The 143,612-nt window shown below is 43.5% G+C and overlaps 2 protein-coding genes and 1 long non-coding RNA gene across 3 annotated transcripts; 1 reads left to right on the forward strand and 2 right to left on the reverse strand.

Annotated features, from left to right (window-relative positions):
- Positions 1 to 6,930: 6,930 nt before the first annotated feature.
- On the reverse strand, positions 6,931 to 31,930 carry LOC150058349 (uncharacterized). Its single transcript, XR_016536871.1, has 5 exons — positions 31,080 to 31,930; positions 29,173 to 29,256; positions 12,070 to 12,184; positions 9,507 to 9,656; positions 6,931 to 8,302 (listed from the first exon to the last, which is right to left on the reverse strand). It is a non-coding gene; the product is annotated as an uncharacterized LOC150058349 (long non-coding RNA).
- A 110-nt stretch (positions 31,931 to 32,040) lies between these two features.
- Tp53bp2 (tumor protein p53 binding protein 2) lies at positions 32,041 to 86,210 on the forward strand. Its single transcript, XM_090341134.1, has 18 exons — positions 32,041 to 32,225; positions 56,664 to 56,811; positions 59,621 to 59,734; positions 63,365 to 63,447; positions 65,946 to 66,047; positions 68,008 to 68,182; positions 68,821 to 69,002; positions 69,345 to 69,509; positions 69,919 to 70,147; positions 72,082 to 72,189; positions 72,525 to 72,673; positions 74,401 to 74,866; positions 75,951 to 76,717; positions 79,602 to 79,739; positions 80,426 to 80,559; positions 82,669 to 82,835; positions 83,047 to 83,246; positions 85,239 to 86,210. Exons 1-18 carry the CDS (start codon positions 32,199 to 32,201, stop codon positions 85,278 to 85,280), a joined length of 3,396 nt encoding a protein of 1,131 aa, XP_090197260.1. The 5' UTR covers positions 32,041 to 32,198; the 3' UTR covers positions 85,281 to 86,210.
- A 3,257-nt stretch (positions 86,211 to 89,467) lies between these two features.
- On the reverse strand, positions 89,468 to 138,784 carry Capn2 (calpain 2). The gene is made up of 21 exons (XM_090341135.1): positions 138,508 to 138,784; positions 134,027 to 134,096; positions 115,351 to 115,469; positions 114,441 to 114,574; positions 113,225 to 113,393; positions 112,248 to 112,331; positions 110,100 to 110,185; positions 109,114 to 109,188; positions 108,186 to 108,346; positions 106,545 to 106,714; positions 104,882 to 104,893; positions 103,355 to 103,566; positions 101,678 to 101,714; positions 100,639 to 100,704; positions 97,907 to 97,964; positions 96,023 to 96,087; positions 94,706 to 94,774; positions 93,681 to 93,759; positions 92,415 to 92,531; positions 91,887 to 91,945; positions 89,468 to 90,899 (listed from the first exon to the last, which is right to left on the reverse strand). Exons 1-21 carry the CDS (start codon positions 138,742 to 138,744, stop codon positions 90,876 to 90,878), a joined length of 2,103 nt encoding a protein of 700 aa, XP_090197261.1. The 5' UTR covers positions 138,745 to 138,784; the 3' UTR covers positions 89,468 to 90,875.
- Between the last annotated feature and the right edge of the window lie 4,828 nt (positions 138,785 to 143,612).

Genomic DNA, 143,612 nt, shown 5'->3' on the forward strand with positions numbered 1-143,612 from the left:
CGGAAGTCACTGGGTGCCAATGGTTCATGCTTGCAATCTTTGCAACTCGGGAAGCTGAGATCTGAAGATTCTAGTTTAAAGCCAGCCCAGACAGGCAAATCTAAGGCTTTTACTCCAATTAATCAGCAAAGAGCCAGAAGTAGAGGTAGGTAGCTCAAGTGATTTGCCTTGAGCAAAACAAAACAAAACAAAAATGCTAAATGAAAGCACAAGGCCCTGAGTTTAAAACCCAACAAACCATTCACTAAATGGGCAAGGGAACTAAAGAGAGACTTATCAGAAGAAGAGATTAAAATGGCAGAAAAGCATATGAGAAAATGTTCATCATCTATGGTCATAAAGGAAATGCAAATAAAAGCAACCCTAAGATACCACCTTACCCCAACAAGAATGGCCAAGATTTTGAACTCAGACAATGACAGTTGCTGGCCGGGTTGTGGAGAAAAAGGAACCTACTACACTGCTGGTGGGAATATAAACTAGTTCAGCCACTCTGGAAAGCAGTGTGGAGGTTTCTTGAAGAACTGAAAATAGACCTTCCCTACGATCCCGCCATACCTCTTCTGGGCATCTACCCTGAACATCATAACCCAGGATATGATAAGGACACCTGCTCAGCTATGTTCATCTCTGCACTATTCACAATAGCCAGTGATGGAAACAATCCAGATGCCCTACTGCAGATGAATGGATACAGAAAATGTGGTATATATACACAATGGAATTCTACATAGCCAACAGACAAGATAAAATAATGGCATTTGCAGGGAAGTGGATGAATGTAGAGCGAATCATGTTGAGTGAGACAAGTCAAGACCTAAGGATCAAAAGGCGCATGGTATCCTTAATATGTGGCTATTAGATCCAAACAGTACAAGAGCGAGGACTCAATATTTGCATACCCAATGCTATGGACATGGTAATGGAAATATAAACATAATTATATAGACATAAAAACCTATGACTCTATAGACATAATGTTTTATTTCATAAATTAAAATGTTTCTATGACATACAAACCTTTAGTCTAATTTGGATTAAGTTCTAAAAACTTAGTCCCAGTGATTGTATATAGAGATTCCCTTCTTGAACACTTGTTTGTTAAACTTGTCATTTGAAATATGATGTAAAAATCAATGTTAATAAATTCTTTAATAAAAAAAAAGAAAAGAAAGAGCATGAGGCCATGAGTTCAAGCCTCAGGACTTTCCACAAACACCAAATAAGAATCGAGTGGAAGGTAAAGCTGTATGAGTGCAGAGCAGTTTTTGAGTACACTGTTGTAAGAGGTCAAAAGTAGGTCAGGTATTCAGGGAAGGAAGTTGATTAAGAGACAGATACAAAAATCCCAAGTTCAGGCTGACAGAGCAGCCAGGACAGGGGATGGGAAATACATTGAGGGTGTCTCAGAAACTGAGAAGCACATGAGCATGAATTTGCCAGTCAGTTGTCACTGTGATCACCTACTCAGAGGAGAGCTCGGACACTTGGTAGAGTCTGCTGTCATAGTCTGAAAATAGCTCTGAGAATTCCATACTGCACTGACCAGGTGAACGTTGGGTTGGTGGATCTCATGATACTTCTGCCCAAAGCATCAATTAAGCGAGTTCCCTTAAACTTGTAATGGGAGAAGACAATTTCAGTGGGGAAAGGGCAGTTAAAATGATCACTGACCATATTACAGTTTTAGGAACTGATGGGAGTACCGTTTGAAACAGATGTTCTCATTTGACCATCTGGACTGAGCCACAACCCTTCCGTGTCAAGTGCTCTTTTTATAACTTGTCTTTCTGTGGAGTTAAAAGCCGGAGCGTCAATCTTTTTGACAGGGCACAGGTCAGGAGGTTATGGGACGAATGATAACTAGTGAGCAGCATTTCTCTATGATGACTAACTTATCATTTCTTCATAGGCAGAATGAGTGACCACAGATGAAATGCTCCATAAATTATGACCAGGTCTCTGAGTCATCTGGTTTGAAATGACAGGCTACTATTAAAGAAAATCACACATTGATGACATGAGACCAAAAAGGAAGCACTGACCTTCTTCTTGATAACCCTCATTTTCACATCTCAGACTCAATTTATTTTTAGGAAGTATAATTATTCTTCTTGATCCAATCAAGTATGAGTCTTTTCTCACATTTTTTGGCAAGACTTGAATATGATAACATTATCCCCAGAGACTTCCTGATTATCTTTGAAATGAGACAGAGAAAGAGTACAAGCCAGTTTTTTTTTTAAACAGCATGTTTGCAAAAGCTATTAGAGGGTATTTAACTCTTTTGAGTTACAATCTCACTTGAAGCCTAAATACTTGGAAAACTGAACTCATCCCCTCCCTCCCCTCTACTTCCTCTGCCTATCTCCCTCCCCACAGTGATATATATTGACTCTAGAGCCTTGTGCACTTACCAGGTTCTGACACTGACCTCAGCGCTCTGACACTAAGATACATCTCAAGTCTGCCTGCTTTTTCTTTCCTTCCTTCCTTCCTTCCTTCCTTCCTTCCTTCCTTCCTTCCTTCCTTCCTTCCTCTTTCTCTCTCTTTTTCTTTCTTTCTCTCTTCCTTTCCTTCTCATTTTCCTTTCTCTTTCTTTCTTCTTTCTCTCTCATGTTCTTTCCTTCTTCTTTCCCTTTTTCTTTCTTTCTTTCTTTCTTTCTTTCTTTCTTTCTTTCTTTCTTTCTTTCTTTTCAAAGAATTTATAGCTAATTTAGACTCACTGGCTAACACTTAAGAAATGGGCTTTAGGTGTTTCTTGCTTCTATGAAGAACTAGATCCGGTGGTAATTTGCAGTGTCCTTTTCGTTTTCCATATTTAATAAGGGAACAATAATAATAACTATCAGGTATCAGACAGATTTTCCAGGCTCCTGTCTACTAAATCTCCTTAGCTGTTACATAACTTTATCTGTAGCTCATGAATGTTTCTCAATTGTGAGCAAGATGGATTTAAATCTGTTCTTTTTTAAAAAAAAGGGCAGCTTTATTTTTTGTTGTTATTTGTTGAGTTCAGTTTTTTTTTAAATATTGTTAAAAATAGGGATATATAGCCAGCACGGTGGCTCACACTTGTAATCCCAGCTACTTAAGAGGCTGAGAGCTGAGGATCGTGGTTCAAAGCCAGCCAATGCGCTAAAGTCTGTGAGACTCTTATCTCCAATTACCACTAGAAAACTGGAAGTGGTGCTTTGGCTCAAGGGGTAGGGCAGTAGCCTTGAGCTGAAGAGCTCAGAGACAGCACCCAGGCCCAGAATTCAAACCCAACAGACATAAATAAATAAATAAAATAGGAATATGGCGCTTTTATTTTACTAAGAGATGGGAATCCTGGAAGATTTCAAACAATTAATTTAGTGAAAAGACTTGGGGGAAGAAAATGACTTGTAAAATCAGGTTTGACATAGGGGTTAAATGATGAATAGCATAAGTTTATATATTCATTCCAATCGTTTAACAGATGTCTAAATAAGTTACCAAGTTGTTTGTAACTCTCACTGACTTCCCTGTCTGCTGGCTTCCAACCTCGATCCTCAGATCTCAGCCCCCTGAAAAGCTAGGATTATAGACATGAGCCACTGGGGCCCAGCTCATGAGACTTTTTTTTTTTTCTTTGTCAGTCAGGGGGCTTGAACTCTGGGCGTGGGCACTGTCCCTGAGCTCTTCAGCTTCAAGCTACCACCCTACCCCTTGAGCCACAGCGCCACTTCTGGTTTTCTAGTGGTTAATTGGAGATAAGAGTCTCAGGGTCTTTAGTACCCATGCTGGCTTTGATTTGAACTGCAAACCTCAGATCTCAGCCTCCTGAATAGCTATTATTACAGGCATGAGCCACTGGGACCGGCCCGTGAGACTCTTATTTCCAATTAGTCACCAAAAAAAAAAAACCAGAAATGGAGCCGTTGCTCAAAGTGATAGAGCACTAGCCTTGAGCAAAAAAGCTCAGGGACAGCACCTGCGTTCAAGCCTTAAGACTGGAAGAAAGAAAAGAAAAGAAAAATGAAACTTCTAGAATCCAGTCAAAGAGAAGGATTTCTTAGACCAATGCCGTACATCATCTAAAGATAAAAATTTTTGGAGTAGGGATTGTCATTTAATGTACAGCTTTTAATTTTTAGCTACTTTTGGGAAAAACAAGTGTTTTTATTGCGGTGGCAAACTGTATTTAAAGGAAGATGATTTGCAACATTCCCTGAATAGGCCCTGACAGGCTAGTTTGGGAGAATCGTATGTGAGAGCTCATGTATGCCTCACTTTAAGTAAGCACATATTAGGATACACAGAATCCTGGGACTTCTCAAATCCAGAGTGAACTGAAAGATTGGAGGGGCCTGACTTCCTTGATTACCTTTTCCCACTTCATATCCTGTATCCACACTAGCAAGGTGTGCCTGCATGCTGTTCCACACTTCTAGCCTTTGCATACCCGAAGAGGTCCAAATGGATGAGAAAGAAAGAAAATGAGGTATACCCAGCTCCTGCTTTAACTTCTGTTTTCATGACAAAGAGATGAGGAATGGTTTACTGAGTGATCAGAAACTAAAGGTCTACAGGAACAAGAATTAAAAAAAAAAGCCAAAAGCCAAAGGAATGAGGCATGAGGAAGTGAAGCAGAGGGAACGAGCCACACTTATCCAGAAGTCCCTTCCCAAAGAGAAATCCTCCACATTCTTTGCCAGTCTTAGGGCTTGAACTCAGGGCCTGAGCATTGTCCTCTGGCTTTCTCAAGGCTAGAACTCTACCACTTGAGCCACAGCATCACTTTTGGCTTTTGCTGTGTATGGGGCACTGAGGAATGGAACCTGGGTCTTCGCACATTCTAAGCAAGCACTCTACCACTAGGCCAAACTCCTGGCTGAATCCTTCATATTTTTTTAATGTCTTCATCCTGTCTCACTGGAACTTGTCACTTGGTAAGCTGTCCTTGTAGGCAGAGAGGTCTCTGGGGTACTAATTATAATTCAACAATAAAAAAAGAAAGACTTGAAAGTAAGTGTGGTGTTTTTAATTACCCAAGATGATTGTGCCAAGAATAGTGCTCTATAATAATAAGCCACCTATAAAATGACACTAAAACATAATGCATGTTTTTGTAATTCAGACAGGCTTTGGGTATTAATAATACAACATATTGCTGTGTTTCTGGAGGAGTCAGAGAATGTACTGTAGTATTTTTGCCAATTTAAGTGTCAAATCCTGACCATTGGTGTTCACTAGTCATGTATTCTGCACAGGGCATTTCCAAGGACAGATGATAGAGGCATTGTGCTGACCAAAAGAGAAAACATGAGTGAGGAACATAATAAAGATGGAAAAGAAGGGGCTGGGAGTTTGGTGTAGTGGTAAGAGTGCTTGCCTAGCATGCACGAAGACCCGGGTTCAATTCCTTGGTACCACATACATAGAAAAAGCTGGAAAGCGGTGAAGTGGCTCAAGTGGCAGAGTGCTAGCCTTTAGAAAAGCCCAAGGACAGGGCTCAGGCCCTAAGTTCAAGCCACACGACTAGAAAAAAAATGTAAAAGAAGAATAGGTCTTTTAGGAAAAGCATCACCCAGGAGCGGGTGAGTATTCCTGTGAAGCTGGCCAATACATCATTCTCAAGCCCTATTTCGTTTTAATTTCTGCAGCTTTTTATTACTAGGAGCTACCTGGGTTGTAATATTCCCACTCACCACCAGAGGGCACATAATTTATTGTGGTGATCACTAGGCAAGCCCAGCCAGCCAGTTGGAAAGCCCTGAGCGCCCAGCCTTGAGCATTGATAATGAGTCCTATCCTGAGTATTCTTTCCCCTGACAAAACTGACCTATTTCTGTGCCCATCTGGTCCTCCTTGTTGTGTTAGAATGCCTGCCAGATGGACAAGCTCTCTTCTGGGAACTGAAGCAACCATTCACACAAAACCTAATGAGCACTTCATTCTAATCTCATTCTTTCAAACTCATTTTCTACCTTTCATAATGTGTCTGCATAGACTATGTACGATTTTTAACAAGTTCTTGTCTGTAATTTGGATTTCTGTTTTTAACTGAATGTCATTTTAGCTAACTAAACAAACAAACCAGCAAATTCTAATGAATTCAGATGTTCCAAATATTAGCTTCCATTCTCCTCCTCTAGGACCTTCCTTTATGCACAAAGGTTCAGTTTTAGTATCACAAGCCAGAGCTGATTTTATAAATGGCTTGTTCGGGTGTATGATTATTGTCAGGTAAAAGGATTCAGGATCAACAAGCACTTCACATTTCCAATTACTTTTTTTTTGTTTTTGTTTTTAAAATTTTTTATTAAAGAATTTATTAACGTTGATTTTTACATCATATTTTAAATGACAAGTTTAACCAACAAGTGTTCAAGAAGGGAATCTCTATTTACAATCACTGGGACTTAGTATTTAGAACCTAATCAAATTAGGCTAAGGGTTTGTATGTCATAGAAACATATTAATTTATGAACTAAAACATTATGTCTATAGAGTCACAGGTTTTTATGTCTATATAGTTATGTTTATATTTCCATTACCATGTCCATAGTTTTCAATTACTTTTGTGGCTCCTTTCAGAAATGCAATTGTGGTGATGGCCATGTAGTTTATCCTGTCATTACTTTGGTCCCAATGTAAGTGCGTATTTATAGGAAAACTTTCATTGAAGTGTAACATACATGCAGAAAACCACACAAGTCAAGAGTTTATCTCCGCCAGGCCCGGTGGCTTACGCCTATAATCCTAGCTAAACAGGAGGCTAAGATTTGAGGATCCCAGTTCAAAGCCAGCCTGGGCACTAAATAACCTGAAACTCTTATCTCCAATTAATCACTAGAAAATGGGAAGTGGGGCTGTGGCTCCAGGGGTAAGGTAGTAACCTTGAGTTGAAAGCTCAGGAACAGTACTCAGGCCCAGAGTTCAAGTCCCATGACCCACAAAAAAAAAAAAGAAAGGTTTAACTCCCTGTGTCTCCAATAATATAAAATAACATCTATTGAAATGAAGAAAAAAAGTTTATCTCCCTATGGATCAAGAAGAGAGCATTGCCAGCTTCTGGGGTCTTCTCTATTGCTCCATCTCTGTTATTTCCCAGATCTCTGCTAACATCCATCATCTTGGATTAGCTTTGTCCTGGTTGAACTTTCTATGAAGGAAATCATGTAGGGTATAATGCTGACAGTTTGCTGGCTTCCACAAAACATTGTATTGTGGTATATGGCAATAGTTGGCTTTGTTCATTCTTGGAAGCTACATGTTTCTTTTCCAATCTACCATTGCTGCAATTTTGGGTTCTTTCCAGTTTTTGTCTATAAATAGTACCACTATGAATATTCTTGGATAAGTCTCTTGTGAATACACATTTGCATCACTATTGTGTAAGTACCTTGGTCATTGGGAAAGAAATTGCAAAAGGTCTTCCAAGGTCATTGTATCAATAAACATAAATTTTTCCTCTGATTCATGCAAATAAATGCAGTGAAAACTATGTTGCTCAAAACTAAATGCTCTACAAGAAACTTAAAAAATTACTTTAGGGCTGGGAGTTTTGGCCTAGTGGTAACAGCGCTTGCCTAGCTTACATGAAGACCAGGTTCAATTCCTCAGTACCACACACTCAGAAAAAAGCCAGAAGTGGTGCTGTGGTTCAATTGGTAGAGTGCTAACCTTGAGGAAAAAATCCCAGGACTGGCAAAAAAAAATACTTTAGCTGGGTGCCAGTGGCTCACACCTGTAATCCTAGTTACTAAGGAGGCTGAGATCTGAGGATCTTGGTTCAAAGCCAGACTGGTAGGAAACTCTGAGATTTTTATCACCAAAATTTTTTTTAAAGCCAGTAGTGGAGCTGTGCCTCAAGTGGTCAAGTACTAGCCTTGAACAAAAACTCAGGGCTTGAGCCAGCACAAAAACAAAATAAAAGGGTCTTGCTCACTTGTTCATCAGTGGTTAAATTGGTTTCTGGCTTCTAGAGGAGTCCCCATTTAACATTATACATTGCTTCTATTCATTCATGTCCAGCTATTAGAAAATTTCATCATGGGGCTTAGTATTGGAACTTCTTTCCTTCTCAGTACCAAAATACAAGGTTTTCATAAGTTTGATACATCACATATAATCCCATCCAGCTAGTTACAACAATAACAACAACAAAATAGCAGTATCAACTAAATGAAAATTTGCTATAACAGGAAGCTACATCATCAAGCAATGGTTAGGTCCCAGATGTAGGAAGATGATTAATTCCATCTTCTTGTCACTCTTACATGGTCTTTAAGAAGCCAGCATTGGTCTCCAAGTCACAGGCTACAGAGGAATGCTGGAATTGGTGAGAAAATGGCCTAAGTATTTATAATTCCTTGTTCTCTGCACACTAACCTTAATTTTGAAGTTCAGCTTTAGCTGATTTGAAAGGCAGCTACTGAACTGGCTCATGACCACTCATTAGTTACACTAAGCATTTTTATGATATGGGACTTTTCATTTAAGTGAGTATAAAATATGTCTCATGTGAACATTACATGTCACGTGGTATGTAGAATGCTAAAATGAAGCTTCTGGATTATCTATCTTGCTTACAAGGAAACTTACAACACAGCAATCTGCTGGCCTCTTTTTTTCAGTGATTAACATTAGATTTCAATTACTGTCTGTGGACTTGCCTCCTGAAACATGGAGATATCCTGTTTTGACTTGTGAACATTTTATGTTAAGATCCCCTGAAACTGGTTTCAAGGTGAAAGCAATCATTTATGCATTCATCAATTCATCAAAATATTTAGAATTTCTTGTGGCACTATACTGTGCTTCTAGGATGGGAGAGAAACAGAAATTAAAGTTTTACCAAACTTGAATGCAGGCTCCAGTGGCTCAGGATTGTAACCCTAGCTTCTCAGGAGGCTGAGCTCTGTTGATCAAAGTTTGAAGCCAGCTTGGGCAGGAAAGTCTGTGAGACTCTTACCTCCAATTAATCACCAGAGAACTGGAAGTGATGCTGTGGCTCAAAGTGGTAGAGAACCAGGCCTTCAGAGAGAGAGCTCAGGGACAGCACCCCGGACCTGAATTCAAGCCCTACCACCACCACCAACAAAAAGGTGGGTTTTTTTGTTTTTGTTTTTTTACCAAACTTGAATTTTCATAATAAAAAGGGTTAAGCCAAATACACAAAAAATTATAAAACAAAATGGCAAGAGAGGAATAAATCAAGTGTGTTAGGGGTTCAGATAACGGGGAATTTCCTCTAGCTTGAAGAATGTGGAAAGAATTTATGGGGGTGGTGATATCTGAGCAGGGTTTGGAGGAGTGGGGAGGCCTAATGGGGTGAATTCCTGCCATGATTCTCTCTGCTAGTGTGGGGTAGAATTCCTGCCATGATTCTCTATGCTAGGGAAAGCTAACAGTGTCCCAAACTGAAGGCAGACGGGCAGAACACAGGAGAACAACAAAGTGGAGTTCAAGCACTTATAGAAAACTCTTCTATATAAGTTAAAACTCCAGAAGAGAACAAACAAGGAGATACTTACTGGTAGCAGCTTTGAGAGGGTTAGGTGTATGTTATCAGAGGGTACTCAAGAGCCAGGTATGGTGCCTCACTCCTGCAATCCCTGTACCCAGAGGCCAGGACAGGATGGTTATGCCTGCATTTAAGATCAGCTTGGTTACACAGTGAGAACCTGCCGGGGAAAAAAAGGAGGGAAGGAAGGTAGGAAGGAAAAAGGCTTGAGAACATGATCTGAAGTATCACCCACACTCCACAATTGGGCAATATAATTACTGAGGGTTCTCACTGTCTGCTCAAGCTTCTGGTGCTTTTTGGTGCACAGTAGGTGTCTTACAGGGACTAGCTTCACATGCACACTGGTGCCTGGCTAACCCAAGAGAATTGCTGGGACCCGGGTAGAGATGAGACTGCTGGGACTCAGGTAAAAATGAGACAGTAGTGACTGCAATTGGTTAGCCATGGGAACTACAAGACATCCCATGTGCAGGATCATGCAGGACCTTGATCAGTCAGGTCAGGTAATTCGCTTCTATTCACTCTCGTCTCTCCTTTGGTCTCTCCTCTCCCTTCTGCCTTCTGCCCTGCTTCTCTTTTGGTACCAGTACTGGGACTTGAATTCAGGGCCTTACATTCTTGCTCGGCTTTTTTTTTTTGCTCAAGGCCATGCTTTACCACTTGAGCAATGCCTCCACTTCTGGATTTTGCTAGTTAATTGGAGATAAGAACTTTATAAGCTTTTCTGCTCAGCCTGGCTTGGAACCATGATCCTCGTATCTCAGCTTCTGAGTAGCTAGGAGTACAGGTGTGAGCCATCAGTACCTGGTGAGGCCAGATTTTTTTTTTTTTGCAAAGGAAATAAGAGGCCTTTAAATACATATCTGATCTGTGCCAAGGTCATTCTAACATCTATGCAATGTTGTCTCATGTTTTTTTGCTACTTTAGAAGCTAAAAATATTCAGAGTAGACAGTGCTTATTATCATCATCCAGGGAAGATGGAGGCTAGTGTTTACATGCCTTGAGTGTCACTGCAAGGAAGAGGAAGGGGTGGGAGATTTCCTGGGCAGGCAGAGGACTCAAGCCAGGAATGGATTGAGCCCTATCCTGGTTGAACCAGAAGGCAATGGCATGAGTTGTAGGGATTGGCTGGCAGATTCATAGAGGAAGCAAAAGCATGTCTAGTAGCTAATAGATATACCAAAAGGTGAACTGAGGATAGAACAGATTCTGGCTGCATATATGAGGTGCCTACAGTCTTGAGTCTTATATCTCACCTCAGTAGCCTGCATCTTTCTCTGTAACTTTTCCTAATGTCTTGCCAGATGATTGTGGAAGAGGCTGTGACTGTTACCTTGAGCATCCAAGCTTGGTTCCTCATACAGTGAGATGTGAAAAGTAGGGATAAAGTAGGAGGAAGACAGGAAAAATATGTATGGACAATGTACTAGGCTCATTATAGGAGGAAGAAATAATACTTTTGTGAGTACACATACTTACAAATTATTTCTGAGCGAGGCCTTCACAAATGGTATCATTATCACACAGGTGTGAGTTCTAAGTATCCTGATATATATATATATATATACACATATATATATACACACATATATATGTGTCGTCATCACTGACAGGAATACAGTGGGTTATGTTATGTACGGGACTCTAAATGAGCTGGAGGCTCAACTCAATCCTTGAATGTTTAGGTGTGGATTTCCTACATCCTCTTGGCAATAGACTCAGGCCTGTCAAGCTCACATTAGATGGATACATCTATTAGAATCCAGGGTGGCTTACAACAGGGCTTTCTTTCCATTCCTGTCCATATTTTTAGAAAGAGTGCAATAATCATTTGTATGGCAAGGACTTTTATGTGACTATTATTAACCAGAAGGCCCAGTTGGGCGCTGGTGATTCACCTCTGTAATCCTAGCTACTCAAATCTGAGGATTGTAGGCTGAAATCTGAGGATCATAGTTCCAAGCTGATCCAGGCAGGAAAGTGTGTATACTCTCAACTCCAATTAACTACCAAAACAGCCAGAAGTGAAACTGTGGCTCAAGTGATAGAATGCTGCCTTGAGCATAAAAGCTCTGGGACACACCAGCCCCTGAATTCAAGCCCCAGGACCAATATGAAAAACAAACAAAAACAAAACAAAAGACTCTTTCCCACATGGAACCTGGATAAGGAGAACCTTATGACCATGAGTATATATCACGATACTCTTTTAAAGCCTGAAAAATTCTCTTCTCATCAGCAGATGCTTCTTCAGTGACTGTTGTTTGTTCAGTGATTTTGGATTCAGGGGTGGGGGAGAGGGTGTTTGTGAAGGAAGGCTGCTTTTGCCTCCCTACCTGTATTTTTCCAGCTCCTTTGACACCTTGTTCCTTTAGTATTACTGATTAATACCACATCAAGGGATGGTTCTGTTGGCCCGGTAGATAACACAGAGTTAAACTTTCTGGATTTTGAGGGGGTGGATTACTGCCTTGGCTGAGTTTGGAAGATTTCAGCTTTGAATTTATTTCAAGATAACGAATCTGTTATTTAGATCAAGAAACCATGCCAGGTGATGGTGGCTCATACCTGTAATCCCAGCTACTCAGGAGGCTGAGGTCTAAGTGAAGCAAACCTGTCAGGAAATCCCGTGAGAGTTTTGTCTCCAATTAACCGCAAAAAAAAGCTGGAAGCGGTGGTGTGGCTACAAGTGGAAGAGCACCAGCCGTAAGTGGAAAAAAAAAAAGAAAAGAAAAAAGAAATGAACATGATCCCATTTCACAGCAGCCTTGCTTAGTCTCTGCAGCTACAGGAATGACACACATCATGGGTACATTCTGGTCTATGCAGACTCAGACAACACAGTATGTGTTTCCTCCCCGTTCCTTTCCAATTTCTCTTCCACAGAAGGAGCAGGTAAGCTTTCCTACAAAATGCTGTCAGGACATTTCCCTGGACCATTGACCATTGCTTTTTATGTGAATCATTAACTCCCGGTGAGATGGCTTCCAGTATTGCACTGTATTGTGTGTGTGTTTCCATGGGGAAAAAAAAACCCTTTTAGAATCATGTAATAGAAATCCCCTTTCAATCCCTCCCACAGACCAGAGTGAGTAGCCTGCAACTTTAGGACACGGAGGCCAAATGTCTTTGTGGAAATCCCAGAGGATGGAAGCGGATACAGTTCTGCATGGATGAATGCCTTCAGGGTTCGTAGCAGGTTGATTCAGGGATGGTGACCAGAGGGAACGAGTCACCTTCAGAAACGTAATACGTGGGTGGAGATGGGGAAGGAATGTCACACCGTGAGCACTCGTTTTAGGGTTCACTTGGTATTGATCCACAATGATTTAAGCAAACCATTTGGCTCTGGTGTTCTAGAAAATAAGCAAGAAGTCCATGCATGGAATCACAGGGACGAGGAAAGATGTTAGGACAGTTGACTGAAAGTGTGCTGACCTGTTGTCATGGCTGTGACCATCATTCCGTGGCTGCCGAGCCCTGAAGTAGGCCAGGGTAACTTAGCAGAAAGAGAGTGGGATTTGGAATGAAGAAGACTTGGGTTTTAATTACAACTCCTCTAATGACTTGACTCATATTATTTTACCTTTTTTCAACTTTGAGGTCTTTTCTTTGTAGAATGGGGGTATATAACTACTTCATCGAGTTGTGAGAATTCAATAAAATGGCATTTGTGGATATGTTCAATAAATGGTAGGCAGTCAACAACTAAAGCCCTCATGTATACAATTCCAAATAATGTCATTTTAGTTTTTTAATTCAGCCAGCAGAAAAGACATTTGATAAGCTTTAAAGTCTCATCTTTAGTTCTAGCTGGTAGAACTTTGGCTCCAAGGCTGTTTTCACTTCTCTAATTTTGAAGTTATGGCTTTTCTTCTTGTTGCTTTTGCTTGTTTGGAAGTAAGGATAAGCAATCTTGCTGGGCGCGGTGGCTCACACCTGTAATCCTAGCTACTCAGGAGGCTGAGATCTGAAGATCTCAGTCCAAAGCCAGCCCGAGAGACTTATATCCAATTAATCACCAGAAAACCGGAAGTGGCACTGTTGCTCCAAGGGTAGAGTGGTAGCCTTGAGCTGAGGAGCTCAGGACAGTGCCCAGGCCCAGAGTTCAAGTCCCACGACTGACAAAAGGAAATCCTGTACGCATCTCCCTAGAAAAGCAGCTCTATATTGGTCCTAGTAGATTGGTTCTGGACACTCAAGTGGTACAGTCTCATTAAGCATGTGACTGTGGGCAAAGGCCTGAGGAATGATGTGGCACAAAGCTTCCACTGGGTCTGTGGAGACATGATATTTTAAGATCTACCATCTGGAACTTTTTTTTTCCTGTGCTCCCTGAGTCCACTGCACAAATGTCTATAACAAATACATGCATAACTTTGGCTAGAGATGTATAGTTAGTATTTATGACAACTCACAAGGAGATGTAGGCTATAGAATGTGAATTGTTATAATACATGGATCATATATATTGACCATATATGATAGTACTTGCATTCATAATGTATGTACATGATTAGCTGTTAGTTTGTCAGTCGTGGGACTGGAACTCTGGGCCTCACGTTGTTCCTGAGCTCTTCAGCTCAAGTCTCCTGTCCTACCCCTTGAGCCACAGGGCCACTTCTGGTTTTCTAGTGATTAATTCAAGATAAGAGTCTCATGGACTTTTTAGTGCCGAGGCTGGCTTTGAACGGACATCTTCAGATCTCAGCCTCCTGAGTAGCTAGGATTACAGGCATGAGCAATTGAGCCCAATTAGTTCACTGTGTGCCTCTTGAAGTCTCAGGCAGGCCAAGAGAATGTGAAGCAGGCATCTGGCTCCCAGTGTCTTCTAACTGGAAAACTGTGATTGCTCCTTTATTAGTCTTCCTGTCTCTGCATCTCTGGCTCCAACTATTTTACATCGAATGTCAGGTTAGTCTTCAAGCAAATAGCTCTTTATCATGTATCCCTCTGCTTGAAAGTCTTCCATATCTCTTCATAATACTCTGGAGAAAAGCCAGACTCCTTGTGCTGGCACTTCAGGTCTTTGTGAGCTTATTTCAAACTGGGAAACTTTACAGGAAAACCAAGAGAAGTTATCCAGCATTATGGATTGCTCTCTGAATCCCTCAACTCTACTTTCAGTCATGTTCTTCCCTCTGCCTGGAGACAATCTCCCTCTTCTCTACATTTTTAAGTCCAATTAGCTTTTTGTTGCTACACAGCAAATCAATACACAGGTACACAGTTGTTGTTATGGTTTAAATGTACGGTACATAACTATAACTAGCAGGGGCTATTTAGGAGGAGAAGCGGAAGGGGAAAGAAAGAGGGTGAAGAATTTTGAAATAGGTTGCAGGTATATATGAAACAATAAAACCTCAATGAAAGCTGCAGTTGATCCATAGGGAGATGGAAGGGAAGGGAAGGGAGCTAGGCCCTGTTGGGAAAGGATAACTGTGGGAGGGTTTGGGCTCATAAAGAGGATGATTATGATTGAAATAGGTTGCTTGCAACTCAAAATGGAATAATAAAAGCTGTTGAAATTGTTTTGAGAAAGAGATGAGGAAATGGGGAAGGGGAATGGGAGACGGGGGCCAGATCAAAATACACTGTACACATGTATGTAAATGGAACAACATTCCCTTAGAAATATTAGTTATATTACATACATCTGGTGTAAGCTAATAATAAAGAAATAAACAAACAAATATAGGGCACCTTCAAAATTCATATTGAAATGAAACTGCCAATGTAATGGTATGGTAAGTTGGGGTTTTAGGAGGTAGTGACTTAGCCAGATGCTACTGGCTCATGCCTATCATTCTAGCTATGGAGGAGGCTGAGATTAGAGGATCCCAGTTCAAATCCAGCCAAAGAAGAAAATCCATTGAGACTCTTATCTCCAATGAACCACCAAAAATCCAGAAGTGATGCTGTGGCTTAAGATGACCAGTGCCAGCCTTGAGCAAAAAGAAAAAAATCTCAGGGATACTGCCCAGCCATTCAGTTTAAGCCCTGTTATGGACACACACACACACACACACACACACACACACACACACACACACACACAGGTCATGAGGCCTTTGCTTCTTTAAAGTTTAAAATGTTTCTTTGAGGAGCTTTTTTTCCTTCTGTCGTCAGCCCTGTGAACACTGGCCTTCCCCTGCTGGAGGACGCAACAGGCAAGTTGCCCTCTTGGAATGAGATTAACCTTCTCCAGTACAGAACATGCCAGTATTGTGACTTTGTATTTCCCCGTTTCCAGAATCAGGAATCAACACATTTCAACAAATTAGTTATAAATGATTCAGTTTCAAGTATTCTGTTATAGCAACACAGATGAATTAATAGTCTGCTTCTACCCAATAGCCTGGAAGTTGTGAAGATTAGAGGTCTGAGCAGGCTCAAGTGAGTTCTCTGTGTAAGGTCTACCAGGTAGAAGTCAAGGTGTCTAGAAGAATGGATAGTATCTGGAGACTTCAGGGAAGAATCTCCTTCTAGGCTAATCCAGATTTTTAGCCAAATACAGGCCTGAGTGGTTGTACGAAGGAGGCCTCTGTTTCTTCCTGGTTCTTGGCTGGCTGTGCAAAAGTCTTTTAAAGGCTCTTTCCATCTCAGCAATGGAGACGACCCCTGCCAGTAAGGGCCATCTCATAATGCTTCTATCACCAGCTGTGATGAAATTGGACTCTCTTGAGTACGAAGCAACAAAACCATGGGAATGACCAGTGTATGTGAGTATGTGGGTTGTGTGTGCGCGCGCGCGCGCGCGCGCGCGTGTGTGTGTGTGTGTGTGTGTGTGTGTGTGTGTGTGTGGCCTGGTACTGGGGCTTGCATTCAGGTCTGGGGATTGTCTCTGAGCTATTTTGCTCAAGGCTATCACTCTACCACTTAAGTCACAACTCTACTTTCTGCTTTTTGGTGGAAGATAATTGGAGATAAGAGTCTCACAGGATTTTCCTGCTGGGGAAATAGCATCCTCAAACCTCAGCCTCTGAAGTAACTACGATTACAGGTGTGAGTCAATAGCACCTGGCTATGACATCTCTTCATATTCTCAGGTTCCTTCCATACAAATGGAGGAAACAAAACATGCAAGGGTGAGAGGAAGTTTTTACATGTATATTAATTGCATAAAAAAAACTTGGTTGTGGGCCAGGAGTTTGGCCTAGTGGTAGAGTGCTTGCCTAGCATGCACTAAGACCCGGGTTCACTTCCTTGGTACCACATATATATAGAATAAGCCAGAAATGGTGCTGTGCTCAAGTGGTAGAGCTCTAGCCTTGAGAAAGCCCAAGGACAGTGCCCAGGCCCTGAGTTCAAGGACTAACACTGGCAAAAATCCCAAACAAACAAACTTGACTGTGATATCTCCATACATATATACGAGACATTTTAAACAAATTCATTTGGAGGCCCCCTTTCAAATTATGTCTACCATTCCACCTTTTCCAGAAAGGTTTTTCTGAACCCTTTGATGGGTGCAGCCTCTTTCCTCTGAACCATGCAGCACTCACTATTATGAGCTCATGGTGCATGCCTGGGAATTGTGGCCACTTTTCTCTCTCCACTCGCTAAGAGGTCATTGGCTTGCTTTCTATTCATTCTTCTTAGTATTGGCTCCTGAAAGTCCCTGCATTATGACTGTACCATATTTAAATTAAAAGATAAAATCTAAAACTTAAATGTATGGAGTAATGAAATAAGTGGTCTGTCAGAAAGAAGCCCTTGAAAAATACACACACATGTGTGCGCGCGCACACACACACACACATTTATCGTTTATCTTTTATCAATCATCTATCATTGCTCTGTTCAGGTAAAAATATGTCAAATTATGGGTTTATTTTGTTTTTTGTTGGTCATGGGGCTTGAACTTCATCTACGCCTGGATGCTGTCCCTGAGCAGTTCTGCTCAAGGCTACTGCTCTACCACTTGAGCCTCAGCGCCACTTCCAATTTTCTGGTGGCTAACTAGAGATAAGAGTCTCACGGACTTTTGTGCCTGGGCTGGCCTTGAACCTTAATTCTCAGACCTCAGCCCCTGAGTAGCTAGAATTACAGCTATTTGCCCCCAGTGCCCAATTATCTAGAAACATAACAATTAAATACAAAAGAGGTTTGCAAGATGGCCCCAAGGGAGAAGAGACTTTTTTGTTTTACAGTTTGTAAGGTTATAAAATTTGAATTATTGAATTGGACATTGGTGGTTCACACCTATAATCCTAGCTACTCAGAAGGCTGAAGGGCCAAGAATTTGGTCTAGTAGTAGATTGCTTGCCTAGCATGCACGAAGACCCCAGTTTGATTCCCTGGTACCATACATATAGGAAAAGCTAGAAGTGGTGCTGTGGCTCACGTGGTACAGTGCTAGCCTTGAGAAAGCCAAAGGACAGTGCTCAGGCCCTGAGTTTAAACTAGCAAAAAAATCATAATGAAGCAAAAAAACTTTCTTTGAAAAAAGGATGTGCATTCAGCTATAATTGGTACACTACTCTATCAATGCCATTTCATTGGGCGGGAGTTTGGCCTAATGGTAGAGTGCCGGCCTAGCAAGCACAAAGACCCGGGTTCAATTCCACGGTATCATATACATAGAAAAAGGCAGAAATGATGCTGTGGCTCAAGTGGTAGAGCTCTAGCCTTGAGAAAGTCCAAGGACTGCGCTCAGACCCTGAGCTCTAAGCCATTGGACTGGCAAAAACAAACAAACAAACAAACAAACTAATAAATAAATAAATAAAATTTCTGTAACCTCTCTATACATTACCCCGATAATAAAAAATAAAATAAAAAACAAAGAAGAGGAGGAGGAGGAGAGGGGGGGAGAAGAAGAAGGAGGAGGAGGAGGAGGAGACTGCTGAGATGACTATCACAGTTCAAAGTCAGTCTGAGCAGGAATGTCTGTGAGACTCTAATCTCCACTAAAAACTACCAAAAAAAAAAAAAAAAGGCAGAACTGGAGCTGTGGCTCAAGTGATAGAGTGCAGGCTTGAGCAAAAGAAGCTCAGGGACAACTTCCAGGATCTGAGTTCAAAACTCAGGATTGGCACCAAACAACAAAAACTGAATCAATTTGTAACAACAAAATATTTACAAAAAGCATTGGACCTAAACACAAAAGAAATCAAACAGAAGAAATCAAACATTACTTATGTGATGTTCTAGAATAAGCAAGATTATTCTGGGCCAGGAGTTTGGCCTAGTGGTTAAAGTGCTTGCCTAGCATGCATGGAGACCCGGGTTCAATTCCTCGGTACCACATATAGAAAAAAGCCGGAAGTGGTGCTAGGCTCAAGTGGTAGAGCTCTAGCCTTGAGAAAGTCCAAGGACAGTGCTCAGGCCCTGAGCTCAAGCCCAGGACTGGCAAAAAAAAAAAAGATTATTCTCTAGTGTCTGAAAGATTAGTGGGTTCTAGATAGGGAAAATTTGTGTGAAGGAGTAGAAAGACGATAGGAATGTCATACAGGCTGGTTTGGTTTGCAAGGATTATATTCTCCAAAACTCAGTAATTATGCCTTTATCATACAGATGTTAGAGCTGGGAACATGGCTTAGTGGTAGAGCGCTTGCCTAGCATGCATGAAGTCTGGGTTTGATTCTTCAGTGCCACATAAACAGAAAAAGCTGGAAGTGATACTGTAGCTCAAGTGGCAGAGTGCTAGCCTTGAGCAAAAGAAGTTTAGGGGCAGTGCCCAGGCTCTGAGTTCAATGCCCAGAACTGGATAAAAATTATCTATCTATCTATCTATCTATCTATCTATCTATCTATCTATCTATGCTTTACATTGTATAAAGATCAGATCTCAGAAAAATTGACTTAAAAGACTAAGTCTTGTATTAAGGTTACCTGTCACTATGTCTCAGTGATATGTGACCTTGTACAAATTACTTATCTAAGTCCAAATTTATTTATCTTTAAATTGCTACTATTAATATCTATTTTGTGAGTTTGGTGTGAGGATTTAATAAGACATTGCATGTTGTACAACTTTAGGAGCTGGCATAGAACAATCAAAGGCAGTGTTATTAATATTCATGGATTTTCCCCTCCTCATACAGTAAAGGATCATAGTAATGAAATACCAGAACTTTCTGTGAGAGTTGCTGCTACAGATCTCAGGGTAGATGTGTAACTTGACCTACCACCCACATATCATTCATGAAAACATAGAAATCATATTCTTAGCTTTCCATTAGTATAACAAATAACTAAAGTAATAAACTTAAAAATCAGGAAGGTTTATTTTGCTCCCACTTTTGGAAGTTTCAGTCCATAGTTAATTGGTCTGTTGATCTGGGCCTGTGGCAGGCAGGATAAAATGGTGACAGTGTGTGGTGGACCAAACTGGTAATTTTATGATAACCAGGAAGGACAGAGAGAGAGGGGAAGAAAGCAGCTCTGCTTATTAAAGCCTTACCGTGTCCTAGTAGTGCCACAGTAGAAACTAAACCTTTAACACAAGTTTAAAACATAACATTATATGCTAGAAAGAGCTAAACTTCTTTTCCCAAGAGGAGCTAGTGTATAACACTCTGTCATTGGATTTAGGGAGCGGTCTAGCCCTTTAAGGCAAAACACAGTTTCTCTGAGGCAAAGCCCTCCAATTGCATCCAGGATGACTTGAATTACAGTGGTTCATCTGACACAGTTAGATGTCTGAACACTTCTCTCTTGGATTCATCTGTGGTGCTACATTTCACTGGGGTTTTCTGTTTTCTCTTGTTTATGATAACTTGTCTGGCAACTCCAGCTTGCTCTGCCCACAATTTGGTCATCTGCCTCTTACTTTCTGATTACTATCTCAGTAACGACTATGGTTTGAATTTACACCCCCTCTCCTCCATACACCAGATGAATCACCTTGTGTAGCCACCCTGCACTGTCTCCTGTAGATGGCTCCTGCCTACTTGTCATGCTTCCCTTGAAGCCACGAGAAGTATGGTCCCTTCAGACTGGATAGATCTCTGCTGATACTTGTGAGAAGCTGCAAGAATATTTATGATACTTCCTAATCTGAATTATCACAGCAGCATTGCACCAGCCTTGTAGAGGATTGCAGTCTAAGATAAGACAGGGGAATGCATAATGGGTGGAGGTTAAGATGGGTGGGGTTAGATGAAGCTAGATTTGATAGCACCAATGGGATAATGTCCTTGTTTGTGCATCTCTTGTCTTAGAGGAAATCTTTCTGCTTGCAAGACTTTTCCTATTTTTTTTTTTTTTTTGGTACCAGTGCTAGGGCTTGAATTCAAGGTTTGCGTTACACTTTTCCACTTGAGCCACACCTCCAGCTTTTTAATTGGAGGTTTTAAATTCTAGCTGCTTAATTGGAGGTAAGAGTTTCATGGATTTTTCTGCCCTGGCTGGCTTTGAACTGTGATCCTCAGATTTTAGTTTGTTGAGTGGCTAGGATTACAGTCCTGGGGCTTGAGCGCAGGGCCTAGGCACTGTCCTTGGACACTTTTTGTTCAAAGCTAGTGCTCTGCCACTTGCACCACAGTGCACCATTCCTGGCTTTTTCTGTTTCTGTGGTACTGAGGAATGGGATCCAGGGCTTCAGGCATGTCAGGTGTGCGCTCTACCATTAGGCTACACTCCTGGCCCCGATTCTGTTTTTTTAAGTGTCTTTAAGCTGGATCTTTGTGAGACTCCGTTTTCAATTCACAAGCAAAATGTTAAGATGGAGGTGTGGCTTAAGTGGTGTGGTGAGAGTATGAGGCGCTCAGCTCAAGCCCTAGCACTAGGAGAACTTACTATAGCTAATTATTTGTAATATGCAACATAATTATTTCAAACAAAACATGTTTCATTAAAAAATGTCTTTTCCATTCTATTCAAATGTAAGTATGTATGAGAACAGTGTTATAGTTCTTCCAAGTCAGTTTATAAACTCTGCCAGACTACAAATTAAGAAAATAAAAATTTCAGTGGTTACTTCTTGGGGACTCACAATTTATATGTGCAAATTTATTCCATAGCCATGCTACTCACTTTCTTTTGAATGTGTAGTCTTATACTTGCTTCTGTGTGTGTGTGTGTGTGTGTGTGTGTGTGTCTGTGTCTCTGTGTGTGTGTGTCTGTGTGTGTCTGTATGGGGGATCATTTTAAAGCCCTCTCTCTAAGCTTTAACTAAAGCAACAAAGTCTGAGTTCATCATAGACTTTGATTAATAACTAACTCTAATGTTACAAATAATAGTTATTAGAAGTGAGTTCTGATCTCTACTTAAATAGGATTTGAAAACTATCTCACTCGGTTTTTTTTTCAACCAAATCTTTAAGGCACAGTGAAAAGAGTTTTTAGAACAAGTTAATTGGGCAAGTTATTTCATCTCACTTCAAATATCTTTGGCTACCCAGAGAAGTACAGTCAGCCCCCTCTATATATCTCTGGGTTCCAAATCCACAGATTCACCCAACTCTACAGTGAACATATTCAGATGAAAAAAAAAAAACAAACCACAAACCAAAAACCAGAACACATGCATACATTTTCCCCCCATCATTATCCTCTGGACAGTATAGTTTCACTACTATTTACATACACTTTACACAGTATTAGTACAGAATGAGGTGCAAATGATTAAATTATATTTATAAGCAGGAAGCACTTCTGAACAATGCACATGATTCAACAATGGAAGAGCTGACTTGGGAGGCTACAGGGTCTGGTAATTGTATCTCACTCGTTTTTTCTTTTCTAATTGTTCATTTTTTTTTTAATTTGGAGAAAAACTTATAATATGGGCATAGCCTAGTGGTAGAGTGCTTGCTTGACATGCATGAAGCCCTGAATTCAATTCCTTGGTACCACATACAGAAAAAAAGCTGGAAGTGGTGCTGTGACTCAAGTGGCAGAGTACTAGCCTTGAGAAAAACATGTCCAAGGGACAGTGCCTAGGCCCTGAGTTCAAGCCCCAGGACTGACAAAAAAACAAAGCAACAACAACAAAAATCTTATAGTAGAACATGATTACATTTATTCAATAATTGTTAGTAAAATGTGGTGGATCAGATGGAATATTAGGAATTTTATGTTAGTGTCCCCCAAAGGAACACTACCTTTTTGTAAAAACAGCGTGTTCTCCATTGGTATTTGTGTTAGTCGCTTTCAGTCACTGTGACAAAATACCTGAGACATGCAACTTAAAGGGAGGAAAGGTTGATTTTTCAAGTTTCATTCCATGCTTAATTGTCCCCATTGTTTTTGGTCCTGTGTTGAGGCATCACATGGTAGTGGAAGCATGTTGTAGAGGCAGCTGCTCACCTTATGGTAACCAGGAAGAGATAGAAGGGAGAAGAGAGTACCGTATTCCCTTCAAGGGTGTCACACCAGTGACCTCACACCCAGAAATTTCTACTATGTCTCAACAGTACACAGGTTTGAGACCACATGTTCAACACACAGACCTTTAGAGGATATTTTGGAAGAAATAATCCACTTGAAAAATGGTTTCAAAATGATTTTTTTAAAAAAAAGTTCATTCTAGTTGGGGACTGGTGTTTCACACATATAATCCTAGCTACTCAGGAGGCTGAGATCTTAGGATCACAATTCAAAGCCAGCCTGGACAGGAAAAGACTGTGAGACTCCTTATCTCCAAAAACCACCAGAAAACCGGAAGTGGAGCTGTAGCTCAAAGTGATAACACACTAGCCTTGAGTGAAAAAGTAAGGGACAGTGCTCAGGCCTAGTCCAAACCCCACAATTGAAAAAAAAAAGTCTCTCTTTTACTTTAAGGAACATACATGTTTCTTCTCAGTCTATGTTGAAATGTTGTACCCAAAGTTCCCAATCCCCCCGAAAGACCACCAGAGTCCACGACCAATGCAAGCAACAGAGTCGTTTATTAGCAAGCTCGAGCTTGGTCCTTGGCGCCTTAGAAACCAGTGACGCTTGGAGGTCCCGAGTTCAGAATAACACAGCTTTTATAGTACAGAATAAACAAGTGTTAGTTTTCATTCTCACAGTCTCGTGTTTTAGTTAACTTTTACACAGAGACATTTCACAATTTCTTATGCTATGGTTTCTCACAGAAGTTTAGTCTTAGGTGTCCTTGCTAGCTGTGGGACACAGCTGCAGTCCTAGAGATGACCTTTGAACGTCCTTGCTATCTGTGTGAGTAAACAACTGATGGAGCATCTCCTGGGAAGAGGCAGTTAGGAGATTTCTCAGAACTTTACAAAATGGAGACTGCTTAGAAATAACTTTTTACTGAAGTTCATCAAACTTCAAAATTAATTTAGGCTTCACAGAAACATACTATGTTAAATCAGTATGATCTTAAAATCAGGGCCTGGGCACTGTCCTTGAGCTCTTTTTGTTCAAGGTTAGTGCTTTACCACTTTGCACCACAATGCCACTTCTGGTTTTCTGTTTGCTAACTTCAAATAAGTGTCTCAAAGGGTCTGGGAGTTTGACCTAGTGGCTTGCCTAACAAGCACGAACACCTGGGTTCGATTCCTCAGTACCACATACATAGAAAAGGCTGGAAGTGGTACTGTGGCTCAACTGGCAGAGCTCTAGCCTTGAGAAAGCCCAAGGACAGTGCTCAGGCCCTGACTTCAAGCCCCAGGATTGGCAAAAAAAAAAAAAGAGTCTCACAAACTTTCCTGCCTGGACTGGCACCAAACCATAATCTTTGGATCTCAGCCTCTTGAGTAACTAGGATTACAGGCATGAGCTAAGAAAACTCTTTTGACCAGAGACCAGGGATGGCAGCCAACTCTGCTGGTGACCAGTGTCCCTTCGGAGATGATGTGTTTGGATTTATATATGGTGGTTTTGTAATGTCTTTGCAAGAGGAAGTGGTCAAGTAGGCAGTGTTTGGATCCCTATATCCACCACTGTTCAATAGAGCTTCCTGGAATGAGGTAAGTATTCTATATTTGCACTCATAATTTAGCTATTTATGGTCATTAAAACATTCGGTTCCTAAGTTGTACTTGCCACATTTTAATTACTCAGTAGTGACACATAGGGGCTAGGAATACTGCTCAGTGATGAGTATGTGCTTGACCCGTATGAGGCCCTGAGTATGATCTCCTCACCCCGCCCCCCCCCCAAAAAAAAGAGGTAAATGTAGCTAATGAATAGCATTGTTCTAGAGCCCAGAGAAGCATTCTGGAGTTAGAAATTAAAAAAAAAAGGGACATATTTATAGCTAAGGTTTAAGAATGAAGATAAAACTCAGCTGTGATGGCACACACCTGTAATTCTAGCACTTAGAATGCTGAGGCAGAAGGATCATGAGTTCAAAGGCAAGTCTGGTCTACCACAGTAAGATCCAGTCTCAAAAAATAGAAAAGGACTAATTTAGGGAGAGAGCAGTCAATGAAAACAAGAAGTGGCTAGGACTTGGTGTCAAGGGCCTTAACACATAAAAGCTGGTGAAGAACAAAGAACCTTCAAAGGTTATCAGAGAGGTAGAAGGAAAACCACAAGAGTGTTGTCATTCAAGCCAAAGGGAAATCATGTGCTGGGAAGAGGAATGAGTAACAGCTTTCTGCCCCTGGCAGGAGGGTCATGGAAGATGAAGACAAAACACGTTTACTGGGTCAGTGAAGTAAGGCCACTGGTGACTTCAGCCAGACCTGCGTCACAGGAAGGATGGGCTGAGAAGCAGAGCTGATGAGTAAGGGGGAGGTGAGGTCCTGGAGAGAGAACTGACAATGAAGAGAAGTTAAGCTTCCGGCTCCCCAGGTTACCAAACAAAGCAAAGCAATTCACAAACCAATCAAGGTAAACCAAAGCACTTGCAGTCAGTGTTGTAGACTTGTCTACTAAGCACTGAATTTATCCTACTAAGTTATCAGTTTTGAATGTTTTTCATCAGTATGAAAGAAGCTTCCTCCCTACCCTCACTATCTCAAAGGGTGGTAGTAAGATAGGCTATGTTAGGGAGCATTTATTTTATTTTTTATTTTTGTGTGGTCCTGGGACTTGAACTCAGCCTGGGCCCTGTCCCAGAGCTCTTCAGCTCAAGGCTATCACTCTATCCTTGGGCCTGGGCATTGTCCCTGAGCTCTTCAGCTCAAGGCTACCATTCTATATCCTTGAGCCAAACCCCATTTCCTGTTTTCTAAAGGTTAATTGGAAATGAGAGTCACAGGTTCTTTTGTTCTCGGGCTGGCTTTGAACTTGATCCTCAGATCTCAGCCTCCTGAGTAGCTAGGATTACAGGTGTGAGCCACCGCATCCGGCAGGGAGTGTTGATTTTTTGGTGCTGGTCCTGGGCCTTGAACTCAGGGCCTCGTGCTCTCACTTGGTCTTTTTACTCAAGACGGATGCTACATCATCTGAGCCACATCTCCACTTCTGGCCTTTTGCTGGTTGTATAGCTCATAGACTTTCCTACCTGGGCTGGCAGAGAACTGTGATTCTCAGACCTTAGCCTCTTGAATACTTAGAATTACAAGTGTGAGATAGCAATACCAGCTTAGGAGTAGTCCTTATCCTCACCACAACAGACAGAAACTGAAGATTTTTTTTTTTCCTGATTTCCTCTTCTTTTAAAGAGATATTTTATTGGGGCCAGGAGTTTGGCCTAGTGGTTAAAGTGCTTGCCTAGCATGCATGAAGACCCGGGTTAGATTCCTTGGTACCACATACACAGAAAAAAAAAGCCGGAAGTGGTGCTGAGGCTCAAGTGGTAGAGCTCTAGCCTTGAGAAAGTCCAAGGACAGTGCTCAGGCCCAGCTCAAGTCCAGGACTGGCAAAAAAATAAAAAATAAAAAAAGATATTTTATTATAGAATTTAAAGCAAACATGAGCAGACAGGAAAGAATAAAACTCCCCATATCACTCACTAGGCTTCAATACTTGGTCCTCCCCTCCCATGCCCCTAACTCCTTCAACCGAAGGGGTTTTTCGTTGTTTTTTTTTGTTTGTTTGTTTGTTTTGGCAGTCCTGGGCTTGAACTCAGGGCCTGGGCATTGCCCTTGAGCTTTCTCAAGGCTAGTACTCTACCACTTGAGCCATAATACCACTTCCAGCTTTTTCTGTGGTACTGAGGAATCAAACCCAGGGCTTTGTGCATGCTAGGCAAGTACTTTACTACTAGGCCATGCTCCCAGCCCCTCAACTGAAGAATTTTATGTATTGGAGTGACATGATTACATGTGTGTTAAAAAGGTCCTACATGTACATAACATAGCTTTTCTTTATTTGTCTGAGGCAAGACCTTTCTGTGTTGCCAAGAATGGCTCTGAACTATTGGGCTCAAGGAATCTTCCCACATCAACTACCAGAATAGCTGAAACTACAAGTGTATACCACTTTGCCCAACCAGAAAATAAGTATTTTAGATTTTTAAGGCACATAGTCTCTGTCACAAATGCTCAACTTTATTATAAGCTGGAAAGCAGTCTCAGACAAAATGCAAATAAAAATGTGGCTATGTTCCAACAACAGACTCTGAAATAAGAAATTCATTCAATTTTGATGTGTCATAAAATCTGCTTTTGATTCCCTTCCCTCCTGTTTAAAAAAATGGAAACCATTTGGGGCAATACAGAAACATCCAGAGGTGGCCTGTGGTTTGTCATTCTGTAGGGTAGAGAATGTGCTAGAGTGGTAGAGCAGGAAAACCTGCCTGAGGCTATTGCAGGAGCCAGGAATCAAATCATAGCACTTGTAGCCAAGGGAGAAGAGGGCAGAGGCAGTTTTTTTAAAGTGCATTTATCAAGTGCTTTTTTTTTTTTTTTTTTTTTGCCCTAGAACCAATGGTAGGGCTGAGGAATGGCAAATGAACAAGAAGTAGGTTTTGCCATTAAATCCAGTTAGAGAGACAGCAGTAGATTTTACTATGTCATATAAGAATTGCAATAAGGTAGTATGGAATGTAGCTGAGATGTACTCTCTAGTTCGTAGGGGCCAGGAGTTTGGCCTAGTGGTAGAGTGCTTGCCTAGCATACATGAAGACCCGGGTTCGTTTCCTTGGTACCACATACATAGAAAAAAGCTGGAAGTGGTGCTGAGGCTCAAGTGGTAGAGCTCTGGCCTTCATAAAGTCCAAGGACAGTGCTCAGGCCCTGCGCTCAAGCCCAAGACTGGCAAAAAAAAATATGTATATATATCTATATCTATATATATACAGATATAGATATATATATATAGATATCTCTATCTATCTCTATCTATCTATATAAAGAAGAAGTAGAGCTATGGTTCAAATGCTAGAGCCTATCAAATGTGGAAATATAGTAATGAAATCCCCTTTTGTATAACTAATACAAGCAATAAAAATGTTTCTCTATAGTCACAGACACATAAAATAAAATGGTAAAGATGCAGTACCTGCTGAGAATAATTGGAACATTAAATGCCCTTCTGCCAGGGCTATATCCCTCATCTCTCTTACCCCTCACATCCTTGTTCTCTCATCCCCAGGCCCACTACCCTTTCATTACTCCCTTAAGGTACCAAAGACAAGACTGTCCCAGGACCTTTGTCCTGCAGATCCCACTGGCCAGAGTCTGGCGTCACCTTTGCTTCACTCTCTGGAGGCCTTCTCTGGCCACCCTGTCAAAAACAGATATGACTCTCAGGTTTGCTTGATTACCCTCCCCGCCCCCCCCAACCTAGCATTTATTTTGATTACCTCATTCATTCATTTGTTTATCAGCTAGCTTCCCCACTAAGATTATAGGCTTCAATAAAGAAGAGTCTTTGTTTCCTTAGAAGAGAGCTTGGCTCACAAGAGTACAGTTAGCCCTCCACGTCCACAGGCCTGGAACAGGCAGGTTCCATCCACCACGAAGTGAAAAGAGTCAGAAAAAAAATAAAATCCAAAAAACAAACTGTGCCAGAACGGAAACACATATGAACTTTTTTTTTGGTCTTGAATGATTTTCCAAACAATACAGTATAACAAGTATTTCTGAGAAACTTACATATCAGGCATTATTTAAAATATACTGGAGAATGTGAACCAGGTTACATGTAAAAGCTGTATTTTCTTACTACATAGCCTGGGCTAACCTTAAACTTTGGCTCTTTCCTAGTGCTGGGATCGCAGGGGGATTACAAGTGTGAACCATCACTCCCAGCTCTTTTTAATGTAGGAGACTTGGAATATCTGTAGAACTGGGTATCAAGAGGAGTCCTGGAAGCTGTACTCCTTGGATAAAGAGGTAAGAGGGTATTAATAAAACAAATCAAAAAGAGTGTATGTGTTGGGGGGTAAAAGTGGGGTGAGGGTGGGGGTCAGGGGCTAAGGGAATGACATAGCAGGGAATGTAAGCCCTGTAGTCTATTTTATCTGTTAAGATGGAGAGAGGAGAAGGATTGGAGGTTTGGAATACCTATGGGGAATGGAGAAGAATGACAGGGGAAGAGAGTGGATGGGAACCTAAACATTCAGACCCAAACCAGGTTAATCGTACTGCGCCTATGGGAGGGGTGAGGTCTGAGAGAGAAGACGGTTCTCCCCACCCAGCTTGTGACTTATCTCTCTTGGAGTCACATAAGAATTATAGGGTGAGGTGAACCAAGGGGAGGCCCTAGAAATAAGGTGAGGGCAAGGGGTGCAGAGAAAGTGAAACCTGAGAGATGCAGCTAACCCATCCAAGGGCCAAGGGTAGAGTGTTATACAATTTAAGGGAGTGGGACCACAGAATCGACAATGTTTCCTTGGCTTTATGCAGTTCATGATGAAAAACAAAGAAATGATAAACATACCTGTTACTTGGCAGTTGGGAATTCTTAGTTGGCTGGAAATGAGTTTCAGGACAAATTGCCAGCTGCTGTCCCTTCCCTCCTTCCCTTGGGCAGGGCATGTGTAAAAACAAACAGTAAGGAGTTTTACTCCAATTCTTTCTTTCTTCTTTGCTTTTGTTTTCATTGTAATGCTTTTATTTACCAAGTCTTCAAATGTTCATAATGCAAGTTGATATTGTGTGTAACCGGTTCTGAGGTGGTAATGAGAGGATTTTTTTCATTCAGAACTGGTGGCTTAGTGACAGGTAAGAATTCACTCTTTTTTTGGTGCAAGAAAGACCCTTTATGGACTGTAAATTGATTAAAAAAATACTTGCTTTCTACAAATGTATTTATGATCCTTCTATCTCTGCTTCCCAAGTAGCTGGGAACATAAACATAAGACACAGCGCCTGACAATTGGTGGTAAACATGGCCTTTTTGGAAAAATAAAAAAATCTTGGACTTCTCCTATATTTCATACTTAATGTCTGGAAATTCTTTGGTCTCAGGCTTTTAAAGTAAACCCCAAGCCAGGCATGGTGGATCACGCCTGTAATCCTAGCTACTCAGGAGGTTGAGATCTGAGGATCAAGGTTCAAAGCCAGCCTGGGCATAAAAGGACCTCTGGAAAATGGGAAGTGAAACTTGGCTGAAGGGTAGGGTGGTAGTCTTGAGCATAAGAGCTCAGGGACAGTGCCCAGGCCGAGTTCAAGCCCTATGACCCACAAAAATAAAATAAGCCCCAAATCTGCCCTCCTTTTTTTTTTTTCCACTGCCACTGTCCAAACCACCGTCATATCTTCTATCTGGATTATTGGAAGAGTTTCTTATAGGTTCTCTTTCCATCTGTGTCTTACAACAGCTAGAATGACCCTGTTAAAATACAAATCAGATTTCAGCACTTCTGTGCTGAAAACCTTCCCAGGGCACCCCACTTCATGCAGAGAGAAAGCCCAATTCCATATAATAATAGCTCACTAGTCCCTACATTATCTGATCCATTCTATCACCCTGCCTCATCTCTACAACTCTTTCTTATCCAGTCGGTGTGAGCTGTTCCTGTCTTTTCAGTGATCCTGGATTGCACCAAGCAGTCTCCTCTTGGGGTGTATTGGTTTCTGCCTTCGGCTGGAGGTCTTGTTTCCTCTTAGGTCTGTGCTCTGACAGTACTTTTTTTTTCAGTGAGGGTTGCTCCTTTTGATTTTCTTTTTTTGGTCTCCTTTTCTACTTTTATCCTAATCTATCAGAGGTTTATATTCACTATTAATATTCTTAGCCATCATCTTTATTGTCCATTGGATCTTGTTTTCTTCATTTTTGTATCTCCAGTACTTAGAAAGGCCATCACGTGGTTGGGACAATTTTCCTTTACATAATAGGGATAATCATCTTAAAATATTTAGACTTTGGGTTTTTACCTTTTTCTTTGTTTTTGAGAATGCTATATTCTAATTGAATCTAACACAACTTTGTATCTCCAGACGTAGTAGTTAGGATGGCACAACAGGATATTTGATAAGGATTTTAGACAGGGATATGTAGGGTTAAGACAGTGTTGTCGTTTTTATTTTCAGATACTAAATGTTAAACTCAGGACCTCTTACTTGCTAGACAGATTCTCCATCACAATCTACCTTCCCAGCCCTTTCTGAGTTAGTTACTTTTTTTCACATAGACTCTCGTTTTTCTTGCCCTGGTAGGTATACACTGTAATCCTCCTACCTATACTCCCCACTTCACTGGGATGACAGTTGTGCACCACTATGCCTAGTTTTTACATTTTTTATTAAGATAAGGTCTGGACTGGCCTCCAAACTTGATGTCCCTAATCTCACGAGCTACCACACCTTACCTGAGTTGTCCATTCTTGAAGGTGTTCAACTCACCTTAACTTTCTAGGGTCATGTACAGCAACAGAGAAAAGTAGACAACTTAAACCGATGAACCTTCCTGGAGGAAAGGTACCTGACGTCTGTCAGCACACGATGGAGGGGGGTTGGTTCTGTAACGACCTCACCAACTCTCTCAAAGGAAGTCACTGCCATTTCCACAGACCGTGGCTTTCCAGCCCACGAAAGGCCAGGATCTCCCGTGGAGGAGTGTGTGTGTCTACGGCCTTAGAAGCTGAAAAGCTCCTCGGAGCGCTGCTTTAAATCTATTATTTACTTTGTGTCAACATATACTTAACCAAAAAAAAAAACCCAACAAAAAACCCCATCACTTTAAATGAAATATTTTTTAAAAATACTTTTTTTTTTTCCTTTGGATAGATCTACTACCATGGAACTTGTAAGCGGAGATTCGGACAATGGCAAAGCAGAGGAAGGACCTAGACACTCGCCAATCTCCATTTTGCCTGGACAATCCCGGTCTCCGCCGCCTCCGGCAGTCGGTTCGGCACGGCCCACGGTTCCGAAGGCCAGGGGTTCAACTCCCGCGTTCGAGCAGGTGGTGGCCACAGCCTCGGGCTCATTTGTTGTTTCGGTCTGGCGTTTGTGATAGTGATTCACCCCGGGGCTCCTCCGCCTTCCAGCATTCTGGTTCCGCCAGAAAGCGCGTCCACGACCTCCCCACCGCGCGTCCCCGACCGCATTCTTGACCAATGGCGAAGCATCGTGTCCCGCCTACCGGCAGGTCTGCGCAGGCGCTCCCAGCAGGCCGCGGGCGGGGCCGGCGCGAGGGGCGGGGCCGGCGCAGGGGGCGGGGCCGGCTCAGCTCCGCGGGGGCCTGGCCGGGATTAGTTGTTTCGGAGGGACCGAGTGAATCTCCGGCGGTCGAGAACCGAGTGGAGACAAAGCCGCGTTCGTTGCGGGGGAGGAAGGGCTCGTCTGAGGGGTGGGACCCCGGGTTCGGTGTTGGTCCCAGCCCGCCAGGGGATCCGCACGTCGGTGCCTCGCAACAGGTCCAACGCGTCGCGCGTGGTTTCGCCCTCGCTCCCCTCCCCCGCGTCCCCCCTTCCCGGGGCGCCTCCGCTCGTCCGGGCGGCGGGTCAGCCGGCGGCTTCCATGCGGTTCGGATCCACAATGATGCCGGTAAGCGGGTGGGCGTGCGGGGGGCCGCGGCGTCGGGCCCGGAAGTGCGCGGGGGGGGGGTGGACCGTGGGCGGAGGCGGTCCGCGTCACGCACGGGTGTGGAGTGCGTGCGGCCCCGGGGCTGGGGGACCCCAGCCCCCAGAGTTTGTGGAGGGGCTGGGCGCCAGCTCCAGCCCCCGCGGGACCCCGGGCGTGGGGGCCTCGGCGATACCCGGGGAGCTTCCCCCCGCCCCCTGCTAATGAACCCCGAAACCTCGCCCAGCGCGGGCGGGGTCGCCCCTCGAAACTTTTCCGCTTGTCGATTGAGACCCGAGTTTTTTCTTTTTCGGCGGTTCTGAAAGGGCAGGAGCAGGGGCGTCCGATGGCTTGTTCTTTGCGGGTTACTCTTCCTATTGTTTAAACTTCTTCCCGGCGCGGAGCCGGCTGGTTCGGAAAGGGTGCCTGGGCTTTCTGATTGCCGTGCAGCCCGGCCACTCTTGTCTCTTGGTGGAAACGAGTATTAGCAGATGCGACCTCTGAAGTTTTAGTGCTCCGGAAAGACGTCGGTGCCGGGTTCCCCGCAGCCCCTCTTCCCCCACCTCGGCCGAGGATCAGCGCGTCCCCAAGGGCTCTGCCGGCGTTTGACGTGGCCTCCTTGGTCGCAGGTGAACTGTAGGCTTGAGACATTGTGTCTCCTTTTTCAGCGAGCGCAGAAATCTGGCGGGGTGCGGTGGGGTTTGCTAGCCGGGGTAGCCTCGTGGAAATCGCATTTGCTCCATTCTCAAAGAAGCAGGGTCAGCAATCCCGTTTTTTTTTTCCCCTCCCCTTTTTAATTTGTTAAATTATATTTTTATTTGCCAGTCTTGGGACTTGAACTCAGGGCCTGAGCACTGCCCTTGGGCTTTCTCAAGGCTAGAGCTCTGCCACTTGAGCCACAGCACCACTTCCAGCCTTTTCTGTGTATGTGATACCGAGAAATCCAACCCCAGTCTTTGTACATGCTAGGCAAGCAGGCTACACTAGGCTAAACTCCCGGCCCTTGTTTGTTTGTTTGTTTGTTTTTCATGGCTCCATTCCTTCAAAACAAAGAGATAAACCTTCATTTTGCTTTTGTAGAACCTGTGCAATGGAGCAATACTTTATATTTTTCCCAGTCACACATTGGATCCCTCACTTGTGTCATGGAGAACAACCTAAACAGTACACATACTAGACAAACATAACTTGACTAAACCCTCAGTGGATTGGATTGATTTGGAATTGTTAAAAGCATTTTGCATCTCTGGTTATGAAGTTAGGTTTGTGTGTGTGTGTCTGTGTGTGTGTGTTTGTGTGTTATGTATGCAGTTATGGTGTGAATGCTCAGTATTAAAATCTGTACCATAAGTAAGGCTGAAGGGTTTTGTTAAGGCTCTCTGTCCCCTGAATTTACATTTCTTCCTCATGAAATTGCTTTTGTAGGTTGTCTGAATTTTTGCTGTAAAACACAGAAGGGAGAGAGAATGAACAGGTGTTTGTGGTGTAGCTCCTTTAAGGATTAGTTCTGTGTCAATGTTCTATGTCTATGCCTATGTTTCTTTAAGATGTAGTCAGTTTTTCCTTCCCCAACTACATACCACATCATCAGACCTCTTAAAAAAGTTAGACTAAATTCAGTTCATGAATATAGTTCTTCTGACTGCTTTTCTGATGTTAGACTAGAATCTTAACAGACTTGATGAGTTGCAGTTAGATTAACCCCTTTAAGATTGAACAACTTCTACAGTCTTTAGTGACCACAGGTTGGGTGTTTTGTTTTTTTGTTTTTCCCAAATGAGGATGGGATCATAATTCCAGTTAGGGTGGTTTTGATGATTATGGGTACCATTGCAGCTCCAAGCTTGGCATGGTTTAGGTAAAAACCACCTGAATGAGTAGCTTGATTAAACTGGAGATTCTTATGCTGTCATACATAAAAATATGAATGAAAAATTTTTATTTTACTCATGTGCCTTTGTACTCTGGTATTTGGGATTCTTGAAAAAAAAATTACTTTCTATTGGTGGGAACCAGAGTCCTTGCACATGGTAGGCAAGTGCTCTAACTCTTTATTTTTCACTCCACCCTTGAAACTATTTATCATCAATTTATTGGAAGAAATCTGGATATGGAGATATGTATGGCTCATGTGGTAAAGCCACCAGCCTTGAGCAAAAAAGCCCACACCACACACACACATACACGCGCGCGCACACACACATACACACACGCACACAGACTGATTAAAGTATGGTAGACACTGGGGAGGATTCCAATGGTGTAACTCCTTTGAACAACTCAGTTACAGTTTAACAAAACAAATACCTGGATGCTGAAACGTGTTTTGTTAAGGAGGGAAGCGCGGGGGAGGGGGAGGTAGATGGAGGGGGAGGTAGATGACTGGAGAAAGGATGGGAGAAAACAGTCATATGTGAAAAGGAAACCAGGTAACTAGAGTATGGATAGGGTTAGGAGAGATGGCAGGAGAATAGGGGGGAGGATGGGTAATGCTGATTGAGAGGCATGTTGAATAGAAATCCTCTGTGTGTTGGAGACATGGCTCAGTTGGTAGAGCATTAATAAGTGAAATGAGTGAAAGTGTCTTGTATCCAGTATGAGTTCTGGTCTTGGATCAAACAAATTTCTTTGTAAACTGAAGATAATTAAAAAAAATTGAAAGTAAAAAAATATTTTGTTGGTATCTTTAGCTTTTAATATGATTGGATTCTTATTCTAACATGAATAAGGTGTTGTTGTATTTTACTTCGGAAAATCCTAACTGGTTTCTTAGGAAAAGCATCTCTAATATGAAAAGATGAGTAATCTCAGAATGTGACTAATTGCCTTGATATAGTTTTTATTGTGGATGTGTGTGCGCACAGCATGCCTGTGTGTGTGTATGTGTGTGTGTGTGTGTGTGTGCGTGCGCGCGTGTGGGGTGTAATTTTAAAACTTACCATTCTAGCCCTTTGGGAGAGGAGATGTATTGGGATTTGAACCCAGGGCTTGCACTTCGTAGGTAGATAGGTGTTGTACCACGTGGTCCATGAACCCAGCCCATTCTAACCATTTTAAGTGTAGAGTTCTGTAGTATTAAGTGCATGCCCTGATTTGTTTTGAAAAGCATTATATTAAGAATGTGCAAATAAATGGTGTTCATGTATTTTCTCACCAAATAATATGGAATCAAGTGGTGTAAGTGGGACATGAAGTGATAATTGGACCTCAAACCAGAAGTGGAAGATGGCATTTCAGTAGGGTAACTAAATATAAATAGGCAAGCTCTGTGAACCACAATAGAGATAATGATAGGGTACTGCAGAGGAGTGATAATTACTCTCATTTTCAGATACCTGCCATGTATAGTATCTCTGGTCCTGTGATGTTTCTGCAGCTGAGTGAGGAGAAACTGATTTCGCACCTTACTTTTCTTCAGAAAAAGTGAGCTGTTTGTAAGGAGAGTGTGCTCCTTAGTGTTTGTCATTGCACACGATTTTTCAGGTGGCGACATTCATCCAATTTTTTTTTCAGCCATTTGAATTATGCTAGGCATCTTTTTTTTTAATTTTGTGAAGTGTTAGATTCCAACCAAAGTGTGTTTTGATGTTAGAGCTTAACTAGTTTTCAAAGCATTTGTTGCTCTTTTCAGAGAGCAGCAAATTGTGTGAAAATTCCCACTGTACCTGCTGCTGAAGTGATTAAAAAAAAAACCCAAATCTTACATATCAAAAATGGTACACTGTATTTGGGCCAAATACAGTAGACCACCAGAGGGCTTGAATTTGCCTGTGTCACTTAGTGGTAAGAAATGACATATGCTTGGCATATGCATACCTGCACTAGAAACGTTCTGCATATGTATTGTCCAGTACAGTAATCACCAACCCCATGTGGCTACTGCCCTGTAAATGTGGCTAATTGCTACAGGACCAAATTTGCAGAAATTAATTTTAATTCTGTTTGTCTCAGGTGCTGGTTGGTGACTATAGAACATGCAATAAAACAAATAAAACACAAACTATATAGACAATAGTTTCCAGAAAAAAAATCTTGTTTATTTATTTGCTGGTCCTGACGCTTTGAACTCAGGTCCTTGCACTGTTGCTTATTAGATTTTTTTTTTTTCTCAAGACTGAAGGCTTTTTCTGCGCTACCAGTTGAGCCACACCTTCATTTCTAGCCTTTTGTTGGTTAATTGGTGATAAAAGTATCTCATATTTCTCTGTCTGCACTGTTTTGGAACTTTGATTCTCTCCAGTCTTTATCTTCTGTGTAGCTAGAATTATAGGTGTAAGGTACTGGCACTCAGCTATAATAGCTTATTTTAAAAGCCCAATTGAACTGATCATGGCCTTTTTTTTTTTTTTTTTTTTTTTTTTTTTTTTTTTTGCCAGTCCTGGGCCTGAGCACTGTCCTTGGTCTTTCTCAAGGCTAGAGCTCTACCACTTGAGCCACAGCACCACTTCCGGCTTTTTTCTATGTATGTGGTACCGAGGAATCAAACCCGGGTCTTCGTGCATGCTAGGCAATCACTCTACCACGAGGCCAAACTCCCGGCCCCCTCATGGCTTATTTTGAAAATTTATGGCATTTTACCTTTCACCATATAGAAATATGATTTTTTTAAAATGTTGCTTTAAAACTGATTGGGATGTTGTGTATTTTTTGTTTTTAGCAATTTGATACTTAACCAGTAGAATTTTTTTTATTTCTGTGGGTTGACTTTGTGCAACTCTGTAGCTGATATAAGTTCATTTCCAAGGTCAGGAGTGTAGCCTAGTGGTAGAGTGCTCTCCTAGCATGCACAAAGCCCTGGGTTCGATTCCCCAGTACCACATACTCAGAAAAAGCCGGAAGTGGCGCTGTGACTCAAGTGGCAAAGCACTAGCCTTGAGCAAAATGTGCCCAGGCCTCGAGTTCAAGCCCCAGGACTGGCAAAAAAAAAAAAACCCAAACAAGTTCATTTCCATCAGTGTCTTGTGAGTATCGCTGTAACACTGGTTCACCCTTTGTCCTTTGTCTCACAGTTTTGTTGTTCCCCTTCCCTTTCCCAAATTAGATAAACGTATATACAGAATACAAGGTACCAAAATAAAAAAACAGAGACAACAGAGGATAAACCAAAGGGGGGGAATAAAGAAAAAAATAACTTCACACAGTAGATTAAACAACAACAGCAAAGAATAATCTCTTGTTTCCATATCTTGGAGTTCATTTCAGTTAGCATCATTTTATGTGGTCAAATGCACATAGCTCTTGAGCTGTTGTGATCCTCTGCTAGAACTACCTTAGATGTGTACTAATTATTACAAATGGGGGAAACCATGGAGCCTATGTTTCTTTGAGTCTGGCTTACTGAATATGATTTTTTCTAAGTCCATTTCCTATGAATGGGGTGGTGCCATTCTTCTGAAAGAATTTTTTTGCTGTTGAGTAATAATGTAAAAAATTAGTCTAAGCATCGTTTTATTTCAGAATAAAGTTGGATTAGGTTGTTAAGGTCTTTTCTTTATATAATTGTACTTTTCAATATCACATCTCATGTGCTGTAGCCTTGTTGCCTTATAACTTTGATTATATTAAATATGCAACCCAACTTGAATTTGTGCCAGTCCTGTGGCTTGAATTTAGGGTCGGGGCATTGTTCTTGAGCTTTCTCAAGGCTAGAGCTCTACCACTTGAGTCACAGCACCATTTCCGGCTTTTTCTATGTGTGTGATACTGAAGAATTGAAACTGGGTCTTCATGCATGCTGGGCAAGCACTCTACCACTAGGCCAAACTCCAGGCCCACACTTGAATTTTTGTATTTTTGTTTGTCTTAGAGAAACCAAATTTAGATTTTCTAAAGAAACTTAAATGCATTTATTTGTGATTTTAGCATTAAAGAGAATTTTCTTATCTGAGAGGATATTTAATTTTTAAAATTGTTACTATAAAGGTGATGTACAGAGGGATTATTATTTCATAAGTCAGGTAGTGAGTACATTTCTTTTTGGACAATGTCACTCAGTCATTCCTTCACATACTGCTTCTGGGAAGAACTCTTCCCCTTTTTGCTCCCACCAACCCATAGTAAAAATACACACAACTTTCTGTTGTGAAGCTTTTAAGGAATACTGTGACTTTATTGCCTTTGGTAATCTACCAAGTGTGTGGCACTCCTTAAAAAGTCTTTCTGAAACTGATTTAACATTAACTCTGAGCAGGTCTTAAAGCTCATGTGTACTGATTTTATTGCTTAGATGGAGCGACTAAGCAGTAGTGCTGCTGGGATTTCTCATGGTGTATTGTAAACTAGCAGGTATCTCAAAGAATAGGAATGTAATATAAGAGCTTAGGAATTCAGGGAGCTCTCAGCTCATACCATTTAGTGCAGACAAACACTATTTAAACACTTGTATTTTGATAGCGCGCTTGGTACTGCACAGAACATTTTTCTTTAATCAGTTGGAATTGAGAAAAGAAAACATAGATAGTATGACTATGTATGAAATGTATGCTTAGGTTGGAGTGGTAGGTAAAACCTGAAAATTATACATCTCTTGGATAAGCCAAGGAGAAGTTCTGGTCCTAAAGAGATCATTAGGTAAGCAGGAAGTATTTAGGAGGCAAAGTAAAAACACTGAGCAAACTGACTTGTCAAGGGAAAATTGTCTTATGGAAGCAAGGCATATTATTTTATTTATTTGTTTTTTTGTTTTGGTACTGGGACCAATACAGTCGTGGGGCTTGAATTATGGGCCTGGGTGCTGTCCCTGAGCTCTTCAGCTCAAGACTATGTTCTACCACAGTGAGCCACAGCACCACTTCCCATTTTCTGGTGGTTAATTGGAGATGAGAGTTTCACAGACTTTGGTGCCTGGGCTAGCATTCCATTGTGATCCTCAGATCTCAGCCTCCTGAGTAGCTAGGATTACAGGTGAGAGCCACCAGCCGCCAACCACAGCTCCACTTCTTAAACAGATGATGAGAAGGAAGAAAGTTTCATAGGTTTAGTGGGCTGTAATTATTTTTAGCTTGTTTTCTGCATAAATACGTTAAAAATGATTAATTTCAATGATAGTAAAACCAAATTCTCAATGAAAATGCCCATTTTTTTGGTCAGTAACTAGAGAACTTTTGAACACACACTTCATTTATTTTTCTAGAATCAGCTTTATTACAGTACTACTTTATTTAGATTTATTTAAGTTTCAATATTTCTTAGGGTACAAGCATAGAAAAGTAGTAGAAAAGTCATAATGAATATACCAATTTGAGCTACTATTGGAGATAGAAAGATGGTTAAGGCAATTTATGGATCTTTCTCTGTGGAAGAAACTATTTGTAACCCCCTATTCCAGGGACTGAAATCCCTGCTTTCCAACTTCATTCCTAGGTTAGGCCAAGAGCTTTTCCTGGAGATTTCTCTTGGTTGTCTTATCTGCTCCCCTTACCACACTGTCAAGTGGAACTTCCCATTTTCACTTAACATCTGTTAAAGATAAAGAACTTGAACCTTAGAGGGTTTAAGCAATTTGCCCGTGATCTTTTTTTTTTTTTTTTTTTTTCTTTTTGCCAGTCCTGAGGCTTGAACTTAGGGCCTGAGCACTGTTCTTGGGCTTTCTCAAGGCTAGTGCTCTAATAACACTTACGCCACAGCACCAATTCTGGCTCTTTCTGTGTACGTGGTACTGAGGAATCAAACCCAGGGCTTCATGCATGCTAGGCAGGCACTCTATCACTAGGTCACACTCTCAGCCCCTGTGGTCTTTTTTTCTTTTTTTTTTAAACTAATGAGATTGGAGCCAGGTTCAGATGTAAATACATACTCTGTTGAAGATCACAAATACCTGGGTTGTAATGTTTCTAGATATATTTGCCCAACAATTAGTAGTCTTGATAATCTTTTGGCTATGGTAGCTTTAGATATTACACTACAGATTATAACTAATTACTTTTGAAGTAGCAAAAGGAAAACAGACATCTTTTGGTGGTTTAAATCCAAACTGAACGAGAACATTGGTCATTCCTTTAGACGTTTCATGTACCTCCCTGTGGAAACTCCCTGTGATGTATTTTCTCCTAACTCATGCCACTAGGGATACCTCAGATCTTCCCCAGCTGCAGGGATTTGGGAAATAGCGTTTGTATGAGGGATAGTAAACAGTACTCTTTTCTTGCTGGGGTGTATTTAAGTAGGGGGCAGTGATGGAAGGTAGTAAGGGAAGGCACAGAGTAGAGCAGGGTGCTGGGAGATGGGAGAAGCAGAGAGAATGTCTGCCTTGAGACTACTGCTGCCCTCATTGCCCAGCCATTTCCAGTTGTTTGGATGGTGCCAGAGGACCTGAAGATGGCAGTGGATGATGGCATTTTGCCTGCAGCTTACTCATGGCTGTTTGTGCCGTGAGTGTTAGTCACTGGATTACACTAAGAACTTATCTCAGAGGAAATCATGTCCAATCATATCTCTTCATTCTTTCTTGTTGATTGTTTTCTGATGACTATTTTGGGATATCATCTATAGAACAGCTGTTTAGTGTTGTCCACTGCCTTTCTATCCCTGCTCTAAATGCCATGGATACAGAAAAGAGTAACAGTGCTTAAGAGCTTAACTTTCGTGGCACTTATAGGGAGTTTGGTGAGGGACACAGAAAAGAAACAGAAAACTGAGAGTTTAGTAGATCTCAGGCTCATGTGACTGGTGTGGCTCCTTTAGGTGGTCAGGAAGGTAACATTTCAGCTACACCTGCTTGGTAAGTCAGTCCTTAGACATATGCAGAGAGAGTATTTCAGTAGGGCAAGATTCATTGGGGCTGGGGTAGAGGAAGTAGTGGACTGGAGGCTAAGACGCCAGCTTAGTTGGCAGGGGAGAAGTGGCAGGAACTGATGTAAAAGAGTTGGCAGTATATAGAATTTCCCTAGGCACAGGCAAGAGTGGAGTGCTTGAGAAGGATGGACATTGGACACTGGAGTTTTTCTTGTTGAGAGTAGTATAATCTTACTGGGAAAGCTTGCTTTATTTTAAGATTAATGTGTTCTAGAGGCACCAATGTGAAAGACATAGGAAAGGAAGGGCAAGAGTTGGAAAGGCTTTGAACTCTGCCATAGCAAAGTCTGTCGAAAGCTATGAGAGATATTTATGCCCAGCTGTTGGGAGGAGTTGGTTGTGGACTGCTTTTGCTCTAGTGAGCTCCAGGAATGGTGGAAGATCTCTGTCATACCCACGAACTCCTGTCCTGTGGATGGAAGGGAAGACCCATCCTTTTACTCTCATCTGAGAACCTTGAAGAGCTACACAGAGCAGTTTTAAATTTAAGCTTGAGAGTAAGTCTGTCATTGTGTTCTTCCAAGCTACTGAAGGCATATCAGGTTTCTTAAAGGAGCCTTATGCTTTAGAACAACTTGCTTTTGACTCACAACCACTCTACTCTGTGAAACCCTTCCGCTGCCTTCACCTAAATGTTCTTTAACTTTTTCTTTCCCATTTTTCTTTTCTTTCTTTCCTTTTTTTTTAGATCTATGCTGCCTTCATTTTGGAGATGGACCAAAATCAGACTAGAGCCTACTTTAATTTTAGAAACTGGTCTCGTCATGTGCATATTTCTCTGAATTACAAAAAGATCTAGATGGCAATTGTTAGATGTAGATAATTTTTTTTTTTCCAGTCCTGGGCTTGACCTCAGGGCCTGAGCACTGTCCTTGGACTTTCTCAAGGCTAGAGCTCTACCACTTGAGCCTCAGCACCACTTCTGGCTTTTTTCTATGTATGTGGTACCTAGGAATCGAACCCGGGTCTTCATGCATGCTAGGCAAGCACTTTAACCACTAGGCCAAACTCCCGGCCCAGATGTAGATAATTTTTAAAAAATGGGTTAATTGCCTGAAAAGAAGGGGCTATTTTGGATAACATTTGTTTAAGTAGCTAGGATCTTGTAGTTTTTCAGTGGCCAGAGATACAAGTGTTACCTTAACTTTTTTTCCTGTTTGCTTCTGTAGCCGCTGGGTTCTCATGCTGTTAATCCCTGTCTTCAGTCCTGATCAAATCTGCCTTATACCTTCTTTTTCCAACTGGAGAAATACTCTGCTGTGTATAGCTTCCTCAACCCATTCAGCATTGTGCTGCACTGGTGGTCTTTTTTATTCCCTCTCCAGATTGCTTTTAAGACAGGCTTTGAAGGACATAGAAGGAAATTTCTTAATGATACCATACTTCTTTGTTGATTATCAAGCCCAGTGGATTTCAGATTTTTGTCTCAAGTAAACATTTCCATTCCCCAAAACTCAGTACCAGAGTTGGTAGTTATGCTGTGCTGTGAAGACAGGGAAGTGGCCTGCCGGTCTTGCCCATGCAGAAGGGCACGTGATCACAGTTTCTCTCAGCCTTTCTTGGAGCTGTGCCTCACAGAGCAGGGAGATCTGTGTAGTGCCCGCTTCTTCGTGTCTCTGAGGATTCCATGAGGCTAACTTGTGAAATTACACTTCTTTCTTGCATTTTGCTCCTTTGAATTTTGCTCTGTGTGTGTGTGTGTGTGTGTGTGTGTGTGTGTGTGTGTGTGTGTGTGTGTGTGTGTTCTCTCACTCATTTTCAGGTCTTTAGTTCAGGGATCCTTGCAACCCTTGATCCTCCTGTGTCTGCCTCCTGAGTGCTGTGATTATTGTGTAGTATTTCCAGAAATCACTTTTATTCTGCATTTTTCTGTTTTCATTGGGCTGTAGGTGCAGCTTGAGGAAGTTCTCATATGGCGTGGCTCTGTAAGCTCTTGCAGGGTGTGCTATACCTTTTCATCTCTATGTTCTTAGCATTTAGCACAGTGTTTGCTGTGTTGTAAAGATATAATCAGTATTCTTTATTAAGCCATGAATGCATATATATTGTTTTTTTTTAATTTTTGTTGGTGCTGGCAGTTGTTGTCATTATATCCATTGTGAAGTGGTGGTTAGAAAGGAACAAACTAGAAGCAATGGACTGGCTAACTCATAGCATCTTAAAATAGAGATCTTAGTGAATAAAAGTGAAAGCCAGAATGAAATTTATAACAACACTTGTATGTAAAGTAAGATCCACATACTCAGGCAGCTTTGCTTAGGTTAGAGGAAAGCATACTAACATTAATCTTATAAAACAGTTGTACATAGCAAGAATTCAGGATTAAGTTCATTATTTTTAGATCTCTAATTTATCTGTAGGATGTTTCTGATAACCATCGACTGTTGAGTAGCCTCAAAGTGATTTGATTTGGAAGAGAGTTTGGAATTGGAAACCTATCTAAATTCATATGGTGTGTGACTAAAGTAAGTCTGGAGTTCAAACTTCAGTGCCACCAAAAATATAAATAAGTAAAAGAGAAAGAGAAAATATTAACTAATTTATCTCCAAATAGGCTGGAACATGTTGTCACTTGAGATAGTATATGGTTTCAGAAAAGCTCACTTTGAACAATACCACACACCTTTTATGGACAAATGTTTCTTGGTATAAACATACTGATGGTCTTGTTCTAGTGTTCTCTTAAGGTCCCCATCTTCCACAGGACTTTAAATGCTCAGGGTATCTTCAGTGCACTTGAATAGACACAAGTTGCAGATTTGTTGTGGATAAGTCTGAGTATGTTGGGGGGAGTAGATGGAACAGGGGAGGAGTGAGTGGTGGTCATAGAGGACATTTATTTCTGGAGCTGGATGTTTTTGTAGGGAGGACTGAGGAAGTTTTATGGCCTCTGAGTCATTCTAGGGCAGATGATTATGGAACTAAGGGACAGAGCCTAGGAAACAGATAAGCTGCTCTGGGGAGAAAAGTCATGAAGAGTATGGGTTATTTAGATTTTTCTTTTGGTCCTCACTGCTCTTTCTTGTTGCAAAGAAATAGCAACTTCAAACAGAGCGTCTTTCAATCTCAAACTCATGGAATGTTTTCTCCCAGACTCATTGGCTTTTTCTTACCATAATTAGTTGTCCATCTCATCTCTCTTTCCTAATTCTCTTATCACTTCCAAAGAAGGCAACTTTTCTTATCACTGTATTCTTAGCACCTAAACTGTGCCTATGTAACCAGTGCTCAGTAAACATTAATGGACAAGTGAAATAAAAGATCTTGCAGTCAGGAGTTGGGATTGAGAAAGCTGCAGAATCAGGATCATCTTTAGAATGGCTGGCTTGGATAAACGAACATGCCTGGAAGTATAGTACAGAGGTGACTGTTAGCCTGCGCGTATGTATGCAGTGGTTATGTTACCTGCTAGGACCAGCAGGTAGCTTATGTTTTCCAGTATATAATGACATTTTGCTTCAATTAACCCGACTTGTTATATTCTCCCCCCATTATCTTAGAAAATGATTGTTCATTCTCCATGTTAGTGAATGGAAAATCAGGACATTCCTTCCATGTGTAATTTTTTTTTGCAGGATAATGTTCTAGTTAATTCTAGATATTACGTATGTTGTCGGTAACCCAATTCTAACTTGTTATAAGTGACCAAAGGAATGGTTTATGATATAAAAATCTGGGCATGAATTATGATTTTGCTTTAACTCAAATATGACTGGTAGAAACTGATGTCTGTGTGCAGAAAGAATGCCTTGATAGAAACCAGGCCACTCATGAGTGTCACTTATGGAAATGGGGCTTTAAAAAAACAGTTCTGGGGTCTGGGAGTTTGGCCCAGTGGTAGAGTGCTTGCTTAGCATGCACGAAGACTGGGGTTTAATTCCTCCGGGGTTCGATTCCTCCATGTCACATACATAGAAAAAAGTTGGAAGTAGTACTGAGGCTCAAGTGCTAGAGCTCTAGCTTTGAGAAAATCCAAGGACAGTGTTCAGGCCCTGAGCTCAAGGACTGGCCAAAAAAAAAAAAAAAAGAAAGAAAAATGAAAAAACAAAAACAGTTCAGTGGCCTCAGGAGTAAGTAGGTGGGAAAAAGGGCTCAGACAGCATGCCAAGCTTTTGTGAGCACTGGTTCTCCAGTAACTGTATAGATGTTGGAACCTATCATCAGGAAGATTCGAAGTGTCTCTAAGAGAAGGACTCAAAGATGGAATGTGTCTGGGGCTCCCAGGAACCCCGTTGGCTGTCCACTCAGTATCTGTGGCCAGAAGGAACAGACTGGGCTGAAGTCCTGAGCAGCATACTTTACTTCCTGCACAGGAATAGTGGCCTCACCTGCAACCGGTGCAGAGCATGCTGCCCAAGGTAGGGGGCCTGAGCGCCCCACCCCCGCCCATTTCCCCAAGGCAGCTTGGCACAGGAGCAGGGCAGTCAGCCAGAAGACTAGGATGCCGTGGATCTAGTTTTTTGATCTCTTTGGTTGGGGTGAATGTTGGTGTGTGAGTTTGAGATTGAAAGATGCTCTGTTTGATGTTGCTATTTCTTTGCTTTGTGTGTGTTCTGATGTTGGGGGTGGCACCCAGGGCCTGGTACATGTTAGGTAAGCACTTCAGTCACTGACCACTTTTCTGTTCCCTGATGTAGCCATTTCTTACTTCAATCCCTTTTCTGTGTCATTGTTAAGAGAGCAGTTGAGTTATGCCAAGGTAATGAAAACTTGGTGGCAGAAAGCAGTTTGGAGCCCTCCTTCATGAAGATACAGCAAAATACAAAATCAAAGGGCTAGCTCCAGTGAATATTTCCATTGAGAAGCTACCAGACTCAGGCCCCCACTCCCCCCCAGGTTTTGTTCTGATCTTACTACTAGCGTACTTGGAAGTGTGTTAGGGGAGTTTCCTATGAGTTGTGGAATTTAAGGAGGATTTGTGGCATTCTTTCATAGATAGTTCATTTTTCTTCAAAGGACAGTTTTCTCAAGATATATATATTTTTTCTCTGAAGTAAACTTTGGGTAAATTTGAGTTTTCATCAGTGACAACTCTGAAAGTGTTAGGACAACAAAGCTTTATTTCCTATCTATATCACAACTGCTCAAGTTCCTTTTTCTTACTGTAGAGTTTCGTGTGACTTTTAAAATCAGATGAATAAACTTAAGCCTCTGACTCAAAGTAAATTTCTTGTAATACTCTAGCGATTTTTATTTTGTATTTCCTCTTGGAGAGGGCATTTAATTTTTAATCTACAATAATGTCTCTTTGAAAGTGACTTACTTCTTACATCAAGGACACAATAGTTACCATGAATACATGGACTATAACCATGTATAGTTGTGACCTATGCTTTTTAAATGAAAGTTATCTGTGCTCTTGGACTTCTGGAATTCGACATCAGATTTGTGTTCTTGGACTTCTGGGAAGTCCAGGATGATTGAATGTGACTTTGGCATAAAATACTATGCAGAGGCCGGGAGTTTGGCCTAGTGGTTAAAGTGTTTGCCTAGCATGCATGAAGACCTGGGTTTGATTCCTCGGTACCACATACATAGAAAAAAGCCGGAAGTGGTGCTGAGGCTCAAGTGGTAGAGCTCTAGCCTTGAGAAAGTCCAAGGACAGTGCTCAGGCCCTGAGCTCAAGCCCAGGACTGGCCAAAAAAAAAAAAAAATACTATGCAGAATATGAAAATATGTTCTTGAGATTGGTTGCAGTCAATAAGAGGTAGAAACAAGTATTAATTATTATATGAAGTGTGCTTTTTAAGGAACAAATTATTTTCTGAATATTTCAACTTTGAAATTTTTTTAAGTTTTTTTTTTTTTTTTTCCTTTTTTTTGGTGCCACTAGGCTTTGAACTTAGGGCTTTGTGCTTGTTAGACAAGTGCTCTACTACTTGGGCCACACTCCCAGCCCTTTTGTCTCTGATATTTTTGAGGTAAGTTCTTGGTTTTTGCTCAGGCCTGCCTAGACTGTGCTCCTTTTGTTTTATTGTTCCTGTTGTGGCTGGGATGATAGGCATTCACCACCACATGTAGCTTTTTTCCATTGAGATGGGAGCCTCACAGATATTTGGTTGTTTTGTTCCTACTTGGTCTGAATCTATGAGCCTCATAAGTAAGGTGACAGGAATGCACAATGCGCAGCAATGGGTTGACCATAAGTTCTTGTGAAGTTTCCCCGAGTGCGCAGCAATGGGTTGACCATAAGTTCTCGTGAAGTTTCCCCGAGCTGGCCTCATACTGTGATCCTTCCAGTCCTTTCCTCCTGACTTAGTTGACACCTGCTTGTCTCCTAATACCACTGATTTCAGTTCTGTGTCTTCTGTACAAGTAATATAACTTGTATATGCACATAGATTTTAAAGGGCTATAATCTATGACTTAAAAGTTCCATTTTGTGATATTTTCTAACAATCTGTTTACTAAAATGGTAATTAGTATCTTGATTATAGTTTTTCTAGCATATGTATTTTAATTGAACAATTTCATGATGGTGGATATTTAGTGTTCCATTTTATTTTATAGGTCTAATAGACTAGTAAATCTCCAGGCATTAAATGCTTCTCAGCCATTTCTTTGGAATACATTGCAGGAATAAAGTTACAAAGTATTACATTTTCCAAATATGATTTTAACAATTGATAATACCACCATTGCATCTTTGAGTGACTCATTTCCCTTTACTTCACCTGTGTTGGGTCCAATTTTTTTTAATTAAAGAATTTATTAACATTGATTTTTTTAAAGAATTTATTAATGTTGATTTTTACATCATATTTTAAATGACAAGTTTAACAAACAAGTGTTCGAGGAGGGAATCTCTATTTACAATCACTGGGACTTAGTATTTAGAACTTAATTAAAATTAGGCTAAGGGTTTATATGTCATAGAAACATATTAATTTAAGAAATAAAACATTATGTCTATAGAGTCATAGGTTTCTATGTCTATATAGTTATGTTTATATTTCCATTACCATGTCCATAGCTTTGGGTATGCAGTTATTGAGTCCTCGCTCTTATACTCTTTGGATTTAATAGCCACATATTAGGGATACCATGCGCCTTTTGTTCCTTAGGTCTTGACTTGTCTCACTCAACATGATTCGCTCTAGGTTTAACATTGATTTTTTTACATCATATTTCAAATGATGTATTTAACAAACAAATATTCAAGAAAGGAATCGCTATGTACAATCACTGGCACTTAGATTTTGAACAGAATTAAAATTAGGCTAAGGGTTTGTATGTCATAGATACGTATTAATCTATGTAATAAAACATTATGTCTATAGAGTCATAAATTTCTATGTCTATGTAGTTATGTTTGTATTTCCAATACCATGTCCATAGCACTGGGTATGCAAATATTGAGTCCTTGCTCTTGTACTGTTTAGATCTAATAGCCACATGTTCCTTTGGTCTTGACTTGTCTCACTTAACATGATTCGCTCTAGATTCATCCACTTCTCTGTGAATGCCATTATTTTATCTTATCTCTTGGGTTCTATTTTTTATTTTATTTTTTTGCCAGTCCAGGGCTTGAGCTCAGGGTCTGAACCCTGTCCTTGGACTTTCTCAAGGCTAGAGCTCTACCATTTGAGCCTCAGGACCACTTCCAGCTTTTTGTTTCTATGCATGTGGTACCTGGGAATTGAACCTGGGTCTTCGTGCATGCTAGGCAAGCACTCTACCACTAGGCCAAACTCCCGGCCCCAGGTTCTAATTTTAATTGAAGACCATTTATAGCTGTACATGGTACTTCATTTTAATTTATATTTTTCAATTCATTTTGCTATTTGGGTTGTCTTGAGTGCTCTTTTATCTCTAGAATGTTTGGTTGAAGCTGGGGCACAGGTGGCTCATGCCTGTAATCCTAGCTACTCAGGAGGCTGAGATCTGAGGATCCAGGTTTAAAGACAGCCTGGGCACAAAAGGACCTGAGACTCTTTATCTCCAGTTAACCTCTAGAAAATGGGAAGTGAGGCTTGACTCTATGGTAGAACAGTAAGTAACCTTGAGCTGAAGAGCTTAGGGACAACTCGCAGGCCCAGGGATAGGGTGGAAGCCTTGGGCTGTAGAGCTCAGGGACTGCACCCAGGCCAAGTTCAAGCCTCATGACCCACAAAAAAAAACAAAACAAAAAAAACAAGTAAAAATAAAAATGTTTGGTTGATTAATCTCTTTTCCATGCAGCTCAAACTGATTTGAGAAGTCTTCTGTGGACATGCAGAAGACCTTATCTATCTGTCATCCACATATGCCAGTAAGGGAATTAAAGCATCTTTCCTCTTGCTACCTGAGCTACACACCATGGGAGCATTTTCCAAAGCCCAGTGGCGTACTGTCCTGAGACTTGAATGTGCCTGAAAAGGCTGATGTGGACACTTGATAGAAATAATTTACATCAAAGCTTCCCAGAAACATATCTGTGGCATGAGTCAGTGAAAGTCAGTTTCTCATCACAAGTTTCCAGAGGATTTAGCTCTAGGAAATGCCATTTGCTTGCTTCTATGTGGGAAAGAAGCCATATATGGAAATGTCACCATGAAATTACCATCCTTTCCCCCTTACACAGCTAATATATATATATATATATATTCTTTTTTTATTTTTCAAAAAGTATCAAGATAAGATGGTATTTTGGAAGTACTGCAGAGTTTAAAGAATTGTTTCTTTAGGTTTTCCATTAGTTTAAACCTCAGTCTACTTCAGATTACATTAATTTTTTTATGTTCAATTTTTTATGTATAGATTCATTCATATCATTGTACTATACTATTCTCTAGTTTCTGTGAGTAAATTTTCTCCTTAGGAGATTTTTGTAATTTGCATGTACTGAGCATACAGTGAGCTCCTTTGAAAAATTGTGTCATAGGGCTGGGAGTTTGGTGAGAATGCTTATGTAGCATGAATGAAGACCTGGGTTTGATTCCTTGGTACCACATAGAAAAAGCTGGAAGTGGTGCTGTGGCTCAAGTAGTAGAGCACTAACTAGCCTTGAGAAAGTCTAAGGATAGTGCTCAGGCCCTGAATTCAAGCCGCAGGACTGGCAAAAAAAAAAAAAAAAAAAAAAAAAATTGTGTTCTAGTACTCATAGCAAAATTCAGGTACTTCAGGCCTGTAATCCTTGCTCCTCAGGAACTTGAGATCAGGAGGATCTCAGTTCAAGCCAGCCTGGGCAGGATTGGCTGTCCAATTAACTAGCAAAAAGCAAGGCTGGTAGTGTGCCTCAAGTGGTAACCCTTGAGATCAAGTCCTGGTGCCGGCCAAAAACACCCAAATGTGCAATTAATTGGTTTCTAGTATATTCACAGGGCTGTGCAAACCATTACAAGTTTCTAAAAGTTAATCACTCCCCAGTCCCTCTGTCACTCTGCTCCTAAAAACCATTAATTAATTCTTTTTTCTATAGATGGAGTCATGAGCTCTGTCGTTTTGTGTATGGGTTCTACCACTTCCTGTAATGTTTTCGGGGTTTATCCATGCTGTAACTCGTACTACTACCTTGGTCTATGAAGAGGTAACTTTCATTCCATTTTAATGTTGTAGACTTTCAAGATACTTGTTTTTTTCTTGAAAGTATTAAAATTTTTATTAGCATTTATGAGTGGTACAAAATAACGAGTTACTCTATGCCATTTTCTCTCTCACACACAATGTACTTGATCATATTCGCCTCCCTCATCACTCTTTTCTTCCCTTCTCTGTTAATCTCTTCCTTAAGTAGTGCCCCCTTATATTTTCCTGTCTTTTAAAATTTTAATATCTTTAAGTAGTTGTACAAAAAAGGTTCAATTCAAAATGTCAGTTTATGAGTATAATGCATCTTGGTTAGTGTTCCCTGTTTCGGTATTCTCCTCCAACTCTTTTTAACCTAGAGTCTACATATAAAGGAAAATACACAATGATTGATTGAACCTGGCTTATTTCACTTAGCATGATCTCTAGCTCTATCCCATTTTCCTGCACATGATGTACTTTCATTCTTCTTTATACCTGAATAAAGTTCCATTGTGTACAGAGTACATTTTCTTTATTCATTCACCTATTGATGAGCACAGAGGCTTATTCCATTTTAGGAAAACAAAGCATGCCTTCACGTATCTCATTCATGTGTGGCTCCATGTTATCGTCTGGTTCACAACACCTTAGAGGAGTTGTCTGTACTGTTATCTCTGTTCCTTTCTTCTCTCATGTCCGCCAGCTTGTTCCAGCTAGGCCTTACATAAGGCAGTCAACAGCATCTTTTCAGACTGATTCAGTCCTCATTTTTTTTTTTTTTACCTCTTAAGTCTCATTTGACTTATTTGATCTTATCTTCCTTCCTTTTCTTTGCTTGGTTTCTGGTTTATTACACTTCCCAGGGCTTGCTGGCATCCCTCCCTCCCTCCCTCCCTCCCTCCCTCCCTCCCTCCTTCCTTCCTTCTTTCCTTCCCTCCCTCCTTCCTTGCCTTTCTCTTTCTGTTTCTGTCTCTCTCTGTTTCTCCCTTCCCCCCTTTCTTTCTTTTTCTCCCTCCCTTTCTTTCTTGTGATGGTGACGAATCTGTGTCTCTATGGGACTTCTGGGTGTTTGACTAGCTCAAGGCATAAAAAATAGGCTTTCTTTTCCGGCCCCCAACAGCTTTCATCCATTTCTAGGACCTCTACATAATGTCTAGGAGCTGTCTCAGATGTGACAGGTCTTTGTCTGTGGGCCCTTTTCCAACCTGTTCCTCCTTTTCATCTCAATAAATTGGCAACAAATCCACATTCATTTCTAATATCTGTCTACTTTCATATCCTGCATCCTGTCTCTTATTTGAACCTTCTTGGCTCTGCTTGCAGAGTATCACTCAGATCCAGCCATTTTTCACCATCTTTGTTGTGCCTACCACAGTCTGCATTACCACCATACTTCACGTGTGCTCTATACATCTGTTAACTGGTCCTTACTTATCCTGTAGTCTCCTCATGCAACAGCCTCTGTATGTGTGTGTGATGACATAAATTACTCTATACTTCAGACTCCCCGTGGTTTCTTTTCTAAATTGAGATATAATTCATATACCATAAATAAAATTGACCAGTTTGAAGTATGTAGTACCTCTTAGTGTATTCACAGGTTCATGCAACCATCCTGGATTCAATGTTTGTCATTTCACAAAGCAGCCTTGTGGTCTCTTTTCTTCAAGCCCATGGCGTCTACTAATATACTTTGTCTCTAATGATTTGCCTCCAGGGTCTCAATGTAAGAAATGAATTCTTTGTTATGGTCTTAGATAGTGGTTCTTAGTGTGGTTTCTGGACTAGTGGTGTCCATTCGGTCTGAGAGCTTATTAGATATGGATAATCCCCAGTCTCCTTACCAGATTCATTGAATCAGAAACTTCCAAGATGGGACCAGCATTTTTTTTTTTTTTTTAACAATACTCTGTCCTTGCCTAAGTTTTAGAATTGCTGGCCCATGAAGATGTGGCTTTCATCTTCCATAGTTCTTCCCTCTTGTTCCCTCTGCAATGACCACCTTATTTTTGTGTGGCAGCCTTTCCATTTGTTCTTTCAGTTTGGTGTGTTCATTTCCCAGACCTGAGCTATGTTCATGTGTCTACTTTGTGTAGGTGGTTGCCTTCTGCAGAGTACAGACAGAAGACTCTGGTGCTAGGCGCTTGAGTTCCTCTTCTCCCTTCCTGTGCCTTGGCTTTGTCCAGTGGAGCAGGAGGTAGGAGTGTAGGAGAATGGAAGAAGGAGCCAGCCTGGGCTGTTGATTCCTAGATGTTCCCTGTAGGATCCCTCTCCATACAGCAGTTGCCCTTTATTCTTCTCTATCTGTATTTTGCACTGTGAGCATTCAGTATTAGCTATTCAGTAAAGATTATTTGTATACCCAAACTCTGGCCATATTGCAGGAGCTAGACCATATTGTCTAACTCTTGACTGAATGGAAAGAATGTTGAGATAAAAGTAGTGGAATAGCCTGGAGTGTGGCCTAGTGGTAGAGTGCTTGCCTTGTAGGCACGAAGCCTCAGGTTTGATTCCTTGGTACCTTGGGTTCCATTCCTTTGTACCACATACATAGAAAAAGCCAGAGCTCTAGCCTTGAGAAAGCCCAAGGGTAGAGTGGTAGCCTTGAGCTGAAGAGCTCAGAGACAACACCCAAGCCCAGGGGTAGGGTGGTAGCCTTCAGCTGAAGAACTGAGGGACAGCACCCAGGCGGAGTTCAAGCCCCTTGACCCACCAAAAAAAAAAAAAAAGTAGTGGAATGTAAACTGAAGAAGTGAGACGATCCACTCAGAATATATAGATTTTGTGTGCTCCATGCAAGACCATCTATCAATACCCAAATGAAAACTTACCATGAAGTAAATCAGAGATAAGATGGCACATTGTGGGCAAAGGCAGACCTAGTGGCAGTGACACAAGGTAGTCCAAATTCAGGAGAGCCTGTCCTTGTATGCCTGGGAAGGTGATGGCAGGTAACAGAGGGGTTGAAAGCTCAGGCTGTGAAGGAGGTCTGGCTTAGGATTTGGTCTTCTTTCACTTTGCCATTTAATTATATGTGTGACCTGGGCAAGTCACTTTATCGTTCTGTACTTCAACGTTTCCATCTGTAAAATAAAGTAGCATGCAAGGGGATGTGTAGTTCGTGTGCCTATTTCCTTTTGTTCTGAAGATATAGTCCTGAACTAAGATAAATGCTTTTGTGTAGAGACTGTGGCACTCATATTTTAGAAACAGTCATGTAACAAAAATCCAATCAAAGGGGCTAGGAGTTTGGCCTAGTGGTAGAATGCTTACCACGAAGACCCAGGTTTGTTTCTTCGGTACCACATATAGAAAAGTCAGAAGTGGTGCTGTGGCTCAAGTGGTAGAGCACTGGCCTTGAGAAAAGTCCAAGGACAGTGCTCAGGCCCTGAGTTCCGTCTCCAGGACTGGCAAACAAACAAAAAAACCCAATCAAATAATTCTCACCTTTATCTTTAATATCTCAAGTAGAGGAAACAAAAGCTGGGAGTAGTGAGTAGGGGTGGGGCAGCCCAGGAAGATCTAAATGAGAGGGTTACCATTGCATGAAAACATGAGGAAATGAAGTCAGCTATGCTGTCGAATGGTGAAGAACATTCTTAACAGGAACAACAGGCGCTGAGCCTCATGTGGCCCACATGGCTATGTTTGCGGGCAGTGAAGGGTATACAGATAGAGCCAAGAATGTGGGGGAAGCAGTGTGAGGGATGGTAAAGGGAATGGGGCAAGTGTGTGTCCCAGCAGATCACCTGGGACCTTGTCAGTAGTGTATGTGGACATCTATTAAACACTTACGGAACTTCCATTTGATGAGGAGGCTGAGTTTTAGAGAGGTGCCCTTATTACTCTAGGACAGTCTTAGATACGCATGAATCTAGGTTCAGATCAGATTTGCCTGGGAAATGACATATTGCTGGCTGGGCATCTAAGGTTAAGAATAATTATCAAAACCACTACAGAACTGATCTTCATACATAGAAGAAGAAATGGGGTCAGCCCACACCCTTGCCTGATTGAACATGCTATATCCGCTTTCTTTGTTTATAATGAGCAAAGAATACCTGGTCTGTTTGTTTGAGAGTTGATGTAAGTTTGAGAAAGGGTGAAAGTACATTGGAAGACCAAGTGTGCTAAGGTACAGTGCTGTTAGGTTACATTACAGCCTTGTATTTGCCTATACAGTGCAGGTTAGTCTTATGTGCTGTAACTTAATAAACATCTTCAGTCTCATTGACTGAAGTTACTGTTTTTGAAGTGAGAAACCCCAGGGAAAGTTTTGAGGCTAGAGAGGAGTCTGATGAAGTACTTCTTAATACAGAAGTGTAAAGAGTTCCCATCATTAAATATTCTGTGTATTTTGGCAGGGCAGCAGCAGGGTGGAATTCTGTGAACTTGGTTAATCTTTACTTTTTCAAGTGATGTCAAGTTTTATGGTTTTTCCATCGTCAGTGCTGCCCTGTTGGCTAAATTTTAGACCTTAGAACTGTATGTCTTTATACCATACCACTTAGCAGAATGCAAAAAACCTGAGATAATTCGTGGGAACATTTCTTAGCTCATACTGGGAAATTCTACAGTTCCCCCATCCCTTTCATATGCTTTATGGTTTTTTACAGTGTTCCTTCCCTCTTGATTTTTGTGGGTTACCCAGTATGAATAGATGTTTACATCAGTTAGGAGAGTCATTAGCCGAAAGTGGAGGCTTGAGCTGTCTTAAAACAAGATTTTTAGTATGCTGTGGAAACCCACAACTGCTTCTCTGTGTCTTGGCATGTTTCCTTTGACTGGCCAAATTTTATGGCCCCCAATTTCCATTGTCATCTCTACTGGGATACAGTCTGTTGCAGCTTTCTCACTTCTAGGGCAGCAGGGGAAATTGTAGCTAGGAGAAGTTGAGTGACATTGGCATAACTTGTGACTTCTGCCATATTGTATCCTCCTCACTCAGCTTTTTCTGTGGTTCTAAACCTGAAACTTTAAGAATAGTCTTTTTTGTTTAAATTTTTAAAAATTGTTATTATAAAGGTGATGTATGGAATGGTTATAGTTAAGTTTATTTTTTGTGTGTGGGCCACACCTTCCTGTTCTGCCTTTTTTCTGGTTAATGGGACCTAAGAGTTTCTGAACCGTGATTCTTAGATCTTAGCCTCCTGACTAGTTAGGATTACAGGCATGAGCCACTTCACATAGTTGTTTCTTAATACCATCGTCTGGCCTGTTATAGTCTGTGTTCCTTTTAGAATTTTTGTGGGATAAATTCTCATAGTACAATTGCTCTTCCTCTTTTCTATACTGATATCATTGGTTTTCGTGAAGTAGATACTTGTGAATGAACATAGGAATTTACTGACTTGAATTGCTGTCAGAAATTTGTTTGCTATTTCACTCAGTTTCTTCAGCATTAAATGAATTAACAAAACCCATCTTTTTTTTGTAATTTAATAGATTTGGAAAAAAAAGAATTCTTTAGTTGCTTGTGTGTATGTGTATGTATATTTACATATATTCTAATTTCACTAGGAGAAAGATTTTTGGTCATCTATTATATTTATTAGACTGAATGTTTGAATATAAGGGCAGGTAAGTTTTAGTTAATAGTTAATTATTTCTGCTTGCTACTTATTTAACTTGGCTAAAGCATTTGAAATTTCCTACCTCACACTGGTGAGGTAAGATATATATATATATATATATATATATATATATATATATATATGAACATACACACACATAAGTATGCGCACCTAAAATTAAATTTTTGTCTAAGTTATGTCTCCAGTTTCCCACCCCTGTTTACAAGCAGTACATACTATATTCTTAGATATCCTTATCTAATCAACCCCGAGGGATTGATGGATTTGTTTGAGGTATAGTTCTGGCACACTTGCTGATTGGTAGATAAATAGCATAAAAATAAAACTGGCAGAAAACGATTTGACCTTCTGCATGAACTGGTTTAACTGAACTGTGGATTCCACTGGCCGTGCCTGTAGGCAGGCAGGGATCCCCACCCCACTTCAGCCAGAGGCAGTCATTCTGTTGTGTTGTACTTTCGAACTTCCAACTAAGGTGATTTGGAGAAAGGGCTGGGGGTTGACAGGACCTGTGACTCATGACTAACATGTCTCTTGCTGTTTCCAGATGTTTCTGACTGTGTACCTCAGTAACAACGAGCAGCACTTCACAGAAGTCCCGGTCACTCCTGAGACAATATGCAGAGATGTGGTGGATCTGTGCAAAGAGCCCGGCGAGAGCGACTGCCATTTGGCTGAAGTGTGGTGTGGCTCTGGTATGACACCTGGCTTTGAACTTCATTTCTGTTGTCTGTTATTTTAGGGTTCTAGAAGTGGCACTGCATATGGATACTAGTGGTGACCCACAGAGAAGCACGTCCATCAGGAGACAATGCTGTCACCCAGCTTTTGTGACAGGTTCTCTCTGCTGTTGCACTGTAAGTTATAAAAGGTCAGGATAGGCAGCAGATGTGCCTTGTAGGTTTTTTTTTTTTTTTTTTGCCAGTCCTGGGCTTGAGCTCAGGGCCTGAGCACTGTCCTTGGACTTTCTCAAGGCTAGAGCTCTACCACTTGAGCCTCAGCACCACTTCCGGCTTTTTTCTATGTATGTGGTACCAAGGAATCGAACCCGGGTCTTCATGCATGCTAGGCAAGCACTTTAACCACTAGGCCAAACTCCCGGCCCCGCCTTGTAGGTTTTTAGGGACAGCTGTCATCGTTGAGGAACTGTAGTGGCAGAGGTGGTAGTGCTGTCACAGGATTGAAAAAATTCTTAAGGATGGCTTGTTGGAGCTCTAAAATGGGGTGACCTGTTTCCTTTTGGTCCCAGTGGGGTTTGTAGAGGTGGGAGCAGTTTCCATCATTTCTGTCTTGTTTCTGCACAGGTGGGGGTCAACTGCCACTATTTTCTTTTCCTCCTCTGAAGACACCAGAATGTCCACAGAGCAAGGCACATACTGTGTTAATGCAGTTTGGACCATTCATGGCATCTAATTTTAGCTGAGTCCTTACTTCTTACCTGGCAGGGTAGAATGTTTTATTCATCTTCAGTTGATTTTTCCCCCAGTTGGATGCTCTAGAAGGTCTTCTGCACTTTATGAATTATTTTTTTTACCCTTTATATAAGAGCCAAATAGACTATTTGTGTGTAATGAAGCCCAGTGATCTTTTACAGGGAGAACTGGATAATATCAGTTCCTACTATTGAAGCTCTTCACCACCTTCTCTTCCATTTATAGTGAAGTCTCAACTCTGCCTTAGATTGTAAAACCTTAAAGGTTTCAGTTCTCCACCTTAACCACTGGTCTGCTTTACTTCATGTTGTGCATGTGCACACGTGTGTGTGTGTGTGTGTGTGTGTGTGTGTGTGTGTGTATGTGTGTATGTGTATGTGTGTAGTTCTGGGGCTTGAATTCACGGCCTGAGATTTTCGCTCAAGACTAAAACTTTATACTACTTAAGCCACTTTTGCCTTTTTTGGTGTTTTGAGTTTTCAGGGCCTTTTCTGCCTGGGCTGATTTTGAACCTTTATCTGCAGCCTCTGAGTAGCTAGTAGTATAGAGCCGGGTTACCGGGGAGGGTCTAGCTACTTCAAGTCTTTTGAGTACAGTGCTTGTATTGGGGGCAGTCTTACTAAGAGAATCTCTTCAGAGATGGGTATTTTCCTTTTAGAGATAATCTTACATTATTTACTGGAAGCAGAGCCAGAACTAGAACTATAAGTAGTTTATTCCAAACAACCAGATTAAGTTCAGAGTTAATTTGCAGAATTAGCTGCCAAGTGTTTGGCTACCCTATTCTCTGTGCCCTTGTTTATTTGAGGTACTGAAATCATGTCTTTGATGCCTGATTAAGTGTAATTTGGTTGACATGTAGTTTCCTTTTCTTTTTCTTTTTTTGGTGGTTGTGGGGCTTGAACTCTAGGCTTGGGCACTGTCCCTTTGCTCTTTAGCTCAAGGCTACCACCCTACCCCTTGAGACACAGCACCACTTCAGATTTTCTAGTGGTTAATTGGAGATAAGAGTCTCATGTTCTTTAGTGCTCAGACTGGCTTTTAACCTCGGTCCTCAGATCTCGGCCTCCTGAGTAGCTAGGATTACCGCTCTGAGCCACCACACCCAGTTTAGTTTCTTTGGTTTTAAACACTTTCTTTTTCATTGAGGATATTTGGACGTTCTGAAAGAATTGAGAAATCACATTAGGTCAAAGGAAGGTAGGTAAAATGGAAGACAACATGATACCTAACTTCAAAATATACAACAAAGAATAGTAATTAAAACAACATGAAGCTCGGGCTGGCTTTGATCCTCGGTCATGTGATCTCAGTCTCCTGAGTAGCTAGGATTACAGCTGTGAGCCAACGTGCCCAGCTTAGTTTTTTTGGTTTTAAGCACTTTCTTTTTCATTGAGGATGTTTGGATTTTACACCCAGTTTCCTTTCCTGAGGTTGAAAGATTTTTCCAAGAATGCAACATACATTGTTTCTCTTAAAAACTCCCATGTATTGGAGCATTTACTGTGCCCCTTTTTTCTCTTTAGATAAGTACTGAGAACTGGTAATTTTGATGCAGGAGAGCCATATATGTATTTTCATTGCAATAAATAGCCTTTTGTTAGGAAATGGGAAGTTTGAGCATGTAACATTGTCTACAAAATTATAGTTTAGAAATAGCCTAAATTAAAAACTATAATTAAAAAATAAGACTATTTAGAATGTTGCTTTTACATTTTTTTCTTTGTGTGTAGCATTATGGGGACTCTTCCAATTGAATTCATTGCAAAAGTTGAACAGCATGCTTACAAGTGAGTAAGCAGCCTTCCAAATTAGATTCCTGAGCTCTTGACAGCTGGCCTAGATCTAAATCTCTTTCTAGTACTCCACCCTAGCACGATAATGATTGTAAGTGTGGGAAATCTGTGATCCTTCAGTTTCTTCTGAGTTCTTTTAATGAAAGAAACAATTGTCTATGATGCTAAATATCTCATGTATCCATAATATCCATCAGCGATAGGTGGCAAATACGTTATCTTCCCTTTTTTTACCTATCTTCCTTTGACCTAATGTGGTTTCTCAATTCTTTCAGAACGTCCAGTTGATGATAATGAGAGAATGTTTGATGTTCTTCAGCGACTTGGAAGTCAGAGGAATGAAGTTCGCTTCTTCCTTCGTCATGAGCGCTCTCCTAACAGGAACACTGGTATATAATATTCTCTAAATGATTGATAGCTGAGCTTTGCGCATTAGAAGTTGCTGGGGGGAACAGGTGATTTGAGATGGAGAGGTTAGGAGGCTCAGACAGTGGAACAGGTACATGGGTAGGGTGGGAAGTAGTCCTCTGGGGTAGTTATGATGGAGACAGGTCAGCAGGTTGAGATATCTGCTATTGAGAAGATGGAGTGCTCACTAGGGAAGCCAGGTTGCTGCAGGTGTTGGGGCCAGCCTAGAGGAGAGACTTGAAAGGCATGTTTAGTTTTTCTCTACTAGTGCTCTGTTGTCCAGTGGGATTGTGAGAAATGATAGGTAGACTGACTTCTCCCTGGTTGGGATTTTGCCCAACAAGCCACTGGGAAGTTTGTACAGTGGAGAAAGTACTAGTAAGGGGACATCTAATCTGAGTGGGCAACAGATAAAGCCAGGAGGGGCCGAGGGCCAACAGGATAGGGGTCAGAGACCATAAGCATCACTTGGATTAATAAACAGGTATAGCAAGAGAATAAATGAATGAGGTGAGATTGAAAAGAAATTGTGATGAAAGCAGAACGTTTGAACTTGAACTTTCAGCTGTCGGATGCTTCTAGGTCACCTTGAAAAATGAAATTGCTTTAGCATGGAGACACTCAGCTATAGAACTGAGAGGCTATTGGGAAAGCCCAAGGACAGTGCCCAGGCCCTGAGTTCAAGCCAGTTCAGGAAGAAAAAAAAAAAAAAGCAAAAGAGAGAGAGAGAGAGAGAGAGGGAGAGGGAGAGGGAGAGGGAAAGGGGCTGGCTAGCTTTTGGGTGACAAAAGTCTTCCACAAGGAAGACAGTACTTGTAGCTAATGAGAGTAATGGAATCATGTGGTTACAACTAATGGTAGATGATTGTGACCAGAGATTTTGGATGTAAGGGAGGCATAGAAGGTCCTACAAAGAATAGAGAGTTGTGGGGTAGAAGCAGCACCAGACTCCTGAAGGCATGGCCATCCTGTGACCTTGGAGGTCTCACAAGATATGAGAGAAGGGGAAGTTGAGCTGGGAAATTTGTGAGGATGTGCCCTGCTCATGGGAAGCCACAGCTAGGACTACTATATACTTCTAAAAGTGATAGAATTCCTAAGGAGAAAATTGAAGATCTGCATTTTTTTCTTGTCAGTGAGACATGTAAATTAGTGGTAATTATAAAATCTTTATTACCAACTCTTATTTTAATAGAAGGGTCCATGTGGCTCCTCACCACTAGAAATGATGAAATTTAGAATAGAGAACCAGAATTCAGTCTAGCCTTTTTTTTCCCCTCTGCAAGAAGAGAAGACCTGATACGTAGGGTTAAGTGACTTGTCAGAGACCACACCTAGAGGCAGAGCCAGAAGTGGAACCTGAATCACCTCTGCCAGGCTGGCTTACCTGTCTCTTAGTATCTCCCACGTCTGTCCTCTTAATTTAAGTATGCATCTATTTTTTTTAACCTAACTCTTTTATGTTTACATTGTTGTCATTTGTATCTTATTTTTATTTTATTCCTTGTTTACCTGACTACATATATTTTTTCAAAGTAATACAGTAATTCAAAGATCTTGCTGTGTAGTACTGGGTAAATTATTGAATAGTCTCTTAGTGCACTATGCAGTTTCAATGTGTCTGTAATGTGAGAAATATAATGTTCAGATAACAGAGCTGTTTGCACATGGTTGCAAAGCACTAGTGCCACATGGTGTTTAGAGTGGTATACAACAGGATTGCTTGTCTGCTATGAGAAGGTGTTAATTTACCTATGTAGCCCAGACTTCTTTGGATTGGAAAACTCTTACCATGTCCTTTTTCCAAGTAGAAGCTGTAACCTGGAGTGTTTTAAAGTGCTTGGTTTTTATTTTTAGTTTTTGTTTGTTTTTGCCAGTCCTGGGCCTTGAACTCAGGGGCTGAGCACTGTCCTTGGGCTTTCTCAAGGCTAGAACTCTACCACTTGAGCCATAGTACCACTTCTGGCTTTTTTCTGTGTATGTAGTACCAAGGAATTGAACCTGGGTCTTAGTGCATGCTAGGCAAGCACTCTACCACTAGGCAGGCCAAACTCCCAACCCGTGCTTTTTATTTTTTTACTTTCATTCTGTAATTGGCATGTTAAGGAGAAACTGGTAAAGTGCTCTGTGAGGCAGCAAAGCAAACAACTAGTCTTAAACTTGAATAGGTTCCCCACCCTTCCCTTTACAGAAATGTTGTATATAGATTACTTGAACTTTTTTCTTTTGTGCTGGTCCTGGGGTTTGAACTTGGGGCCTGGGCACTGTCCCTGAGCTTTTTTTTTTTTTTTTTTTTTGGTTCAATGTTAACACTTTTTTGGCAGTTGATTGGAGATAAGAATCTCTCAGGCTTTCCTGCTTGGGTTGTCTGTGAACTACAATCCTCATATCTCCAGAGTTTCTGGGGTTATAGCGTGAGCCACTGGTGTGCCTGGCAAACTTTTCCTTTTATGATGTGTTAAGTGGTACAAAGATTCTCTTGAGTTATCACTTGAAAGTTCTTCTTTTTAACCAAAAAAGCAGAATATTCCATGTTGTAAGAACTTTACAGTATACTTCTTCATTCACACAATGTCCCCAGTAAACCAAATATTCCAAATTCACTTGTCTTATTTTGAATTGCTTCTATACTATTTGGTATATTGATAATGAGCAGAGTGTATGAATGTGATTTTCCATTATTTCTTTCAATGATGCTCTTTTTGATTTTACCACTGAGAGTCTCAATGCTGTAAGTAGATGATACGAGGTACCCATAGTCCGAAGTACATTAATTTCATGGATTTTCTATCTTCGTTATGTGAATCAGCAAGTTTTTCTTGTGAATAGTTGGCAAGATGGCATACTTTAGTCTTTAGTACAAATAGTCACTGTTCCATGTAATTGATTTTCCAAAATGGGTTGAATTATGAGACCTAAACTTCATTATTATTAGAATTTTAATTTATTTAATTAATTAATTTGCCAGTCCTGGGCGTGAGCTCAGGACCTGAGCACTGTCCTTGGACTTTCTCAAGGCTAGAGCTCTACCACTTGAGCCTCAGCATCACTTCCAGCTTTTTTCTATATAAGTGATACTGAGGAATTGAACCCAGTGCTTGCAAGGCAAGCACTCTACCACTAGGCCAAACTCCTGGCCCCAGAATTTAAATTTTTTTAAACAGATTAATTATTATTTTAGTGTTTTGGTAATACTGGAGCTTGATTTCAGGCCTTGAGCTTGGCTAGGCTACTTGTCTACCACTTGAGTCATGTCCCTAGCTCTTTTTGCTTTAGTTATTTTTTTAAATAGGGTCTCCATTTTTTTTTTTTTTAATCTTTCTCACTTCAACACTTCTAAGTGGAATGACAGGCAAGTCCCATCACACAGTTTTTTATTAGTTGAGGTAGAGTTTCCAACTTTTTGCCTGGACTGGTCTTAAGCTGCAGTCCTCCTGATGTGCTCCTAAATAGCTAGGATTAAAGGTGTAAGTCACTCACCACTCACTGCCTGTTTTAAGTATGCCTTCAGTACAAGTTTCAAACAGTTTAACAACAGAACGCTGAAAAGAACTGATACTGTTATCTGTCAACTCAGGTGTTAATACATAGTTTTTCAACCTTGTATATAGTGAGTGGACCAAGATCTCAGGATCCAAGTCTAAAAAGAAATGGAGTAAAAGTTACGGGTGAACATCGAAGAAAGGAGAATGGAGTAAGTGTTTTAATCCATGTTATATGTGTCATTAACCTTTTAACCATTAACTTGCTTTTTAAGCTTTAAATATCATGAATGTTGAACAAGTTAGAGGAAGTGGATTTTTTTGGTGATTTTATTTATTGCTATAAAATTATTTTTAGAAAAATGGAAAATTTTATATCAGTGATTGTTGCTATCATATTATCAATTTAAGTATGTGTGTGTGTGTGTGTGTGTGTGTGTGTGTGTGTGTGTGTGTTGGTACTGGGGCTTGACATCAGAACTTCGTGCTCTTGCTTGACTTTTTCACACATGACTGTCACACCTCTACTTTTGGCTTTTTGCTGGTAAATTGGAGATAAGAATCTCATGACTTAACTGCTTAAGCTGGCTTCAAATAGTGATCCATACATCTTAGCCTGCTGAGTGCTTAGGATTGTAGATGTGAGCTTTTGGTGGCTGGCTAAGCAAGTACCTCAATATATTTTTTCCTTTTTTTTTTTTTTTTTGTCTTTCTTGCTTCTCTTCTTTTCTTTCTTGCCAGTCTTGGGGCCTGAAACCAGGGCCTGGGCATTGTCATTGAGCTCTTTTTTTGTTCAAGGCTAGCATTCTACCACTTGAGCCACAGCTATATTTCTGGCAACCCCTCCTCCGCCCTCCAACCCCTGATTGTGGAGCTTGAACTCTGGGCCTGGGCGGTGTCCCTGAGCTCTTTAGCTCAAGGCTTACTGCTCTACCACTTAAGCCAAAACACCACTTCTGGTTTTCTGGTGTTTAATTTGAGATAAGAGTCTCATGGACTTTAGTGGCCAGAGTGGCTTTGAACTGTGATCCTCAGATCTCAGCCTCCTGAGTAGCTAAGATAGATTATAGGCGTGAGCCACCAGTGCCTGTCCATTTCTGGCTTTTTTGTGTGTGTGTCTATGGGCTACTTTTGAGTCATCTCATCCTCCTGAGTAGCTGAGATTACAGGCGTGAGTCATTGGCACCCAGCAAGATGTTTCCTTTTATAGTTCAGAATTTTTAATACCATTAGAGATTGGCTGAATTATATTTTGTCTGTTTGTACTTTGTTAGAATACAGATTGTTAGCATTTGTTCCTACTCTGATAGGAGCCTTTCCTGTTTTCCCTGCTTATGTTCTTTGGTTGGCTGTTCTAGATGCATTATACTGTATATGAAAAATTTTTTTTTTTTTGCCAGTCCTGGGGCTTGAACTCAGGGTCTGGGCACTGTATCAGCTTTTGCAAGGCTAGTGCTCTGCCTCTTGATCCACAGCACCACTTCTGGCTTTTTCTCTGTATATGATACTGAGAAATCGAACCCAGAGCTTCTATGCATTCTATGCAAGGGCTCTACCACTAGGCCACACTCCTGGCCCTGAATATGAGTTTTGGCTCATCAGTTTTACAAGGAAGCCTGGGATTCTGACTGGAATTCTGTTGAATTTATACTTTGATAATTTGAACTTTCCGTTAATGTACATGGTATATTGTTCTCATTCTTTAGATGTTTCTGTCAGCAGTATTTTGAAAATTTCAGTGTACAGGTCTTGCATATATGTTAAAAGCCCTTCATATATATATATATTTTTTTTTTTTCTTCCATTTCTGAGCCTTGAACTCAGGGCCTGGGCACTGTCCTTGAGCTTTCTCCAGGCTAGCACTCTAGCACTTGAGCCACAGTACCACTTCAGCCTTTTTCTGTGTATGTGATACCAAAGAATCCTATGCATGCTAGGCAAACACTCTATCACTAGGCTAAACTCCCGGCCCCCCTTCATATTTTTAGTGCTATTTAAAAATGTTCATTTTCTCTAGGAAGGTGGTGTGTTATGTATATCATTAATATTGCAATCTTGCTAAGTAACTTAGTTTGGATAGCTTTTCTTATATGTTGTTTCTGAGTAAAGACAGCTTGTTCCTTCCTTGCTAGCAAGAATTCTGCTTATGTTTTATTTTGCTGTACTAAGTTCTTTAGGACACTATTGAATAAATGTTACAAGAGTACATTTTCTCATTCTGCTTCTGCTGACCTGACGTCTTGAAATTTTTACTAAAATACTTTAAAATTATGTTCTGATGATTCAATTTCTAGTTTGCTGCCAATACCCCACTACTACGTCTACTATGATCAGATATGTAAATTAAGCCATTATGTAAAGTAACAATAGAACAATTCTATATCATTATGTTTATATCCCTGTTCATTGAAACTACTCCATTTTAAATTTACAACAAAATAATGTTTATATATTAGTATGTTTCATTTCTTAGTAAGTCAACTTAGTGAATGTTAATATAAAAATACATTATGAGTCAGTCACTGGTGGCTCACACTTATAATCCTAGCTACTCAGAAGGCTGAGTTCAGGTCCCAGGACTGGCAGCAAGAAAACAAAAATTATGAAATGGAAATGGCTAGTTTGTCATAACTGATTCAGATGATGCTTCAAAGTAGACCATTGAGAGAATCATTATGATCATTTTATAGTAAGTTGGATTTGTTAATAGGTTAATAGTCCCAGGATGGATATGACTCTTGCTGAACTTCAGGAAATGGCGTCTCGCCAGCAGCAACAGATTGAGGCCCAACAACAAATGCTGGCTACCAAGGTAAGATCTTGTCTTCAAAGACCTACCAGTCCACCTTTTTTTTTTTTTTTTTTTTGTCGGTCGGTCAGTGGGGCTTAAACTCTGAGCCTGAGCACTGTCTCTAAGCTCTCCAGCTTAAGGTTACCATCCTACCCCCGAGTCACAGCACCACTTCCTATTTTCTAGTGGTTAATTGGAAGTAAGAGTCTCAGGGTCTTTAGTGCCTGGCTGGCTTTGAACCAAGATCCTCAGATCTCAGTCTCTTGAGTAGCTAGGATTAAAGGCACTGTGCCCTGTTGCAGTCCACCATTCTTGACATAAGTGTAGTGCTGTTTCCAGTCCATACTCCTTATTAAGCCAGTAGCTTTCCACATCGATTGTAATATTGTCAATCCCAAGTCATCAGCTGCGTGACTCTTTCTTTACTCAGCACTTCATAGAAGTCTTTGCTGCATTCCAATGTTGAAATTTTCCTGGTCCTTGATGATGACTTTTTTCCCCCCTTTCTGACAGTGTTTATGTTACCTAGGCTAGTCTCAGACTTTGGACTTCACTATCCTTCTGCCTCAGCCTCCTGAATTGTTGGCTGTTGGTATATGCCACTGTATCTGACCTGACCCATGAATTATTTTGCATTGAGAATCAGTGAACTAGGAAAGTCATAAAGAGCCCTTTGCTTTACTACAAAGAACTACTCTTAGCTACACCAGGACCAACTTTAAAGTTCACTAATGTTAGGGTTGTCTCCTAACATTTGCTGCTTGATATGGATAATAGACATCTTTCTTAATTTGGGGCTGTTTGCGGGGCTTAATTTCTTTTTTTTTTTTTTTTTGGCCAGTACTGGGGCTTGAACTCAGGGCCAGAGCATTGTCCTTGGGCTTTTCCTCAAGGCTAGCTCTCTGTCACTTGAGCCACAGCACCACTTCTGGCTTCTATGTATGTGGTACTGAGGAATTGAACCTATGTTTTCGTGCATGCTAGGCAAGTACTCTATCACTAGGCCAAACTCCCGGCCCGTGGGGGCTTAATTTTTATGGATAGACTAGTCCTAGCTCTGCCCTTGACAAAGAAAATTATTTTAAGAAACCTCCCTTAACTGTCAAAACCAGTCTCACTGTTGCTTCTTTTGCTAGCTGTCGGTATGTTTAAACTCAGGAGCTAGTAGTTTCACTTGCGCCCTATCTCCAACCCTTTATAGAGTCTCACTTCTGCCTGGGCCAATGTGGTCAATTATCCTGCTATTTCAGCTTCCCATATAGCTGGGATTACAGCTGTGTACCATTGCAGCCAGCTCATTTTATCAGTTGAGATAGGATCTTGTATACGTTTTCCCTGGACTGGCCTTGAACTATGGTCCTTCCAAATCTTAGCCTCTCAAGTAGCTAGGATTACAGGCCCAAGTCACAATACCTGGCTATAATTGCCATTTTCTAAAGGCATTATTTCTGTGGCTCTTTCCAGTTACCATTTATATAGTCTAAAAGATTGACATATCTTATATCATTTATGTCTCACCATAATAACAAGTACTTACCACCAATTCTCTCTACTTTGCAGATGAAGACACACAATCTGTATATTTGGTGATGCTTATATAGTTTATCCACAGAGAATACATGTCAGAATTTTGGTTTAGATCTGAATTTGAATTCACATCTTTTGCATTTATGTTTTTATACTGCCTCTCAACTCTATATCGGCTCTTTCTTTATGAAAGCTAGTTTAATGATCTCTACTTAATATAAAGAAATCATTAGAGTTAGGAATAACCATTTCTAGATCCTATCTCCCAGAGCGTCCAGTACGGGCTCTGGAGGGTCTGGTTTGAACATTTCTAACAGGGCATTAGGAGGGCAGCATGTGGAGATAGGTAGGGGAGTAGAATGCTCAGTCTCTGCACCCTTGGCTGTGGGATGGTTTTGAGATCAGTAGTTTGTTTACCTGTCTGTGCCTGATGATTGATTTGTTTCATCTCTAGGAACAACGTTTGAAATTTTTGAAACAACAAGATCAGCGTCAACAACAACAGGCTGCTGAACAGGAGAAACTGAAGAGGCTCAGAGAAATAGCTGAGAGCCAGGAAGCCAAGCTCAAAAAAGTGAGAGCTCTCAAAGGGCATGTGGAACAGAAGAGGCTAAGCAATGGGAAGCTTGGTGAGTTGTTCCCTGGAGACATAAAGACTTTGGGGGAAGCCATTTGGCATAAAAGATCAGAATAGTATGGGAAATTTATATAGAAGCATAGTGAGATGATTCTCTAAACTTGAAGAGATTTTGTTGGAGAAGCATAATTTACTACAATTTCGATCCTACAAGTTCCTCCCAGGAGAATGTAGCATTAAGTGTTTTAGACAAGGCTTTAAAATTGCTTCTGAAAATCTAATTTTTCTTAACTGTTCTTTTTAAATTGTGAATTTGATGAAGGTAAAGATTTTTGTTCATATGATAGCTCCACTTACAATTTTAATCACAATTGTAGTGAGTTAATAGCTCCATCTACCAGTATAAGATTAAAAAGAAAAAAGGTACTGATCAAATTTCTTTGTTTTCAAAATTTGGAGTTGAGTGTTTAATAGTAGTCAATATATAAATTCTGTCAATCATTCAAATATCTGTATCCAGTGATAGATGTTTAGAGATGTCTGCGTTGATTTCAGTCACTTCTAAAAGAAGTGAGGCTGGTTTTAGGGCAGCTTGAAAGAAATTTCTACTTCTAATTGGAAAGTTTCTTGTAAAGCTTCATTGCCAGGGAAGGAGTCCATTCTCACTTTCCTTTTCAACCCTCATTGTAGTGGAGGAAATTGAACAGATGAATAGTTTGTTCCAACAAAAGCAGAGGGAGCTCGTCCTGGCTGTGTCAAAAGTGGAAGAACTTACCCGACAGCTAGAGATGCTCAAGAACGGCAGGATTGACGGCCACCATGACAACCAGTCTGCTGTGGCTGAGCTGGATCGCCTCTACAAGGAACTGCAGGTAGGCTGCCCTGCCGATTCCTGATTCAGAGTGCTGGGAGGAAACAGAGCTGTTTGTCAGGAAGTGCTAGATTACAGCTGCCTTCTTTTGGGCGGAAGGAGAGGAGAGCCTTAAACCCCAGACAATCCAGAATAAACTCAATGCTACCTTAATCAGGAAACTTGAGGCATACCGCAGCCAGGGGACTTGCACACATGTCACTTAATTTTAAACCAGGAGATGAGGCATGTGGAGAGAAGGACCTTGTGTTTTTGGAAGTTACGTAATAGTTAACTACGTGATTACCTGTTGGAGAAACTTTATTCTTTGGCTTTCCTTTTGTTTCCTTCCTATTTTATTCAGTTAAGAAATAAATTGAATCAAGAGCAGAATGCCAAGCTGCAACAACAGAGGGAGTGTTTGAATAAGCGCAATTCAGAAGTGGCCATCATGGATAAGCGTGTTAATGAGCTGAGGGACCGGCTATGGAAGAAGAAGGCAGCACTGCAGCAGAGAGAGAATCTCCCAGTGAGTGGGCTGTCTGGACCTGTTCTGGGAGGGCAGGAGTCGGGGGAGGCAGTGAGCCAGGGAAGAGGGAGCAAGCTGAGGGAGTGAGGGAGAGATGATGACCTGCCCAGTGAGTTCAGATTTTCTTCAGCCGCTAGCTGAGAGATTTCTCATGTAAGCGTGTCCTCAAAAAAAGAAAGAGGATTGTTAGATTGTCGGAAGAAAACTCACTGCTTCTTTACTTTTTAAAAACTTTTGCATATGTAGCCCTGTTTATACTTTCCATAAAAGGATGGGTGAGAGCACACTGTCAAGTAGACATCTGTGGCTAGATTCTGAAAGCAAATCGTTATGAACGTGTCACAGCCTTTTCTGAGCTTGATCAACCAGTGCAGCTTGTAATACTAAAGGACCTGTCTTCTTACCTGAGGTTTCATCTGATGGAAACCTTCCCCAGCAAGTGGTGTCAGCCCCAAGTCGAGTGGCTGCTGTGGGTCCATATATCCAGTCATCTACTATGCCACGGATACCCTCAAGGCCTGAACTACTGGTGAAACCAGCCTTGCCTGATGGCTCCTTGGTCTTGCAGGCATCAGAGGGCCCAATGAAGATACAGACACTACCCAATATGAGGTCTGGGGCAGCTTTGCAAAGTAAAGGTAAAAACAGTCTTTAGACAGTTTGTTTTCCTTAGACACACTTATTTTCCCATGCTTGAGTTAAAGGGTTTTTATATTTAGTTTTGCTTTGTCTTTGTTTTCTTTTTTAAAAAACTTTCCCTGAGCAACAAATTCTGCTTAGGAAATGAAATAAGATAAAATCTGAAAGTTGTTTTTTAAGAGTTCCTTTCTGCTAGGCCTATGGGGGTGCACACTTGTAATCTCAGTACTTGGGAAGAAGCAGAGGCAGAAGGATTTTAAGTTCAGGTCCCTTCTCCCTCCCCCCCCACCCGGCAAGGGGGGGCTCTATATAGAGAGACTGTGTCTGTAGAACAATACAACAAAACAAGTTCCTTCTTTATAAAGAAAATTTCTAATTGATGTCAATAACTTGAGGACTTTTATTTTTGTGTACAAAGTTTATATACATAACAATGTTAATAGTATTACTGTTATAGAAAGTGTGCTGAATCCATTTTCTTCATGACTGTTATGTATTCCTGTGTTCATGCATGGGAATTTGCCTGCTGATGATTTTTAGAATAAAAGTAAATATATTGAGAGTTAAAAAGTGAAAGTAACAGGCTCCTGGAGTTAGTAATGTTTGCATTCTGTGCAATTCTAGGGTGCAGACCAAGGCTTTGTAATGGAAAGTAAAAATGAAGGGAAAGGGCCGGGAGTTTGGCCTAGTGGTTAAAGTGCTTGCCTAGCATGCATGGAGACCCGGGTTCGATTCCTCGGTACCACATACATAGAAAAAAGCCGGAAGTGGTGCTGAGGCTCAAGTGGTAGAGCTCTAGCCTTGAGAAAGTCCAAGGACAGTGCTCAAGCCCAGGACTTGCCAAAAAAAAAAAAAAAATGAAAGGAAAGTTGTGGGAAGCAAAACGCATAAACATTCTTTTTTTTTTTTTTTTTTTTTTTTTTTTCTTTTTCCCAGTCCTGGGCTTGAGCTCAGGGCCTCAGCACTATCCTTAGACTTTCTCAAGGCTAGAACTCTACTACCTGAGCCTCAGCACCATTTCTATGTATGTGGTACCGAGGAATCAAACCTGGGTCTTTGTGCATGTTAGGGAAGCATTCTATCACTAGGCCAAACTCCCAGCCTGACATAAACATTCTTTAGCCTGCTCAGATCTCTAGAAGGAAAAAGTAGTAGCCAGTGTTATTTATTTTCCTCTTCAACCCATTATTAACATATGAAAAATAGCTCATTCTATTTTATTATTTTGCTGTAATTAGTGCTGTGAAGCAATGGTGGCCACCTAGGTTGAATTTTATTTGAGAGAGTTACAATTGTTTTGTTTTTGAAGGGCCAAGTTAAAAGAATGCTAGCATTTGAAATTTAAATATCCACGTGTAAAAGTCCTGAACATTGCTTTGTGAAAGAGCATGAGTTCGGTGAATGTAACTGTAACCCCTCTATACATTACCTCAATAATTAAAAAAAAAAAAAAGGCCATGAGTTAAAAGTCTTCCCTTGGTGTTGTACATATGTCATTTAAGGTATTAGTATAAGGCATGTCTGAGGGGCTTATGTTTGCTCAGTTGGAAATTATTTTCAAGGTGATGCACTACTGTTTCTTCCACAACAAAGAGTCATGACATTGGTCTTTTTTTCTGGAACTGGGATTTGAACTCAGGTCCTTGATCTTGGTAGGCAGGCATGCCTCTAGTCCTTGACATGAGTCTTTACTGCTTCATACAGACTTGCTATTTGCTGTGACTAATTTTATGTTGAGAAATGTGGGAAAAATCTAGAATTAGAAATTAAAAAAAAAACCTGAACATAGTCTTTTAAAAATAAATATCCTAGGATATTGATGAGTCTGGAATTTAAAGCTGCTTTTAGAGGTATAAAGTCTTATTAATAGTAAGAGAATAAGTAAAAATGCCTTTAGAACTCTGTCAGTCGTAGCTGTTTTTGTGCATTTCAGGTTCTAAGGCCCATCCAGGTGGCCCTGATTGGAGCCCTTCAAATGCAGATCTTTTCCCAAGCCAAGCTGCCCCCTCACCTCAGAGTGCTGGGAATGCCCTGGACCAAGGTGAGCTGCACTTGCACTCTCCAGACAGTCATTGTTTTTGCTATTTAAAAGGTACTGGATGTTGTTTTCTACATAGTGTATGTTCTAGTGTCATAAAGCTAGGGACAGTGTAAGTATAAATTATAGTTTATGCCCATGGCGCCTTCATTTAGTTGATGAATTAAAGGCTAGCCTTGTAGCATTTGGATTATTCTTTTGGTTAGTTTAGCTCAAAAACAGAAAGGGAGTTGATGAGTACAGAATTTCACTGGAGATTGAGGAGAGAGAAACTTTGGAATGAAGAAGTAATTTCAGTCCAAATGGTTTGAATATCAAGGTGTTTTTTCTGTTTTCAGTGGATGATGGGGAGATTCCATTGAGGGAGAAAGAGAAGAAAGTGCGTCCCTTTTCAATGTTTGACTCCGTGGAGCAGTGTGCTGCCCCATCCTCCTTCAGTACACTGCGGAAAAACCAGAGCAGTGAGGATATCTTGAGAGACGCCCAGGTACGCAGGGATATTCCAGTTGTTAAAATGTAGTGCTAGTCCTGCAGTACATGTTTTAAAAGGAATAAAATGAGTGAGAGAGACCAGAAGAAATCAAGTGTATCTGGAACATTAGAAAATGTGATAGCGCTGGACATGGTGGCTCAGCCCTGTAATCCCATCTACTCAGGAGGCTGAGATCTGAGGATCTTTGTTCAAAGCCAGCCCGGCACTAAAGACTGTGGGACTCTTATCTCCAATTAATCACTAGAGAAGGGGAAGTAGGGCTATGGCTGTAGGGGTAGGGCAGTAGTCTTGAGCTGAAGAGCTCAGGGACAGCGCCCAGGCCCAGAGTTCAAGCTCCATGACCTGCCCCTCCCCCCAAAAAAAGAAAAAGAAAGAAAGAAAGAAAGAAAGAAAGAAAGAAAGAAAGAAAGAAAGAAAATGTAATAGCATTCTGTTACTTTTACTTCTTTGACTGACTATATTGTGCTTTACACTGTATTGGAGAATGAGTGAGATGCATTTGCTTCTTAGTCATATGTCGTGATTTTTGGAAGATGTAAGCACATTGAAGAACGAAGTGCACTATATGAGAATCATTTGAAATCTGGAGCTGAGGTTAGGGCAGGCAACTTGATGCTATTATAACCATGAAAATCTAAACTTTGAGTAGGCAGGTTAGGGTGAATGCTACAAGTGAGGTGAATTTTAAATTTAGATTGTATGCAGTTGTTTGGGGGTAGTTAGGGTGTGTGTGTGTGTGTGTGTATGTTGTTCTGTTGTTGTTTGGGGTGCTGGGATATGAACTCAGGGTGGCCTTACACTTACAAGGTGGCACTTACAAGGTGGTATGGCACCCCTTGAGCCGTACCTTCAGCCCTGCTTTTTGCCAGTTATTTTGGAAATAGTGTCTAGTGAACTTTACTGTTTGGGCTGGCCTCAAACTGGTCCTCTAGAGCTCAAGATTCTAGATGTGATCCCCTAGTACTTGGCTTGTGGGTTTTTTCTTCTAAGTTTTTAACAAGGGTTTATTTTAGTATATCACGGTTAAAGTAAGGATGAATAGCAGTAGAGAAATATTTCCTGAGTTTATTTTTGAAACAGTCTATCTGTAGCTCAGGGCGGCCTCAAGCTCATTCTTCTGTTAAGCCTCCCAAATGCTGGGGTAACAGGTATGCACAGCAACACCCAGCTAGATTGCATGAGGTTCTAGTGAACAAGAATGGTTTTCATTTATTAATGTTACCTAAAAATTTGAGATATAGCTATTAAAAGTCGTTAAGTGGGTAGGGACAGGAAGGAAGTCATGTAGGGGAGAAGGATCTTATGTTACTGACATTTCCTAAGAAATCTGATTAAATATAGAAATTGAAGCTTTTTAATGGATTTAAGTTGTTAGTATGTTTAAAGAGTTAATATGCTAGGCCGGGAGTTTGGCCTAGTGCTAGAGTGCTTGCCTAGCATGCGCAAAGGCCTGGTTCAATTCTTCACTACCACATTCATAGAAAAAAGGCAGAAGTGGTTCTGTGGCTTAAGTAGTAGATCTCTAGCCTTGAGAAAGCCCAAGGGCAGTGCTCAGGCCCTGAGTTCAAGCCTCAGGACTGACCAAAAAAAAAAAAAAAAAGAGTTAATGTGCTTACATTGTACACTTACATTTGTGATTAGATTGTCTAGGATGTCCTATATTCTCAGTTACAGTGTTTTAACTACCTCCTCCCCCATGTGTGTGTCTCTGTATTTTATAGGCTGCAAATAAAAATGTGGCTAAAGTACCACCTCCCGTTCCTACAAAACCAAAGCAGATTAATTTGCCTTATTTTGGACAAACTAATCAGCCACCTTCAGACATGAAGCCCGATGGAAATCCTCAGCAGTTGCCTACAGCTCTTACATCCATGGGAAATAAATCCAAGCCGGCTGCAGGGCAGCAGCAAAGAGTGTTACTTTCTCCTAGCACACCTGCAGGTGCCCAAGACCAAACCCTTTCTCCAGGGTGTAAGCAGGAAAGTCCACCTGCTGCTGCAGTCCGGCCTTTTACTCCCCAGCCTTCGAAAGATGCCCTCCTTCCAGCCTTTCGAAAACCACAAACGGTAGCTGCAAGTTCCATATACTCCATGTATACACAGCATCAGGCTCCAGGAAAGAATTTCCAACAGGCCGTGCAGAGTGCTTTGACCAAGACTCAGAGCAGAGGCCCACACTTTGCGAGTGGTAAGGTTCTTGGTCTCCTCTCTACCCGAATAGATCTTGTGCTGACGTCCTACTCCAGAGCTCTCAGCAGACAGCAAAATCGCCATTCTCTATTTGGCTGTCTGATTGATTGCTGAGAGAACCGAAATTGTACTGACTGTGTAGTGGCAGTTCTGACATGGTGGGAATGGGGTGGGATGGGATGCAGAGGCTGAATCTGCTCTTCTTCTGTGCCAGGCATTCTCAGAAGATGGGGCTGGGCGCAGTGCTCTGTGTCTTGTACTTTAAGTTGTTCTAATGAGGACATAATAGGAAATCATTAACTTATTCACGAATCATTGTAGTGCTACTTTATGCCTTATTATGAACTTTTTTTTTTTTTTTGCCAGTCCTGGGCTTGAGCTCAGGTTCCTGAGTCCTGTCCTTGGACTTTCTCAAGGCTAGAGCTCTACCACTTGAGCCTCAGCACCACTTCCAGCTTTTTAGTTTTTTTTCCTTGTATATGGTACCGTGGAATTGATCCTGGGTCTTTGTGCATGCTAGACAAGCACTCTACCACTAGGCCAAACTCCTGGCCCCCTGTTCATGAACTTTAGTGAACATATCACTAATAATTTGGAACTAGATGATTTTTGATAGAATTGAAAGTTAAAGGGAAATGTCTTTGGTAAAGACAGTGGTTCTTAATTTGTAAGCCACATATGATTTCTTACAGTGATTCATTTTTGAACAGTATAAAGATGAGATAGTGTCTATTTGCATTTAGTCTGGACATGTAATGGATTACCAGTTTTCATTAGTTCTAAATCTTCATTTTAAATTAGGATACCACAGTGATTGATTGCTTATAGTTGGCCAGATTTTCTTACTGATTTATAAAACAGTCGTGTACTTTACAATCAGGAGATTTTGATTCTATGAGCTTATTATGCAAAGACAAAATCTTTGCTCTGTCTTCTGTTATTTTAAGAAGTCATTTCTGCTTGAGGGGCAGTTGTGTGGTAACTGAAATTAAGAAGGGCTATAGTTGTTAGCTGGTTCTGTTACTGTCGAGTTTTGTTTAATTAGTACTAATGAGAGCTTTTCTCTTCCTTTTCCTGATTAGTGTATGGTAAGCCTGTGATTGCTGCTGCCCAAAATCTGCAGCAGCACCCGGAGAACATTTATTCTAACAGCCAGGGCAAGCCTGGCAGCCCAGAACCTGAAACAGAGCCCCTTTCTTCCGTTCACGAGAACCACGAAAATGAAAGAATTCCTCGACCACTCAGCCCAACCAAATTGCTGCCTTTCTTATCTAACCCTTATCGAAACCAGAGTGATGCTGACTTGGAAGCACTACGAAAGAAACTATCGAATGCACCAAGGCCTCTAAAGAAACGTAGCTCTATCACAGAGCCAGAAGGTCCTAATGGACCAAATATCCAGAAACTTTTGTACCAGAGGACCACCATCGCTGCCATGGAGACCATCTCCGTCCCATCGAAGTCATCCACTTCAGTGGCTGTCAGCCCAGAAAGCCCGGTCGATGTCTCCAATCCCTATTTACATGGAGAGCCAGAAAAGGAGGTTGTCTCCTTGGTTGTTGAATCATTGCCTCCAGAGGCGGTGGGAGGTGCTAGTGCAGAGAACAGTGACATCTCTGCTTCTCCAGGCCTTGATTATATGCCTGAAGGCGTCCCAGAGAGCAGTTCAGATGTGCAGAATAATGCAGAAGAAGCAAACCCAGAGGCTCCTCATCTGCTTGAAGTGTACCTAGAAGAGTACCCCCCTTATCCACCCCCGCCTTACCCATCTGCTGAGCCCGAAGTGCCTGAAGAAGACCCTGTGCGCATGCGCCCTCCTGAGATCACTGGACAGGTCTCTCTACCTCCAGTAAGTACTGTCACGCCTCATGGCCATTCGGGGAGTGTGTTATTTTGTCATGCCTTACTAGGTGGTCATATTCTCCAGCTTTTTATTTATAATCCCTCGGCACAGGGTCAGCCTTACAGATGCCATAAAATGTCATATATTCACTATAAAGACTTCCTGTATTTTAGAAAGAACCCGAAACAGTTACTTACTCTTACCTCTATAAATGCTGCGTTTGCTGTTTCCCTCTCTAGCTGATGCTACATTAGGGGAGCAACACTGGATTGAAAAGGCCCTGACTGGAACTTAATTCCTAGCTTAGCCTGTGAAGCCTGGCAGCTTAGTATAACTTCTTTCCTTGGCAGTATGCCTTTTTCAAACATTTCTTTTTCCTAGCAATGAAATTTGCTTTTAATGAAGTGTTAGGTGAAATCTTACAACAGGGTAGAAGAGGTGGTGGTGGGAGGGTAGCTGGGCAGAGGGTAAGGGGCATCTCTAGGTCACCTTTCCCTAGAGTTTAGAACTCAAAATAGCAAATGCATGATCCCCTAAGTACCTTTGTACTCAGAATTTAAGGTATTTTAAAACTATATGTTTTGAGCTTTGGGATGCTCTCTAGTAAGAACTAGGCTTTTGTTTAGAAATTTGTCCAGTCCCTTTAAAGTAGATGAGAGATAACTCTACAAAGTCTGCTTTTCTATAGTTTGATTAGAAAACATTTGGATTCTTTAAGCATAAAATACATCTATAGATAGAGATACATACATACATATGTATGTACATACATACATACACACACACATATGCTAGAATCATGAATTTAAAATGTGGTTAAAAGCAAACCAGCATTTTCAAATGATTGTTTAAAAAATTGTACTTTATGTGTTTGATCTCTTAATATATCTTCTGGCTATGATGGTATCCAAAATTACTTTACTTGTTACAGTAGGCATTTGTTTAAACCTTCTATAAAATAGAAAACATTTGAAACTACAAAAATAAATTTTAAAATGTTACCACTTTTGAAACAAGTTCTAAGGCTTGATTCTCATTGTTTTAGTCTTAAGTGTGAGAAGAGTTTAACCCATACTGCCAATACTTGTTCTTCCCCCCTCCACAAACAACTATTTGTTGTTTCCCTTCCTTTTATAGTGTTGTGTCAACATAAATTTCACTTTCAAGGAAGGAGACAAGAAACTGAAATTTGTCAAAGCTACATACCTTGTTTAGAAGATACTGTGCCTTTCTTTCTAGGAAAGTAGTTTACTGAGAAATCAGTTTCCTTCTTGGCTAAAGCGCTGTCTTGTCCTTTCCCAAAAAGTCAGTTGCTGGTCCTTTACTGTGCAGCTTAGGACGGCTGTTAGCACACTGCCAACCTGAGGATTGTAGCGGCAGCTACAAGATGTTGCTTGTCACTTTGTGTTCTTTTACTTGTCGCTTTCCAATTTGAAATAAAAGTATATAATGAAACTACAGTATCATGTATGTAGCATATAAATACTAAATGTATATTATTATACCTTAGAAAATGTTTCTGCTTTGTTAAAGGTGTTTAAGGAATGAATTTTATAGATGTTAGACATAGTCTTTAATGCCTTTTTTTTCAGCCTGTCAAAACATACTAAGATGGGTAGGATTCCTCCTAGGCATACCTAATAATAACTTATCATTTTTATTATTTAGCTTAATTGTGTGTATTTGCCAGAGGAGGCACTGAGGTTTAAAATGGTTGAGAAGAAGCCAGCATTACCTGGATTTACATTCCAGCTCTGCTGCTTCTCAGCTGTGTATCTTAGTTTCCTTTTGTGTACAATAAGGGACAGTGGAGTTTTTGTGAAGAGTAAGTGAACAATCATTTGGAAATCTTAGGTATTATGGTTCTGAGCTTGGCTGTTACCCAGTCTGAGTGTGAGGCTTGCTGTTGTACTCTACAAAGATTGGCCAATTGTGCTGCTTGATTGATAGCCAGACTAGTTGTCACTTCAGATTATACTCAGCTCAGTTTGTGTTTTCATGTACTTTCCAGGACTTCCATAAAGCTTTGTAAGGCTAAGCTCCTCCCGTTGGCTCTGTGGGTAGTCACTTCTTGAAAATTCATTAAGTAGTGGGATATAATTTCTATGCTTTCATCTTTTTTTTTTTTTTTTTTTTTTTGGCCAGTTCTGAGGTTTAAACTCAGGGCCTGAGCACTGTCCTTGGAACTTGCTTAAGGCTAGAACTCTTACCACTTCCGGATTTTCCTATGTATGTGGTAATGAAGAATTGAACCTGGGCCTTTTTGTATGCTCGGCAAGCACTGTACCACTAAGCCAAATTCCTGGCCCATTCACTTCTTTAGCTGAGCTCTTCTTCCCCTAATTTTTTCCTTTGGAGTATTTTTGTTACTTTTTTTCTGCCCTTTTTAAAAATTTTTAAATTTTACTTAATTGTCATGTCCAGCCAGGCGCAGTGGCTCATGCCTGTAATTCTAGCTACTCAGGAGACTGAGATCTGAGGATCGAGGTTCAAAGCCAGCCCAGGCATCAATGTCTATGAGACTCTTATCTCCAGATAACCACCAGACAACTGGAAGTAGCACTGGGGCTTAAAGTGGTAGAGCACTAGCCTTGAGCTGAAGAACTCAGGGACAGGACCCAGGGCTGGAGTTCAAGCCCCACGACTGACCCCCCCCCCCCCAAAAAAAAAGTGGTGTACAGAGGGGTTACAGTTACATAAATAAGGAGCACATACCTTGTCAATAGTGTCATCCCCCCCTGGTTTTCCTGGTTTTCTCCCACTTTCATTCCGCCGCCCCCCAACCTGTAAAGTTCATTTCCAACACTGTGTCTTGTAAGTATTGGCTGTTGCATTGGTTCACCCTTTGTTATTTTCCTTGGTTTAGTTTTTTGTGCATTTCCATTTGCAGGGGAAAAGGACAAACTTACGCAAAGCTGGCTCTGAGCGCATTGCCCATGGAATGAGAGTAAAATTCAACCCTCTTGCTCTACTCCTCGATTCGTCTTTGGAGGGGGAATTTGACCTTGTACAGAGAATTATTTATGAGGTATGGCTATAAATATAACCTTATGTTTTGTCTTTTAAGGGTTAGAATAGACTCTTTAAAAACATAAACTATGGAGAAACTCTATTTTTAACTTTTCTTTTTTGGGATGTGGAGAGGAACTTTTGAGTAGGCTCTAAAATAGGCTGTGCTATTTAAAAAGTAACAGAAATATGTAGAAGTTGAATTTTCATTTAGAACATTAGAGTGCTTTTCCTTCTTTGGGACAACATTACTCTGCTATAAACATTGCTCATATATGGATTTTTCTTGTACAGTATTGAATTACAGATACCCGGAGTACCTGCTTTTCAGAAACCTACTGTTTGAAACATTTTTTTATCTTTGTTTTTCCTTTTCATAGCAAATGTGACTTCTACTTAGAAATATATTTATGATGTGAAGTTCAGAGGATAAATCATTATAAGAATATAATTTCCAGTACTTTTAATTAAAAAATCCTTTTAATAGAGAACATCTACTTTAATTTGGCAATTCTATCTGCTCTATTTCTAGAATTGCTCTTAATAACGTTTTTGTGGGTTCTACAAGTTTTAATTGTGATTTTTAAGCCTGTCCCAAAAGTCTGTTATTGTTATCTTAACCCCAAAGAGCTAGGTGGTACTAATGGCTGAGGTGGCAAGACTTGGAGTGATGCTAACTTACTACCCTTCTGATTGATGCTGCAGGTTGATGACCCGAGCCTGCCCAACGATGAAGGCATTACAGCCCTACACAATGCTGTGTGCGCAGGTCACACAGAAATCGTTAAGTTCCTGGTACAGTTTGGTGTGAATGTGAATGCCGCCGATAGTGATGGATGGTAAGTCTCCTTTAACATAGAGCAGCTTCAGTTGTGAGAGTGTGCTCTGTGAGTAGTGTTGCAGAAGAGAAGTATGTGCAGGGCCAGGAGCATGGCCTAGTGTTAGAGGGCCTGCCTAGCATGCACAAAGCCCTGACTTTGATTCCTCCGTCCCACATGCACAGAAAAAGCCGGAAGTGGTGCTCTGGCTCCAGTGATAGAACTCTAGCCTTGAAAAAGCTCAAGGCCCTGAGTTCAAGTCCCAGAACTTGAAAAAATAAAAAGAAGAAAAATAGTATGTGGATGTATATCCTCCTTTCCTAGTAGCTACTAGACATACATATTATGTGTTTTTGGCAAGTTAACCTGTCTTAGGAGGTGGTCATCTCCGTCTAGTTCTAGAAGTGGATGGATTTTAAAAAAAAGTATAATAATTAAGTTATAATGAAGTATTACAAAGTAATATATAGTTAAATTAGCATGCTTAAGAAATGCTGATTTAAGAATGGTCCTACTTCTTGAAACTTTTGAGTGTCTAATATACTAATGCCAATTTCATGTCTCCAAGAGAATATTATGATTTTACAACATTTCACAAATATATTTGACCATTGACTCCATTTTTCATGGGATATTTTGTGGAACCTAGTATGTTAGTAACACACTGATACTGTTTGTAGGATTACAAAAATGTTACTTGGCATATAATAATAGTATTAGTAAAATAGTGGTAGTAGTAGCTAATAGTAATGGTCCTGATGAGGTACTGCTATCCCCACTAACTGCAGTAGGCTGGATAGTAAATTTTGCATCTTATTTTTTAAAAAAGGAAGATCTAGTTTTTTTTTAAATCTGTGCATCCATACCTATGATTTAACAACAGTAAATAGTTACAGTGACGCACTGTAATAAAGCTGCCAGCATCCCTGCTCTGTGCCTTGAGGCTATTAAGTAAAGTGAAGGTTTCTTGGACCCAGGTTCTGGGATACAATAAAAGTGATTTGGTCATGCAGTTGGCTACTTGGTGACAAAGCACGGGTGGCATAGACCGCGTGGACGTCCTGGATGGGAGCCAGTCACAACCCAGAGCCCAGCGTTTCACCACACTCCTGAGAACCGGGCTTAATTTATAACTTCTAGTTTCTTTTTAGAATTTTCCTAGAAACTAGATAGCAAAACAGTGGATAAGAGGTGACAGCTGTAATAAAATTGTGGAATAGTAAAAAAAAAAAAACCAAACAAACAAAAAAAACTTGAACAGATTCTAGTCTTTTAATTTTATAGCTTGTTTTCCTTTTATACAGATAACTGTTTCAGATCCACGTATGTGTGCATGTATTTGTGCATATATATATATATACGCACATATACATTGCATATAAAGCAGAAAATTAAATTTGAGTTAGCTTTATATCATTCTACTAAGAAATAGTGTGCTGTTTATTATGACTGTTACTTCTTTATATTTATTAATTTTTCAATTTTTCATTGTTATAAATAATGCTTGGAGACACTTTCTTACCATTTAAACATGATTATAGAAGTAACACATATCTGTTCTGGAAAATGTGCAAAGTAGAGAAATGAGAAGAGAAACACAGGCTATCTGCACCTCCAGTAATCCTTAAGTAAACACCATTGATAGATTTGAAAATGTATTTGCTTTAAACTGCTCTAGCCCTCTATCTCCCCACATTGGGGGTAGGGATTGAACACATGTTCTACCTTGCTCTTTCAGCCTTCAAACTCTTAAATGTTATTAATATCATAATATTTATATGTCTGCTACTGTAGCCTAATTTTTTGGTTTGGCATTATAAATAAATAAGCCAAATAAATCCTTATTACATTGAAATGTCCCATGTTTTCCTAATACTGAAAGTTTAGATTGCATACAGTTTTTTACTCTAAAACCCATGCAATAAAAAAGTTTATGCTACTATTTCCTGAGCTATGAATAATATTCTGCAATAGGAAAGAAAAGAAGAAAAACCCAGAACAACATGCCCCCAGAGGGAATTAAAATGAGTGAGGGAAAGAAGAACTTGTTTACATGCAGCTTACCAAGCTGTGGCAGTCAGTGTGGAGGGAGGGAGAGCATCGTTAGCCTTCACTGTGTTTCCTTCACAGGACCCCATTGCACTGTGCCGCCTCGTGTAACAATGTCCAGGTGTGTAAGTTTTTGGTGGAGTCGGGAGCAGCGGTATTTGCTATGACCTACAGTGACATGCAGACTGCTGCAGATAAGTGCGAGGAGATGGAGGAAGGCTATACCCAGTGCTCTCAGTTTCTCTATGGTGCGTAGTCTACGAGGTTCACTGTGTTGATCTGTTTGTTTACCCTGCCTCCTCCCTTCTGTGGTATGATTTAATAAGTGTGTTATTTGGAAAAAGAATTCTCTGTGTTTTGTTCGGTCCTGGCCAAACTCCCACTTAGTTTCACGTAGCTAGACATTTTTTAAGTATGGTAACGTCCACGCAGCGTGTCTTTTCTGTGTCTTGACTGTAGGAGTCCAGGAGAAGATGGGCATAATGAATAAAGGAGTCATTTACGCGCTGTGGGATTATGAGCCTCAGAACGAGGATGAGCTTCTCCTGAAAGAAGGAGACTGCATGACGATTGTCCGCAGAGAAGATGAAGATGAGATCGAGTGGTGGTGGGCTCGCCTCAATGACAAGGAGGGATACGTGCCACGCAACTTGCTGGGCGTGAGTTATTCTGTTTTTGTGTGTTCTAGAGGGGGGCTTTGCAGACACTGCCATGTATTGTGAATACAGTGTAGCTTGCTGCCCTTTCTTTTCCTTTTTTTTTTTCTAGTCCTGAGGCTTGAACTCAGGGCCTGGCCACTGTCCTTGGGCCTTATCAAGACTAGTGCTCTATCACTTGTACACAGTACCACATCCATCCTTTTCTGTTTTATGTGGTACTGAGATTTTAACCTGGGGCTTCATCCATGCAAGGCAGGCATTCTACCACTAAGCCATATTCTCCTTATTGCCCTTTCTTAGGAACCACAGAACTTTTATTTTCTAATGGTACTGGGGCTTGAACTCATGATTTGAATGTTATCTCTTAGCATTTTTGTTCAAAGTTGGTACTTTACTAATTATGTCATCCCCTTCAGCTTTTTGCTGGTTAATTGGAGATAAAGAGTTTCTTGGCTCTTTGCTGCCTGGGCTATCTTCAGACTGTGGTTATCAGATCTCAGCCTCTCAAGTTGCTAATATTATATAGATGTGAGTCACCAGTGCCCAGGTAGTTTTGCAGTTTTGAAAGTGCTATATTTAGACCTAAAGTGCATTTTCAGTGATTCCTACTGTGTGCAAGAGCATATTAATATGTTTGCTAGAGAAAGTGAGAATAGCATGTTTTAAGACTTTGTGTTAAGTTCTGTTGTAGATTCAAACGGGTGGTTCTGTGTACACAGGGGTGTGTCTGTGTGTGAAGTGTAGACATTCTTAGTTCTTTGGAATTCTTTTCTGGCTACAAGTGTCCTCTGTAAACTTATTCTGTATCTTTTGAAGTTAAAAAAACAGCAACAACAAAGTACATCAAGGCTCAGCTATGAATCTAGAAAATGTATTGGCTAATACTGTCTTCTCAGATAAGGAAAAGAATTTTTTATGTAACATGGATCTACCAGTTAGTCTTTCAGTTTGGGTAAAGCCTGACTTTCTTAAATTACCCCTTTTTTTCCATTGTCTGGAGGAGGAAAGGGAAGGGTTTTTTGCTTAGTTTGTCAGTTGAATTGCCAGTCTGACTCATTCTAGGCTTCAGGACAGGACTTTGCAGCCTTTATAAACCTTCTCTTCTCAGTCTTTGTTACAGAAGACACAAAACCACAGAATTCTGAGGCAACACACGTCCTGTGCTTCCTTAATTAAATCTGCTGATTTTTGTCTGTGGCATTGTGTTCCTGACAGTCTCAAGTCCCATTGCATAATTACCTTCACTATGAATAAGCAAAATGTTGCTATAAGCTGGATTGGCAGCAGAGGCTTGAGGTGGGAGAATTGAAAATTCAGGAGCTACATGATGAGACCGTGCCTAGGTGCTGGTAGCTCACAAGTGATTCTAGCTGTGCAGGAGACTGAGATCGCAATATCATGGCTTGAAGCCAGCCATGGCAGACAGGTCCTGAGAGATCATAAAAACAAACGAACAAGATGGAAATGGAACTGTAGCTCATTTGATAGAGTAAGTGAAAGAACTAACCAAGAACACAAGGCCTTGAGTTCAAGCGAGCTTGCTTGCTCGCTCGCGTGCATACGCACACACACACACACACACACACACACAGTAATCATCATCCCATCTTTCTTTCATAGCAATGAATGTTCCCAATACTGGCACATGTAGTGTGCTGTAGACTATTGTCAGCACTTTGTGTGCTTTAGCTGGATTTATAGTTCAACAAGCGGTCAGAACAGTCAGGTTTTCGTATCCCTGCTCTGTGGTCTTGTCCCAGTTGACAGGCCTGTGTGACCTTCAGCTGCTTCTTACAGAGAGGCTGATGAGAACAGAACTACTGTGGCCCTCTGTGTACTTGGGCAGCGCTGTGGCTTGTCACAAGAATGCTTTTCTTTGTGTAATTTCTTCCCTGTCACATTCCTTTCCCTCCTCATAGCTCCTGAAATTTTCTAATACTCACAGATTGGGGTAGTATGTAAATATTGTTTCAACTTTTTTTTTTTTTATAGCTCTATCCAAGAATTAAACCAAGACAAAGGAGCTTGGCCTGAAGTTCTGTAGAAGTTTCGTGGATGAACATTTAATCTCCGTTATGACTAGAAGAAATAATGATTGTTTGGGCAAAAATTTCACAGGACTTTCTTTAATATAAACACCGTGTTGCTTGAAAGCAGTGAAGAATGTGTTTGTGTAATGAAGGATTGCAGAACTCATTGCTCTTGGAAGACACTGAGAAGCATGGAAGGAGTTCTCTAAGGAAGCAGACCATGATGCTGGGAAAGCTGCACGCCACAAGTAGGCCTCAGCCCCGTGCAGTGACAGCCCTGCTTCTACAAGAGTCGGGGACGTTTGCTGGATTATTGGGAAACGAGTTTCCTTTCCACCCAGGGTGTTTCTAGCACTGTCCCCACACCAGTCCTCCACCAGAAGGACCAGTGCCATCAGGAGACTTCTCCACCGGCCCCCATCACCAGCAAACTTTCTGGCTCTAGAGAGGCTCAATGGTGCTCGGCCCTCATCTGTTGTCAGCAAAGGACTGTTAGCCAATTGTCAGCGAAGCAATAACTTGATTGAATGCGTTCTTAGAGCAGCTGAAGACTTATGCGTATATTTGAAATATTGAAGTTCCACTACCTAATCCTAGTTAGATTTAGAATTTTGTTTTTTTGGCTGAATTGGAATCTATATTTATTGTCTTTCGTATCTTGGAAATTAGAGACTTGCTTTAGATTTACCCATAATACTTAGCAAGATCATAACTGACTTTAAAAACAGTTGTAATAAAATAAATCTCCTGACTAAGCCACTTACTAGTTTTTGTTTTGATGTCACAGTCTTGTTTAAAGGTTACAAGCTATTGGGATATCTCATACAGATGAAAATAATTAACTGAGTTATGTAAATATATGTATTTTAATGAAACATGATTATTTTTTGCTTACAGCAAATGACTTTGGGTGGTTTTTGGTGTACAACTTTTTTTTTTTTGTCGTCATTCATGGGGCTTAAACTCAGCCTGGGCACTGTTCGTGAGCTTTTGCACGTAAGGCGAATAGTGTTCTTCCACTTTAAGCCTCAGTGTTATCGTCCAGTTTTCTGGTAAAGATGAGAGTCTCACAGACTTCCATGCCTGGGCTGGCTTTGATCTCAGCATCCTGAGTAACTAGAATTATAGGGGTATGCCACTTGTGCCTGGTTGGCATACAACTTTAAAAAAAACTCTTTGTAATATATAATTTTATTGTTATTGCTAAGGTGTGGACAGAGGGGTTACAATTTCATAATTTAGGTAATGCGTGTATTTCTGTTTGGAAAATGTCACCCCTTTTGCTCTCCCCTGTTTTTCCCCTCTTGTGCCTGCCCACAAGTTGCCTAGTTCTTTTTACTGCACAGTATATACTGAATGCCACGATTCCATTTGTTTTCTGTGCCCTCCTTCCCCCCTAATATATTTTTTAAAGCTCACACAAAGCACCAACAGCAACATAAATAACCCATGTTTCTGTTCCCTGGAATTTGTTTTGATAAATAGTATTTTACATGTTCAGGAGAGTTAGACCTTTGCGTTTCTCCCCTCCTTTGGCCTGACTCTGAACGCCTGGAGTCGTGTGTGGGTTATCATGTTCCATTATATTTTAGATCTTCTTCCACGTATGAAAACGAAAACATGCACTATTTGTCTCTCTGATCTTGGCTCACTCACTTAACATGATTTGTTCTAGGTGTATCCATTTCCCTGAAAATGACATCTTGTTCTTTCTAGTGGATAAGTAAAATTCCGTTGTTTTTATATACCACATTTTTTGGATCTACTCATCTGTTATGGGGCATCTGGGCTGTGTCCATAATTTGTCTGCTGAGTAGTGCAGCAGTGCACAGGGGATGTGAAGTATCTTTATAGTATCTCGACTTGTAACCTTCAGGTGGATGTCCAAGAGTAGTATGCTGGGTCATGGGGTTCTGGGTTTAGTGTTTGGAGGAACCCTCAAACCACCTGGCATAGTGGTTGTACTAGTTAACATTCCCATGATATATAACTATTTAAACCATCCTAGAGATGATGGTAGTGGAAGTTTACATATACCTTTTCCCATAGGCTTCTGTCACTCTTTTCAGCACCTTCATTTATTTCAGTGTCTTCATAGAGTTACCCACATTGATTTTTATTAAACCAGTGAACTCATTCTGTTTAATGTAACTATTATAAAAAGATATACATAAAAAACCAGTGGTCACTTTTTTGTCTACACATTTTTATGAGTAATTCAATTCTAACAAGGAAAGTAAATGAATGACCAAGTAACAAGTCTTCTTTTCAAGTAATGGAGAAAATAAGTTACAAGTCTGAGTATGCTTGATAGGCAAAGTTCTAAATCCTCCTAGAATCCTTGTTCTGGGTTCTTCAATCCAACACTAATCTGGGTACTGTTATGAAGGATTTCTCAGACTTAATTAAGTTCTTTAATCAGCCAGCCTTAAAATAAGATGATTAACTTGGATTATCCAGGTGGGCCCAGTGTACTCTTGGGAGCCCTTCAAAAGCATTATGAAAACAGGAGCATGAGGCAGAAGGGGTGGCCAGCAAGACATAGGGTAGTCTTTGCAGCACGTACCTGCCCCTGCTGCTTTGAAGCACAAATGGATTATGAGCCAAAGAATGTGGAAACTCAAAAAAAAAGAAGAAAAAAGCTCTGGAAACCAGCAGGGAAGTGGGGATCTTGGTCCAGAGATAAGCACAACACAGGTTCTAGAGCCAGACTATATAGCATTGTGTGTCATATGACATTGCTGAGACAGTTGACCTCCTTGAGACTTGTTCTAACATTTGTAGTGGGGTTTAATGCCAGTGCCTCTGCATTGCTCTGAGGAAGCCCATACTAAGTGCTGTATACGGGGTACTAGGTAAGGCAGTGTGCAAATATGTGGAAAGAGAAGACATGAGAATTAAGAGGCCATGATGATCTAAGTTTTTATGTTCCTTGGTCCTTAAACTTAGAACACCATTTGTTTTTAGTCACCCTTGTTGGGATTTTACTTTATTATGATAGCTCCTTATGAGGGGGATGGGGGAAGGCACTGAAGAATGAAAGTGGCCAAGACAGCCCTGAGATTGCAATTCAGGGCACAGTGTGAGGGTAAGGAGTGGAGGGTATAGGCCATGAGCCCTGAGTCAAGAAAGGTGAGCGGGTTTACTTTATTCTCCTTGTAAAATGGACAATGACAACTTTAAGTGGTAAAATTTGGAATGCTTGCCTCTCCATTTTCATCTTTCCTATATTTGCTATGATAAACATTTGCCTTTCTTTTTCTCTTAAAGCCACATCTCTTCTATCATTTGGGATTTACACTTGACAGGTTTTATGCAATTCGATTGGTAATAATCCCTAAATTGAAGTTCTTGAGCATGTCTGGCCCTACACAGTTAGTCTTATTAAATATAGACGGGATGCTACGTGTCATCGACTGGAGCAAAAGGTACAAATTAGGCATCAGCAAAAGTCATTGGCAGGGTGAGTTCTTCAGTTAAGGACAGCAGGAGGGGTGCGGCTAGCACACCCCTCAACGCTGGAATAGTATCTGCCCTTCTGCTTCACCCCAACCCTCCCAACTGGGCATTGTGGTAATACCATATTTCAACTACTTCTGTCCCCACACGCCTCCTTCCCTGCCATACCCCTCCAGTGAATTGAAGTTGTTATTCTCACCTTCTCTATGCCCTCAAAGCCCACTGAAGAAGCAGGAAGGGCTTCAAGCTCATTCACTGTGTTCAGGAAGTCTAATTTAGTCTTTCCAGGAAAGAATACCATGAATTCGTGTACCAAATGATCTTCCTATTTTGTTTTGTATGATTCCTTGATGATCACCAGCAGCAGACCAGTGATTCATTCTGTGCTTTCTCACCTCTCGGTGTTTTTTGGTTTTGTTTTTGTTTTTTTTCCCTTGGTAGGAGCTGACCAGAGTGCCATTGAGGTGGCAGGGAAGGAATGCAGGAAACTTCTGGAAAGGTGCATGAGTTTCTCATACCTCCTTAAAAGAGATCAACAGGTAATAAGACATTATAGCTGCTTCCCCCACCCCTTTTCTTGTTAAATGTTTTTTTCTGTTGTAGATTTTAAATCATCTAGTTCCACATGAGAAGTAATACGTTTTCTCAAGATATGTATTTATAGAGGCAGCATCCTTCATGTAAGTGGAAGTAGGCTGTAGGATTAGGTGCCCATAAAGACACGCAGCATAGTGTGATTGCATGGGGTGATTTTATTGAACAGTACATTGGAAGGAGATAAGGCAACAAGGCAGGATTTTCATAATGTTGTTAGCATGTTCCCAAGGCCAGGCCAGGAAGCCGGCTCATGTCATTTCAACAAGAGATTCTAGCTAACTGCACACACACACTGGTGGGGGTTCTGAAATGCATAGATTTTTGAGCCACTGACACCATGTTTCATCCATCATGATCCATTTGCAAACTGGATGCCTGGATGGCGCATGCTGCTGCGGTTGCTGACAAGTAGTGTCCCTTCTGTATTTCGTAAGACTAGATGTTTAAGACCAGATGTGTTTAAGAACTTGAGTTTGAGGATTTACTCTTGCCAATTGAATTGTGTAAAATCTGTCAAGTGTTAAACACAAATGATAGAGGCTGTGCGTATGGCATACTGGTATTAAAATTTGAACTCAGGGCCTTCTGCTCTCCCTTGGCTTTCTCACTCAAAGGTGACACTCTTCTGCTGGAGCCACACCTCCATTTCTGGCTTTTTGTGGTTAACTGGAGGTGAGTCTCATGGACTTTACTACCTGGGCTGGCTTTAGTTCGCCTTCCTGAGATCTCAGCCTTCTGAAGAGCTAGGATTACAGGTTGGAGCCACTGGCATCTAGCAAATTTTCTTTGCATTTGTCTGTGGGGAGGGGTACTGGGTTTGAAGTTGGCTTCACACTTTCAGTTGGCTTTTTCACTCAAGTTGGTGTTCTGCCAATTGAGCCACCTCTCTACTTCCTCTCCCTTTGTGAAACAGGATCTTCTAGGTAGTCCAGGCTGCTATTGAATTGGCTAGGTAGCCAAGGCTGACCTTGAATTCAAATTCCTCTTGTCACAGTTTCCTGAGTACTGAGATTACAGGTATACTCCACCACTCTAGTTCCTGGACTCGGTAGATGTCTTGACAAGACTACTACACAGTGGATCCAGTTGCCCAGTTTGCTCAGGGGAAATGACAGTCCCTGGGTTGCTGTGTGGTAGGTGGCACAGTACATTTTTCGTTAAAATTGCTTCAGATATTCCCAGTAAGGACTCTATGGTCTTTGAGATTGACTTAATACCTGCTCAGCTGTTAAATACTTCCCTGCATTTCCTCCTGGTTTAATATTGCTATGAACAGGAAAGTGTGTAAAAGTAGAAAGTGTATACTATTTACAGACTTAAAGCTTTCTTTGAGTTTACCAGGGTTATACAATTCACGTATGTTTAGTATAATAATAGGCAACTCTTCTACCTTAATGTGTGAAAGGCTTGCTATCTCAAATAGTATTATTTTCAGCTATAATCATCAATTTAATGTAAATGTTCCCATAACTTCAAGGTCCAGATACAAAGTGTCCTTGGCTAATTTTTCATTCACAAGAAGTTTTCTGGCAGATGAGTTTCTTCAGAGTACTGAAAAACAGAGCCACTGTGGGAAGAAACAAGGAAAATCATTTCAGGGGCCACTTTCTTCCATCTGCTCCTCCCCACCCTTCCCCTCCCTTCTTTTTACAATCAAAGTGTATTCAAGCACCTTTGGATTGTTCCAGAAGCTTACCAAGGGTTAAAATACTAGGGCACAAATATTACTGAACTTCTAGAGTCTAGCTTTTTCCAGATTGATGATCCCTGTGCTTAGTATCAGATGGTTACTGCTGGGTTAACTGAACCCATGAAGGGTGAAATTCAAACCACACATTAACATTTTTACATTTCTGTCTCAAGGCATCACAGCAGAAGTTAGTTTGGGCTACAGCTATCACAAGACTGCCAGTGTTTGGGGCTATATTGGCTTTGTCTCTATATTGGTATGGTTTGGCTTTATACTGGTATGGCTTGGAAACTTTTCTTGTTTGTTTGTGTCAATATCATGGCTTTTAACTCAGGGCCTGAGTACTGTCCCTTAGCTTTTTTTACTCAAGGCTATTACTCTATCACAACTCCACTTTTGGCCTTTTTTCTGGTTAGAAATGAGTCTCATGTTTACCTGCCCAGGATGGTTTCTAGGCAGATCCTCAGATCTCTGCCTCCTGAGTAGCTAGAATTTGAGGCACCACCAGAGCCCAGTTTCTTAAGTGTTTCTTTACATAAGCATACTTGTATATACTGATTGCCAGTTTTTTAAATGATCCCTATTCATCTAACCTTCTAAATTTAGCCTTGTTTTATGCTCAAATCAAAGCTCATTTGAAGAGGAAGGCAGATACGTTTCCTTGGACTTGAGATTCAATAGACAGTTGGGACTGCTGGCAAGTAAACATGGGTTGTGGGATTTTAAAGCCATTTACAGGCTTGTCCCCAACAGATCAGCAAGTATTTAAAATTTGAAAGAGCAGGTCACCCAAGTAACAGCCCATTCTGCCCCATCTTTCCCCAAATCCCCTTGGAGACAGGAGCCTGATGGGAGCTGACTTACAGAGATAAGGTCGAGCTCTATTGTTCCTGTGTCCTCAGGATCCAGCTGCTTAAATATCTCTGTGGAGGAGAAAAAGGGGGATGTTATAAGGGAGTGTGCTGAAACAGAAATCACATTGTCTTCTCTCCCATTTGGGTCTTGAGCTATCGTTTCTTTCCTCTTCCCCCAAATTAATAAGGAGGGAATTTCATTTTCAACTCAATAGACATGTCTCTGGGCCAGGTCACCACACCCACGGTGAAAGACAGGCAGGTACTCTGGTTTGAACTGAGGTTTCCAGTATTGTCGCTTAGCCTTTTCATCCAAGGCTGACACACTTTACCACTTGAGCCACAGCTCCACTTCTAGCTATGTGGTGGCTCATTGCAGATAAGGGTCTCACAGACTTCCCTGCCCAGCATAGCTTCAAAGCAAGGCTCTCAGATCTCAGCCTGCTGGATACTGGGATTGCTGGCATAAGCAATGGATGCTGGCTTAAGATGGGCTGCTTTAATACAGAAGTGGGCCCCTTCCCAAATACCCACTTACTGAATAGTATTTCCAGTCGAACCAAACACCGAACAAAATTATCAAAATCAATGATGAGCTGGTCATCTGCAAAGCGAGCCACAATGACTTGGTGGAGTTGACAAGGCAGCTTGAAACCTGGAGGTTAAGTGAACACATTAATTGATGGCTAAGTATCAGGGTATACTATTTAGCTCCACTCACAGGTTATAGATCAGTTTATTCCTGGATATAGGTAACAAACTGTGTGATAAACTAATATTAATTCTCCCCTTGTATACAGTAAAGGCATTTTTAAAGGGCCAATGGCTCTCTATTATGAAGACTATATTTCCCAGTTTCCCTTGCAGTCATCTGAGACCCAGTGACCAGATTCTGGCCAATAAGGTGTGCATAAGCAGATAGGTATACTTCCCCCCCCTTTCCATACTGGGGCTTAAATTCAGGACCTGGCCACTGACCCTTAGCTTTTTTGCTCAGGTCCAGTGCTCTACCACTTGAGCCAACTTTAGCCAACAGTTCAACTTCCAGCTTTTTACTGGTTAATCAGAGCTAAAGAGTTTCATGCATGTTCCTGCTCAAGCTGGCTTCAAACCTCAATCTTTATATTGCAGCCTCCTGAGTAGCTAGGACTACAGGTGTGAGCCACCAGAACCCATCAGGGGTGTTCTTTTAAAAAGAAAGGAGTCCTTTTTCTGTCAACCTGTTGGCAGTATTCTGATTGTGATGGCAAGTTGTCCCCAGGTCCCTCGGGGATAATGCAACTACAACATAGCTTTAGAAAGCTGACAGTAGCATTATCCTAGTCTGGATTATATGTGAGGAAAGATGCATCTTGTTTAAACCACTACTATTTGGGGGGAGGGGAGTCTCTGCTGTGGCATTATTATAACCCAGCTAACTGAATGAACAATCTCATGTTGTCATATTTGCCCCCAACACAAGTCTCACACTCCGCCAGTCTTCCCCAAGCCTATGTCCCATGGCAAAGGAGGGTTGACCTGAGACATTTTGTGTCTACTGCCCTCTGTTGTGGGGGGGGGGGTGCTGAGTGGGGGCTTTGCCTGTGTGTTCTGCAGGCTGCTCCAGATGAAATCTGGGAGCAGGCAGCTACTGAGGGCAGAGCTTTGCATTTAATTTTAACAGGGAAATAAGAATGGTATGCTTTATTAGATCTGTACCTGCTCCATAAGATAGCTTATCAACAAGCTGTGTGTTGTGCTACCTAGAACAGATGTTGTACAACTGGAGGAAGCAAAGGAAAGGAGATAAGCTATGAAGTCTTACCTGCTTCTTCTAATGCTTTCCTCATCTCATAGGAATTCATGGTGCCAGACCTGTCAACGTCGATATCCCGGTAAATTTTCTGGAACATGAAAAATTGTTATTAAAAATCATGACCCTAAGAAAAACGCGTGGCAGGTTATCTCTGTGGTATGTGTTGAGCAGAGGTAAAGTTTTTCCAGCTCTGCATCTCTCATTTGGCTTTTCCAGAATCACCCATGTTTTTATCTTAAGTGGCTAATTCTATTTTGTCTTTTTTTCCCCCTTTGGCAGTACTGGGGATTGAATTCAGGGCCCTAAACTTGCTGGACAGGTATTCTAGCACTCGGGCCACACATCCGGCCCCCTTTTTCTTCAGTGACTTTGGATGTTGAAGATTTCTAACTTCCCACTCAGTTTCTGTTTTCATCCTCCTACTTGGGGCCCCCCATGCCTGGAACTAGCAGGCGTGGGCCACATGCTTATCAGTCAATGCACCCACCCATGGTATTTCTCCTGTGGCAGGGGTGACAGGCATGAATCACTACACCCAGACTATTGGTTAAGGTGGAGTCTCATGAAATTTTCTGCCCAGTCTGGCCTCAGACAATGATTCTCTGATCTCCACGGACTATGTAGCTAGGATTATAGGCTTAAGCTACCACATCCAGGCATATGCTCAGCAAAATTAGCTGGCCAACTGCCATGAACCCATGTGATCACCTTCTGTAATATTAATATCTGAATTAACACAAATCCAGATTCCATGGAGCTACTCAGCCTTTTCAGGAAATCCTTAATGGTGGCTTTGTTCCCAGTCACTGATCAGGTGAAGGCAGACAATAAGTGACTTTAATTCGTAAAGGCTTTGTTATGTTTGATTTTGCCATCTGCCCTGTCAGGGCTTTGCTTATTTTGAGCTCTAACATGGGTCAAGTCTCAATTCTCTTCAAAATGTTCATCCATCCTCGGAGGAGGTTGCTGCCTCTTAAAGCACATACCTAGAACATTCCCAGACATGGATTACTGAAGCCCTCCTGAAATCTTACTTGGTATTTCTGAATCTTTGTCCAAAGAATGTAGAACTCCTTCAGCCCCAGCTTGCCACTCCCATCCTCCTGCCTTCAGTCAAGGAAAGCTCCCGGACTCCACAGCAATTCAATTAGAATGTCAGTCCATCTGTCCTTTCACAGGACCTGCTGGTCATCCCGGCATGTGTATGAGGAACTTTGGGGAAAATATCCTTGTCCTTTTCATTGCCAAACCTCCTCTAAAGAATAGGATGAAAGGTGAGCTAAAGACCTGCCTTCCTACTGACTCTGATTGCTGTGAGGCTACCAGATCCTGCTCCAAAGTGGCCCCTGCCACTGTTTTTCAGTATTATTTGGAGAATTTCTAAGAGGATGTATGATAGAGTTCCATTCATCGTGCCCCAACTGTCCCTCCCTATCACCGCTCACTGAACATCAGAAACAAGAGGAGACCGAGGCTACTTTGCTTTCAGGGATCTGGTAGAAATTGGAAGGAGCCCAGAGAAAGGAGGATGCCTTATCTACAGTGATAGAGGAAAGCCTAACTAGAGAAAGACTGACACCAGAAGAAGTTTCCTAGAAGTAGGGCCAGGAGTTTGGCCTAGTGGTAGAGTGCTACCCCAGCATGCACGAATTCCTCGGGACCATATATGTAGAAAAAAAAAAAAGCTGGAAGTGATGCTGTAGCTCAAGAGCTAGAGCTCTAGCTTTGAGAAAAGTTCAAGGACAGTGCTCAGGCCCTGAGGTCAAGCCCTACAACTGGCCAAAAAAAAAAGTTTCCTAGAAGTAACAGAAACAGTAGAGCTCAGGGAACAAGCCAGGCTACTGTGGGCAGGGACTCTGGGTGTAACGTCAGGGATTTTCTGTATCAGTTGGCACAGGCTGGCTGCCCCTCACCGTGAGCCTATGCAAGTGGGTGGGGACGTGGCAGTATGCTTTCCTTTATATGGAGGTTTTCTATTTCCTTAGGAAGAAAAGTCAGTGTGGAGGGCAGTTCTACAGCAGCCACACAAGTCAAGTGCAACTGGTCATTCTAAAGAGTGAAAGATGCCGAGTGCTGAGATCTGAGGATCTCGGTTCAAAGCCAGCCTGGGCACTAAAGAACATGAGACTCTTATCTCCAATTAATCACTAAACAACTGGAAGTGGGGCTGAGACTCCAGTAGAGCACTAGCCTTGAGCTGAAGAGCTCAGGGACAGTGCCCAGGCCCAGAGTTCAAGCCCTATGACCACTCCCCCACTCCCCCACCCAAAAAGAAAAAAACAATGTAGTGCAACTTTCTAGAGTGAGTTCTTAAACTCAATGGCTGTTCTCTGCAGCACATAAAAGGATACATCTAGCATGTCCACCATGATTTTGCAGGTCTCAATGCTGAAGCCATCTGACTTGATATCTTGGCCTAAAAGACAAAATAAGCATGGCAGGAAAATCTTCCCAAGCAGAGCTGTCCAAGAGGACTTTCTACAAAGGTGGAACTTTCTACAGATGTCTTTTCTCTGTGTCTTCCACTACAATAACCACATGTAAATTAAGGTTTAAATGACAATAGCCACATATTTAAATTCGGGTTTAAATTTCCTTAAGCAGCTACATGTGTCCACACTGGAATGGCACAAAGGACGTATTGTCCCTGTGAATTTGCTAAGGATATTTGTTTTTCTTGAGCACAAACTCTTGCAGTGCATCCCAGATTGGTCTCAAATTTGTGATCTGGCTTAGCCTCTCAGGTTCTAGAATTACAAGTCAATACTCATCGGGTGTAAAGTTACCTGTGGTGATTGGGAAGCAGGGGGAGAAATCCAGATGATGTGTCTTTGCTGTAGGCTATAACCCATGATAGGAAGAGACTGCTCCAGATGTCTCCCTGCAGGAGACATCTGTCCTGTCTGTTCCCCTAGCTGGCTGGGGTGAGATGTTGATCACACATGAGAATCTGGTGCCTCACTAGACCTCAAGAGGAAGAATCTTTTCTGATATTCTTATAAAAGTTTAGAACCTAGCCTATTTCCAAGCCATGGATGCTTCTTGGCACCAGCCCTTCCTTGGGTACAGGCCTGAGGCTACGAGCTACTTAGCCTTCGATAGGAAGGCTGGAGTTACTGGACAGACAAGGGAGAGGCCTGGGCTCAGAGGCCCATGTTAAACAAACACTTTCTTCTCCACAGGCAGGAGCAGGCTGAACCAAGCGTGGCTTGATTCATTCCTACCCTCCAGCTGTGTGGAACAATGAGTCTTCAGTCTCCCTGGCACATGACAGCCACACATCTGAAGAACCCTGTGACCTCACTCATGGACAAAGGGTAAATACCATCTTCTTGTCCTCCTCCAAAGTTGGAAGAGGGAGCTCTGCAATGGCATGACTGGATGGGCTACATCTGACCATTCGGATTCGCCTTGCTAAGTGCTCCGTGAATCACAGATGCTATAATGTAGCTATTTACTGAGGGGCCACAGGTGGAGAGCAGTTATCTCTATATACACACATTGGGATGGAAGGCTTCGCTGGCCCCAGACACTTCACTGGCTCTCAAAGGAGGAATTGCTTTTTTATTGAGGATCTATGTGAGAGGCCATCTGGTTCATTATTAGGGAGAATGGTTACCCTTTAAGTCCATGGGCTTTCTCTTGGTGATACATACATTTGTTTTGGACCCAGATTTATAACCTCTGATGTTATACTACCTTAACAAACGTGGAATGACTCTTGTAATCATTCGAAGGGGAAAAGTATATTTCTCCCTCCTTGCAGTAGTGATCAAGAGCAGGGAACTGAGCAATCAGTAGTTGCATATGTCTATAATTCTACCCTGTGCTCAGGAAGCTGAGGCAGGATGATCATGAAGTCAAAGCTAGCCAGGACCCTGTCCAAAAAAAAAAAAAGGAAGGAAGGGTTTGGGAGAATCATAGCTCTATCTCATTCTCAGGTCCCTATCCCGTTTTACTCATATTATATGGACTGAAAGCAGATATTTCCAGTCTTGGAAATGTCTTGACCCATTGGTTCAGTAAACAAATGGTTATATGAGGCTCATTTAAATACATAGTAGAAGGATGAGACATTGTCATTTGGTAATAGATAGCAAGGAGTGCCGCCAGACCTGACAGTGCTGTGGGCACGAGTAAAGACTAACGGCTTAGCCAGTATGTGACAGGATCCCCTTGTCTCTGTCCACAGGGAGAGGAGCAAGAGGCGGGATTTGCAAGGAAGGGACACTTACGCTTTGCTAGAACTCTTCTCAGGATGGTCTGCAGCTCAAAGGCCGAGATCTCTGCATCCTGTGGACATACGATCAGAGCATGAGTCCTAGGGGAGCTGGGTGAAGCACAGCACAACCAACATGTAATAGATACCCTTGATGGGTCTTTTTGCATTTCTCATTCCCCAGGTAAGGTGGTGCTGCTGTCTCCTGAGCACTGTCCTTGGACTTTCTCAAGGCTAGAGCTCTACCACTTGAGCCTCAGTACCACTTCTGGCTTTTTTCTATGTATGTGGTACCAAGGAATCAAACCCGGGTCTTCGTGTATGCTAGGCAAGCACTCTACCACTAGACCAAACTCCTGGCCCCCAGAGAATGGTTTTATGTAGAGCAGTATGGGTAGAGTGCAGACACCATGCCTCTGCTGTTCATGACCTTTCTGGACCTAATTCACTTAGACTTTTCCTCTCATCTGGGATGCCTTCTTCCTTCCTTGTCACTCAGATCTCAGGATTCCTTTACCACTGCTTAAAACTAGGTATCTCTGCCGGGTGCTGGTGGCTCATGTCTATAGTCCTAGATATTTGGGAGGCTGAAATGCAGCGGGCCTCAGGTTCAAGGCCATCCCCCAAAAGAAAAAGTTGGGCAGACTCCAGGAGCAATAGTGGGTGTGCATCTGTCATCTTAACTCCATGGTTAATAGTGTTAAATAGGTGGACTGTGAAATAGATAAGTGCCCTGAGATCGCAAGAAAGCAGTACTGCAAATAAGCAGTGCAGGAAAAAAGGCTAGAGGCATGGATCAGTGGTAGAGTGCCAGCCTAGCCAGCGTGAGTCCTAGAGTTCAAACCCCCAACAATAACCAACAACAGCCAAACAAACAAAAAACAAGCCCCCCCCAAAAAAAAACCCCATAGATGTTTCCAAGTTTGCACAATCCTTCTTTATAGCCATTATGCCAGGGAACAACAGAAGTGGTTTGCTTAGGCATATCTGTGTAGATGAGGAACAAGTCCCAAGGTTTAACAGAAAGGTTGCCTTGTCTTGTCTTACCCTTGCCTTCCTCAGGTCAGGTGTATAACTCAGTGGACACTAAGTTTCTCTAAGGACCCTGCCCTTGTTAAACTGAGATGGATATGGGGTAGCTGGCAACTTGGTTTAAAACTTTGGTATGAGTCTTTGGCTAAGCACAAAAGTGAGGTTGGTGGCAATGCTGGAGAGAGCTGAATTTCTTCACAGAGTAAAGAAGGGTGCTTTTGGAGTTTGGGGAAGAAAGAGAGCTAAATAAGTAAACAGAAGGCCTACAAAGCTGAGGGATTATCATGACAATGTTTTCATTTTAATTTGGAATTAGCATACATTAATCACACAAGGGGGCTTTATTGTAATGATTCCATAGATGACTGATTGTGAACAATTTATCCCCTCCATTTTATTCCTGTGTGAATCTCTCATCTCCCTTTTCAAGGTACCAGATGGGGTTTCACTATACTGTCTGCATACCTACACATGAAACGTAATTGAAATCTTCAGTATCCCTTCCTTTCTCTCTCCATCTTCTTATCCCCCCACCCCATGCCACTGTCTCTTTTACATTCATGTCCTATTATGCTTATCATTATGCTTTTAGGTCTGCGGGATTAAGGACAGAAGATCTCATTCCCCTGGTGTAAGTCACACATATTTTAAAGTCTTGAAACCTTCTACCTTCCTGAATCTATTTGTGGGAATCAGAGAGGGGTCAAGTTTTGCGTTTTAGTTTTCTTGGGACAAAAAGAACAAAACTAGCCTCAAAGTGAGCTCAAGAATTGTAAGGAGGATGCCAGGTACCAGTGGCTCATGTCTGTAATCCTAGCTACTCAGGAGGTTGAGATATGAGGATCTTGGTTCAAAGCCAGCCTGGGCACAAAAGTCTATGAGACTTGGGGCTGGGAGTTTGGCCTAGTGGTAGAGTGCCTACTTAGCATGCACAAAGACCTGGGTTGATTCCTTGGTACCACATACATAGAAAAAGCCAGAAGTGGTACTATGGCTCAAGTGGAAGGAAGAGCTCTAGCCTTTAGAAAACCCAAAGACAGCAATCAGGCCCTGAGTTCAAGCCCCAGGACTGGCACAAAACAAACAAACAAACAAGAACTTAAGGGCTGGGTGTGGTGGCTCACGCCTGTAATCCTACTCAGGAGGCTGAGATCTGAAGATTGTGGTTCAAAGCCAGCCCTGGCACTAAAGATCGTGAGACTCTTATCTCCAGTTAAACACTAGAAAACCTGAAGTGGAGCTGTGGCTCAAGGGGTAGGGCAGTAGCTTTGAGCTGAAGGACTCAGGGACAACACCCAGGTCCAGAGTCCAAGCCCTATGGCTGAGGGTTGGGAGAGAAGAGGTGGGGGAGGGGGGGAGTCTGTGGGACTCTTATCTCCAGTGAACCACCAGAAAATCAGAAGTGGTACTGTGACTCATTTGGTAGAGTGTCAGCCTTGAGCTGAAGAGCTCAAGAGTTCAAGGCCCACTAATGACAAAAACAAAAACAAAAGTATTTTAAGGAAGGAAGGACAGAGCTAGAGCTGGGGCCTGGAGGCCCTGACAGGGTGCAGAGGGCTGAGAGGACTGGGGCATGGAGGATCCAGCTGAGATTGGCGCCATATCTATTGTTCCTCTGCTCTTGCTCAGTTGTTTCCCTATTTCCCTTAGATCAGCCTCCTCTAGGTCAAGTGCTGTCTTTCCTTCATGTCTACACGGAGTTGGGGGAACACCTACCTCCCCTGCCAGCTGAGCAAACAACCTCCTGAAGCCATCATCAATGTCCTCCTCATTGACAGCAATCTGGAAGATGCAGAAACAGCAAAGGGTGAGCAGAGGGCAGAGTTGACACTCTCCAGCAAGGTGCAACCCGCTAGTCTGAGGCAGCCTTCCTCCCCCTTCAGAATTTCCTATGTTAGACATTGGGACACAGAAAACTATCCAGTTCCTTGGGCAGAGTTCTAAGGGTGCTGGGTTTGGAATAAAGGACCATATGAAAAATTAGTGGAAAGCATACATGAGAGGGAATGTAAACTCTGGGAGAAGGAGTTACTTTCATTTGTCATACAGATTTCTTTAACAGCTATTCCAAATGGCCTTTTGTGATCTACTCTCACAGGGACTTAGAAGTGTAAGGGCTAAGTGGAAAATTCTGGAGAGATTTCAGCAGCGGCTAGGGAGGCCCTTGGAGACTGTTCAATCTCCTACTGGGAATATACGACATGTGTCAAGCTTTAGCCACTGATTAATCAGTTGTGGAGTCACCTCACGTCCCTGGAGAGAGGGAGAACCCCCAAATCCCTGCCTCTATTTGGAGAAATCTTCTACTTAAATTTGTCAACATAGAGTCTTGTTTGAAATCCCAGAGTTACATCCCTAAATGCCTTTCAGGAGTTACCACTGAATCACATTCTTAGAATTCTATGAGAAATGCTGTCCAATTGTGTTTCCATTTTATAGAAGAGAAAGTTGAGATTAAGTTGGAGGAGTGACGAGAACATGGCCCTGCTTAATGTTGCACTGGTGTCTTCTGGTTCCCCACAATGTCCCCAAATATGGGCAAAATCTGATGAGCAGGGGACCAAAAAACCTTGGCCCAGTGCTGCTCTGGCTAGTGCAGGAAACAGACTCTCAAGATTCCCAGTTTGGGTTGTACTCTCTGTGTCAACCTGTGGTCAGGATGTCGGACAGGCCTCCAAATCTTTGTAGGCCTTTTCAGCTCCTCTGTACTCCTAGGTACCCAGGGCAGAGTGTGGAATTAATGAATTAAAAATACCTCTTCAACATTGGCCTCAATTTCATCATCAACAGCTCTGGAAATAGAAAGAAAATACAAGTTACAGGAAGGTGGGCAAGGGTAAATCAGAAATATTGATAAAAAGGAAGAGCTGTGTTGAAACCCAGCAGGTAAGCAGTGAGGATCTTTGCCAATCCTGGATTTGTGCTTAGGCATCCCCTCAGCAAGCAGAAAGTGAAGCCGAAATGGTCTGTTTGTCAGTTTGGGGTCTCTATGAAGTTTCATAGTCTTTCTTTGTCGGATAAATCTGGGACTCTAGGTAACTCACAAGCTCCTGGCCCTAGGAAGGGCTTTGAAATTGCATTAGAACACACTCTGCCATGTAAAACCTTCGTAGTGAGACCGGTCCATTACCTACTAGTACTGCCTCAGGTGGGAGGGGCAGTGTCGAGCTGTGTGTGACTTCAGCTGCACTCAGGCACTGGCTAGTTGATCCCTGGCCTAGAGTAGGTTCTTCTCCTCCACAATGAGGGTAGTTAAGCTTAGGAGATCTTATTTGGGTGCTAGGATCTTGAACTAGGCTACTACAGGACCTGTCTATAGTGCCCTGTCCCTGGTACTCAGGATTGGAATCTGGCACATGATTAATAACCTGTGATGGGAAGTGAGACAGCCTTGAGGAGGTATAGGAGCTCATCCTGGAGGGAGCTGAGGGCATTGAGCTTTCCTGGGACAATGGTTTGTGGTTATCAGGGCAGGACAGTGGGTGACAACAGTGTCATTCCAATGATATTGCATCATGTCTCCATCTCCTGGCGAGGGGGACCCAGCTGGGAACCATCCTCCCGGGAGCTGAGTGGAAAGGCTCCTTCCCCACGGCAAGCATCAGAAAAAGAAAAGAGCTTTACAGTGGCAGTGATGGTATTCTAGTTGTTGGCGTGCAGCTGCCTAGAATGGAAATGATTTCTCTGTCATGTGCAGTCTTGGAAAATGGAGACTCCATCCTTTTTAGTCTTCTCTTTGTGCTGCAGGAGTAGGCCAAGCATTCATGTGAACCTGGCCCATTGGACATGCTGTATGGGGGGAGGGGGTGTGTCTCCAGATCCTCAACACAAGAGCAAGCACCCAGCACACCCCTCCGCCTGCTCTTCCCCTCTGTGCTGGCGTCCTCGCCGCCCTCCAGTGAACAACCATCCCCTTACATTGCCCACGCTGCTTTTGTCTCAGCCGATCAACTATCCTCTTGTCTAATGTACAAATGACCCATGTGGCAGAGGCCACTGTGAATTGAGGCCACATGGACAGTGGCAGGAAAGTGTGGGGTCCACCAAGAATGGATTCCCAAAGGGAACAGGGGAGAGAGGCCTGCAACAGGGGGAGGTCCTGGTACCACCAAAGTTGTCCCAACTCTCCCTAGACAGTTCCTAGACTGTCTTGGGTAAGCCATTCAAATGCAAGTATTCACCTGATAACTTGAAGACACAACAGTATGAAATGAGATTCTGCAGGTTACTCTCTATCACCTCTTCCCACGCCCCCCGCCCCCGCCACCTCCAAATCTCCAGAATGGCTTTGTCTTTGCCTTTCTCAGTATTCTTCATCCCAAATATCAGTCTCCCACAGACCCACGGAGGGAGGCGGCTATTTCAGAAGAGAGTGGTGCTTGGGAAGAACAGACCAGCATGGAGGGAGAATAGAGAAGGCCCAAGCACCTACTGGTAGTCAGCCTTCTTCTCTGAGAAGATCCGGACGCAGAAGTCCCCGTCTTTGTGGGGCTCGAAGGTGGAGGGCACGAGGATGTACTCGCCCGGGGGCAGCTTGAAGCGGTTGAGCACCTCTCGGAGGTTGATGAACGTGTCAGACCGCTCCCTTGCTCGAGTGGTGAGGAAGAAGTTCTTGCCCAGGTGGATGTTGGTCTGTCCAATGAGCTGATGAATAAGCAGAGAAATGAGGGGAGGTGCTCCAAGCCAGTGGTATTCTTTTCAAATCCCCCAAATAAAAGAATTACAAACTTAGGTCTGGATCATTTTCGATAAAAAGTAAGCTTTCTACCAAAAATAACCAGAGCCACTGGAGAACTCAGAGGCATGAGAAACAAAACCCCCTGCCTACCAGCCTCTGTAGAGATGCCACCATCTTTCCCACCCACACCCCAAGGGACTGTGAACAGGGCTAGAGGCCCCATGGCAGGAATCCAGCAGTTGTGTGGCGTATGACACAATACCAGGCATGCTGGCTTACTCCTATAATCACAGTTACTGGGGACATGTAGATAGGAGGATCATGGTCCAAGGCTCACTGGGGCAAAATTAGTAAGAGCATGTTTCATAAACACAATGAAAAATCTAGGAATGTGGCTCAAGTGGTAGAGCACTTGCTAAGCAACATGAAGCTCCCTGAATTCAAACTCCAGGATCAAGTGTGTGTGTGTGTATGTGTGTGTGTGTGTGTGTGCATGCGCACGTGTGCACACACACACAGATAAGATACAGGAGTACAAAAGGGGATCAGCTGCTAAACCAGGTATATTCTATGTCTGAGGCTACAACTCCACACACAGCATTCAAGGAAGCCTGACACTATGGGCTGCACTGACTCCTGGGAAAGAAACATGCTCTGGGTGTGTCAGGGTGTCCTCTGGATCCACTTAAACAAGTGGCTTTGAGAGTTACTCAGCTGCTATGGTCCTACCAGTTAATACTAACTGTGGGCCTTCTCAGTGCTCTGGAATAATTTAATTCATTCTCAAAATAGGCCAGTGAACTGGATGGCTAATTGGCTGGAAAAAAAAACCTGAAGTACTTTAGAAAGGATGTCACTTGTTGAGGGTTACAATCTGGTAGCAGAGCGTAGGTCTCCTTGTCTGCGCTCACACCTTGTCTTCTGGTTCAATTCACAGGTTCGTCTCCCCTTCCTGATTGTTCTTAGTCACACTGGACTCTGGGACAGGCCTCCTGCAGTTTTAGGACTATGGGTTTCCTCCTCAGAACCCAAACCTGCATAGGCTCTTCTGGACCTGGGAGAGGCTGTGGGCCCCACAGGGATTTCTCGGGCCCCACAGGGATTTCTGAGCTTAGGCCAACAGGATCCAGTGAGCTCTGAAGGGTCCCAGATGGAGCAAGACGCATTCCTCATAGCCATGAATTCTTTCCAAGCTCTACAACAGTCCCCAAGCGCTGGCAGTTTATGCTGTATATGTGTTGGTGGCCTGAGCCCCCAGGGATAAGGACTGATCCGACATACCTCTTCTGGAACCTGCAAAATAAAGGAAGCCCAATTCAGATTTTGGGAAGCAGACAAGGTATGAAAATAACAGCACTGTGACTGACTCCTCTGCTGCCTCTTTTACCTACAGTTTTAGCACTATCACTAAATCATCACAGTAAATGGTGGCTAAGGAACACAAAGCATGTCCACTATACTGGAAAGCAAACCCCAGTAATGCCGTAGATGGTACTACCACTATTTTGAAATGGAGAAGTATGTATATACAAGGACTTTATCATCACCAGCCACCTGGGGCAAAGGCACATCCCACCTTCCAATAGGGAAAGCAAGACCTGCTTCTTGAGGGAAGCAACAAGTAGGGCTAGGGATTTTTTTTACCTACATCTAGGCTGCATTTCCTTCAGCAAGCCATTTCTGATTTTTAGCTCAGTTTCTCACCAAAGTTCCTCCTAACTCTAAAAGCCCATGACTGGACTTTCAAGAGCATGAGGTGGCACAATTCAATTCATAGTTTCTTTGGAGCTATTTTGTCCCAGGCTCACATTCCTTGGCTCCTATTTCAGAGACTGTGAGGACTCGTGGACTAGGTTCATTTTTCACAACTAATGGTGTTCATCCATCTCCATTTTTCAGGTGAGTGGACTGGACTAAGTTCTGTGACCCACTGGTAGCAACCACAGTAGCTAATGAGAGTAGCCCAGGGAGTTTTCTCCCTTGCCACCTTGTCTGGGTCCATGCAAGTGTGCTAAGTAGCAGATATTACCTTCTTGGCAGTATATGCAAGTTCCCATGGTTTAAATATTCCTTTCTCCCCAATGGGTAGCCAGGCTTCCCCTGTGCCTTCATCAAATATGGCCTCTCAAAGAACATGGAACAGCAAGGGGCTCAGCATGTCACTGGGTTCCACCCAGCAAACCTAAATGCACCCTGTCAGCTGCTCATAAGACCTTCCTTGCACCCCATGCCTCTCCCTGTCAACCAAGGCCACAGAACACTGTATACTGTGACCAGAGGTGGAGAAGGACAGGGCCCTCATATATCAGAACAAGTCTCCTCGCCCGGGTCTGGCCCTCAGCCTAAAGGGGGAGGCAGCAATAACAAGGCTGCCCTCTAGTGTGCACTCAACTGAACTTTGTTGTAACTTGGCTTGGAATGAAAGCAGGAACCTGTGAGAAGCCAGGGTGTCTGGGGGAGCAGGGCTCCAGCCAACAGCTCCTTGTGAAGCACACAATGATGCTTTGTTTTCCTGTCTGGAGCTTGCCACAGTCCAGGCCAATGTCTTTGCTGGGCTCTGACCTGCTGGTGGATCAGTCCACCAGGCTGGTGTGGGCCAGAATATTCTGTTCTCGATCAAGTCTCCTCTGTTCTTTGGAATGCTAGGCCTGGGGGATGTGAAAAAGGACATAGAGGTCTGTTTGAAACTGTGGAACTCTCAAGAGGCTGGCAGTGGGGCCCAGGGAAGGGCCAGGAAGGTTCTGGAGATACAGACAAGCTACCGGGACTTCCATGTGTGAGCAGTGCTAAACCAGCTCAGGACCGTGGCTTTGCCTTGGCTAAATTCCCTGTCCATGGTCTCATCTCTAGTTCTGCTTCTGGAATCTGTCTCTCTGGTGGGCCTGAGTCCAGCCAAAGGAGAAGGGGAGAGAGGTAGAGAGCCCCACCCCTGCTCTGCCCATACCTCATAGATGCCAAAGCCAATGGTGTGCATGTCCTCGCCCATCTTTCTCTGCCGCCGCCGGTGCTTCTGGATGAGGCCCACTAGGAAGGTGCAGCCACTCTCCCCATCCTCCTGGTCCTCATCCTCCTCCTCTAGCTTGATCACATACTGAGGGTTCATCCAGAACGTGTCTGCAGCAGAGAGGGACGGAAGGACCCAGTCCTAAGTAGCCATGCAGAGAGTAGGGGAGTTCTGGCCTTGGTCTGGGGACTGGAGACTTCTTAAGCAGGGATAAAGAGGAGGGAAGATGGCAGGAGATGGTGGAAGGAGCAGAAGAATCAGGATGAGCAAGCAGGATGGGTGCTGATGGAGGTGGGCTTTCAAGACAAGATGGCCTGTACTTGAGGAAATTGTTCCTTTCTGCGCCTTCTGAGGCCAAAGAGCATACCAACCCTTAGAAAGGGTGAAGGGGAGGCTGATGGGTTCCTAGAGTTGTCTGAATCTCCCCAGGACAAAAACCGAGGCATTTCTTCTGTAGTTCTCTTGCTGACTTGTCTTAGTGGCCCTCTGTGGCTATCTTCCCCACACAGGACTCTAACAGAGAGGTCAGTCAGACAGAGAGGGGCCAGATGGCCTGACTGAGAGGACGCTGAGGTCTTTTCTCTACATACTAGGTAGTACTTAACCCTCCAGGAAACTTAGAGGCCAGGGACATCATGTATACAATTCCTGATTCTGTGCCTCTTGTCTCTCAGGCCCATTCCCTTACCCACATTCAAGGTGGGTCTAACCTTCTACTTGCAAAATGCATTTTCAGGAAGGATCTGAGGTTATTCATGCTTAAAGGTAATTATGCTAATGCCTTCCTATACTTAATGGGATATTCTCTTAATGGTGGAATTAGAGATATCATCTTGGGTAGGGATTGGCTAGCATGGCCACCCAGGCTGCCGCCTGCTTTTGTAAATTGAGTTTCATTGGCACACAGCCATGGCCATTCATTTCTGCATGGCCGCTTCTGCTACCATGGTTGAATTGAATGGACGCTATGGAGAGTGGATGGCCCATTGGGCTGAAGTATTTACACACAGTTCTTGAGAGGGTATTTGCTGACTCCTGATCTAATGTGTTGGAAGGGTGATTTCTGGGTGGGCTCTGGAACTTCCACTGGGTGTCTGCATACTTGAGCTATAGATATCACTCAGCTAGTCTCAGTCTGATTTCTTGCTCTGTGGGGCTGGAATATACTTGGTTTTCTTATCTGCAATGCAGAATCAAAACATGATTGTGGCCTGCCACAAGTCCCATCAGACTGCCTGGGATCAAATCCCAGTGAGCCGTGTAGCCTTGGGCCTGCCTCGCTCTTTTTTCTCAAAGATGGAGATGATAATCAAGATGTTTGCTGGGGAAGACTAAAGGGAATAGCTTTCATCTATAGAAGTGGGAGCCTTGGCTATCAACATACAGTATATGTTCCAGAATGGCAGATGTCATCAGAATAAGGCCATTTCTAATGGAGGAAGGTGGGTATTACACAGGAAAGAAGGAAGAAAACAAGAGCCCAGTGAGTAGACACTGCCTCCCCAGGGATGCCAGACTGTGTATTGCATGTCTGTTGGGGGGAGGTGAGGGTGATGTGGCCCGGGCAGCCACAGCACTTACTGGGGTAGTTCCTGCAGCCCCCTGCCGTGGAGCCACGCCTCCAATTCCCATCCATCTTGGTGAGCTTCCATTTCTTGTAGCTGTCACTAGTGAGGGTGTCAGGAGTCAGGTTGCAGATTTCCAGGCGGGAATAGTGTCGAAGGAAGTCACCAAAAGACATCCTGGCAAAAGCAGAGACAGAGACTCTCAGTGGAAGATACAGTGGTCAGCCTTGACCTTCCACCAAGGCCAGGCAAGGCCAGGCAGAGTAGCAGCATGTGGTCTAGTGGTGGGTACCAGACCTAGAATTAGAAGGCAATGCCATTTTCTCACTGGGGGTAACTCTGATCAAATTACTGGGCCTCTGAAGTCCAGAGCTTTCATCTATAGAAGTGGGAGTCTGGGATATCAAATAGTATCTGGGTAAACTACAAGCTATATCTAATTGCAGTGAGGCTCAGAATGGCTCATACACATCCAGCTTTTCACTAAGGAACTGGTTTCTGTAGGAGCTGGGATTCATCACTGTTTTCTCTTGGGGTCTGAACATCTCTGAAGGAATTTTTCTCTCAGCTTGCCAATTCTACTGTTGCAGTGGAATCACTGAAGAGCGAATCAGGAGGCTGGGATCTAAGGATTATGGCTCAAGGCTAGATAAGACAGGAGAGTCCGTGAGACTCTCATCTCCAATTCACCACCAAAAAGCTAGAAGTGGAGATGTGGCTCAAGTGGTAGAGTGCTAGCCTTGTGCAAAGAAAGCACAAGGCTAAGGGATAGTTCTCCAGCCCTAAGCTCAATCCTCAGGACCCGTACATACAAAATCAGAACATAAACAACAAAGCCAGAAACGTGTGCTCCGGTGCCCTTCTGGCCCACATTCTTGTTAGCAATTTTCCAATAAGTGACAATAGGGAAGACACATCTCCTCCAGTGTTTCCACTCATCTTACCAGAACTCCCCATCTTCATGTCGTTGCGTCAGTCTTTCCCTCACCTCCGGGTCAACAGTGTTCCAGTTTGGGCAGCTGCAAAGCAGAGGAATGTGAGAGGCCTCAGGAGGGAGTGTGTGCAGGTGGCTTGTCCAGGAGACCCCTCAAAGGGGAGGAGCAGGACCCATTCTTACTTCTGAGGGCCCAGACCCTCGAAAGGAGGGATCACCTCAGTTGGCTCAAACCCACCATAAACTGTTGACAAACATTTGAAAGAAGCAAAACACCATGTAGGGCAAACAAGCAAGAAAGGTAAGAGATGTTGCCTCCTGGATGATGGTGGCAAGGAAGTGTCCAGAAAATGGGCACAGCCTGTGAGTGAGAATGAGGGAGCATCGCTTGCTCCAACTGGGGGCAGCTTGGCAGTTTTTTTTTTTTTTGGAACATCTAAACATCTCAACAAGAAGCTCCTATTACCACACCTGGAAGGAAGTCCCGACAGGTATCCTTCTGCCAAGGCTGAGGCCACTTGGGACAGGCCAGGAACAGGTGCAACAACTGGAGGCACCAGGATGGGGAAGCAGAAGGGGAATGGGGCAGAGGCTCAGTTGAGCATTTGCCCCTAATAGCTACTAGGAAGCCCTGGAGATAAGCTGAGATGCTTGTGCTTCAGTGCCAACTTCACGTCCTTGGAATACAGGTGTCAGGGAATAGGAGTACATTTTTCCCCCTAAGACTGAATAACAGCAGGGTGGATTTGAGCTGGTGAAGGGATGGACCATCAGGTAGGGGAGGAACGCAGGCTCTGCCTGGAGCAAGGTGCCAGAGTGCTAGAGCAGTGTCGTGAGGTCACAGCCCACAGGCCACTCAGTGTGGCCAGGACCTTCAGAGCCTTGTTTCTAAGCACAGTATGTGGTGCTTTGCACTGTGGAAGTAGTTTCCACTCTTTGTGGACTCTTCCCTCCCCCAGCATCCCCTCCCCTCAGTACCCCCTCTCCCTTCCTTACTTGTCATTCCACTTCCCGGTCCACTCGACTTCTCCCCAGGGATTTCGGATGCGGATCAGTTTCTGCAGGCTTCCTCCACTTTCCACCTGAAGGATCAGATGAAAAAAGAGGAGGGAGAGGCTGAGTGCCCATGAGGCCTGGAGTGACTCCTACTACCCAGTGTCGAGCCCACCAGGGAGGGAGGAGCATGATAGAGGGTTTGTGACATCTCTAGGGGTCCAGACCCTTCACTGCTGCCCTGCTTGGGGGAATGGGAATTGAAGTTCCCAGGACCTAGCTTTTAAGAGGACTGGGGTTCTTTATCATTAGCTTGAGATTCTAATACCTTTGCCCCTGTATCTGTGATTGCATGTTTATCCCTAAATGTCAGTTAACTAATTGGAATAGGATATACTTTTGTCACAGGCTCTCAGGGAAGCCTTACCATTTGCTAAAAGAATATGGATGAAAAGCAAATGCAGCATGTAAAAGTTTTGTTTTCTCTTGAGACAGATTCTCTTTTGTGTTGTTCAGGCTGGTCTCAAGCTCCTAAGTTAAGCAATTTTCCTGTCTCAGCCTCTTGGGTAGCTGGGACAAACAATCTGCCACCCAGTTCATCTATGAATCTTGGACTGAATCCTCATTGGAGGTGAGTAGAGGATTTTCTGGTGGAAGGCATTAAAAGGATATTTGGGGTAACTGAGAAAATGTTAGCTATGGACTGTATATTAGATGATGGTGTGATGTTTATTTTCTTGGCATGATAAAAGTCAGCCCAATGTAAGAAAATACCCTTATTAATAGTAGATTGATGCTGAAGGTTTTAGAAGAGAAAGGTCATAGTTTCTGCAACTTGCTTACAAGTGGCCAGGAAAAGTCCACACACAGAGACAGTGCAGCCATGTAGCATGTACTTAAAAAAAAAGTTGATGGGGATAGTGGGGTTTGCATGTTACTACACTGTCCTTGAACTTTTCTATCAACTTGAAAATTTTCAACATAAAACAATGTGGAGTTAGGTTACAAAAATCAAGGTAGCCGGGTATTGGTGGCTCATGCCTATAATCGTAGCTGATCAGGAGGTTCAGATCTAGGGACTGTGGTTTGAAGCCAGCCTAGGCAAGAAAGTCCCTGAGACTCTTATCTCCAATAAACTATAACAACAAGAGCAAATGAGCTAGAAGTAGAGCTGTGGCTCAAGTGGTTGAGCTCTAGCCTTGATCAAAAGATGCTTAGGGATAACACCCAGATACATACACACACACACACACACACACACACACACACACGCACGCACGCATGCACACACACACACATGCACACACACACACACACCAAGATAAAAAGAACTGAAACATTAGCTGAGTGGTCAAGTATGTGTTTTAGACATACAAGCCTTGAATTTGATCTCCAGTACTGGAAAGAAATAACAAAGTAAGGAAAAGAGAATGGGAGGCACAGAAAGGGAGGGACAAAGGGTAAACAAATGTACTATAGTACTCACTAAATACTATGTTGAAAATGAACTATACAACTTGTGGGTGGGGGATGGGAGGGGAAAAACTTGGAGAGAGCAAGGGAAGGGATGACATTATTCAAAATGAAATGTACTCTTTACCTGACTTATGTAACCCCTCTGTATATCACCATTATAATAATAATAAAGAATATAAGAAACAAAAGAAAAAGAAAACCCAAGTTAAATAAAGAATACTGGCAGTGCAAAAGTCCTGGGGTCAGGTCTAGGATGAGAATTAACACTGAACCTGGACTGCTTGATAATATTTGTAGTAACAATGGTCCCAGTTGCAAGCACAGCAGACGCTCATCACATAAAACAATATGAGGAAAGGAAGAGAATCCAAGCAACTTTGTCAGGTGACTACTGGCAAGAGGCAGAGCCATGGATGTTTTTGTGAGGTCAAAGGTAAAGGGATTTTAAGGACTGCAAAACTGTACAGATATGAAGCACTGTTTTTGTTTTGTTTTGTTTTAAGTTGGTCCAGAGTAAAGAATGTCTGAGGGCACCTCTGCAGCTAGCAAGAGGCAGAGTGGCATCGATTCAGCTTGGTCTCTGGCATGGGCCCCAAGAATGTTAGGCTGTTGGGAACAAGGGGCCCCGAGCTGAGTTATTCCAGCTAGGGGAGCAGAACCCCTCTCCTCCATTACCTCCTCAGCTCCAGTGACCGAGTATGCATGCCCCTTCACCAGCTTCTGGTATGTGACAGCCTCGGAGTCCGCAGCGCTGGTGATCTGCAAATACAGAGAGTCAGCTGTTATTGCACCCCATCACCCATGTCCTACTGCCAGGGGACTACAGGCAACAGTGCAGAGGCCAAGTCTGGGGGTAGGGGGTAGTCTGCTTTCAGTGCTGTCAGGAACCACCAGGGGTAAGGTGACATAGATGTCCACAGAGGAAACACAGAGATAGTGCCTTCACTCTCCTTGGGGTAGGTATGCAGGGTTGCACCCTAGAGGGAAGGCCTCAGATGGCCTGAGGGTGCAGGAAACCCTCAAAGAACCCCTGTCTGTCCCAGCCCAGCTGCATGGCTTTGTGCGATGGGGATTTCTTTTTTCTTTTTTTGCAATGGGAATTATTTTGGAACATCTGAGTTCAGAACTGGCTTCCATTGCATTAGAAACACTGCAAATCCACCCCCTTCCTGCCATAGGTAGCTTTTGTGGGGGACAGGACACAGTACATCTTCCATCTCCAGTCCCGTGGTAAGTTTTTCCTGGAACAGTCATTAAAGGAAATAATTCCTTCTAGTTTCCTCTGAAATCTTTTCCTAAATCCATCAATTGTGGGCTCACGATGGAGCCTTGGAGATGGGAAGTCCAGCAGAGGGCAGGCTTTCTCAGAGAACCTTGGGTCTGGGTGATTCCGTGTGGGGATAAGAACAGGAAATGAATGGGCCGGGAGGGAAGGAAAGGCTGGAGGCCCATCGCCCCACCAATTGTACCCTCAGACAGCTTTGGCTGATGCCTAGCAATCCTTAGTTCCTAACAAATGAAAGAAAATATGACAGACAAGCAGTGCGTTCATGTGATTTGGGGGGCGGTAGTTTCCAGGGGCAGGACCTGTCCCCTGCTGAGGACAGCTAGAACAGACTGGAGTGCGTTTGGTGAGGGCAGGGTGGACTTACATCAATCGAGCAGCCAAGGAGAGAGCCTTTCTGCAGCGCCTTCTGGATGATCTTGAACAGGTTGGGAGGAGGGTTCTTCAGCTCATACCACTCAGCAATGCCTCCTGTGAAGTCCTCGAAGCCCTCGGTGGTGGCGCCCCCCGAGAGTGCTTCATAGCACCCATTGATTCTAGAGGAGAGGAAGAGGTGCTGCTCCTACCACCGGAGCTGCTAATTCCTGGGAGACGTCATCCCTGAACGGACCACCTGAGACCCACTCCAATAAGTTTGAGCTCCTGACAGCTCTGCTCTCATTCTCCTTGGTTTGTCTCCCACTTGGGATGCCCAGGAAAGCAAGGACCGGTATCGCTACAGTTACTATTTCCTGGGAACTTTGGAAGAACCCACTGAACCTTTGAGTTAGAAGAGCTTCTTGATTAGTTGATCCGCTTTCCACTATTGATTCTTTCCACATCCTGCCAGAAGCCGACTCACTAACAGGCAGTTTGGCAATCAGGGCTTTGAAAGAGAGAGAACAACTCGATAATAAAAGCAGTTTCTCTGAGAAACAAGCCATGTTTTCTCATGGGCATTTGACTCCAGGCTATCAATGCTGGGGGATGAGGCTTCTCTAACTCCAGAACTTTGAGCTTTGCATTCAGGTTCTCTCTACTGGGGGTGCGATCATGGGGCTGGAACAGAAATCCATTTGCCGCCTTAGAGCTGGGTCTCCATGAAAGCAGCTCATGCATCACAGCCAGCTGAGGCCCTTCTGGAGTGGGAGACATGCTGGACCTCAGACAAACTTGATTTGGGGCAAACTGTGGGAAGCAGCTGGGAGGAAGTATAGAAAAAAACAAAACCAAAAACACTTGCCACTAGCCATGCCAATTTTCTGCAATGGGTAATTTTGCCCATCGGCATAAATTCTGCAGCTTTTAATTGATTAAAAATAAAAGAAGTTCTGCCAAAGAAGCCAAGTTCCTTCTCAAGGTCAGCAGAAAGTCAGCCTCATAATCTTTCCCTGTGCCCCTGATTCAGAACACCAATGATGATCCTTGATCAGCACATCATGGGGCCTGCATCTGCATCTCAGAGACAGAGCTCAATTTGGGCCCAAGTGGTCCTTTTATAGAACAAGCCTCTGCTCAAAACAGTCCTTGAATAGTTCCTGTTGTTTTGAGTCCAAGGTGGCAGGGACAAGCCATGGTCCTTGGGGGAGGGCGAGGTCACTTACTTGGCATAGGCCTTCTCCAGCAGGGCACTCCAGAACTCACTCCCCTCGGCTGAATGCACGAAGAGCAGCTCCCCGTCTTTGGTGGGCAGCCGGTCATCCACCACCACCTCCACCCACTCACCATACTGCCAGAACTGTGGGGAAAGCAGGGAGGGGCATGCAGGCAGCTGGAGGAGCTGCCGGCAGCCCTGGCATCCGAGCCTCAGCTGCACCTGGCCCCCTCCTGCTGGACCTCTTGCTCTGGGGCCCATGGTCCCATCCTAGGGGAGATGTCCCCTCCTATAAAGGAAGTCCTCAGAAAGCTCTTGGGGACAGAGGATCTTGTCTGTGTCTCTTTTAAACAACAACAGCAACAAACAACAACAATAACAACAAGCAGTATTTCACCAGGTGAGGAGCTATAATCCTAGCTACTCAGAAGGCTGAGATCTGAGATTTTCAGTTGGAGCCAGAATAGACAGACAAATCTAATTAACCCCTCCCCCGGAAAGATGCCAGAAGTCGAGGAAAACATGCCAGAAGTTGAGGAATGATTCAAGTGGTAGAGTGCCAACCTTGTTCAGAAAAAGCCAAGCAAGAGCACAGGCCCTGAGTTCAAGTACTGGCGCTAAGTAAGTGAATAAAATAACAGTATTTCTCATTTACCAACACAAGAAGGGGAAAATATTACCATTGGATCTCAAGTTTCAAATAATTCACTTTTTAAAAACCTGAGAATGACTTCCTGAGCAGCCTGCTCCACCTCCCTCCTTGCAGGTCCCTAGAGGCCTTCCATGGTCATCCATGGTCTTACATCTTGGGTAGGTCGAGAGCTTCCTTAGCAGAACAGCAAGGACTGAGAGACCCACCCAAGGGGGCAAGGCCAAGTGCCCGGGACTCATAGAAAAGCCTGAGACAACCCTTACATTACCTGGAAGCGGAAGATGCCAGCATAGTTTTCCTGGAAACTCTGGTCTAAGGGGACAACTCGGGCCAAGATTTCTTCATTCAAAGTGAGGGAGGCAATGGCTGCCAGCAGCCAGCAGTCACCTAAGAACAAGGTACAGACAGCTCTGATCAGGTCTGGGTACATGGAGGCAGACATGTTACTTCCCCACCTCTATTCCGTCTGTCCTCATCCGATCGTTAGGCTGGAGGGGCATGGGAGATATTTGGCTGGAAATGCTGAGGCGGGGATGTTATGTTGAACTGGTGGTGGGCTGAGCAGAGAGAAGTTCATTCTCTGAAAGATGCGCACTGAACTGTGTCCTCAGAGCCCAGCGCTGTGCCAGACACACAGAGTCATGATTGTCTGTGGAGGGGGAATAAATCCGATTGGCAGAAGCAGCTTCTGTGAAAACAGGCTTTGAAGGGGGAATTTGAGTGGTTTGTGACAGATGGGGAAGGGTGGAATGTCAGGCACATCCAGAGACAGGGAAGGATGATAGCAGACAGGGGGCCACAGGAGTATGGAGCACTGTGGATGGAACAGGCACGAGTCAATGTGCAGGATGTTAGAAGGGGAAAGGGAGCTGGGCTCAAGTGGTTGAGTGCTAGCCTTGAGCAAAAAGACTCAGGGACAGTACCCAGACCCTGAATTTGAATCTTAGTACTTGCACAGGAAGGAAGGAAGGAAGGAAGGAAGGAAGGAAGGAAGGAAGGAAGGAAGGAAGGAAGGAAGGAAGGAAGGAAGGAAGGAAACACAGAAGCAAGAAAGGGAAAGAAAAAAGTTGAAAGGAACATTCTAAATTAGATGGTCCTGTTGACGCAGTTGTGACTGCACACAGCCCTTTAGGTCTGGATATGCTATTTAAAGCTGTGGTGGGTGGGGTTACATCCTCCCTAATTAGTCAGCAGGTAATCAAAGGAAGTGAAATTCTTTTGCCCCTGAAACTGGGTGGGTTGATTCACCAGTAGCTTTCGTCTCAACAATCTTTTGCTCTCCTACTAACAGGGATGGCCCTGCAGTCTCAGTCTGACTTCTGCCCCCAGTTCCAGGAGGCCTGGGGCAATCTATACTGATGAGGTGCCATGAGCTTAACCGGGGTTTCTGGGAGATTGGGCAGGTGCCCTCTTCGGCACTGTGTCTATAAAAGATGCATGGTCTTTTGAGCTGAAGTGATCTAGCTACCTTGGAGGTGTTGTCTGTCTGAGAAGGGTTGCTGAAAGATGTAGAGAGAGAAACTAAGTCCTGGAAATATCACTTGTGACCCTGAATCAAGCTGCACCTGAAGCCAGATCTGCCTTGGACTTTTCAGTTATATGAACCGATAACTTTGTTTCTTTTCTCATGATGCAGGGTTACAAGTTCCTGCTGCTTTGCTGGGGGAGCACATGGATACAAGCCAGGACTGAACACCTCCTGTCTTCCCTCTACTGAGCTAGCTAAGGTCTTCCACTTCATTATTTTATGTATTGCCCACCACAGCTCGGTGAGGCAGTGCCATTACCACGTCCTTCTGAAAGCTGAGCACACCAGGGTGTGGACAGCTCATGGCACTGCTAGCACTCAAACAGCTACGGGTGAAGGTTTGCAGGTAGGGTTTCACTGGTCACAGATCACAGAAATCATGTTTGTGGTTAGTAAGGGCATTAGATAACTAGAAGCTCTGACACTCTGAAGATACAGCGTTAGAGGGGAAATTCAGCAGTGGCCATTTTTAGCTTTGGCTCTGGGAGGAAGCTGCAGAGCCTCTGATGGGTAGGAATGGAAATCGGTCTGAAGGATATGGAAATCTAACTTCCACATGGTGCTTTTAATGGACCCCATAATCAAAAAAAGACAACGCTTTTGCCTTTTCCGAGCATCAGCCACCCGCCCCGACCTCCAAGTGTGTTCTGCTATCTATCCTGAGAACCAGTTCACTCTGCATCAGTTGTTCCTGGCATCATGAGCCTCTGGGCAGTGCATTCTTCATTAACACTGGCTCTCTAAGCATTGTGTACGATGTGAGCTCTTCTTTGACGGCAATGCCTGTCAATCTCATTTTCATTGGTATATATTTTTTCTTTGAGATTTTCTTGGAATCCTGAAACTGCTTAGATTTTAGTCTGTCGATCACAGCCTTTATGTTACAGTGGTTCCAACATAGGGATTTTGGGGACAGGAGTCTTGAGGCAGTTTCTTCCTCCTATACCAACTCTCATCAAATCCAGGAGCATCTGCCTAGAGGCTTCCCAGGTCTATTGGATCCTGCTTTGTCCCTTGGTCGCCCGAATCCATGCTTTTACATCAGCCATGTATAGCGCAACACATAAGGACTGTGGGGCCTGTCCATTGCAGTGGTAATCTTGGAGGAAACTGCCAATCATGCTGCTATTCAGGGATAGTGACTCTGACCGAATGCATGAGGAATTGGCTTCCGTTGTGGTACGTGCTTTTTTTCTTTTGTAGGTCAGTGTTCAGATTAGATCTGTGTATCTATCTCCAGTTACAGCTCACCACCGGTCCTGGATGCCTGGTCCACATCTCAGAAGTCAGCGGCCCAGCTTCATGGCTTCTTGCTTTTTCTGCCTTGTGTTTCAGAAGTGCATCTCCTGCCTGCCTTGCAGAGGGGGCAGCTCTCATCTGGCCCACTTTCTTCATGCCTTCCTAACTTGCTTCCTCTGAAATGACTCAAAATTTTCAAATGCTCTTCTTGAGATGAAGTTACCACATTGAGGTCACATGTCCTAGAAGGGGCAGGGTCTTGACCTCTCTGCTTCTACCCTACCTCCTTTCCACCAGTGGGACTTTAAGAACTTACAAGTGGCTGACATGTATATGACAAAGAACATTTCACTAGACCTTCACTAAGTCTGTAAGAGATGATCATTGTTATTAACACCTTTTCAAGAAGAAGAAATTGAAGCCTGGGAAGTCAACAGAGAAAAGAATTTACAGGTCTGGCAACAAATCGTCTTGAATTTAAGCCCTTAGTTTCAGTTAAGCATTATAACTTGATAGTGATTAACTTCTTCAATGAGAGACCTGGTAGGAAAATCCAACTGTAACTCAAAATTGAAATGAAGGAGCAACTCACTAGCAGCTCCCTTAAATCCTATATTTTAATAACTAAGGACTTGCTAGCTCAGGAAATATAAGAACACATCATCAACTCAATGTAATGCAAGTCACCAGGACAACAGGAAAGCATATCATTGCACAGCAGAGACAATGACATTAAGACTACAGTAAAGGCACGCAAAAATAAGTTTCATGTGTTTTTCCTTTGTTTTATTGAAATAGTCTCACTATATGACCTAGGCTGGCTTCAAACCCAGAATCCTCCTATCTCAGCTTCCCTAGTGCTGGGATTACCGATGTGTAACCCCATGTCTGGCTCAAGTTATGTGCATCTTATAGTTAATGATTAAACAATTCTACCCATTTTCCAAATTCTGAGTTAAACGAGGGAGTCAGAAAGGCTATAAGAAAAAACATTTAGACAGGTACTGCTGGCTCACACCTGTAATCCTAGATGCTCAGGAGGCTGAGATCTGAGGATTAAGATTCAAAGCCAGCCTGGGCAGACAAATCCAAGAGATTCTTAGCTCCAATTAACCAGCATGAAGCTGGAAGTGGAGGTGTGGCTTAAGTGGTAGGGCATAAGCCTTGAGTGATAAAACTGAGCAAGAGCAGGAGGCCCTGAGTTCAAGCCTCAATACAGGTACACACACACACACACACACACACACACACACACACACACACACACACACACACACACTTTGATTTCCAGTAAGCCTGGAGTATCTGAAATCCTATTTCATACTTGGTTTCTTTCCTTTCCTTTAGTATCCGCTTACATAAGCTTTCTAGTAACATCGTGGTGGTTATAACGGTTCATATTCATGAAGGCTTGCTCTGAGCCAGGCCCCATGCTCAATGTTTCATACACACTCCCAAAGTCTCAGCTCATTTCATTGTCATGAAACAGTTCAGGATAAGTGCTCTAATCCTCTTATTTCTTAGGTGAGCACACAAGTGTAAGAGGTCAAGTGGTTCACCCCAAGGCCTGGCTAGCGAGGGCCCATTGCTTCTGCTTGTGCATTTGTAGCTTTTAATGTGTAACCTACATGGTTGGCTGTGGCAGGACTTCTGTCCTTCATCGGAATTTGCACAGGGCTCACTTCAAGTGGGTGTCTATCTCCAGAAGCAAGTTTCTTTCCGCCCAGCATCTGTTGAACAACCTTCTCAGTGGTGGCCTCCTTCTGTCCCACTCTTCCCCTCCAAGTCCTTGGTTCCCCCCAACCAAGGTCAGAGTTGACCTTCCCCAGAAAAAAATGATAGAAGCATTTCTCTTCTGTCCACTCCCACAGGACAGGTGCTATAGTTGAAGTCCAAGGAGTTGCCTCCCAGCAGAGCCTGTTTGGGCCAGTTACAATCAGTTCTGAATAAAACTAGCCACTAGTTTGGGCAGGGCTTGATAACCAGATTAACTCCAATACTGCAAAGCATTTGTGGCTCTAACTGGTTTTAGTAAGAAAGCTCCAAAGGGCGGCTTCAGTGACTGAGATCTGTGGAATGTTGTCCTATGAGTGGGGCTTGTAAAAGAAAGATCTATATGTTTTTAATTTTATGAACCTGTGAAGGACTCTTGACTGCAGTAAATGTTATATTCCCTTCTGTACATCTAGATTGGCTTTATTCTCCAATTATACAGGAAGAAATAGGCAGGAAGGACAGGGGAGCGGCTCTGAACATAACCCAAGTCCTGCCTTCCTCTTTGGGTGAGTTTTCTGGTTGTCCTACAGGTACAATGTCTGTTTATGTTTGATTGTGTTTGATTACTAATGTGTGAAGATCGGGCCGTGTTCTGCTCCAAAGTTACCCCGTATTCTATGGAACAAGAGCATTGAGGCTGTACCTTGACTTGAGTGATTGCCTTTTATAGAACAGCAGTTTTGCAGATTATGGCTCACACCTATAAGCCTAGTTACTCAGAAGGCTGAGATCTGAGGATCATAGTTTGAGGCCAGTACAGGGGAGGAAAGTTCTTGAGACTCTTAGCTGTAATTAACCATCAAAAAGCCAGAAGTGAAGATGTGGCTCAAGTGGTAGAGCACTAGGCTTGAGCAAAGAAGCTCAGGGACAGTGCCTAGGCCCTGAATTCAAGTCCCAGAACCAGCGGGCATACACGCACATGTGAGCGCACACCCCTACACAGAGTCACACTCTACCCCTAGCAGTTTGTTCCATTTTGAGTGTAAATGCTGAAGGCAAATTGACTCTACCTCTTACCACTTGTTCTTGTAAGTAACAAATCATCTCTCATTCACTATAAACCATGGTAAATAATTTCTTTCTGTAAATAAGACTATCACCTATGACCTTATCAAATTAAATTGGGAACATATGGACTTATCGGTAATATATATATATATATCTTTATATCAGAAAAACCAAGCCTAGGCATTTATTTGAACATACCAGACCAGTGAATAATGCGGATAGAAGAGGAGAACCTAAACATTGGGTCCATCAACCCGTCACATCATCCCTTCCAGTGCATGTGTCACAAACTGACAGTTGGCAAACTTCCTTCCAACTCTGACCCCAGGGCTCCAGCTCAGTACATTCTTCCTTCTTGACATGATTCTCTTGAATTGTGGCCCATTAAAATGTGGTTCATTAAGACCCAGTAAGCCTGGAACTAGCTCTGCACTTTGAATCAGCTCTGTTCCTTGATACCCAGTGCTAAAACAGCTGTATGCCTGGGCTCCTGCTGTTAACATCTTATCTAGTCATCAGCAGTAACTGCTTGCTCTTTGTATTATATTAGCTCTCTGTTTTTGCTAATCCTTAATGCTCCTTTCAATTACTCTTCCTTAGTCCATTATGTAATGTATATGTCATTGGGTGAGGTGTATTTATATGATTTAAGAGATTAGTATTAGTTATTAGGATTGGAATAAAAGAAACTGGGATTGATTACTAATGGTTATGTTTGATTAACCATTTGTGGAAATCAGGCTGTGCTCTGCTCCAAAGTTATTCCATAGTGTATGGAACAGTGGCTTTGGCTATAAAGTAAAATCAGTAGTACTTGGCGAAATAAGCCAACATGACTGAAGTAGCTTTGAATTTATTTAAATAATTTATTGATGAATATTAATTATACAAGTGAATTTACTGTTATTCACTAAATTTTGACATTGTAGATAGAGACAAATGTGTCTGTTTCTGACACGATCCTGGCATAAACAGTGGAAAATCTGATTACTGCATTTATGTCAAATCTGAAAAAATGCCTTCAGAGGCCTGAGTTCTGGACATTGGTGAGCTGTGATTATTTGCTCAGTTGACACCCTCTGTTTGCCCTTTACAGCTGCTTTATGCCCTCTACCCAGCTTTCTGCTCAGGAGCTCTCTCAGTGAGCCTCACTGGGTTCTATGGGCGGTGGGTGCTGGTCGAGTTAAGCCAGTGCCCATCCTGGAGACCAGAGCAAAGGAGAATGAACTAGGACATACCTTCCCTGCCTCCTCTGAGCCTAGACACCAGGGCCCAGCAACTCAAGATGGTACTGTATAGGGTGCATTCTTGGTTCTAGGATCCATTCTTGGTTCTAGGGTTCTGACAACTTCCCCCAACTCACAGATCTGGACCCTCTTGTGGGAGGAGCTCAGTTCTGCTTCCTTCCTTGATTCTGGAAAGCTCCTTTCCAATAGTGTTCTGGGCTCCTCGGACTAGTTGGCTAACCCTGGTCAGTGGTTGACCTTTATTAACAGCTCCCAGGGTACATGAAAATCTGTCTTCAAGGGCTTAGACAATCATCTACTCTTAACTTTAAAACCGTCTACAAAGACTCATTATCATAAAAATGCCTTTTCCTGTGATCATGGTAAAAATAGCATTAGATTTTTTTAAAATCAGAATTTAGCTGATTACCAAGTTTATACGGAAAACAAAATATGAAGTCCAGATAAAGTAAATTTTTTTTAAAAAAGAAAGGACCAGGTATGGTAGGACATACCTGTAATCCCAGCCCTTAGGACGCTAAGTAATCAGCTACAGTTCAGCTCTAATCAATTATTCAAAAATGCAAATCATAATAATTGGTCCACACTGAAAGAACAACCAATGAATTGGCTCATCCCAGCGTGTCCTCTCAAATTCCTCAATTTGAGAAGAAAATATATTCCTTAGGGGGGAAAAGTTTTACAGTTAAATACTTTGGGAAAGGTAAAACAGACCAGGATAGGCACAAGGATTTTGTTCTAGGAACTCACATGGTCATTTTCCCAGGGGGAAGTTTAGCTTGACAGCTTAAAGTGCTTCCTATAGAAGAAGCAGTGGGGCTGGAGGTGGCGGGTGAGATTTTTCATAGCTGTTGGGTAGCAACTATTTAGGGCAGGTCCACCTACCATAGCCTTAGTTTCTCTCCTGGTACCTCTGGCTTCAGTTTATCTCCACAGTTGGCAATCTTCCTTTTCTTTAGGCCTGGGCTGCTTTCCTTTACAGGCTGTGTTGGGGGTGTGTGTGTGTGTGTGTGTGTGTGTGTGTGTGTGTGTGTGTGTGTGTGTGTGTGTGTGTGTGTGGTTTGGTTAAGCCTGTGTTTCTTGGGAATGAGGTGAGGTGCAGGTAAATAGTAGATTCTGGCTTGGCTATTGTATGGCTGTGACTCACCATCTGTTGTCTGTCTTTCTCATCCTGGGAACTAGACACTGGCCTCTGTCTGTCCAGTGCTCTGGACATGGGATCTAAGTGCCAGGAGCATGTCCTTTAGTAGGTATGTTGGCTATGTCCACTCTTAGCCTGGAGGTTACAGGTCTGCTCAGTGAAGGTCTGGACAGCCAATTCTCCACAGACAGACTAGCCACTCTCTCAGCCAGGCCACCCAACCTCAGCTCAGATTCTTTTCTAAAAGATACTCCATCTGTGCAGCCTAAGGAGGAAGAACCACTTCCCACCTTGTTCACTCTCTGGGAGAAGTCTGCTTGCCGCCTCCTACTACAGAGACTGCGGGGCCTTCCTTCCTGCCACCCCCCCCACCCCCACCTGCAGACCTCAGCCTTCATCGAGTCCCAATTCCTAATCCTGCCCATCTCCCATATGTAGAGATTTGAGTTAGGCTGCAAAAGGATGGCTTGGCTTTCAAAGCTCTGATGTACAAAAGACTGAAAACAGGTTTGGGTGAGGAAGAAGGGGGATGGGAAAGGCAGATTTCTAGAAGTCTGGAGACTTGTTGGAAAGAAATCACCCAGGAGAAGTAGTTAAGGGTCTCCAAATTAGACTTGTCCTTTTGTTACTTTGCTTGTGTTGGTGCTGGGGGGCGGGGTAGGGTGGGTGGGGGCGGGGCTATCTCCAGGATGTAAAGAGCAGGGCTTCCTGGAGGCTGAGTTCATGTCTGGTCTCTCCAAGATCTGACCGTGCTGGATCTATCTTTTGCTTTGCATTCCATCTAGCACTTTCCCACACACCTGTCTGCCTGAGGATGCGCCAGCCTCAACTCCACCCTCTTGGGGTTTCAGAGACTCAAGGCTCTTGGCTGCCCTCTCTCTCCACTGTGGCTGGCTCTATTCCTGGACCCAGCCCCTTGGGATCTCCCTTCCTGGGTACTTTCCTCCCCCAGTCCCTGCCCTATCTACATTGTGTCCCAGGCTGTCACACTGTGCTGGCATGGCAGGAGATCAACAAACTAGATGGACAGTCTGTCATTGACCCTGCAGGCTGAAAACTATGGACACAGTATAGAACTAGAGGTCATTCCAGACAGGGGCACTGGGTAATCTGGGTGAAGAGCAACCCAAGAAAATGGGCTGATACACCTTTGTGAGCTGTACCTTTGATAGGCGCACTGAGGAGGTCTGACCAGAGTTGCTGGGAATACCCAATTGTCTGAACTGGATTTGACCCTGACCAGGTCACTGGGGTGTGACCCTAACTGATTTGTTTTCTTTTAATGTGTAAACTTTGGCCACCTTTGGATCTGCTGAATGGACATTTTATTATCCTGAACTTCTAACAAAGATGTGTTGGGGAAAGTGTCCAAATGAGGAAATTAAGGTAAAAATTGAGCTCTGGTGAGGTCCAGGCTACAGATGTATCTATCTGCTCAAGGCCCAAGTGTGATCACTGGGGAGTGGGTGTGTGGGGGGAGAATCTCTCCCCCTTCCTCCCCCCAACCAAATTTCCAACCCAGGAAGTTGAGATCCCTCTTCATGCCCCTCAAGATGCTGAACCCTTGGTCTAAGAACTGCTGGGTCCTTACAGTCCCGTCTCTGCTTTGTCTCTTCCTGGTTCACTAGGCCAGAGGGGCCTTCTGGAACCACCCCTCCTCTTTCCCTCCCTCTCTGGTCCTCCGGTATCTTCAGTTTGGTCATCACTCTCCTGGAGGCCCTGGCTATGGGTTCTCTAGTGTTTATTACATGTGGATTTCTCGACTGAGACAAACCAGCATTTGAGTCTTTCCTTACCCATTTGTTCAACAATTGTTTAGAGATATCCTCTCTGCTCACCCTAGGTACTCCCTGAGATTATTTGGGGACTGTTGTGCACATGCCTCCAGGGGCCCACCAAATCTCAACTTCCTTAGCCCTTCACAATTTGTTTGGCAGAAGCAGGAGTTTTAGCTGTTGGGCACAGTGGCCTCACCCTTGCCACTCACTCAGGCTGCCTGGATGAAAAGACTGGTTGTCTGCAGCTGGGCAGGTTCTCCTAGGGCCCAGCCCTGGGCACCTGGTATTCACAGTCTGCTCTCCATCCATGCCCACAGGACCCTGGCAGCACAGACCATGCCGAGGCCCCCTCCCCACCCTGCCCCAATGGAACTGGAGCATTCAAATGAATCCTATGAATAGCTTCTTTAAGCTCTAAGGCCCTCTTCTAAAGATAAATCCATTCAGGGCCATGCCGGGGAATTTCCAGAGCCATGTTTCCCACCTCTGCATGCCGAGCTCCAGCTCGGGGCACAGGCCGCAGACCTGGACCTCTGCAGGGAGTGGCCTGTGGCTGGGTTACTCATGTTTTCGCCTGTTGGAAAGGTTTCCAAGAGGAGGCATAATATTTGTTGTGTGTTTTTCTCTTTCTTCAATGATTGCCGATTGCTGTCTTTCCTTCATAAACAGGAAAGCAAAGCAGACTTGGGCAGCACCTCTCCCCCACTCCTCCCCTGGGAATCCAAGACAGTGCTGAACTTTTGACAAAGGTCCCAGCCCTGGCTTGTCACACTAGAGGGCAATGGCCTGTGGACAGTCCCAGAAGGATGCAAGTTCTGTAAGGGCACAGAGACTGACTGGCCACCAACTGCTTCAGCCCAACCCAGCCAAGGGGAGGAGTGAGTTACAGCTCTAGCAACTCTGTGCTCCAGTACAGAAGACATCACCAATCACACACTTCCAACAGGCCAGGGAGCTTCTTTATCTTGGGACACCAAGGCCAGGGCCAGCCAGGCCACTCCCAGGAGACCTCTTCCTGACTCTGCACCCTTTAGTTTCCTCTCTCATCCTAGGTCTAATTCCTGGCAGCACCTGTCTTCCTAATGCGGTCAGGCAGAGCTGTCCCTTCCTCCTCTAATGTAGCCTAAGCTTCTGGGCTGTTGATTCACGCCTCTGAGGCACATCTTCACGAGGCCTAAGAACAGCCTGCATGGACAGACCAGAAGGAAACATGGTCGATAGCAGTGAGCATTGGTCTGGTCAAGGAAGATTGGCACTGAAGGGTGGAGGGGGTGGCTTAGAGAAGAAGGTAGGGTGAGATGGGTGGGAGCACTTTCAGGGGAGAAAGATGGTCAGGGTGGAGACATTCAGGGGGTGGGAATGGGTCATCGTCTAGGACAGACAGGTGATGAGTAGGCTGTAGCTCTACTACTTGAACCACAGCTCTATTTCCAGCTTTTTGCTGGTTGATTGCAAATAAGAATCTCACAGACTTTCCTGTCCCAGCTGGCTTCAAATGGCAATCCTCAGATCTTACCCTACTACATGGAAAGCATGATTGACTTGAGCCACTGATGTCTGGCCTCTGAGGAAACAAGCAAAAGCTCCTTCTCCTACTTTTTCCTTTGGCACCAGACCCTCCAGACACAGTAAAGCATGTCCATGCACCTGCTGCTTGCAAAGTGCCCAGTCTGCTCCCTCAGTGCAGACAATATATCCCTTCTCTCCACTCCTCTAGCCTCAATCATCCTTGGGAACTCAGCCTTTTGGGGGACTCCTCTTAAATTCATACTGTTTGCTTCCTTTGTGGCAAGGGCCACTACATCCCAGCTAACCTCCACCAGAGCATGATCACAACATATTTAATTCATTTAATAGTTTGTGTGCACACCTTCCATGGGCTCTCTGAGGATGGGGTCCCTGGAAGCAATATCCAAAGAGAATTAAAGATGGGCAGACATCAGAGCAGGAATCCAGCTGAGAATTAAGGCTTGTCCTACAGATAAATGGGGGGGGGGATAGGAGGAAAAGGAGGCTGGGGGAGGCAGGGAGACACTTGGAGAACCTACCACAGAAAGGCCTGGTTGGATGTGGGGAGGAGAGGCTGAGGTAAGAGCCCTGTGTGAAGAAAGGACTGGGTTTTCATATTTCATAGGCCTCAGCCCCACGGTTCTTCCTAAGGCAGGCACTTGATAAAGCTCCTTGACCAGAGCACAGAGGCAATTGCCAGCCTGTGTATTCAGGGCTCTTGGGCAGCTCAGAAATGGATGATGGAGTCTAGGATCTGGCAATCAGCTCCGCTACAGAGCCTCCCAACCATCCCTCCAAACCATGGTGGGCTAGTGTCTCAGCAGCCTTCAGTCTCTCCTGGTAAAGGACAAGCAAGCCACCATTCAAAGAGAGGAACTGTAGTACTTCCAAAATGGCAGCAACTGTACTGAACTCACATATTCTTCTTTTCCTCCACAATAGGTAAACTAGGAGTCTGCTCCCCTTGAACCTAGATGAACTTTTTATCTATTTATATAAGTGAATGGGATAAAGCAGAAATGATGCTTTGTGAAGACTCTCTTGAAACATGTGCCAAAATGTAAAGTGTTCAGCTTTTGTCCAACTCCATGTTAAACAGCCCATTTAAGAAAAAATGACATTGGGTGTGGGTGGCTCACGCCTGTAATCCTGGCTACTCAGGAGGCTGAGATTTGAGGATCACAGTTCAAAGCCAGCCTAGGCAGGGAAGTCTGTGAGACACTTATCTCCAAGAAACTACTCAGAAAAAGTCAAAAGTGGTGCTGTGGCTCAAGTGGTAAAGAGCCAGCCTTGAACACAGAGAGGCTCAGGGATAGCACCCAGATCCTGAGTTCAAGCCCCCAGTCCAGAGAAAAAGACCTTGAAAGCACTACTACTACTACAAGGCCTTCAGAAGATCCACCCTAGCCTTGTCTATCCCCCAAGGGACCACAACAGTCATCCAGCTCCATCTAGTCATCCTTCAGAACCACATAAGAGAATCATCAAATGGCTATCATCTCAAGACATTAATTGTGGGGTGAGCTGTCTCACAATAGATACAAGCTGTAGCAATGAGGGGACCTTCCTGAACTCAGCAACTAGGAGTCTGAAACTCAGTGCCTGCTAGGAAGGAAAGTGACACCTGCTACCCCTGTCTTCTCCATCTGAAGGTACTGGCAAAAAAGGAAGGAAGGAGGAAAGGAATGAATGAAGGAAGGAAGGAAGGTAGGAAGGAAGGCAGGAAGGCAGGAAGGCAGGAAGGAAGGAATCAGCATTCCAAAGATATGCCAGTGTTGGACTTCCCAGAACACCCAGCCATTCTGCAGGCCACAGGGCACCCCGGACCTGGGACATGCTCCATACTTTCTTGATGTCTGGTTTGGGAAGGAGTTTGGGCCAGGAAGCTGGAGACCACAGACCTGCAGAGAAAGCAAGATCCTCCCAAGAAGCAGAGAGCATCCTCATCACTTGCCCTCTCCTTTCCAGTGAAGGCTGCACCCAGGACGAGTGGGAAGCTTGGTGCTTCTTCCCTGTGAGCTCAAATATCCTAGCAATGCTGTCTTACCTGCTGAGATTCTGTCTGCAAAGTACGCTGTCTAGATTCTTTCCTGCAATGTACTCAGAGCCACGTGTAGTCGTGCTGGCTGGTAGGTGGATTTTGTCTTCAGCACTTACAGCTGACTGCTTCTACTCTTCCACTTCCCAGGAGGGACTTATCCTCCCTGGAAATCCCAACACTCCAGGCTCCCGATATGGTATTCTGTGCCCTGGTGCCCAGGGACCTCCAAGGTACTGAACATTTCCATAGCTGTCCCTTTCTTCCCCCTCTACTCATGGGTCCACATGAGGACATTTCTCTCCTTTGTCCACTGGGGGCACTTATCAACACCCAGACACTTATCATCACTACACTGGATAAAGGGGGGTGCAACTGGCATCGAAAGGATACAGGCCAAGGACATTGTCAACCTTCTTATCATGCACATGTCAGCCCCCACAATGAAGATTTATGTAATAACCTGGCAAGCTCAGCTGCCAAATGGTTGTTTTGTTTTTGTAAAAGGGCTTGACCTGCTCTACCACCTGCACATGTGGTTTCATCCTTGTGGTTATTGACTATGGGCATCGGAAGGTGAGGACCACCTGTGTGTGCTGTTTACCTTTAAGAGCTCAGCCCCACTGAAGGTCGGGGCTGCTCTCTATCAGCCCGAAGGTGGAGAGTAGCTGCTGCGCTGTGAGTACACTGACTCCTAGCTGGGTTCACTGGGTGCTGGTGACTCCCTTGATGGGGGGGTGGGGGGTTCTCAGCCTCCCCAAATGGCTGGGATATTATAATTTATAGGTCCCAGGTATGAGGAGAGCCACCATGAGAAGTCCTGCTCTAGCTCCAATCTTGTCTGTCCCATGTCTCAGTCCAGTTTGCTTTGTTTTCTGTGTCCCCTGGATAGATAAAGTGCTAAGAGACCAAGCCATTGAAGGCTGTTCCCATCTAAAGTTCCTCCTCCTCCTCTCCCTTCTTTTGTGCTAGTACTATAGTCTGAACTCAGGGTCTGAGTGCCAAGTGCTTAGCTTTTTGCTCTCAAGGCTGGTGCTCTACCAATTGAGCCAGGTCTCCACTTCTAGAGTTTTATCCATTAACTGTGAGATAAGAGGCTCAGCTGGCTATGAATCCTCAGATCTCAGCCTCCTGGATAGCTAGGATTACAAGCATGAGCCATAGCTGCCCATCTCCAAGCAATGGCATTTTAAGGCTCCAACAGCCCTGCCACCTGGAAGAGACTGGGCTCACTGGGGAGGAAGGGGGTCCACATTCAGAAAGCTATGGATCTCAGCCTTAGAAGGATAAGAGGAAGTCAGAGACCAAGGCCCCACTGGAGGGCTGGGTGTGGCTCTCCACAGGAACTACACACCCAGCCGCTGCTGGGCCTGTCACTGGGACTGATGAGTCACCCCGGGGTTTCTCTCCATTACTCATTTCACAGCCTGGCTAGCAGCCCAGAAAAGGATACCCTCAAAGTCAAAGCAAGTCCCTCACATGTGCATAGTTTCCTCATCATTTACATCAGGACCAAAGTGGGGGAGAGTAAAGAACCCTGCTTTATTCATGACCCCTCATTATTACTAGGGAGGTCTGGAACCCCCAGCTGCAAACCAAACTCGCCCTGCCCACTCCCCATGCAGAAGGAGAGGCTCTCAAAGGGGAGGGAGAGGAAGACCAGGAGAATGGAGCCTGATTTCCTACTCTCACATTCCTGAGTCTGCTGACTAGAAAATTCCTTTCCTGGCTCATTCCATTACCCTCATCCCACCACCATCTGATACCCACATTTTTGCTGTTCCTTTCCTTTCCTTTTCTCTTTCCCTCCTTCCTTTCTTTTTCTCTCCTTCCTTTCATTCTCTTCTTTTGCTTCTCATCTTTGATCTCAGAGCCTGGGCACTGTCCCTGAGCTTTTGTGCTCAAAGCTAGTACTCTAGCATTTGAGCTGTAACTTCATTTCCAATATTTGGGGACTCTCATGGACTTTCCTGCCAGGACTGAATTTGATACGCTGATCCTGAATAATTAAGATTATAGACATGCATTATCGATGTCCAGCAATTCTTCATTTCTAACCCCCTGTTAAGGGCCACTCTGTGGCTGACCTTGCTGGGAACTGATGGTAAGCAATGATGCAGTGGCATTTTTCACAAGTAGAGTTGAAGGTGGGGGTGGGGGGGCTGCCAGGAGCTGTAGAGGAAGGTAACAGATTTTTTTAGTCACAGAATGTCGGAAGTGCAGTCTATAGGAAAACCTGACCCAATCCTCTCATCCCAGAGATGAGACCACTGAGCAATACAGGGTGTGGTGTGGCTCCAGGCCACAGACAGCTGATGATAAAGCTGAGGGAGTGCCTAGACAAGTGAAAAGTCACATCCGGTCTCTCAAGTCCATAGGTAGCAGGCGGGGCATCAAGGTGGGTGCCAGAGTCACTATTGACTGCTGCCCTTCACCAGGTACCTGTGGGAGCTGAGGAGCTCGGAAGGAGGTTCCCACCATCTCAGCCCAAAAGCAGGGGCAGCTTTCCATTGCTTGAAGTGTTAGGCACTGTTTGAGGCTGGGGCCCTGCAGTCTGACAGCCAAGACTGTGTGGGGTAGCCTGGGGCAAGTCAGGCCAGCGCCTTGGGCTCTTGAGTTCGCAGTTCACCCCTGCCCCGCTTCTCAAGCTGGCTGAGAGCAACAGGGAAGCTGTGAGTGCTGGCAGCACCCCCAGGGTAGGAAGGCTGTCTCAGCATTTGGTAACACATGCCACTGGAAGCAGAGGCAATAGTGATATAGTGACTCCAGCACTTACTAAGTCCCTGTGAGGGGCCTTTGCTGGGGCTGAGGCCAGGGCTGGGGTAAAGCAATCTGTTTTGAAAAGACAAAAGAATAAACTCACTTTCCCTATCAAATCTATTTTCTTATCATCACTATCATCATCATCATCATCATCATCATCATCATCATCATCATCATCATCATTTTCTTTTTTTAACCTACATGTTAGACTGCATATTCTTAGCAAGGGAAAAGATCAAAATTCAAAGTATGGTATTTATTTATTTTTGTGTGCCTTTCATAGCATTGTAAAGTTGCAAAGTTGTAAAAAAAAAAAAAGATTTTGAAACTCCACTAAGTGCTTTTCCCATCGGTCTGCCCCCACTCCGCCCTGATGAGGGTGGAGGAAGGTTGCAGAGAGGGGTACCCAGTGGATGTTCTTAAGGGTGAGTTGGAGTGGCTCACCTCTAAAGGGTCCAGAGAACATGGGGCTGTGCCGCTTCAACAGTCAGATGGTATTGACCACCTCAGATCCCCTCACTCCCCTCCCTCACCCTCCCTCCTGCAGCCCTCCCCCCCAGCCACAATCAGTAACTACCAACAATCACAGAGCCACATCAGGCTGCAGGCCAGCCTGCCTGATGCTCAGCCTGCATTTCCAGCCCTTCCTCCAGAAATGCTTGTTTTCTTTGCTGACTCCATTCCTGGAATAACTGAGTTGTGTACTCCAGGTGGCTCATTGTCAAAAGAGTTCTACAAACATGGCTGGAATCATGTGGGAAGCCTAGAAACCGAGCCTTCTGGGAAAGAGGGTGAGGGCTGGTGGGGTAAGCACTGTGGGCAGCTTAGTAAAGGCAGCGGGGCTCTGGCATGTATATCAGTTTAAGGACATCACCCACCTAAGCTCACTGCACCGACTAAACTCATCTCAGAGCAGAAAGCCCACATAGAGAAAACAAAGCATCTTTGCTCTGTTCAGCACCCAGGTGATTCAGAAGCCACATGAGGCCAGGGGATGAGCAAAGGATTGAAAATCAGATCAGGACTTGTTCCTCTGGCAGTTTACTTGGGCTTCAGCTTTGCATGGACCCTCCTTTCTTTGTGCTTGAGTTTCTTATTATCTGCATGGTGGGGATGAAAATATTTACCTCATACTTAGGCCAAATGCATGAGAGAATACAATGAAATCAAAACTGTACTGGTGGTATATTGTTACCTAGGCATTGAATGTAAGCTAGGCAGGTTTTTTGAATCATGCCTCCAGCATATTCTAAGATTTTTGCTCAAGGACTACGAAACAGGCAGTCAGGAACAAGGAGCAATAGCTGAGTGCCACCCTGCTAGGGGTCTTGGGATCACCTGGTTGATACACTTTCCCTTGGCAAGGATGTCTCCAAAACTGGCATAACTTTACAGGTTTTTGAAAAAAAAAAGAAAGTTTATACTGGTCTTTTAGTTTCTTGACATTTTATTTGAGAAGATCGTGGTTAGATTATAGGCAGTGAAATGTGATTTACTGAACTCTCACCCTGATTCTGGTCTCTGGGTGCAGGGCAGTGAAGGGGTGGAGACGTCACCAAGTCCGAACAGGCTCAAAAGCAACTGAACAGGGCCTGTGGCAGCAATAGGAGGCCCAACAATGACAGTATTTGGCCATGGGGCCAAGTCATCACTGGAAACCTCCATCTCCTTGAAAGGGTTACATTTAGCTTGTTTTATTCAGGTTTATATACACAGAAGATATTCTGAGGAATTTCAGCTTTGCCTGTCTTCTCCCCTATGGCCTGGTAGAATTTAACTAGAACCTGAAGTTTGGTCCTTAAGATACTACTGAACTTTTGAAGAAGATGTTTAGCCTAGGAGTGGTATTTAGCAATTACTGTGTTTGTCTCTGGATTTTCCAAAGACTCAGGGATGGTCAGTCTACCAACTTCCATCTCTGCTAATAGCAATGTTCTCAAACATTTCTAAAGTATACCACTTATAGACCCAAGTCCCCTTGGTCCTCTCGTGGCACCTCAGGAATCTGCACACAGGGTCAATATTAGATTAACATGCATATATTCCACTAGGCCTGGGTTATGCCTGACCTTCCTCAGAGGCCACACCTGTCTTAAGGATTCATTCAAGCCTTGACAACCATCTGAGTGGGACTGGTTGAAGCTGGTAACAAGGAACAGATTTGTGGCTTATCAGAGCAAATCATCTGCCCTGATTATTACAGGCTCACATTTATCATGAATAAGGAAAAAAATTAAAAGTACATTCTCTGAGGATCTTACTTCATAGCTCCAGGCTCCACGGCTGGGACATTATAGCAGCCTGCAAAGCCGGCAGAAATGCTAGAGTGCCCCGGGGGTCCAGTCTTGAAGAAACACATGTCCAGGAGCCTATCAGGACTTGTCCAGACAGCACAGTCTCCAACATTCCAGTACACTTACCATCGCATTGTTTCCCCGGCTGTGCTACTATGAGGAGCTAGCTGTCCTGCCAGACCGCTCCACTTCCTCCAGCAGCCAACTTCTGAGTTTCCTCTTCCCTTTACACTGAGTCATCATCATGTCCTGACCTCACAGGACTGAAGTCTGAGTACTGTCATTGGCTTAGGGGAGTTTCTACTCTGCCCTCAGCCTAGAGCCAGTTTCCTGCCATCGCTAGTCATACTGGCCCTCCAAGAGGTACAGAGACTAAGGAGGCAGAGTCCAGAAACCCCTTGGTTTCTCCATTGGTAGGGTTTTGTAACTTCAGCATCTCCTTCAGAGTAAAGCAGAAGATCTGATTTGTGTGTCTCTGCGTGGGGCTGGGATAGTGAAGCTCCTAGAAAGGCCTCCATAAATACAGAAGAAGCCACACATTGTCCCTCCCCGACCCATTCCATTTCTGCTTGCCACAAGTGTGCAGATGACCCACCACACCTTAACCCAGTTCCACCACTTACCCAGGGCTCCTTGGCAGATGTCTGTACGGGTAGCTCCTCCAACAATAAACTGGGGGTCATCGCAGATATCCTGGGAACAAGACCCACGGAGTGCCGTCAGCCCACTAGGCAGCACTTCCTGAGACAAGATGCCTCAGGGGGATTGGAACACCCTCCCTTTCTCCCCTTCCCCTCCTTCTGGGGAAAGTTTTGTAGTCAGGGTCAGAGCCTGGATAGTGAGAGGCCTTCTGACCAGGCTCCATACATCCTGCTAGGGGGCTCAGGGGTGGATATCTTCAAGCCCCATGCATTCCAACAGTCTGGAGCACACATCACTATGCTGCTTCCCAGGACTTATGGCAGTTCAAAGTCAGGCCTTGAGACCCTTTATACTCCACAGCCCCCTGCCTTCTGCAGTGGCACCCCTGCTCTTTTACCCTTCTGCATACAAGTTGTTTGGTTTGCATGGAGTGCCTCCTTTTTCCATGGTGTTTCCTGCATTACGTGGTATTTGGAAGGTCCTAGCCACTCCTTCCATGAAGCCCCCTTTCATACTCCAGGTAGGTCCCCAGGGTCTTTGCACTGCAACTGATATTTAATTTGGTACTGTCTGGTAGTGCTTGTGGGTAGTCTCATCTTCCTAATATGCTGATGGGCAGGGACTGGATCTTCCCCTAAGAATTCTTTCACAGGCATGATACTTGGAATATCCCCATATTCTGTTACCTGCTATATACCTGACACTGCACCTGGAGCTTTATCTCATGGAGCGGCTTGGGACCTCAAGCTGGGTAAAATTCCTATCTCACAGGTAAGGGAAGATCTCAGAGAAGAAAAAAAAAATAGCGTGTTCAAAGATGTACAGCATCTCAGCTGTAGGGAGCGCTGGGATGTGAACTCATGGGTTTCAAGTGCAAACACTCCATCCCTGAGCTGCCTTAGTGGATGAGCATGGAAACCTCAGGAGTAACTTTCACAGCAGCCTTGGGATTTGAACTCGTGAGTTTCAAGTGCAAACACTCCATCCCTGAGCTGCCTTAGTGGATAAGCATGGAAACCTCAGGAGTAATTTTCACAGCAGCCTCCTGGTCTGATCAATTCTGCCCCCCAGCAGCCTTCTCCTAGGGTGTTGCCTGGTTCTGAAAAGCCCCACCCCAAACCACAACGGAAGTCAGGGCCCACATCTGGGCTTCCCTTGGCTCCAGTGATGGTGGTTTGTAGGAGTGTCACATCTGCTACAGTGAGCCTCACTGCATATACCTTGGCACCGCTCTCTGTCAAGTGCACATCTTTCCCAGATGACTCTAATTCAGCCTCCGGTCATCCTGGTTCAGACTCAGAGACCTATCTAGACACCTGGCCTGCATGCAGGGCATATGCCTTTGCCCCTTACTTCAGTGTGTCTGGGGAATGCAGGGAAAATGAGAAAGCTCTTTTGCCCAGGAAAACCAAGCCAATTTTGCACAAAGCCTGCTAGCCAAACCCTTATCCAGCAGGCAGAACTGCTGGAGTTGGAAGCGTCTTTATCACAGAGAATCATCCTAAGGGACCAGGCTCTTATGTCAGGAGGGTTTTTTCCATCATGTTCTAGAAACTGCCCCATGTCATTGGTGGCCTTTCTAGAAGAAGCCAAATGTTACATTTTGGAGTCTAGAGAGGATTGAGGAGGAGGGCGGAAGAAGGAAGTTAAGCAAATATGGGATGCAACAGTAGAAAAGGCTGAAAGACTTGTACCTTCGATTCTGATAATGTATGGGTAAATCCCATCCCTCTGCTATTGTACAGGAGAAGTTACTTAAGCTCTTGAAGCCTTCAGTTTCCTCATCTGCAAATGTAGTTGGTGATAACAATATACCAATCACAGTTGATTGTTCTGTGAGTGAACTGAGATAGCTGCTAATGTGTCTTGCAAAATACCCCATAAACATTACCTATTACTACTGAAGATGACATTGATATTGAAATAAGGATACTGGATCTAACCCACATCACCTTGGCAACATGGTGGATGACAGGTAATTGGGTTTAACTGGCACCATGTCTTCATGGTTGATGCAGGGAAGTACCACCTCCCAGTTGATGGACTTGCCTGGATTTCTAGAGGCAGGGGGGAGACTTGGACAATAGGTTACTGGACCTGCCAGTCTTAGGTCATGAACTCTTTTTTGTGGGGGGGGAGCGGGGTCATGGGGCTTGAACTTGGCCTGGGCGCTGTCCCTGAGCTCTTCAGTTCAAGGCTATTAGACTCTTAAGCCCCCTGTGACCTTGCCCTCTGACTTTACCCTATTTAGACCAGGACCACCAGCTCAGGAACCCTACACCATGCCTTGTGGTGCTGTCTCCTGGCTCCTGGCTCTCCTGGGGTCACCACATTATCCTACTTCAGCTCTCTGTTGGGATTGATTTGGTTTGTTGGTACTGTTTTTCTTTTCTGCTCTTTTTTTTTGCTTAAGAGTACTTAAGAGTACTTAAGAGTCTTGGTTTTCTAAGTGTTTGTATTTTGGGGGCTGCAAGTCTTTGTGACAAGAGTCCACCTGCAGTTGTCTACTTTCTAACAGACTCCCAGTTTGACCTCTCAAAATCTGGGTTCTCTGTTTCTTGTGACTGAATTCCCTTACAAAAATAATATTCACTGGGCATGGAGATGCTACATGCACGTTTGAAGTTTGGGGTTGGCCAGGTTAGCATAAGTGAGTATAAATGCCTCAGGGGAAATGGGGGCCTGACACTTGCCTATGCTCCCTTCTGCCTGCCTGCCTGCTGGAAGATCTGACATGCCAATCTTGCACGGTGTTGGTCTTCTCTTCACTGTGGCCATTTTCTGGTTCACCCCCAACTCTCTTATCAGTGCTGTGAAATCCCTTCTCAGGAAGAGTTCTAGTCTCACCTTCCTGCAAGGCTAATCAGGTCTCATGCTACCTGCCCAATCTCTCTCTCTTTCTACCCCACCTTCCTTCACAGACACCCTTCTTAAATAAGTAGATCCAATTCTTCATTTCTTGTTCTCTTGTTCTGGAGGTCTGCAGCAATCTAGCTTCTCCCTTCACCTGTCTACTGCCATGGTCTGCTACAGTCACCAACAACCAGCTCATGTCTGGCTCTAATAGAAACCATTGCTCTCCTTGGCCACTCCCAGAGTACTGAGCAGGTAGGACAGAAAGGAGAGGGCAGTTCTAAATAGGTGTGGGATCTAACCATATTCAGGCTAGGCACAGTCCTGGCTCCACCCTGCATACCTGTTTCACTCGGAAAAAATAGCCTTCCCAACTCAATTTCTTCAGCTACTGATGGGTAGAAAGAACAATGGCTACACTTCTTTTTGGGTGTGTAAGCCACAGTCTTCCTGCCCTTAGGCAGTGACCCTCCAATGACTCTAGATCTCCAGATCTCTACCCAAGAGTCCCACAGGTATTTCTACCTGCAAGGGTGGGGGGGTGGGGAGACCTCTTTGGGAGAGGACTCTGTGACAAAGCCGGAAAGAATTTGAGTGAGCATGGCTGGCAGTGAAAAGTCCCTGAACAGGAAAGAAGTGGGCCTGGTGAGCTAGAGGGGTAAGAAAACAAACCACACCGCTTAGATAAAGAAAGTACAGAGAGGTTAAATGATTAGGATGAGAACCCAGGTATACATTTATCCAGAGGTTGTCAGTTGCATTTCTGGAGGCCAGGGCTACCCAAAGTGGGCAAGAAGACTTATCTCCTAACAGAAATCTATAAGTGAGATTGCCCAGGAAAACTTCTCTGGGTGTTGTGACTAAGCAGTGTCCCAGAAGAGAGAGAGAGTTATGGGCCTTCCTACTTCCCTGAAGACTTAGTGGACAGGTAGAGTAAGAAGTTGTCCCAAGTCCAGGAGGATGCGGGAACAGGGGAGCTGGGGTTTCAGGAGTGCTGAGGTTCCGAGGTGGGCCAGGGAGGAGCCATGAGAAGTAGCTTGGAGAGCATTTCCTGTCCAGTTTTAGTTAGCAGGGTAAACATCAGGGGAGGTTTTTGCTGGTTCCCCCTTGCAAGATAAACAAGAAACTCCAGTGGGTAAACCAAACCACTCAGCTGCTTTAGTCAGATAGTACTGGGCATCCGGGACCTTTACCATCCTGTCCCTGGCGCAGAGGGACTCCAGTTAGACTCCCCCACTAGTGGGATGTGGCCTTCCTCTCCCTTTCCAGGGGAATCGTGTCACCTCCCACCACGCCCCCCCCCCCCAAGTTCTTCCAAACTTCCACCCCAGCCCCAGGTTTTGGCTAAGCCCAAAGGCAGCTCCCCTGGCCGGCCTGCACTTGGGTCGTGGGCTCCTTAGTGAAGTGCAGTGGGTGGAGGAGGGGACAGGCCCTGTGGGCTGGCCGCAGGCTGCACCCCGGGAATCTGCTTTGGACGGATGGGGGTCTCACCCAGCTTGGAGGGCCGGACCCTTGGGCCTCTTGATCCTGGCTCGAGAGCCCCCCGCCCGTCTCAGCTCCTGGGGGCCTGCACCCCACCCATCCGGCACCCCGCCGCACCGCTGCCTACCGTGGGGCGCTTCCACTCGATCCCCCGAGTTTTGCTCGAGTAAGGTCCCAACTCCTTGAAGCCGAGGGACGACGGGAGGGCGGGGAAGCAGGGGTCCTGGAAGAGCGCGCCGGCCTCCAGGCACTCGTTCCGCAGCGCCTCGTAGTCCTGGTTGAGGTACTTGACGGCTCGCTCGTGTGATCCCAGCCCCTCGGCCGCCTCCCGGTCTTTCACCAGCTTGGCTGCGATGCCCGCCATGGTGCGGGCTGGGCGCGAGCGGGCGCTGCGCGGGGAGCGAGGCGGCGGAGACCCGGGGCGCTGCGCAGGGCTGGGGCGCGGCCGGGCCCGGGGCGCTGCGGCGGTGGCGGCGGGGCGGGCGGGCGGGCGGTGATTCACCCGGAGGGGAGCGCCGGGCCGCGGGGTGTGGCCTCCGCTGCCTCCGCTACCACCGCTGCCTCCGCCGCTCCCGGCCTGCTCGGCGCCCGACCCCGGGACGCCTCCAGCCAAGCGCGGCGCGCGCGCGCCCTGCCGGACCGCAGCGGGCTGGCGGCGGGGACCGTGCTGCCACCTGCGGACCGATCCCGGGATGGCGCCACTTCCAGGCGTCGGGGTGCTCAAGGACCCAACAGCAGACTGCTTACCCACGGGGAGACCGGCGGGGCCAAGCCCAGCCAGCGGTGACTAAAGGACGCCGCTGGTGAGTCAGGCAGTCGACATTCAAGCAGAGACCGTGAACGGGGCGAGCTGTCCCGAGCGCCCTGCAAGCCCTGCCCGCTCTACACTCCTTTACTTAATCCTCCCATCAAGTGGGTGAAGGCTGTTTATTGTCACCATCTTTCAGATGAGGGAGCTGAGCCACAGAGAGGCTTAATGGCCTAATCTGGCGTGGCACAGCGAATCGTGGGGGCAGATCAGAGATTCTACGTCCTCAGGGCCTCCCCGGTGACCCTTCAGCGCTGATCACAGGACACAGAGATCTCTGTGGACTGGGGTTTTCATGCCCGCAAAGAAATATGTTTTTAAGTCTATGTAGTTCTCACGTATTGCCTGGAGAGAACGATGACGCTCTGGGTACCGGAAACTCAACTTTAACAAGGAGGATTACGTTCCTGTTGGAAAAGCCTTTAAAACGGAGCCTGGGCCAGTTTGAGCATTCTGTGGTGTGGAGTTGGCCTCTGATGGACACAAAGAGGAATTGGGCGTGGCCTGCGTGGGGCCTGGAAGAGACCGCCTCCCTTCCATCCCCACGCTGAGATAAGCCCCGGAGTTTCTGTTAAAAAGCTATGCATGTTTAGAGCAGCAATTCTCAACCAGGGGCAAACCGACCCCATCCAGAGGAAGGGAAATGTAACTACCTGTACAGACTTTTGTCTTACTGTCACAATAGTGGATGGGTGGGTGCTACAGTTTCCATTAAACAGAAGCAAGGCATGCTACTAAACGTCTTACAAACTCCAGAACGGTTCTCTACAAAAAGAAAGGTGAGCTCATGGTGGTACATGCCCATAATCTCCACAGCTCCTAGGCTAAAGTAGGAAGACTGAGAGTCCGAGGCGGATCTGGGCAACTTTGGAAGACTCTGTCTCCACAAACAACAAAAATCAATAATGGGGATATGCTGATGTGAAAAATCCTCGTTTATAGAACCTTCCAGGTTATCTTGGGTTTTGATATTTATGTTTTGACACTTTATGATTATTACTCTCACTAATGCTTACCTCCAGCCATAACCTATTCTTTCCTCTGTTGGGTTTGATGAAGTTTTATTCAGGTTTCTTTCTTCTCCATCCCTGAACTCTGCTGGCTTCAAGTCCCAGCATGCACAAATAAGGTGTACCATGTGCTTCTGTCCATCATTCCCCTCCAGATACTTACCTTCTCCTGGGAATTGGTAGCACAGCCAGACCTTTTCCTGTCTGGACCCAGTGGCCATTTTCCTGTAGATACCATTTGCCCTCCATAGGTCTTGCTTATCTTTACTTGCATAAAGAAGAAAGCCCTGTTCCACTTCATTTTGAGATTTTTTTTTTTTGCCGATTCCCCAAATGAGAGTTTTACCCTACTGCAGTAGTGTCTCTGTCCCTTTATTTGGAGGCATTCTTAATAGAAGAGTGGGATTTCACTAAGATCTCAGAGTCAGTTTGCAGATGAAGTCCCCACTCTGGGTGCCTACCTGTTTACAAAAATCTGTACGTTTTTACTTTCCCTGTGTGAGGTACAGATTCCTGCCCCAGTTGCAACAGTCTCCTTATACTCCTTGGGATGTGACTGGCTCTGCCTCCAGTTTCTCTCCCAGCCCCACAACCATACCTCATATAACACCTCCTTTCTGGAACTGAGTCTCCCTCAAATACCCACAGTCCATGTAATGTGACCCATGTGATTGACTCAAGAGAATGATCCCTAAAATTTTGTTTAAATTCTGTTCACTGCTGCTGCCTGCAATCCTGCCTGGAGCAGCCTGGAATGTCTGTCCCCCAATAAAGTCTTGAGCCCGTATTAGTCTCTTGCCTCACATTACAATTTCATGATAGAAATTTCATAAATGCATACAATGTCCTTTGAGTAGATTTAGCCTTTGCAGTAGCCTTTCCAATTAAAATATCTCCCTACATAAACCTGCAGGGTATGCCCCTCACTCCTCCAGTCTTGGGGCTTGAAGTCAGGGCCTGAGTTTTCTCAAGGCTAGCACTGTACCTGCCACGTGAGCCACAGCACCACTTCCAGCTTTTTCTGTGAATGTGGCACCAAGGAATTAAACCCAGGACTTCATGCATGCTAGGCAAGCACTCTACCACTAGGCCACACACCCGGCACCGGAAATTGTTTTTATTGGACTTTCTTCTCCTTCCCATTATAACACCGGGGTGACTCGCAGGTACACCGTTTGCTGCTGGACTGTTTTCTGTACTCCTGGATGAGATGAAGAAATAGCCTGTCATTTCTAGCTCATGGATTTCTAGTGCAAGTGTTTATGAAAACATCACTACTGAGCCCTTTCTGGGAGGCTGTTAATTTGTTCCACAGTTCATAGTCTTGTTCCCATTGATCCTATCCTGATTGCTCCTGGGCTCTGGGCTCTTGGAGGAAAGTTGGATACTTCCCAGTGTGGCAGATCTAACTTCTGCCCATCTCTTCAAGGACAGCTCCACCATGGAAGAATGCTTCCTTGGCAGCTAGACGTGGCCCATTTCCTAAGTCCCTTTAGCAATGAATGCCTGGGCTATCTCTAGACTATCGCTGTTGGCACATCAGAGGCTTTGGCCAGCCCTGGAACAGCAGAGCCTTCTATCTCACCCAGAGCCCCTTTCTTTCCATGGTGCAGCCCTGTTTACAGCCCTACCCAGCTTTTCCAGCAGCTGTACACATAGAACTCTGATCCCCAAAGGCCTGGGGCTGTCCAAAACCACTATCATTGATCTGTGAATGTGCAGAGTGCTGTCTGCCCTCACCAGCTGGACAAAGGCCAGTTTTTAACCTGAGTAAGCACTGTTCATGCTTCCCAAAGCCCCTCTCTCACAATGTTATCGCTCCAGAGCCAGCAAAGTCTCCTCTTCCTTTGATTTCTTTGTCCAGTTTCTCTGCTGGTCCTCTGGGGAGCTCCTGCAGAGCCAGCCTTTGCAGCTGGCCTAGGAACTGCCTCTTGTTATAGGGATGAGACAATGGGGTTCAGAGTTTGTGCTGCCAACAGGAGACAAAGCAAGTATAAGTCTGGCTCAGATACCCAGACCGCAGTCTCGGGGCCTTGTTCCTGGCTTAGGAGGGCAAAGGGAATGGCAGGTATAAGGCAAGGAAAACACGTGCTTTTCTTCCCTCTGTGTTTTGGGCCTGTGATCTGAATCTCAGTGTTGGAGAGAATTCCACAGTGGCATAAAAGATTGCCCCATAGATCAGTGGTAGAACACTTGCCTGACATTTGTTAAACCCTGTGTTCCATCTGTGGCATTGGGGAATGGGGAGAAAAAAACCCAAACAAACCAGACATTCGTTTTATTTGCAAGACAATGTAGCTTGACTGTGAAATAATCTCCCCCACACATGTGTTGAACACACAAGTCTCCAGCTGTTGTGCTATTCAGGAAGGCAGTGGAAAGTTAGGAGATAAGGCCTAGCTGAAGGAAGGTCACTGGGAGGTAGAGGAAAAGTGCACTTTTGAAGGTTACACCTGATTCCTCCTCCTCCTCTTTTTCCTCCTCCTCATCCTCCTTCTCCAGCCCCCGACCCGTTTCCTGACCACCATGAGATGAGCAGCTCCTCCTCCTCCATGCACTCTAGATGCCATGGTGTTCAACCTCACCTTAGGCACAAAGTACTGAAGCCAGTAATGACTGGCTTCTCTGAAACTGTGAACCAGAAGAAATAATTCCTCCCATGAAGTCATTCTCTAAGATATTTTTGTCACAGCTATGGGAAGCTAATACTCAAGGAGGTTTCATTTTCTTTTGAGTGGCTACAGGGCTTATTCTTTCCTTGTGACTATAGTATGCGGTACTGGCCTTTCGTCACCACTCACTAAGGAGACGGGGGGTTCTAGAGAGAATGATTTCCAGGGGCTGAAGAGGAGATGGACGGTCTTGCCCGGCCCCACAAGAGGCTCGAGTGGCAGCTGACATACCTTCCCCAGATCTGTAGGAGGGGTTCTCCTGGCATTGAGAGCATTATTAGGGGTTCCCTAATGACAACTTAGCTAATGATAACTTCTATTTCACATTTGTGAAGTCCCTTGTCATCTTTAAAACACTAACCTGGGGTAATTCCTGTGAGAACAAAGTGGCCAAGAGGTAGGGAAAGCCAGCAAGACCATGATGGAAGTCTTTCTTACAGCTATGGTGTGTGGGGGGAGAGAATGAGAGAGAGAGAGGCGGGGGGGTGGGGGGAGAGGGAGAAGGAGGGAGAGGGAGGGAGAGGGAGGGGGAGGGAGGGAGGAAAGGAGAGAGAAAGACAGAGAGAGAGAGAGAGAGAGAGAGAGAGAGAGAGAGAGAGAGAGAGAGAGAGAGAGAGAGAGAGAGAGAGAGAGAGCGCAAGCACGCACATGATTACTTGGGAGGCAAAGATCAAAAGGACTGCAGTTAAAGGCCAGGCTGGGCAAAAGTTTATTAAGATCACTATCTCAACAAATAAGCCCT

The sequence above is a fragment of the Megascapheus bottae genome, chromosome 10 (assembly GCF_031878675.1).
Source record: "Megascapheus bottae isolate mThoBot1 chromosome 10, mThoBot2.hap1, whole genome shotgun sequence".
NCBI classification, from domain to species: Eukaryota; Metazoa; Chordata; class Mammalia; order Rodentia; family Geomyidae; genus Megascapheus; species Megascapheus bottae.

Excerpts from the sequence above, each read along its gene's own strand:
- Tp53bp2 (XM_090341134.1), top strand. The coding sequence starts at position 32,199 with ATGCGGTTCGGATCCACAATGATGCCG. Across the intron at positions 68,183-68,820 it reads GCTAAGCAATGGGAAGCTTG|TGGAGGAAATTGAACAGATG; the intron begins GTGAGTTGTTCC and ends CCCTCATTGTAG. Across the intron at positions 69,510-69,918 it reads AGCAGAGAGAGAATCTCCCA|GTTTCATCTGATGGAAACCT; the intron begins GTGAGTGGGCTG and ends TTCTTACCTGAG.
- Capn2 (XM_090341135.1), bottom strand. The coding sequence starts at position 138,744 with ATGGCGGGCATCGCAGCCAAGCTGGTGAAAGACCGGGAGGCGGCCGAG. Across the intron at positions 114,575-115,350 it reads CTGGCATCTTCCGCTTCCAG|TTCTGGCAGTATGGTGAGTG; the intron begins GTAATGTAAGGG and ends CTTTCCCCACAG. Across the intron at positions 97,965-100,638 it reads TTGCTCAGCTGGCAGGGGAG|GATGCAGAGATCTCGGCCTT; the intron begins GTAGGTGTTCCC and ends GTATGTCCACAG.